Below are 144,179 nucleotides of genomic sequence, written 5' to 3' on the forward strand. Positions count from 1 at the left end.
AAGAAAGATAAGTGACATAAAATGTTACAATAAAATTATTAAACTAGCGTGGCTAACAAACTTACAACCTGTCTGAAAGTAAGCAGCCTATACACGCATTCAACACCAGAAGCATCACAATCGCTTAACCGAACCTACCCTCGACCCTCCCCAGAAGCTCTGGTTACCTTACTCACCACAGGAACACAACACTTGAGAGCAGTGTTATTTTGTTATTTACCTGTGATATTTTATGTAAGGTTGCGGTAACTCCCCAGCCAGCCATTACATAGCCAGAGCTCCGAGGGGGTAGGCTCGGCAACGACGTTTTAATCCTGGTGGTGCAAGCGTCCATCAGACGGACTGTACGATTGTTTGTCAGATTTATAGATTAATTTTTTTTTTACCTCAATCGTTTTCTTCAAAGACATAAACAGAGTAAAAATAAAGAAACATTTCATTTCTTTCTCAGGTGGTGCGGGCGGATCGGGCGTGTCGGTATCAACACAGGTGAGAATCAATAAAAACTTTTCTAATTCGACAACAATTACTTTACTAATTCCAAAAACTTACTTTGATGCGTGGTTTTCGAATTTTTTTTTATTTCACTAACAACTAACAAACGATTTTAAAAATTATGTAATTGTTGAAAACTGTAGATATCGCTAAGCAATTGTTTTGATATTGCAAATTTTCCTTTCGTTTTACGTTAACTATGTACCTACATTTCCCTGTTTTTAAACAATCCGACCACAATCTCGACTAATGAAAAATAGGGACAAGGTCTAGACTAAAGTCATTTTACTTAGAAAATGTCTTTTCACTTTCCTTTTGAAAGTATACATGCGGCAGATAATATTACAGCGAATGGGAGGATGTTTCACAGTATCCCTTTAGAAATCTGGATGAAAAACTTTTCTGTCGTTGGTTAAGTATCGATTTTTACGGTAAAGTAAAGACGAGAAAGTATATGTAGTTAATGAGCGTACTCTTCAAAGTTTGTCAATTGTAAAAGATCAAGATAACGTGAAGACCAGATTTTCGTCATTTAATAAAAGCTGAAAGTTACAATAAAAATTGTCTGGCCAGAGGCCGGAACTGTCGAAACTGTCTAGCTACTGAGGAAATATCTTCTAGTAGCTACCCAAGTAGCTCACTCACTTCGGCCTAACACAGTCCACTGCTGGACATAGGCCTCCACAAGTTCGCGCCAAAAATGGCGTGAACTCATGTGTGATGCCCCTAGTCACCACGCTGGGCTGGCGGGTTGGTGACCGCAGGGCTGGCTTTGTCGCAGCGAAGACGCTGCTGCCCGTCTTCGGTCTGTGTATTTCAAAGCCAGCAGTTGGATGGTTATCCCGCCATCGGTCGGCTTTATAAGTTCCAAAGTAGTAGTGGAACTGTGTTATCCATTAGTCGCCTTTTATGACACCCACGGGAAGAGAGAGGGTGGCTATATTCTTTAATGCCATAGCCACACAGCTAACCCAAGTAACATATATATGAAATTCAGTTTTTTTTTACAATTACGTGAGTTAAGTTACAAAAGCTTGGATTGTTACAAAGGGTTGGTGGGAGCAACATTGCGTTGTTTCTAGATGCTTAAAAATTGTATATGTTAACGATTCCTTTTCGATACGACTGAATTTATTTCAAATTGAGAAAAACATACAAAGCATTTATTCCATTCTATAAATTGCAAGCCACATCCGAGAAAGTGACGTTTTATAAGTTTTCCTTCTATCGGGTGGTCTAAGGCACACTCCTTTTATTTTATATTGTCATTGCCTTAAACTTCACACCTTCAACTTAGTAACCGCTATTTACTAACCGGACATCGATTAATCGCTATGACAGTTAAGCGTTACGGTACACATTAGTAAGCGGCAGCCAAGATCCAGCAAGTAAGTAAACACACTTGCGTTTTAACGGTATAAACCTTTACGAAGTTGATGTCATCCCCAATTGGGATCAAACTTTGTAAGAAGTAGAGTTAAGGCGATTTCCCAAGACTTACTTTGCTCAAAAAGCCTTAGCAGTGTTGACTCTTAATCTCATGCATGGTGATGGGTATATATACATTTGTATCTACGATCTTATCTACATAGTTATCATATGTACATAGCTAGAATGAGCAAAGAACAAATATTTTAAAAAATAATATTAATAATTAGTAGTATTTTTAAATAAATAAAAATATATTGTTTTTATATAAGTAAAAATTTTGTAATCGTAATCTACGGAAAATGTTTTACATGACGTGCAATGTATAAATATTGTCAAAATCATAATTTTAAACTTGCGTGTTGATCACACTTTTAATGTAAATTTTTAAAAACTTGAGATAGCAGCAGATTTTTCATCGACGTTGACAGTTTGTCAACAATTAACTCGGTGAACATTTTACTTGCTAATTTAAATACCAAATACACGGAAAAGCTTTTATAACTCTGTAAATAATGAGTTATAGTATATAATTATGTGGGTGCGTGAAAAAAGACTTATTTTCGCGCTCTGTCAACATTGTTTTTATAACTTTATCTATTTTCTGTCCCGGATGGCATCAGATAAATTGTAATGAAGTATTAATTTCATATAATTTTTTTCATTCCAACACTGAGTTCTTTCAGGAAATATCTTTATTCCTGTGGAAAAATATAAGAAACAACGAACGCACAGTTTATTGATTTTTTTACAATCTAGCAGTCTCGTCTTGATGTCAATAGCAAATAATAAGCTCGTCGACTAGTTTTCTTTGATTTAACTTCTCTTCTTTTACATAATTTATTTACTGAAAGCGTTCTGTAAGCACTATATTCTTAGAACAGTAACTACCCAGAAAGTAAAAGTTATATAAACTACTTTTTTTCTAAGATCAAATAAGTCCACAACAAAGATAATTATATTAGTATAGATATAATATTGTTTTATAAATAACACTAAATACTTATTACTTATTAAATTAAAATAATACATATCAAACTTAATACTTATTTTTAAGTTTAATTAATAATTACTCCGTTGTTTTCATCATTCATCATAATTTCAGCCTATTTCAGTCCACGGCTGGACATAGGCCTCTATATGTTCGCGCCAAAAATATCATCGGCTTTTTAATTTACAAGGTGGTAGTGGAACTGTATTATCCCTTAGTCGCCTCTTACGACACCCACGGAAAGAGAGGGTGTAGTTTTAAATGTTTAATAAGGCACCGTAGACACTGATTTTGTCCATGAGAGACTTTAGTATTAATAATTACTAATGACAATGCGGGTTGGCGAACATTGTCAGTTTGGTAGTTATAAACTGACAATGTTCGCCAACCCGCATTGGGGCAGCGTGGTGGATTAAGCTCTGAACCTTCTCCTACATGAGGAAAGAGGTCAACATTGAAATATAACAAGGTGAAGCGTGAAGTGTGACGATAACTGTTGACAACAAAACAACTTAAGTTACAAAACAACATAATCTATTATCTACGAACTCTACAACTTTATCTCATAAAACCCAAAATTTATAACAGTACTCTAGTTAAAATAATATCATCGTTCGCAACTTAGAGCAAAATAATGCCCTTATTCTCGAGAGGACTAAAGAGTTGGTCGTCTTACAGGGCAAGAGTTTTCAAAAGCTTACTTGCACTTTGAGTAACTTAGTCTATTTCAGTCAAGTCAAGGCAGGCTGCAGTAATGTAATATGTGTTAGTAGTTTGAGTAAATACGAAAACACTATAAATTTAGTTTCATGGCTTTAATTTTATGTTACTAAGAAATTAGTTTAAGAAACATTGACATAAAGTATTTACTTCTCTACCTCTTTTCTACTCGTATATACATAATAAAAATCATTATGTGTTCATTTAAGATTGTCAATGTATTTGTATAATGTCTTTTTATTGTTTTGTCACTATGTTATCTGGTAGTATCATTTATGTTAACGTAATTAGGTATATGGTAACACTACTCCGTATAAGTCAAAGCAACATGTTACGTAATGTAATGGCGTAGCCATTTTATCACTAGTATTTAAAACTATTTGAGTATTTTTTTTTCATTTACTTTTTAGTTTTGCCTGTCATACAACATATAACTTAGTTATCAAAAAGTAACTAAAACATATAAATGGTTACATTTTCCTCAATGCATACATATTAATAAATAAAAATTAACTTCACATTACCATTATAACATTCTTTACGCCATAATATATAATCTCGTATTAAAAACGTCGAGTCTTGTACAAGACTGAATGAGAAAGAAAACATATTAGTCATTGAAAGAACCATTGTTTAATCTCTGACCGGTAAATTAATTCAATGTTCAAAAGAAAATGCAAATAAGGGTTTTGATATTACAAAATGAACAAATGCAAATACCTACGAATTGCCTTTTGAGAAATCTGTTGTTTGGATATTGTCTTGTTTGCATCGTTAGTATATTTTTCTTTTTGCATAGACAGAGTCTTCAGTAGTCTTGATCTAAGATGTAAAGAAAGGCCACTGACAAAACAATATATTACGGTGACAATTTTTTACCAATAAAATAACTTTTATAATTAATTTTTAATCAAATTTTAAATGTTGATCAGTCAGTCAATTCAGCCTATTGCAGTCCACTGCTGGACATAGGCCTCCTCAAATTCGTACCAGACATCCCGGTTTTCCCCAATCCTCATCCAGCCTCACCAGCAATCTTACGTTGATCGTCAGTCCAACGGGCCGGAGGACGTCCCACACTACGTCTGTCAAGACGCGGTCTCCACTCCAGGACCCGTCTACTTCAACGGCCATCGGTCCTGCGACACAGATGACCAGCCCACTGCCACTTCAACTTGCTAATTCTGTGCGTTATGTCGGTTACTTTCATTCTCTCATTTTTAATCCTATCTTTGAGAGAAACCCCAAGCATAGCCCGTTTCATTGCACGTTGAATGACTTTAAGCTTGTGGACCAGTCCCTTCATCAGTGTCCACGTCTCGGGTCCGTACGTTAACACAGCAGCAATTCGTCCTGCCTGTGTTACATGTTGATCACTATAGAAGATAGAAGATAGAAAAAGAAGATATTAACGGCAGTAACCTAAAATAACCAATTACCTAACGATAACGTACATTGTAATAATAAACTTGTCAACCAACGAAAACCTTCGAAAATATTGAAATGAATCACACCGTGATTTGTCAATATCCGGGGCTGATGTTATTCGAAGGAACTGTTTATCTCAGGATATTATGGATATTTGGAGGATGAAAATGTCTTCGTCCAAAATCTTCATGGTACAATTATTACGTTTAGAAATAAATTAAAAATTGTAAAGTTATTATATTGATTAACCTATTAATCTAACTCTAATGAATTTATTACAAAGTCAAGAAAGTATTTAGAAGAAGAAATCACTACTCTACTTGCATGTGTACTACGTTTTTTTTTTTTTTTTTTTGTTATTTTCATTTCCTGACAATGTTTTTTTGTTAACACCAAGGATAATGGATTTTAGGAAATAAACCCTTGTTATTAATTAAATTGTAATCTCTTTAGAATATTAGAATCGATATATTCCATCCACTAGAGAATAGACCATCTCGGTAGAATAAACAACACTTAAGGCTCGAATATATCGTGAAGATCAGCGAGTTTTGTTTCCGAAGAATCTTTCTAGGATTTCAAATAGTTTTAAAACTTTCTTTAGTTTTAGAAGCTTTTCTATAAACGTAAAAAAAACAATTTTATCGAATAGGAAAAAGATTTCTCACAAACTTTAAAATTGGAAAAGATACGAAAACGTGTTCTAATTTATTTTAAGACCAGTTTAGCAGTGGATTTGCCTATCAGATTTTGATTTATTCGACTTTTTTCGCTATATTTGGGTTTATTTTGTATTTTTGAGTTGGGTTTCAATGATTATTATATTATTTAGCAGCTATGGTTAACTTTATTATAATATTTCTCATCACATCATCATCATCATCACAGCAGCCTTTCGCAGTCCACTGCTGGACATAGGCCTCCACAAATTCGCGCCAAAAATGGTGTGAACTCATGTGTGTTGCCCATAGTCACCACGCTGGGCAGGCGGATTGGTAACCGCAGGGCTTTGTCGCAGCGAAGACGCTGCTGCCCGTCTTCAGTCTGTGTATTTCAAAGCCAGCAGTTGGGTGGTTATCCCGCCATCGGTCGGCTTTTTAAGTTCCAATGTAGTAGTGGAACTGTGTTATCCCTCAGTCGCCTCTTACGACACCCACTGGAAGAGAGGGGGTGGCTAAATTGTTTGATACTGTAACCACACAGCATAATATTTCTCATTAATGGCATATTCATCTAAGTTTTTTTTTTAAATCACAGCACACTGGTTTGTGCCAGTTGCGGGTTCGATCCCCGAACATGACAAACATTTGTATTGGTCATAGAGATGTTTACCGTGGTCTGGGTGTTTATAAAGTCCTTGTGGGTCTCCCCACCGTGCCTCGGAGAGCACATTAATCCCTCGGTTCCGGTTGTTATCATGTACGCCTGATAGCGATCGTTACTCATAGTAGGGAATATATAATGGGAACTAATTAAAGAACTCGGTTTAGCAGAAATATAATATCTGCTGTCCTACATATACAACGCATAATCCGACACAGTGGAGTTTTATGTAGATTGATGAATAAACAAGTTCATTCACGACATGTGCAAGCTTTCTCATAAAGTAAGATTATACTTGTACTTGGTATGATTGGTAACATTGTAGCGTGCAAATTCTGATCAGTACATGTTGTTTAAAAAATGTTAAAAACAACTATTTTAATGAAGTAACAGTGTATGTGTCTACTCTACTAATTATTTACACATTAAAAATTATTTACGTTTTTAATAATTCATTCGAATTATTTATACATACATACAAAGTAGTATTAACTACAAATACACATCCATCTAAGAATTATCTAAGCAACTTTCACTCAACAACTCACCCATTCTATTATTCGAGTTATTTTGACATGTATAAAACGAACGGTGCAACCGCGGCTAAAGCAGTCCTGGCTCTGGCTTGGCACGGTGCACTTGTTGTATCCTGCTAGTAGCTTAACCTAGACTCTTACAATAATTCATTTGTGCAAACGAATTAGTTGTCACATATTATATTACGATCTTTAATTTGGCTATGCAGGTTGCGCAACTCGAGCAGTGAAGATGAGCGTTGATGTACATCTCAAAGGGGGCCTCCTTAAACCTACACCTACTAGGTCGCAACTCATAGGAACTGGTCTAAGTTTCTCCCTCTGCCACACGATGGACCCGGCTCCTGCACGATGAATCCATCGAATGCTAAGAAGTCCGTCTCCCCACCGTTCACTATCTTTTATTATTTTATATTGTTACTAAGCAGTCTGAAATCCTTTTTTCCACATATTATATAATGGGCACAATTATTATTTATCATTAAATTTTCGTCTATATTATAGAAATATTTATTAATTTTACTAAGGTAGGGCAGGGCACAACAGGAAATTTCCTGCTCGAAATATGGAGCAGCACGACTGGGGCAAGTACCTTACAGAAGATCACAGCTAGATAATACTGTTTTCAAGCAGTGTTGTGTTCTTGTTGGTGAGTAAGGTAACGAGAGCTCCTAGGGGGGATCGGGGATACGATCGGCAACCCGCTTGCGATACTTCTGGTGTTGCAGGCGTCTATAGCCTAAGGTAATCGCTTACCACCAGGCGGGTCGTACGCTTGTTTGTCGACCTAGTTGTATAAAAAAATATGGTCCCATTTATCGAAAAACTGGATCAAGATCTGACGAATCCTTTTTAGTTATCTGTAATAATACGTATTTTATTGACCGTCATATTGACTTCCTACGCCGTATTGATTGTCGATCTAATTGAACTCAGCTTTTTTTTTCGTTTGCGATATAACACAATTATTCCAAATTCTATGTAGTTTGATCAAAAATAAGTATGAAATAATAATTAAATGGTCTTTCAAATCGAATCTTAATATTATTCAAGCACGTTTCAAAGGCCTTTATGAATCATAAGTTTACTAAGTATTCATTTTTAAATAATAAATTATAGTTAATGTAATGACATTACATTGCAATGATGCGAATTACATAATTTGATTCGACTTGATGTATTCTAAGTATTTTATTCCATTTTCCACTTACTCTTTTTTTTTATTTCATCTTCATATTAAAAGCTCTAGCGTAATTATGTAAATTGAAAAAAAAAACTTTTTGCTTTGAAGATTCTGTCACTTGAATTTACCTAGTAATAAAATTCTTGATCGATTACATAATTAGAATGGTACAAAGAAATTTTATATTAAATATTATTATTTTTTTAATACAAAAATAATGTTCTACAACATCGAATGTCGAAATTTGCTTTAATCAAAAACTCCAAGATCAGATTGTGTTGTAAAGAACTAAATGATAAAGTGATTATTTATAAGAAATGTTTTTTTTACAAAAAAACATAACTAAAATGCCTGTATCCCTTAGTACCTTTTCCTTCAGGAACGAAATTAAATTGAATTCAAGAAAGTTTTTAACAGACGCCTTGTGGCTACGGTTGTAATGAATATAGTCCTTATATATATCTTTTCCCTTGAATGTCGTAAGAGGCAACTAAGAGACAACAAAGTTCCACTACCACCTTGGAACTTATAAAGCCTACCGATGGCGGGATAACCATCCAACTGCTGACTTTGAAATACAAAAGACCAAAGGCGAGCAGCGGCGTTTTCGGTGCGACAAAGCCAGCCCTGCAGTCACCAACCCGCCTGCCCAGCGTGGCGACTATGGACAAAACACATGAGTTCACGCCATTTTTGACGTGAACTTGTGGAGGCCTATGTCCAGCAGTGCACTGTGATAGGCTGAAATGATGATGATGATGCAATTTTTAACAAAATAATAATACAAAGTATATTTCTAAGATTTGTTAATATGTCAGCCTTTATTAGTAAAATATGATAGTATTTAAAATTAATGTTTATAAAATTAGTCATATAGTATAGCGAATTATTATAGGTATTTCTACCTCAAAATGAACTTATAACGAAACCCAACAAACAAAAAAATAGCTATTAAAACGTCAAGTAAAACACAATTAAAAACAAATTTACAGAAAGCGTAATAAACTCGCAATAAATTACAGAAGAGCTATTAAACTTGATATTTTATTAAATTTGCTGCAAACTTCACAAAGGTGACAGATAACTGTGAAACTACTTAGTATTATTGCTCATTGTTCATTGTCTGACTTAATTAATTAACTTAGAATTAGTTACTTTAGATCGTAAAATTACAAAGTTACATACATCGATTCAAAACTTTGAACTTATTAATATATTTTATATATATTTTTTCCGTTGTTTATTTTTAAAAAAATATGTGTGTATGTATAATACTCCGAATGTTTTTCAAATGCAGGTGTGTGACCACTACGTCAACACTTCGTAAGCTTGCTCTTTTCTTTGATTGTGACCTTTTAAGTAAAACTTCTTTACGTACGCTTGACTTGGGGAGTAAGTTGATGAATGCATGACGAGAGCGTTACGAAAAGTGTTATCGGGCGCGGCGAACAGCAGTTGAGAGGGAGATATAAGTTAGTGAAGATTGAAAGAGAGAGTTACGTTTCGTAAGTTTTACTTCAGTGGTGTACTCTAAAGCAAACTGGTGAATGCGTGATGTGAGCGTTACGAAAAGTGTGATCAGATAAAGCGAACGGAGCAAGAGAGAGAGGTGCGAGCGCACATTTTCTTTCTCTCTTTCTCAAATAGCCAGGTACATTTCGTATATCTAAGACAGAGTTGTGAAGGCCTAATGTGAAGGCCTATTGCTAAAAAAGTTTTACTTCAGTCACGTGGTCTAAAGCACACTCGTTTTTTTGATACTTTATTATTTTGATGTTTATTTTGATGAGAGCCAAATCAAAACCTACTATTAGGTATAAACTTTATCTGCTTAACTATAAGCTCTTCTCTGAGTGTATGCAGTCAGAAGTGTATGCATTAAGTAAATTTCCGCGTATTTTTAAAATATGAAATGTAATGAGAATATTTGTTCTAATTACATTGACAAATCCGAAACATAACATAAACAAGTGTTGGGATAGGTTTGTTCTATTATATTTCTTGTATTCAAATATGCAGTATCAAAATGTAGATCTTTTATATATGTATATGTAAATCAGTACAAAAAATATATGTTTATTTATTATTAAACAATATATAAGAAAATTGTATCTAATATGCTATCACCTACAAGTGTATATAACACTTTGGAATACATGGATTTAAAATACAAAATATTAAAAAATTTGAAATTTAAATATCCATTAAAACAAATCAATATTTGTAAAACTAAGAAAAAATATTCTATGCATGTTCTGCCGTTTAAAAATCCCGTTTTTCTTTTTTTTATAATTTATTCTTCTCCTACTATTTTTATTACTACTTACTATTTATTTTTCGTACGACTATGACAGGTAATTTTATGAATATAAAGATCCCTGTTCACTCACAAATTTGTTTGTCAAACTTCATGTTTTCATGAAACAAAAGCGCATACGATCAAACCAATAGATCAAATAAACTGATGACACCTAGAAACCAAAATAACAAATATATAATAAATATAAATATTACATAATAATAATAAGTATTTTTATGTTCCAAATACCCAAAACACTAGAAAATTGAAAAATATTGGCATGACAAATTAGAAATACATATCCCTTTACAAAGAACAGAACATACAGGTTCCTATAGTTATAATTATAAAGGAATACACAGCCATTGTAGTTGTGTTCTCCATGGTTTTAAGGCGATAACTGAGATTTTATTTGACAAACACAGTTGCACACTATCAAAAAGGTTTATCAAACACACCGTCAATCAAAATTTCCATCAAACACATCAAAAATTTACATTATTTGACAAACACGTCAAACAAGCTTGCATTCTTTCAAAAAATTTGACAAACACGTTTTTAAAACAAAAATTTGACAAATAATTTGATCGTTTACAGGGCCTTACCTTTTTTGACATTTGTCATCAGGGCGTACGTAACCATACGACTCGGTATTTGATACTCACCATAAATCGATTTAAATTTGTATGAGTAGTTGATCGATTTGCTTTTGTAATGTAAAGTGCATTTTATTATAATTTTAATCAGAAATTTAACTTAAACTTTAATAAGGTAGTGTACTGTGCAGATCAGTGGCTATTAAATTAAACACGTCCTAAGGCTTGAAAATATACTTTATTACTACTCCAATAAATGGATTACATACTATTATATCGTAGGCACACTACACGCCCCATAAAATGAAAAAAAAAAAAATTCTAAGGTTACATTTTTTTTTTCTTAACTTAAATCAACAATACATATATGTAAATAGTAAGTAATAATTTGTATTATAATACAATATTAGGATTTACACATGACAGAAATTTCGAATAAATTTATATAATATCAAGTGTAGTAAAGTTTTGTACGATTTTTATGTAAAATTTCTTCTTTACCATTTTTCAAAATTTTCACATTTGATGACATGTCTTCTAAGACTTTATAAGGTCCTGAATAAATTGGACAAGTTAATTTATTTCCTGTTACATTCTTAACTAAGATCAAATCATCTTTATTATAAGTTATAGGATTTACATATTTATCAAAAATACATTTTCTATGCTGTTTGCTTCCAATTAAATTTTGCCTAGCATCAAATTGAGATTTTTGCAAACGATATTTTAATTCTTTAGGGTAATTATCTACATTATACAAAGGCTCTATTATATTATTATTTAATAAATTGCTCGGTAAATTACATTTTTTGCCAAAAACAAGTTCATAAGGTGTATACTTTGTTTCACTATGTACGGTTGTATTGAACGAAAAACACCAATATTGCAACCAATGACTCCAATGTCTAGAATTGTTATCTGTTTGTATTCTCAAAAAAGAATTAAGAGATTTATGAGTATTTTCCAAAGATCCTAAAGATTCGTGGTGATACGCAGTGGATGAAATATGTGTGATATGCAACAACTTGCATACCTCATTCATAGTACTACTCATAAATTCAGTACCACGATCACTTCCAATTTCTCGCGGTACCCCATACCTAAGAATAAAATTTTCTACAAAAGCTCTAGCTACACTAACACTGTCCTTAGTTTCTAAAGGATAAGCTTCTACGTATTTGCTTAATTCGCACTGAACAGTTAATATGTATGAAAAATTATCATAATCTTTCTCTAATGGTCCAACGATATCTAAATAAATTTTATCAAAAGCGCTTTTAGCTGTTGTTGTTATTTCCATAGGTTGTTTAGTTGGTAAGGAGTGCTTTTGCTTTTGACAGCTATCGCATCTTCTTACGAACTTTTTAACATCTTCACACATGTTTGGCCAAAAATAATATCGTTTAATATTATTTAGCATGCGCCTAACGCCTGCATGTCCACTTGTGGGTAGTAAATGAAAATCATTTAAAATCACTCTTCTATCGTTGACGTCATCTACTTTCATTACTCCATTAATAACACAAAGTCGTGGTCCGGACCACTTTGGATTATTATTTATTTCTTTGGTTAACCATTCAATCAATAGATTGTTTTTCTTATTTTTTACAATATACAACTCGTCAATATTTATTTTTTTACAAAAAGACTCTAAGCCCCTCACGAATGCGGCTCGCGCAGAACATGATCGGGTGTCTACATCGCTATAGATTGTATACTTCGATGGTAAATATAAAAATTGTTTATCTTGTATACATACATCATCATGACAACTAGCTTTATATTTTTCGTATCTAAATTCGACTCCCGAGTTTGGTTTTTTAAGCAATTCCACGACATTAGGGTGATCAATCCTGCAATCTGTGGAACTGTTATCGACCAAATCGGTATCTTTACATTCATCGCCTTGCATTCTCTTCATCCGTCTAGTCATTACAGACGCGATATGTTTATTCATCTCTTTCAACTCATCTGATGTCACAACTATGCGAGATAATGCGTCTGCAGCCACATTATTCGCTCCTTTCACGTACTCTATCTTATAATCATACTCTTCTAAACTCAGCCTAAATTTTAATAAACGACTGCTGGGACTGTTGATATTAAACAAATATACTAAAGGTCTGTGATCAGTCCTAATAGTAAAATGTTTACCAAATAAATAGGGTCGGAAGTAACGTACTGACCATACTATAGACAACAATTCTTTTTCTATTGTGGGATAGTTAATTTCAGCCTTGTTAAGTGTGCGACTTGCATATGCTATGGGTAGATTATTTTTATTACACAACATTGAACCAATTGCCACCCCAGACGCGTCAGTGTGTAAAATAAATTCATTATCTTTTGATAAGTCTGGGTATTGTAATATAGGTGGGGATGCAAGACAATTTTTAAGTTTTAAAAATGAGTTTTCACATTCATCCGTCCATACAAACTCAACTCCTTTACGACTTAATTTATTAAGTGGTATGGTGATTTCAGCAAAATTAGGGATAAATTTTCTATAATAGTTGGCAAACGCAACAAACCGCTTTACCTCATCACTATTACATGGCCTAGGATAATTTTTTATTACTCTTGTTTTTTCAGGATCAGGACTTATACCTTGCGCCGAAACTACATGTCCTAAGTACAATAGCTCTTTTTTTAAGAAAACACATTTTTGTGGATTTAGCTTTAGATTTACCTTTCGTAATCTTTCTAAAATATCTATTAAATTTTTGTTATGTTGACCTATATTTCGGCCAAAACATACAAGGTCATCCAGGTATATAAGACATTTTTCATAGTTTAATCCAGACATTGCCACTGTCATTGCTCGACTAAACGCACTAGGACTAGTTTTTAGACCCATTGGCAACCTTTTTAATTGATATTGTTTATCGGTTGTGAATGCGGTTACTTTTCGACTATCTGGATGAAGGCCAAGTTGATAATAAGATTGTGTTAAATCGAGATGACTAAAATATACGGAACCAGATAAAGCATCTAATATATCATTGATATTTGGCAAAGGAAATTTATCGTCTTGTATTCTTTCATTTAACTTTCGATAATCAATTACTATGCGCCACTTCTTATCGCCTAAAGTCTCACTTTTTTTTGGTACAAGAAGAAGGGGACTAGACCATTCACTTTGACTTTCTTCTATTATATCCTCTTCCAACATTTTACTAATCTGACGATCTACTATGGGTTTTAATGATTTTGGTATCCTATACGGTTTACTATAAACTGGCATTACATTATCTTTAAGATGTATAGACTGATTGTATATATTAGTTACTCCTAACTTATCTCCATCAATATAAAATACATCTGAATACTTCGCGCATATATTCTCAATAGATATTCTTTCCTCCTCATTTAAATGATTTAATTCTAATAAGTTGAATAATTTCTTTACTCGATTCGCGTTAACTAAGTTTGGTCTAAAAGAACAAATTTCATAATTACTTAATAAATCAAACGTTGGCGTAAAATAACTTAATTTTACTACGTCATCTCTTGTGTTTAAAATTTTTAACGGTATTTTTCCCTGTTTAGGCGTTACTAATGTACTAGCTAAATAAATTCCATCGCATAATTCTTGTGGTAATATTACGCAATCTTGATTTATATCTGTGTCAATATAATGCAAGGATTCACATCGAGGTGATAGTATTAAATAATTGTTGTAACCAATTTGACCCATCTGTAACTTTATAACAGTAGTTCCGATATTCGTACTAAGTAATAGGGTATTTAATTCAAAATTTAAAATACAGTTATATTTACTTAAAAAATCCTGACCTAGGATTCCGTCGGTTCGACAGGGTAGATTTTCAAATACGTAAAATTTATGCGTTAATTCAATATCATTTACTTTTAACTTTAAATAAACATATCCCTTGGAATGTATGTTGCCACCTATACCTCTGATACAAATTTTCTCAATTTGGAATGGAATGTTAAGCGCGATCAAATTCTCATACTTTACCGCGGACAACGAGGCGCCGGTGTCAATTAACCAATTCTGAGGAACGTCTAATACGCTCATAGTAACAGAGTTAATATTATTACATATTACATTATCTTTATTATGGACGAAAAAAATGATCTGTTTTAATTATATTGCAATTATTTTCCTGAGGGGTTTCCTCAGCCGATTTAATCATATTCATATGATTTTCACGACCTTGAACCCTATGGCCTCGATTAAAAGTATTTGTATTGCTACGGTTCCCGCGACGAGAATATGAACGACCCCTATTGTTAGTACGAGTACTATGACGTGAAAAATTTGTTACCGTACCTCTACCGCGAACTGTAGCCAACGCCGTTGAAGATGAATCGGGGCGTCTGTTATAACTGTTAAAATATCTCTGTCTATAACCACGACTATTATGGTTATTATAAACTGATGACCTACCTCTTGTGTTTCCATAACTCATAACTGTTCCTTCTGGCTGCGCTGATAATTCCTCGTCCATTGCGCCTCTAATTGCGTCTTGTAATGTGACATAATTTCGCGCCGCTATAATAGTACTTATTCGACTATTTCGCAGGCCGTCCGAAAATCTTTTAATAGCATTTTTCTCATTAATAGTTTTCAAAATTTCGTATTTTTGTGAATCGCCGTCGGCCTGAGAAATAGTTAAATCGACAAACATAGATTCAATATCCTTACCAAAGTCTTCTATAGTCCTCCCGCCTTGTTTTGCTCGCTGCAACTGCGATTGGATCGCAGTATCAGACTTTTTTGGTAGTAAAAAAGACTTCATATCCTTTATCAAGTCTGAAATTGATGTATAATTTTGAGACATTCGTAGCTTAGCACTCTCTGACAGCCTAGACTTTAAAATAAAAGTTATTAGGGAGGTTTTTCCGTTTTCATCAATCATATCCGAATACATTTCGATATTACTAATTAATTACTTTGTGACGTTTTCGTCACCTGTCATAACTGGCAGCAAAGATATTGCAGTTTTTAAATTAAATTTTTCCATGTTGCTAGAGGTGTTTTTACATTCAACGACACTACAATCAGTAGAAATTGAACACAGTTCCTTAATTCTAAGAAAAATATGGTTTATTTGTCCATATGTTAACTCTAAATCTTTTAAATCAGAGGATTTAATTTCCTCCTTAGTTACGCCCTCTTTTATATTCTTAACAATACACAAAAAATAATCATATAACTCATGGGCCTTCTTATATATCCTGCGTCGACCTCCGAAAAGGTCCTAATTTAATAAGATAATTTTTAATTGACTTAAGTTCATTTAAAATACGATCAAGATCTTGAGCCATTAACAATCATATATTATTATATTATAATGGTATATATTAATGGTATTATCATAATGGTATTTATATAAACACAAACTAGTTTTAAATAAATAAGCTAAATAAAATAAGGATTACAGTCCACTAAATATTTTCATACCTCCTTATGCGCACTGAACTACACATTATAAAAGCACCTTTATATGTATTACGCAATATAAAAAAAAAGAAAACGCACTTCACAAATTCACTAATCACTTGCTACTTGCTGGGTCCGCTGGGCTGGGTCAAAAGCTCGCATACATGGGACGTTCCGGTCTTGTCTACCAAAATTCCTCGAACTTCTAAACGTCGTTGCAAATAATTCTTGTCTTATCCATCGCGTATGGCATTTTTTATATAATTTGTAAACGTAGTAAATTAATATAATGCCACTCAAAATAGTGAAAATAGTTAAAATGATAGTATGGTACCCCAAATTCCAGTGCAACATTTGTACATCGTTTCCACTGTTTGAGTTAGAACCGGCTGCGTTCTGGTTTAAAAACACTTCTTCTTTATTCTGGGTTGATTGGCACATTTTAATTAAATATTGTTTGCAGCTTTAATATAATTGCGCAATTGCACTCGATAGCACAATCTAATTCTTTGCACTGTGACACGAGCATTGTTTTTTATTAGTCACTCCACGTAAGGTAAGGTATGCGGTGCCCGAGCGCGCTGATCTCCTGTTACAGGCAGGGTCGCCATGTACTGTGCAGATCAGTGGCTATTAAATTAAACACGTCCGAAGGGTTGAAAATATACTTTATTACTACTCCAATAAATGGATTACATACTATTATATCGTAGGCACACTACAGTAGGTAATTTGAAATAATATAATGGTACAAAAGATCAATTTATCTTTATTTTATATTTTTATATTGTTTCCAATGTTAAAAGGAATTTTAATCATTACAATGATAGCTGTATGTAAGTTTATTATAATATAACTGCACCACCTACCCGATCTTCAAATAAATAATACTCAATCCTATTTCGGGTTGGCTGGAAAAAATGGCTAACTAGCCCTAAGACCGCCTCTTGTACTACATATTTATAAGTTTTCTGTATTATTATTATTTTGTATTTCCATATTGTGGTGTACAATAAAGAGTAAATAAATAAAAAATAAATAAATGAACTATTTTTTAACGGTTTATTAGCCAAATCAAAATTTTGTTTACGGCTTTGAGCGCCAAGCTCTTTTTTTTCGGTAAAGATCCCTACACAATATTTAATTACGATTAAAATCGAATGAAGCTGGTGAACTTTAATAATTAACTAATTACAGCACTCGTATTAAAAAATATACTTAGAACGTAACTGTTTTTGAGACGTTCCTTAATAATTAGAAATTGCATGCTACCGTAAAGTAAGCGCGAAAAGATAACTCCCAATATATTCTATCATATTATTTAAGGCACCAAAAAATGTACGTATTTTTTTAAAAACACTAAAATGTTATTAATAATTATTTTATTTTTTCTTACAGTTTCGTGCCCAGTTTCGTGCCAAGTTACGTTCGAGGGTATTTGTCAAATGTCAAAACTGGCCTCTTATTTAGTGACGACTATAACCTATGCTCCATGACTATAACGAAACTAACATAAATTATAAGAATTTTAATGTTTTGTGAAATTACCCTCCTTGCTAGCATTGATGTTGTGATTTTAGTATGCATCAAATTGAAATACACAATTTATGTCAATTTTTATCAGGCGGACATAGCACACTCGGCGAAGGGCTACGAATCAGAGGATGAAAACGCGGGCAGAAAGCGGCAGAAGGCCAGCGACGACCGGCCAGCCAGCAAGACCACGATGTACTCCAAACAGGTATGAATTCGCGATAATTTATATATTTCAGCGATAATTTCTATTATAAATAAGACTTTTGAATAACTCTTGATGTAATGCTCTTGAAGTTGTGACCTACCGTCATTGTTGTATTATTTAAAAGAAACTACAAAAAATACACTGACGTAATTATAACAAAATATTTTATTAAGACATTTTATTAGCCTATTTACATTTCAATAGGCCAATAAAATGTCAATAGATTTCAATAATTACATTCTAATGCTGACGTAGTAAAAAAAATTCTATAAGTACGTAATTATTTTCGGAGTTCATATTTCAAAAGGTAGGACAAAATACGTCATAGATTTGTAATTAATAAAAATATTCTGTATTTCATAAAAAAAATCTACTCTAACGTGCATTTTCACAACAAATTCTTTATATACTACATTGTGAAACCTTACGTTGTGTACAGATCCTCAATCATAAAAGCAGAGAACAATATCAGTTATTTTAGTAACGGGTTGATGGATGAACTTAGCAAACAGTGCAGAAAGCCAAAAAATGAATATGAACTGTGTATGAAGTAAAAATGTTTAGTATAAGAATTTTATACAGATTTTATCCGACTTTCAAAAAAAGAGGAGGGGGAATTTGACTGTATTTTTTTTATGTAATGTTACGATTTTGATGATTCTTATCGTAAGCTGGTATTTGTCTCGTGGTCCCATTTAATGACTGTTTTCTGAGTAGTCTGTAATAACGCGTATTTACTTGACTATTTTTTCATGTACCTACGTTGTATTACTTGTCGATGTAATTGAAGTCGAATTGCCAGCATACACAATTATTTATATAATGTATTTTTTAACCGACTTCCAAAAAAGGAGGAGGTTCTCAATTCGACTGTATTTTTTTTTTTTTTTTTTTTTTTTTTTTTTTTTTATGTATGTTACATCAGAACTTTTGCCCGCGTGGACCGATTTTGACAAATTTTGTTTTAATCGAAAGGTGGTGTGTGCCAATTGGTCCCATTTAAATTTATTTGAGATCTAACAACTACTTTTCGAGTTATATCTAATAATGTGTTTTTACTTGACACTTTTTTCGTCGACCTACGTTGTATTATACCGCATAACTTTCTACTGGATGTACCGATTTTGATAATTCTTTTTTTGTTGGAAAGGGGATATCCCTAGTTTGGTACCGTGATAAGGAAACTAGGATCTGATGATGGGATCCCAGAGGAATCGAGGGAAACTCTCGAAAATCCGTAATAACTTTTTACTGGGTGTACCGATTTTGATAATTTTTAATTTAATCGAAAGCTGATGTTTATCATGTGGTCACATATAAATTTCATCGAGATCTGATAACTACTTTTTGAGTAATCTTTAATAACGCGTAGTTGCTTGACTATTTTTTCGTCGATCTACGTTGTATTACTTGTCGATGTAATTGAAGTCGGTTTTTTTTTCGTTTGCGAGCAAACACAATTATGTAAGGTATTTTTTCAGTCAGTTAATATATATATATATATATATATATATATATATATATATATATATAAGCTAACACATATACAATACTACTATTTATATATGAACAATAAATAATACATTCATATTTAGATCAGTTTCCCATTTTTAAGGCCTATTTTCATATTTATTGTTAAGAATACGTAGACAGGTATATTCTAAAATTTCACAATAACTACATATACATACATAACATATATGTACCACAGTTATTGAAAAAAGGTTACTGTAACATACGAGTATATGACTAATAGGATAAATTCATAAGTCCCCATGTTCAATATTTCATGGAGTCATAAAGATATCTCGATAAAAACGTTTTCTATAATCAACTTGTATATTTACATCTCTATCTGATTAGATATTTTCTTTATTTGCTCACTTCTCTCTTTATTTCAATGAATACAAATTCATGTGAATAAATTAATTTATCTCGGAGTAGGACTTGAATTCTTAATGTTCTATATGTATAAAATAAAGACGGTAGAAGGAATATTTCGTCGAATCATAATTATATCGGATATTTTTGATACAGACAGATATTTATAAACGTTTTTTGGTTTTGCTTGCAACCAAAAAACATATTTATGACTAGCCGTGGCTGCGACTTCGTCCGCGTTTTGGGTATTTACATATTCAACGTTAACTTTTTCATTTAAGAACCGATTGACATAGAACAAACCCCAAATGTTAAGTGAAGCCTACCACAATATATTAGTGTAAACCACATCTAAATCGGATAAGTATTTTCTGAGTTTAGCGTGCACAAACGCTCAGACAAACAGACAAAAATTCTAACAATCTATCACAGTCCCAATAATATTTTTTCTCATATATTTTCCATTTACAGACAGCGATCCGTTACATTTTTATTATATATATTGATTACAGATGTTATAAAATTAGGATTCGAGAGATAATTTGTAATTCTTTACAGGAGTTTCGAGAACAATACTGTATCAACAACAAACAACTGGACCTGCTGGAACTGGAGAAGTCCAAGAAGGACAGATTCCTCGGATGCCTGTCACAGTACCACATCGAGAGTCCATGCTCAAGATCAAATAGGTATGTCATACAATAGCCTTTAAGTACTAAACTACACATCCGTTTGTGTAATCTGATTGACTTTAATATATGGTATTGTGATAAGTATATAAAGTAAAAGTTATTTATTTATTTGGATGAAATTTCCAAGTATAAAATATATCAGGTGTATCAACATCAAAAAACGACTTTCATGTTGATTCCAGTGCAAATCCAAAACAACCAAAAATTCATATTTACTGCTGTGTTTATGTAGTTAATTCTAAAGACAGATAAACGAAATAGGTACATACGTATCACTTAACATTCTAGTACTATATACTCCGAGAAGTCCACTCAGAAAAAGTTGTATATTCTCTTAACAGTAATAAATTGAAAATGATTTAGATATTTTTAATAAAATCTTTTGTAACTCAAATTACGTCTAACCGGTCTTTTTCCTCAAAATTATCGATCCTGCGCGGTAACTGTATTCTAGATTATTCATTTCAAATCCGCAGTATAGTATCGTATATATAATATTATCATCATTACAGCCTATACAGTCCACTGCTGGACATAGGCCTCCGCAAGTTAACGCCAAAAATAACGTGAACTTATGTGTTTTGCCTATAGTCACCACGCTGGGCAGGCGGGTTGGTGACCGCAGTACTGGCTTTGTCGCACCGAAGACGCTGCCGCCCGTCTTCGGCCTGTGTATTTCAAAGCCAGCAGTTGGATGGTTATCCCGCCATCGGTCGGCTTCTTAAGTTCCAAGGTGTTTGTGGAACCTTGTTATCCCTTAGTCGCCTCTTACGACACCCACGGGAAGAGAGGGGGTGGCTAAATTCTTTAGTGCCGTAGCCACACAGCACTAATATATATATATATATATATATATATATATATATATATATATATATATATATATATATATATATATATATATATATATATATATATATATATAATGCATTTTATAAAGTACAATGTGTTAATGTGATATGCTGTGTTATATGTCAGATTTTTAATTCTTCAAAAAGTTTAATAATTCATTAAGTGGTGTTACAGCGTGAAGTAAAAAGCTTAATTTGATTATACTATATAAATAATACAAAAACCTTAAGTTATATATACATAATATAATAACTAAAAAACATTATTAAAAGAAGTCCCTTTAGACAAGGTTCCGAAGCTACTGGCAGCTCTCCCCCTTTGAATAGCTAGACTAATTCTTTGTCCGAAGTAGCTGCCAGCTTTTCGGTCTCCTGTGACGTCCAATAACCTTTTTGCTATTTCCTTAAAAAGTCTTATAGCGCTAAGACCCCACGGAGCAAGGGTCTCGACACCGAATAGGACAAAATCATATTTAGAGCCTAGATCTCTGTATTTGTATGCTTTAGTTTTTTCAGCCGCTTCACAAGCCGCATCAGCTTTGTTGTTGGTTCCATGTAGATGGGAAAGGGCCAGCGTGTCTGAACAGGTTACATCCCATACTAGCACCCGGCCCATCTTCAATGAAATTAAACTCATACCATCCGGTCTTTGTATGTCATGCTGTGTATACTCGTACATAAATATGATGAATGCTAGATAGCCTACAATTAGTTTAACTAAGAGAGAGATACATTAAAAATTGATACGATTGACTATAAAGTAATTGTATTAGAATATATAATAATTTCTTCAATTAATATTCAATAAATTGTATATACAATATAATAATATATAATTGTATATACAATATAATAATATATAATTGTATATATAATATTGTAATACAATTCTACATAATAACAACTAGGACGCTTATTTGATAAACAAGTGAATCAATAGATTAAACGGATCCTAGATATAGACATTATGATTACCAATTAATTATTCTATATACAACAGCATTGAATAGTTACTAATTACCTTGGTAATTAATATAGAAAGATGGAATGAATATACATTATGTGCCTCATTTAGAGCTGTAGGGATATCGTGTTATTTGTTAGTTTAGATAATTTGTAACAAAAAAATTAGAACTAAACTTGTAATTTAATGTACTAGATAGCCGTACGGTTTGGTTTTGATTACACTTATGATTAATTCAATTTGACCGATTACTTTTAACGATTTATTTTGAAACTACATTTCGGCGACGTTGCAGCGCCATCGTCACGGGTTATTGAGAAAGTCTTCTATCTGTTTATAAGTTACATTTTAAAACCTATTTTGATTTGATTTTTATGACAATCTAGCTGCGCCCAGCGATTTCACTCACGTTAATTTGAGGAAAAATGGTCTAAGCCTTCTTCTGTAAATGGGCTATCCAGCACAAAAATAATTTTTCAATTCGAGCCGTATTTCTTGAGATTAGCACGTTTAAACAAACAAACAAACTTTTCACCTTTACAATATCAGTATAGATGTATAGATTTACTCGCAAGCATTATCGTATTTAATAGAAAACGTTTATTTATTATATATATATATATATCTATCTGGGCGGTAGGTACTCGCGCATAGTAAATACGGTTTGTCCCGCGTAAATCCCGATTTCGCGAAAATTCCGGGGTAAGAAGTAGCCTATATGTTGCTCCACAATCTCCTCCATTTTCTAGTGAAAATCTCATAAAATTAGTTTAGCCGCTCATAAGATTTTCCCGCATACATAAAAAGATAGGCAGACAGAGAGACAACATTTTTAAAATCGATTTTTGTGCTTTAGTATCGTGTAAATAACTAAATCCACTTGATAAAACACAGTTATTTTGAAATCATAGAAGGACATTTCAATTTTATTTATATGTATAGATTATAAAAATCGAAAAAAAAATTGGGCTCAGATACACCTAAAATATAATAATCGTAATCTATCCTGAAGTTTATATCAAAATCTTAAATTATTTTATTTAAGTATTATTCAAAAACAATTTTGGGAATACATAATTATATTATAATAGATAATATATAATAGATAATATATAAATAGATAGTATATAATAGATAGTATATAATTTAAAATATATGATATATACAAATCTTTATTCAGGAAAAAAATATGTAGAACAGTAGGCGGCATTTTCAACGTGCCCAGTAAGGAACGAATTTACTTTGAACAAAATAAAAAAGCTATACCCTGAAAACTTTGTGGTCGTCCGTTATGGAATTTATTTCCTGAGGATTATTCGGTTTCAAACCGAAATGTGTCTTGAATACGTAATACGATATATATAGTCACATAACGCTCAAAATCAAATTCGAATTTTAAAAAAAGTGTGTCAACTCCGACGCCCGACTGGAGTTTACTCCTTCAGATCAACTGTCTAAATAGGCACAAAAAAGGCTTACTAGTCTAAAAAAAATTTACTATATCAAATGGTAAATAAACGAGCGCAACGCAAAGAGGTCATTCTTTCAGTAGATATTCCTCCTTATATTTTTTTTCATACCGGGAGCCTTATGTGAAAATCGAAGTAAACTCCAAAAAAAAGTACTAGTAAATATCCTGAGCTTTACGAGGTTGCAATTTACTTACAAGAAGGATGACAAGGGACTAAAGTTTTGTTATTAATTACAACTAGCTATATTTCCAAATACTTATTATAATATCTTCGAAAGATTTCTTCTGTAAAGCCTGAGGTCTGGTAGCAGGACAATGTTTTTAGGATTAGGCCCAGTGATAGAGACATTTATATTATCTATTACTAAACGACTTTTTAAAGCATCGGCATTTGTACTTCAAGCTATCGAGAGACGAAATATAAATAAATTTAATTATTTTAGGACTGACAACTCCCCACCTCCCTTACCCCTTATTGATAATTACGAATAGATGATGAACTTATACAATGTAACAAGGAATGGCAAACGATGACACAACTAAATAATAAACAATTCCACGACGCGTTGGCGCAGCGGTCATAGTACTGACTGTTGCACTGGCGGTCGCGGGTTCGATCCCCGCTCACGACAGATATTTGCCCATGTAGATGTTTGTCGTGATCTTTGCGTTTGTTCTTGTGTGTTTGTGTGTTTCCGGACCCCCGACACAGGAGAAAATCCTACTGGGGTCCGTTGAGTGTGAATCGTTTATTTATTATTTATAATCAAATTATTTATCTGTTAAAATGTGTACTAATTTCGACTACATATTTTTTTTTTTATAAATATGTTCTAAGTTCATACAACAAAAAAAAAACTGTTAAATTATATATTGATACTAAAAGTATAGCCATAAAATATATTTAAGATAGAGACGTAATGTGTCTGTGATAAAAATCACAAAATGGCTTCTATTCCAAATAACATTTTACCCAAAAGGTATACCAGATTCTCTTATCTACGATTCGTGTAGAATAACGTTAGAAACAGTTACGGAAAAATCTCTTTTCGAAATCATATTAGAGTTCCGTACCAAAGTGGGTCAATTGAACCCAATTACGATACCAAACTTCACAAAAACCTCACTTAAATTAAGTGGGTATTCTATTGAATCTATCTTAATATGTTGATCTAATAAATATCTCATAAAATGTAGTACATACAACCATTACAGGTGCACTCTCTCTGATAACTAGATGTCTTTCAAAGCTAGTAGCATTATATAGTGTTAGTGAAAATTAATAAAAAAAAAAAGCTTGAAATAAAAAATTGTAAGACGTACCTACTATAGAACCCTTCCAAGACGAGTCCAACTTACGTTTCTTCGGTTTTTCTCGTTAAGATCTTAGATCGCCCACGAGGCCTATTGACGTTCAATTCATTCATAGCATGTCTAAGCCAAAATATTTTCTTCCCATTTCTGCGGAGGACTTGAAAATTATTAGCCTCAAGTCAACAATAAATTGTTTCTGTTCAAACGTTTTATGCGTCACACGGAGATGAATAGGGCTATCGGGACTGACGAGATAAGAAAGGGATCATCGAATTAAACGGTTCTGGCTTCGAGTTTTCTCTTGTTTTTCCTCTTATTTACATCGATTAACTCGTATTTGATGCGGTTGTGATTTATTTAGATAGGGATTTTAGACTCAATGAAATGGAATTACTTTTTGCAGGCTCTGATATTCTAAAAAAATGAAAATGTTTGGTTTTTGCATATCGGATTTTATATTTTAACACTGCGTTATTGTGATATGTAGTTGGAAAAAAAATATCGCGGCCGTTTTGTTTTTATAATTGACATAACTTTTATTGTGTTTGAATCGTAATCAAATAGTTTGAGCTCTGTTTAATTAATACTGGGAATTAAACTAGTTAATTTAACTTGAATCAAATTAAATTTAAATTAAATTTAACACTACAGTTTCATCTTTAAAATGGTCACCCAGTGGTCGAAATTCGACCATAATTAATTTCAATTTTAGATTTGAACATTGTCAAGGTTCTGTTGTCAAAGCATAATAATAAACAAAAGAGTATATATGCGTGTGTGTCAAATACATTGTATTTTTTATGCACTCCTTGTGTATAAACTATAAGTGAGCAAAATTTCATACGTTAGCGCAATTTTCGTAATAACACAAAATTTTTGCTTCACGTACAATATAATTATAGATTCATACCCATTTACACAATTTTTCAAGTACAAAAAATTACCGTAACACTTTTAGGTTGTTTCTGCAAAAATATTGGAAGAGGTTTCTGTGGGCATTTCAACTAAACGGTTGAAATCTCCAATAATAAACAAAGCACCGCCGTTTATTATTGTAATTATTATTACAATTTATTATAATTTACCATATCGGACCATTTCTCGTTAATAACTACAATATTTACATGCAGTTAAAACAATTTTTTATATTTATAGCTCACTACAATATATACCACAAAAAAGTTTAATGACTACAATAATAAAAACAAAAGAAAACTTAACCTCTAAAGCACTACATTGTCACACTAAAAAAAACTTATAAAAGAAATGGTTAAGCATACAAGAAGTAACGTCTACGTTAATAACATCGTTACGAAATGTAACAGAAAACAATTCACCGTTTCTGTACCATTAAACTCAGTTAATTTATAGCTGAATATTCGCTTTAATGAAACACTTGAACATTTCCCTCACGAAATAAATCGCTTTGTTAATTTAGTTAAAATGGCAAAAAGTCTCAACGCTTCCTGTATCTGACCCCTCAATAGATTTCTCTCGATAAATGGGCTCGTGGAAAGTCTTCAGGAACCAAATTAAATATTTTATCACCCTTCTTTTCTGGATACTAAAGCTAAAGACTTTTCCATCGATATATATTTGAAGGTATTTTACTTTGATGTGTTGTATGATTTTATTGAACGTAATTTGAGAAATCACATAACGCGTGCGGTAAGAAAAAAACATATGTGAACTAAAATCGTGTGAAACAACAATGAGCAGTGATGCTAAGGTATAATGGTATACCAGCATTTACTATACTGCCGGTACAGTTATCTGCTATAATTACTTATGCTCAATTTATGTTTTGACTTTAGACTTTTATTGTTTTAATTTACCTGATTGAGATTTTAATGATTTGATTAATTCAATAAAACCTCGTAATTTCTAAATTCACGGTAATCGTTCTTAAGGAGTAAACTCTAGTCCTGTGTCAGAGTTAACACGCACACATTTTTAATTTATTAATAATGTTATATCACGAATTCACGATATATTTTTATTATACTACTAGCTGTGCCCGCGGCTTCGCCCGCGTTGAAATTAGTGTGTCACAAAGTTTTCCCGGCACACTTCCAGTGAAACTCTCATCAAAATCGGCTTAGCCGTTCCGTAAACCTTCTTCTTGCCAATGGTGGCGCCCTCTCTCCAATGGTGAAACCGCATAAAAATCCGTTCAGTAGATTTCGAGCGAATGGATCACATACACTTTTGGGGACTTTGTTTTATAAAACACTAACTGTTCCCCGCGACTACATCCGCGTGGTTATGAAGATATGCATTACTATTAAGATGTTTAACGCAAATTATTTTTTTATTTCAGTCACTTGAAATGCTTATCAAACTGAGTAACTTTTTAAAAGGCACAATTTAATATAATTTAATAGCTATTTTTATAAAATCTCTCTATACACCACATTTTTAGTTTTATTTTTAGGCTGTATATGTTTCATACAAACTATCAACCCCCATTAAACCCCCTTAGCGGTGGTATATCATATAATCCGTTCTTAGCGGACGTCTGCTAACTATAATCTACCTCCCTGCCAAATTTTATCTTTGTCCAACCTGGATGGATAGACCATCCAGCGATTTTTGAGTTCTCGTGATGAGTGAGTTAGTGACCTTTCTCTTTTATATAATTTTGCATTATTTGGACACCTCCTCACCATCTATAGAGCATACATTTTAAATTTCAAGTCTCTTACTTCAAAAACATAAGACTTTCATACAAACTTCCAACCCCCTTTTACCCCCTTAAGGGTCGAATTTCGTAAAAACCGTTCTTAGCAAATGTCTACGCCCTATAAGGAGCCTATTTGCCAAATTTCAAGTTTGTAGGTGTTATAGTTTCAGAGATTTCGTGATGAGTGAGTAAACCTACCATCCCCCGTTTTAACCCCAAAAGGGAGTTGATTTCTAAAGATACATTATTTGGACACCTTCTCATCATCTATAGAGCATACATTTTAAATTTCAAGTCTCTTACTTCAAAAACATGGGACTTTCACACAAACTTCCAACCCCCCTTTTACCCCCCTTAAGGGTCGAATTTCGTAAAACCCGTTCTTAGCGGATGTCTACGCTTTATAAAGAGCCTTTCTGCCAAATTTCAAGTTTGTAGGTGTTATAGTTTCGGAGATTTTGTGATGAGTGAGTCAACCTACCATCCCCCGTTTTAACCCCAAAAGGGAGTTGATTTCTAAAGATACATTATTCGGACACCTTCTCATCATCTATAGAGCATACGTTTTGAATTTCAAGTCTCTTACTTCAAAAACATAGGACTTTCATACAAAATTGCAACCCCCGTTTTACCCCCTTAGGGGTCGAGTTTCGTAAAATCCGTTCTTAGCGGATGTCTACGTCCTATAAGAAGCCTACTTGCCAAATTTCAAGTTTGTAGGTGTTATAGTTTCGGAGATTTCGTGATGAGTGAGTGACCTTTCGCTTTTATATATATTATTATAGATTATAGATTATAGATTATAGATTATAGATTATAGATTATAGATTAAATACACTATTTATCAATGATAAAGACATAATGGTGCAATAAAACAGGCGTTTATAATATTATTAGTATGCATAATGAATTCTATATTATTTTGTTTTATAATAAAAAAACAAATCTAAAAGAAAAAAATTGAGAGCTCTCATTTAGTGATTATCTCTATCTCTATTTAAAAAATCGATTTGAGATTCTCTGTGATTCTCACGAACGGTGAAAGAAAGCCTGACATTGAAGATCTCTCCCCATTCTTCATCCTTTTATTCCAAATCTTTTACTTTAGAAGCTTGTCGTCTTTAGAACTCATTGGCAATGTCTATTAAACGTGCTCAAACATTAGATACGTTTGAAAGACTCACTAAAGAAATGTATTTATCGTCTTAGTTTATGTTAAGCAGTTTTTTTTTCAGTGCTTTATACTGTGATATTTTATATATGTGTATGTTTATTTGTATATATTATATATATATTATGTTCCTTTAACATTAAATTTTGCGCCCCATCCCACACTCGCTATGTAATGTTATGTCTTCAGCCCAAAGTTTGCTTGGAAGAGATCGCTGCATTGGCGATGAGGCCGCTCGTTGCAACTGATGCAACTTGTATTTTCTTAATGTCATGTATTGTTTACAACTTTGTATTAGTCTGCGAAAGTGTAAATAAATTAATTATCAATGTGCAGTGAATGCATTAAGAAGATCACACATGCGTAATTGACAAAAGGAAGAAATTATTTATATTTCACATAAGTGCAATTTCTTATTCCACATAAGTGCAAACCAAGAACGATGAAATTCGGGTTTAAAAGGCAAGAATATAAAGACTTAGTAAGTTAAAGTAAAAAACAGGGATTAGCTAAAAAACTACAAAACTGTATCCATGAAAGACAAAATGTACTTAGTTATCAAAAATCATATTTTTAATGAATTAAGATTTACATTTAATTCCAGGGCATCATTTCTATCCGTGTGTGTCCGTCGTCGAGTGCCCTCAGATGAGAACCTCAACACCGATTATGCACCCATGCAGCGGTTTCCCAGGTATGTTTGTATACTGCTTAATTTTCAGCCACACTTACTAACTTTCTAAGTTTCATTTGGTTTGCTCAATGTTCAGTTAATTTACAAGTTAGTTAAGGTGTGTGAAAAACTGAGTATACACGAAGATAGATCACTTTTCTTTCCTTAAGTTAGTTGAGGAGACAATTCTTAGACAATCTCTCTTGAGAAGTATTGATATGTTATTGATCACTCGTGAAATGTTAGTTTATTTCGTAGCATAAACCAAAAGAATATGATCATTTTTAACTGACTTAAAAAACGAGGAGGTTACACAATTCGACCGTACATATATATATTCGGGGATAGCTTCGTAGTTTATGAACCGATTTTGGTAATTCTTATTTTGTTGAATAGAAGATTACCCCACGGTGGTACCATGATAAGAAAACCAGGATCTGATAATGGGATCCTAGATAAATCGAGGGAAACCCTCGAAAATCGTAGTGACGACTAGTGCATTCGTTAATTTTTTTCGTCTACTTACGTTGTATTAGTTGTCAATGTAATTGAAGGCGGTTTTTCGTTTGCTAGCAAACACAATTATTTTTAAAACGAGTACACGATTTTTGTTTGCGTTTGCATTTTTCTTCTATTATACAAGGGCAAGTGCAAATTTTTCAGTAGTAGTAAGTAAATAACATTACTTCTTTTTCACTTCGAGTGGATTTTCGCTACCGTAATATTAAAATAATCCTATTCAAAGAGCGTTATTTAATTCTTCGGTTACCGTTTTCCCCAATAGCTGTCAGTTTCGGTGATCAAAATGGCTTTAGCGGAATAACATGACAGGTTACATGATACGACCCTTTAACAGAAAGCTATTTTGCGTAATTCGTGCTTGACGTCCGCGGTTACACTAGCGTTGATTTTTGATATTTGTTTGTTGTATTTATACACATCTACTTTTGGTTATCGATTCCTATAAGGCTCGTACTAGTTTTAGTTGTAACTTTAGTATAAAAATACTTCAATAACGACCACAAAGACCACGTTTGACCACGAAAATGTTTTTTTTTTTTTTTATTGTTTTGGTGAGAGATATCAATTTCCACTGCAACAAAATTTGTCGATGATATTTGATCAATCTGATATGGTAGAAATTATCTTATATTTATCTCTTTAAGTTTTCAGTAATCTTTATAAATTTAATTACACATAAATTTTACTATTAGTTATTTTATTTGCTGTGATTAGACTCATTTTATTTAACTTTCATCGGGTTCACTCAATGTTCTTAAATAGGAGTAGACACTTTATTTACTTATGTAAATTTTATTATATTTTTTATGATGTAGGAGTATTATTTTGAAAACTTTTATTTTATGCTGCGTGTTTCCTAATAAATACTTCAATAAATAAATATTAGGTTTGGTCAGCCGAGTCCAGCACCTCCCGAGGTGTGCGCATACGATGCAGACCTGGAATGTTCATACTTCCGCCGGCGGCCCCGCTCGGTGTGCAGTCAGCCTGACCCCAAACGCTACACCTGGATGCCAGAAGATGAAGACTTCACCCGGATGGAGTGGCCACAGTAAGTTATACTATAATATAAAGTAATAATATGTATAAAAATCTTTCGTGCAGTAAATAAGTAAATAGTACTTAGTTATATTTTTTTAATTCAAGTAAATAAAAAAAATACGCTTTAGTTAGGTATTGAACTTTAAAAAAACTTAAGCACTAAATAAGTGCGTCATAATTTATTTTTGTTTATTTTATTATAAAAAGAAATTATATCGAGGATAATAAAATCAATGATGTCCATGGTCCATGAAATTTCCACATTACTTTAATAGTAAAAAACGTCTAATAGGGTCTATTATATCAGTTTCTTAAATAGAAAAAAGAAGCTTAAAATAGAAAAAATGTCTCATAAGATCTTTTTTTTTGTAATATATCGAACGATTGTATAACCTTGTCCTTACACTATATCCTCTTTTTTATATCCTCGTTAACTTAATGGTACACGATCCCCAACAATTTAAATACTTGCACGTCCAATGGTGACCTTTAGGTACTTGTAACTATCACACCCTAACGCGAACTGAATGCTTAGTTGAATGAAATATGAATATTAATGGATTCAAATTACGAGGTACTATAAGGTATTGGCTGTTAATAATTGCTAATTTATTGAAAGTATTCTGAAAAGTAAAATGTAAATATATTTCTCACAATTTTAAACACAAAGTACAGACTCATGTTACCCTTATAGTTTCACATTATTTTAATTTTATACTTAAAAATCCATTTCATTATCATGCGATTAATCTTCTTTATATTGTTGCATTGGGGAATTAATGTTAAAACCACAACAATGATTTGTATGTTGAAAATTAATTTGAACTTGATAAGTATTATTTTAGGGTTGTTGTGTAACTTAAAAACGTGTATTTTGGTTATATGGAAACAAAGAAGGTTTCTTGGACATTTTTCTAACTTTTATGAGCGCACATAAAAAGTGGATAAATAGCCTCTGTGACATTGTATGACAAAGTTGTCATTTATACGTTTTAATTAATTAAGGTTTCGAATATCAAATTATCATTATGTATTACTTATTAAAGTATGATATACCAGTTACATTTAAGCTAGCTACATGTAAGTGAAGAAGCAGTTATTCTTTAATTGTTTGTAGTTAAAACGTTAAAAGTGTGTATTTTGAATGAATAAATAAATGTTTCGTTGAGTGTTCTCAGTTGTGTTCTACAATAATTATATTGAAAAAATAATAATTAAATCAAAATAATACTACATATGTATATTAATTATGCATTTTTTTATAATAAAAAATAAGCCATCTTGAGCAAATTAAATACGACCTTCTTTGCCTTTGATTTCCCTAGCGTGGCTAATAAAAAAGAAAATTTAATGTACCAACCGCGGCCGATAAGGATTAAACGTCCACAAATAATTTAATTTCATAAAATTAATTTTAAATGAAAAAAGGTGAAATAATATTTTTTTATTTATTTTAGAGAGTACCGATGTTGTCAATTTAAATATCCATTATTTTGGAAGTTATATTAAATTATTACTTTTTGGGATTACGAAAAGAATATTATTTGTCTGAATGGAGTTAATTGGTACTTACAAACAAAATTAAATTTTATCGCTACAATCGCTACAATGATAGTGTTTAACGAAATAGAACCACGAGAGATTAATTTATGAAATGGGTGCTTACGTTTTAATTGAGTTTTAAAAGTATGAATATAAAAATTTACTGATAAAACAGATTTTGACTTCACAATACAGTATTCTGAATTCTGGTACTAAAAAAATCAGTAAAAATAGGGCAAAAATATACAACAAACATTTTTCTGACCCCTTTTAATAGCATGATATTAGTATAAAACTTATAAAAAAAAAAAAAACAATTTACATTAAAGTAAATTATATTTTTTTGCCAACCCCCAGTGGAGTAGCGTGATGAATTAAACTTCAAACCTTCTCCTACATGTAGAAAGAAGCCTGAGCCCAGTAATAGATGTTACAGGTTGAATCATGATATACCTAAATGAAGGAGTACTATAAATATATAACGCCTGTGGTGGTAAATTATCAAAACCAATTAACCTTTACAAATACATAAATTACATAACTTTATAATTATAGTAATATACACAAACAATCATAAGTATCATACAACGGTTTTATTCATTTGAAAATACTACTTAAGCGTACATAATACCTAATACAACCATTTGTATTACTTGCAGATCGGTAATAGAAGATAACGCGGGTTGGCCCCAAAACTATAGTGTGGACCAAATCGCGTCTGTAAGCCGAGGTGGCTCATTGCCTAGACCACCTTCTATTATACCGTAAGTATATTGTTATTACTGTAATTATAGATAAGGTATATACACTTTTGCGGTATTCTGTATTGTGGTTTTGGATGGAAAAATCTTTAGTCTGCACTGTGTGTATGTGTGTTCGCGTAAGTGTGTATTTGTGTGTATCATCATATACATGTATACTCATCACTCATATCCATGAGTAATGAGTATCCATGTATGAGTGTGTCCTATGTGTATTGTGTTGTATTAATTGAGATAGAGCACAGCAGGAAAAAGATCAGAGCTAAATAATACTGTATTCAAGCAGTTTTGTGTTCCTGTTGGTGAGTATGGTGACCAGAGCTCCTGGAGGGAATTGGGGATAGGGTCGGTAGCACGATTGCGATGATTCAGGTGTTGCAGACATATATAAGCTACTGTAATCGATTACCATCAGGTAAGCCGTACGCTTGTTTGCCAACCTAGTCATATAATAATAATGTGTACGACAAATACGACAAAGTTATTTTTGACGGAAAAATATCAAATAAACATTATACCTTCAAGTTATCCTATTTTGACGTTTTAATTCACGTCACGTGGAGTATTGGTCACGTTATGATCCGTCACGTTGTATTGCGTAGCGAATAAAATAATGGGAATCTTACCAATTCTTAAAGTTTCTCCTATGTTGACCGTTAAAAGTTAACCTAACTTATTTATGAGAAATATAGTAAAAAAGAGTGAAATGAGGATATCGAGTTACAAAGTCACATTCATGTTAGAAAAATATTCTTAGTAGGTTATCACGTATAATGTATTAATTTAAATTATTTGTTTAAACATTATTAAGGATCTGTTGTCAAAGACTATATTTCTATAATAATAGACAAAAAGAGTATATATGTGTGTGTCTAGTTAATTAATAAACTTTAGGTGCAATATGAAACATGTTATTTTGATTTCTGTATACGAGTTATAATCCAAAAAAGAAATGTGATACTTAGATTAAAGATTTTCGACTTTCTTAAGTTATTGTCTTGTTATATTTTCACTAAAAGGCATACCTATGAGTAATCTTAGAATACTACACAACTTAACTTCACATAGAAAACACGTAATGAAGTAATTCGATATTTATTTAAGTAATACGACAAAACATAATACGACAAATGAAAAATTAAATATTTTTAAAATATTATAGTTTTTTTTTTTTAGATTAAACATTATAATATTTCTTTGACGGTGAACTCCCTTAATGAATTTTCTTAAATTATTTTAATATTTATTTACACAAGTAATAGAATAGATTCTGCATAGCTTTTGCTATTAAAGATCAGTGTAAGTTAGGCAAAAATGGTGGAGCGCTGTGGTCCCGAGGCCTCACAATACTAAATTGTTTTGATATTTTTCTTACACCATTATTTGCGGACAACTGGGGGCTTATAACCATTGTCATTCCATTCGAACCTCTAATAACTGCTGCTATCAGACGTACTCAGGAATCAGGGCTAGTTGCTATACGCGGAGACTAGGTCAAGGCCGACAGCGATGTACATCAGTTCCCTGTGAGCAGCCTCTTGTAACCAATGTGTTAAGTAATCACTTGTGTAATACTTCTAAAGTTTGTTTTCGTATCTTTGAAGTATGCTTGTAATTTCAGTTAATCAATGATAGCATTAAAAGGATTTGCAGAAGATGTTTATATATTTTGATTCGGTCGCGCTCTTGTCATTTGTATTTTGTTTTGTGAATTCGTAAGCGCTTATAAAAGCCTACCAATTATTTAATTAAAAAAAAAAAAGTTTAAATAAGATAATTTCCTCTTAACCACCAAAAATCTTAAATAATTTGGTTATAAAAACTATTCAATAAGAAAATTATTCATCTAAGTCAGATAACAAAGTACAAAGTTATGCAGGGTAAAATCTGTTAAGTGGAAAGGATGAATAAATGAAACCTAATGAAGTAGATGAATCAACTTTTCTCGGGCTACTTCCGAAAATCTCATACATTGAATTGATCTCAACTTTAGTATGGACATTTACTTCAACGCACTTAAAACGAAACTACCCGTTATTTATTTACAAGATCGAACAAGAAAATAAATCTTTGTTACATTAATTCCATTAGATTTTATTTATTTAGATGGTTTCAGATTTAATAAAAATATACCATTTCAAAGTAAATAAGGACCAGAGGACTGTCTAAGAATTGGGCGTAATCAAACATATAATTATACCTTGAATCAAGGTTTTTTTTTTTGATGTGGGATTTAGGAATACACCTATATTTAAAATATGTAATAGTATGGTCGATGCTAAAAATTCTTAACTAGAGAGAAGATGGGAAGGCGATAGAAAACCAAGATTATATATTCACCTAAAACACTTATTAATAAATGCAAATATTCTTTTTAAATTATAGTTTTACATCACTTCGTCTCGTTAGGGGAACAACTGCCCTTTAGATCGTGTTTAAAAATATAAATGCTATAATAATATTATAAGTATGAAAAACTTGTATGCATATTTATATAAGGTTTATATTAGTTATAAAATTGATTAACCTACTTTATTATAGTGATCTAAGATTTTTTTATTATACATAAATAGCAGTATAATATAAAATTACACGTGCGTGGAAAAACAGAAAATGTTATATATATATATATATATATATATATATATATATATATATATATATATATATATATATATATATACATATAATTATTATGACTTTTAGGCAGCTGTTACTATTATGAGAGAGGTCTGGGGAGACCCCACCCCACAAAACATTAGCATAATTATACAGTGAGTGTTATTTGTAGTAGGCAAAATAATCTAATTTTAGCCAATTATCCAACCTCCAATCTTTCTCCTCCATAAAGGAGACGCGGAGACGATGCAGCCTTACCCAGCGTGCGTGGAACCTCCCCAATATGCTGATTTAGATTTAAATAATATATTTTTTACACTCAAAATACGTATAAGTTAAATGTACGTAAATGATTTTATCTTACATACAATTTGAAGCGAAGCTATACTCGTATATATATAAACAGTCAGCATTTTTGTACTCTTGAAATAACAAAATCATGTTATTTAAACAACGACATCATTAAAAACTTTGTTTAATGTTGTCATTGTTTGTTAAAATAAACTTGACTAGGCTAAAGCAATTACACGCTCACTGGGCGTTAGCAATTAGGACGAAGTCATTATTCTGGACCTTATATTTATCTATTTTCGTCCTCTTTAAAAAAAGCTGAAAAGGTTTAAAAGGCCTTCACATTAAGTTTAATCTATTTTGAGATTAAAAGGTTTTTTATGTCCATTGAACGAATCGTTTTACGTCATAGTTCTAAATTAAAAATAATATATTTAGAAAAATAGTTTATATATTTCTAAGAAATGCTTCTAGGTATTTGCGGTTCGGACTGATAACACAATAAAAACAACAAGTGAAACAAAAAGCTTGCAAAGGCCTTTTAAAATAAGTTCTACGCCTTTTTTCTTAATTGTTTGAGTTTTATAGACTATTTTTTTATATATGACATATCTGATTAGATATTGGGTTTGGTTTGATAACTATATTTTACATTTTCTTACTATGGCTAAAAACTCTTAATCTAATCATAGTTTTATAAAACCTAAGGTGTAACTTACACTATTTCTCTTCTAAATAATAAGTGTACTTAAATGTTGATATTAATATTAGCCATGCAAATAGAGAATATATATTTGTCAATATAAAAATTTGCGGTTCGGACTGATAACACAATAAAAACAACAAGTGAAACAAAAAGCTTGCAAAGGCCTTTTAAAATAAGTTCTACGCCTTTTTTCTTAATTGTTTGAGTTTTATAGACTATTTTTTTATATATGACATATCTGATTAGATATTGGGTTTGGTTTGATAACTATATTTTACATTTTCTTACTATGGCTAAAAACTCTTAATCTAATCATAGTTTTATAAAACCTAAGGTGTAACTTACACTATTTCTCTTCTAAATAATAAGTGTACTTAAATGTTGATATTAATATTAGCCATGCAAATAGAGAATATATATTTGTCAATATAAAAATTCTGACAAGATAGCGCACATCATATCCACGCCCCCTTGCCGCTCATACAAAAAGATTCCGAGAGATTTGCATACATTTATGAACGTCAGAGGTGACGTAGAAATGTGACGTTTATTACGAAAAAAACGACTTGTGTTGCGTACGACAATACATAAAACTCATACTCCCTTCAATATTTTAATAAAAAAGCAGAGTTATTTCCATGTAAATTTTCTTATATTTGGTAGTTACGAATATTGCTTTTGGGTACTAACGTGACCTTAGGTAGTATTTATTTTTACTGAAATAACCTGTAAGCCTCCACAGCTGGGTAAAGACTTTTTTCTACTTAGAAGAATATTATACCCTATGCGCTATGATGTGCGTAGTTTCTGTATCAAAATCGGTGTCCATTATCGCAAGTATTAATGAACAATACAGTGAATGTATAGTGAACCAGTTTTTATAGCCTACTTTTAAGTAGGTATGGCCCTGGCCCATTTGGTCAATATGCAGGACCCTGAGGGCAAAGTCCCCCGGTGAAGACGGCTCGGGTAGAGAGGCAATGCCTGTAAACTGGCGTGGACCGACTTAGGTCAGTCTGGATATGCTCGATTCAGTAAAGATTTTTTTTCTAGCTTTTCGATTATTGGTGAGGAGGTCCACAACTACTTAACGCTAAAATTTATACAATTATAAATATCATAAAAATCGTAACTTAAATGTGCAAACTTTCAATTATTGGTTTTATTATATTTATTTTGGTACTGATTAGAACGATTTCGAGCATTGCCATAACTTTCACCTGTCTAGCAATAAAATATTGATCATAGTTATAAGAGCGTAAGTGAATATGTGCTGTGTATGTGTGATGTGCTGTGTGGCTACGGCACTAAAGAATTTAGCCACCCCCTCTCTTCCCGTGGGTGTCGTAAGAGGCGACTAAGGGATAACAAGGTTCCACAACCACCTTGGAACTTAAGAAGCCGACCGATGGCGGGATAACCATCCAACTGCTGGCTTTGAAATACACAGGCCGAAGACGGGCAGCAGCGTCTTCGGTGCGACAAAGCCAGTACTGCGGTCACCAACCCGCCTGCCCAGCGTGGTGACTATGGGCAAAGCACATGAGTCCACGTTATTTTTGGCGTAAACTTGTGGAGGCCTATGTCCAGCAGTGGACTGTATAGGCTGTAATGATGATGATGAAGTGAATATGAAACACTTAACAATTAGTACAATATTTCTTTGCTTAATCCTTTTTATTGATACAGAAATTAAACTATATATAAGTAATTAAGTTATACTTCTATATAAACTTTACGTACTTTAGTATAGTAATAAATATAGTAATTGAAAATTAAACCAAGCCGAGCTTCGATTTTCTAAGACGAACTTGTTACGACATGAGTCCCAACAAGGTCAAAAGGACGCTACGTTCTTCTATATATTAAAGTAACACTAGGCTAAAATCTATAACAATATAGGTATAGAGACTTCTTTTAAAACTATTTTGACGTACAATATAAGAAGACAGTGTGTGAAAAAAAAAATACAATCGAGGAGCCTGGAATTCTGAAAAATCCCTCTTGACATTACTATTGATCTAAGCTATTTTGGTATTATCGAGAGCCATTTTTCGACTGGCCCATTGTCGCAGTTTACTATGACCTTGTGCAGGGGTTGTATTCTCCATTTCCGCCTTGAGTTCGGATGTAATATATGTATTGATTGACTTAAGTATTATTTATATGTACTCAAATATTTATCACAAGTATTTGTAGTAATATCAGTTGGCTGTCACCTATAAATCACCTATATATAGACATTAAGTTTCCTATCTTAGGAACAGATGACCAATGTGTTTATTGCAGGTATTTATTTGTTATTTATTTTTTATTAACACAAATAAATGAATGAAATGAACCTTGGAGTGAAACTTGAGCTTTATACATAGACACAGTGTACTTGTTTTCACCCTAATATAAACTTTGTGTGTTTGTTAGCTGCCCCGCCCACACTCCGATACCTCCGCCACCTCCACCACCGCCTCTCACCATACCACCGCACAGGTAATAGACGTGGCTATATTAGCTTTTTTGAATATTCGTTATTTTATTCGGGGCTGTCCATTAAATAAGTTCGCAAAATGGGAGATTTTTGTTTAACTTGCCGAGATAATATGATGAGAGAATATTTTTTTCTAAATCTTCAAAATAAATTTAAAACTTATCAATTATAATTAATTGTTATGCGCTTTCGGACCACGAAATTGTTTGTGAGAAGGCCGAGCTTTTTCAGCGTCACATATTTTATGAACAGCCTCTTACGTAATTCAGAAGATAATTTTCAATACTAGACATGTTTATTTTTCCTCAATTTCAAATACAACATTAGAAAGAAAATTGGTTTTAAGGGCTAAGTTTTTAAAAGAATCAAACCTTAAGTTATCTATGAAGACCTTTAGACCTGGTACACAGTGGTTGGATAGTAATTTTAGACTTGGTTTCTAAAGAACCAAATTGGTTTCAATCATATAAGCTTGTGCAAAATTTTGTTTAAAAATTTGGAAACACTTTTGAAAATTACCTTTTTAATTATGCGTATAATAGAAAAATAAAAATTAAAAAGAAATCAAATATCAAATAATAAAGTAATAGTAGGAGATCTGAACTAGAGACGAACTTCAACCATCTGCTTAACGGATGAAATTTATTTTATATTTATTTTAGTATATCAGAAAAAAAATCGCGAAAGGGTTGAGCAAAAAATTCCCGCGACCCACCTGCGAGTTTAAGGAATAAATTGAGTACCAACCGACAGTATGAAGCCTGTATAAAATGCAAACGTTGGGTGTCTATTATATTCCTGGCATAATTACTGTGTTGCCAGATATAAACCGGCTTATTAATACACATTGCTACTAGTTACTTTCACCCACATGTTTAATAAATATTTGATGTAAGCATTAAAGTGACCGCTGTTTCATTGCATTAAATACTATAACATAGAGTTGACTACTAAAAAGTCTTGTTTGAATGGCGGTTACCGAACATAATATGGTCAGGTACAGCCAACTATTTCGCGATTTAACTTTAACATACTAAAGAAAATAATTATTTAATTTTTATCTATAAAGCAGATGGGTGAAGATCACGTCTAATTCGTATCTTAGATAATAAAATAATGTGTGTAATATACCTTTTACGTATTATATATATGTACATATATAATCCACTGTTTTAACATATGCGCATCCTTAATATTTCTGACTGTAAACAACAGCTCAACGCATAAATACTAATGTATGCAAAAATTATTCTTTACAAGCCAAATAATCACTTTTAAATGAGGCAACATAATAATTATTATGTTAAGATTTTAAAATATCAAAACTAAAAATAATAACGCATAGACATTGAAGTTTTATTAATAACACTTGATTTTTATAAGAAAGGAAACTTAGTTTTAAAACATAGGCATAGAAGAATGTGTAAAGATTTTTCATTATACGAGTATATATATAAACTAGATCGATTATATATACAATTTATTTATAAGTTTTGAAGTACCTTTGTGCCTATTGAAAGTTTACTTGTTATATAATTAATTGTATATACATTAAATTTATATTCGAGCGTACAAGAATAAAGTTATCTAAGTATGCTACTAATAAAATCTACGAAGAAACATGATAGTGTTACAAACAAACAGTGTTATCTTGCTGTATCATATTATAAATAAAATAGATTAAAATTCACAGAAAACTTTTTTCGTTAATGAGTTTTTACTAATTTTTTAGTTTTTATTTCATTATACCTATTCAAATTTATTTCAGAACTAAGCACGTATCGTTTGCACGTTCGCACACGCTAACAACATTCGACGACTCAGTGATGCCGGCTGCCGTTAGCGGTAGTAGATTTAGGAGAGATTGCGAGAGACTGATCGATGGACGTGTAGTTAAGGTTCGTTGAAATTATAAATATATACTAAATGGAAATCAATAGAGCTCTAAACACTATTATTTCATGTTTCCTTGAAAGCGATTAGATGATTATCCTCTCAATTGATAATAGGACAATTTGAAACGCCTCATCGAAAAATATTGTTGTTGATATGACTTTGTTAATTTTACAGCTAGAAAACAAGCCATATTCAACGCTACCGGTAATGTTCCAGCCGTTTCCACCTTATCCGCAGTACATAGCTGCGCAAGCACCGGCTCCTATACATTACCCGCCACCAATAGCGCCGCTACAAACCCATACAATACCGCCGGTACAACGTCCAACACAGAGTGAAGCACCGAAAGTCGTTGTTTTAGGTATAGCACATATTTGCACATATTATTTATTTCCAATATAAAGTACAAAAATAAATATAATATTAATACAATTACATTAAGTACAAATACTTATATAATATTAAAATTGATAAAAACATTACGTATAAAAAAACATTTCAGATTCTATTAAAAAGGGAGTGATGAGAACACAGGCTACTCAAACAGAAGTTTGCTTAGGAAGAAAGCCGCTGCCACCTAATTATCTTTCACTAAGTCCTAGAACTATAAAACGGGTAGGTCAATATTATGGAAAACTTTGTATGTGTAACTTTGTAACTTATCATGGAAAACTCTTTAGAATATATATAACGATACTAGAATATTATTATGTACCTTTGTAGGTAAAAATGGTAGCAGCTGGCGTTCAAACTAATGGTTATACAGTAGGAGTACGTAGGTTAACAAAATCATTTTCTGAAGTTGGAGGGGATAGACTAGCTGGACTCGACACTCCAACTGACGTGGCTGTAGATATTGAAAGGTAAACTATCATCATTATTATATTTATAATTAGTATATTTTTAACTTTTTGTGATATTATACGAATACAACACGAACACCGCTCTGGTGTAGTGGTGCATGTAGTCGCCTAAAACACCGATGGTTTGCGAGTTCGATTCCGGCTCGGGATGGATAATTGTTAATGTACAAATATTTTTTTCCGGTTTGGATGTTTGTAATTGTGGGTATCCCCACCGTGCCTTGGAGAGCAAGTTAAGCCATCAATCCCAGTTGCTATCATAAATAACTGATAGCGATCGTTACTCATAGTAGGGAACATATCCACCAACCCGCAGTGCAACAGCGTGGTGGATTAAGCTCCAATCCTTCTCCTACACGGAGAAAGTGGCCCAGCAGTGGGATGTCATAGGCTAAATGCATAATGCTTTATACGAATAAATGATTTTATAGTATCATCGGTACGGATCATGAAAAACTACACAGAACACAATCAGAAGAGCCACCTCGATCGCCACGTTCCACTGTAATGCCAGCCTCACCACTGATACGAGGTGATTCAGACGACGTAACTTCATCTTCTATAAAATCAATAGCATCATCACAAGTGGACAAATCGTCAGAACTTAGTGCATTACAACGCCAAACTCAAGAATATTTCCAACAAAATTTCCAATTTATTCATGAAAGCGATAGAGACGATACTATAGATGATGACATCGAAACTATTGAAAAAAGTATGGCATTGAATCGAAGAAATTTAGAATACCTTCAGCAAGAAATAGCTAAACAAGCTAAAGGAGAGAGGTCGCTACGATCTATTTTATCAAAAAGTACAAGTGATACATCCCAAAAAACCGTTAACTCTTCTCATCCGTTATCAAAAACTTCTACATTTCAATCGGAACCGTCAACTGAAACTTCTGCTACGACAACAGACGATAGTGAAAAGAATGAAAAAGAAATAATAATTGATTTCGAACCAAGGCCAGACGAAGAGGCAATACCTTTCACAACATTACGCAGAAAAAATAAAAGAGTTTTGCAAAAAACTCTGTCTGAAGGTGAAATATTATTAGATGCGTAAGTATGATGTTACTTCTTATTTTATTGATATTTATTATTACATTTTATTTAATATAAATTCGCTTTTCATTTATGTAAAATAGCAGAAAAACAGAAATCTCTACAAACGCCGAAGGTGTTAAGGATGCACCTATAGTAATGTCAACGAGTCAAGAAAATATGACTAAAGAAGACCGTGAAAGAGAAGCAATGTATCGACAATACATAACCAAAAACTACAGTCAAACTCCAATCAAAGATGAAGGCATTTTTGGATTCGAACCCGATGGCTCTTTCAGGTGTAGTAAAATTCAAGTGATATGTTATAAAATGAATAGTAGAAAATTTTATAATTACTTTAAATGCAATTAGATTTAGTTGCACATTTCATGTAATTAATCATCACTCACTGACTAGATAGACAACTTAACTGCTTGAGCAAATCTTTTGGTAAATATTTGCTTCTCGGTTACAAATAATTTTTATGCTTACGCTTTCACTCATTCTGAGTCATGTAATTCTCTTCGTAGTTCTTCAGACGGAAACGCACCATATGAAGATTTTCATGAAAAGTATATTAGTTACAAGCATGAACCATTTAGAATTCGAAGTGTAAGTTTTGAAGAGAAAACAGAGAGAGTTTACAAGGAAGAAGTTCCTTTGGATGGGTGGGTATTATGGAACGGACCATTCAAGCTAATATTTATACATCATTAGTATTTTTATAAAATATTAGCACTTTTTTATACAAATTTATCTTCTAAATAAAAACATATTTTATAATATAATTATATTTTCAGTACGGCTAAATCAAGTCCTGCATCACCAGATCCAACCAACTGCAATGTTGAAGTTGAAACAAAATCAAATCATGCAATCATGACTAGTAATATTACTACTACTCTCGCACCTCTCGAAAAAACTTCACCTTGTGTTTCCAGTGAATCGTTAACAGTAGACCAAAGCAGGTGTGATATTTAAAACAAATTTAATCAAAGCTTAAAAAAGTCAATTGTTTATCTTTTTTTTTTTGTTTTGTTTAGGGATCATTCTGATGGAATGTGGAATGAATCACAAGCGACCGTACTACAAGTAGATTCCGGCACTGATAATGGAACAGTTATAAGGTATAAAAATGAAATATTATATTATAAATAATTATTATTAGTAATATTGTTTAATATTTTTACGTTTTTCAGTTCTTCAGATTTAAGTTCCTTAGCTACGTCTCCAGGCGCATTAGCTTTATTAACTCCTACTTCAAGACGAAAACAATTACTGTTACTACAACATCAACAAAGATCTTCTCTAGACACTGATGCGTTAGATGAAGAATTTGACGCCTCTCAGGTTAGTACATAAAATATAAACATTAATAAAAAAATATATGACGTATACCCCTAACATCCTCTCCTTTTACAATTTTCAGAGTCAATCACCGACCTCACCACGAAATAAATTAGATACATCCAGTTCAAGTTCTGTACAACACACAAGAGCCTCGCTGTCACCTCCAGCTGTTGTTCCTAATATAACGTTACCAATTACTAAACAACCCACAATATCAAAAACTTTAACACCAACAATATCTATGAAACCAAACCATACGCCTGCCATAGCTATCACACATCCTAGTTTAGATTTAACTGATATACCATTTAAAAGGACTCCTAGTTTTATAAACAAAAAGCGAGAAAGAGCTCTAAGTCCATCGAGAAGACAAGAGTTACAAAGGAAGGCTCAGCAGAAAGAACCTAATGGTAAAATACCAAACCAAATAGCAGAATCTCCTTCAGAACCATCTTTAGCAAAAGCAGTGAGTAGTGAAACTAGTTTAGCAAGGACTGATTCTGGTAAACTTAATACAACAGATATATCTGAGAGTACAACTACGACAGAAGACTATGTTACTGCTAATTCTGACAGTTCAAAAAAGAGTAATTGTAAAAATCAAAACAATAGTAAGTACATGACTTTTACTTGACCGCATTAAACGTTTAGGTATGATAAATTAGAAAGCATTTTTTTAATACATTTACAGATTCTGAAAATAATAACAAAGCCCAAGAAGGATCTTCATTTGAAAGCGCTTCGAGTTTGTATTCATCTACCAAAACTGATAATGTTGCCGAAGATTTAATAGTTCCAAGTTTTTCACCTCCGTTAGAAATACGTGATGACTTTATAGTACCTAATTTATCATCCCCTCCAGTGCCGCTACCCGATAGGTTATCAAAAACAAAGGTTGAAAGAATAGAAGTAAAAGCTGATATAACACCTATAGAAACGAATAGAAAAATTAAGACTGAGATTATAAAATCTAAAGATGAAATATGTAGGAAACCTGTAAGTGATATTTTTATTACTTATTATTTTTAGACATAAATGTGTTACTTGTACATGCACAAATTTTTATGCATTTATTTATTTTTTACTACACAGATATCTCGTGACGCCATTAGTGGTAAAAGTAGTTCAAGCGGTAGTTATAGTATAGGTGGTTCAAACCCTAACGTTACTGAAACTTTATCAGATAAAGTTTCCGTTGAAAAAATAAAGGAATTGCCTGAAAAATCAGAAAAATCGGAGGCAAAAGGAAAAGAAGAAAAGAAAGCACCTAATGGTGAACAAAAAGAACAATTAGTTCCTAAAATGATAGTAAGATACTTTATAAAAACCTGGTGCAATTTGTCTATTACACTATTTTGATACATGTTATTATGACGCATTTGCTTACCTTACAGGGCTCTTTATCCGATGACGAACGAAGTGTACATTATTCATCATCAGGTTATTATGAAAGTCCTATAGATGACGATGATGATGGTGGTTTAAGTAAAATTATTTACTAGTCAAAATTATTATATTTAAAAATTATAACAATATAAAAACTAACAATTAAACGTTATTTTTCTTTATAGCTTACAAGCATTCGCAAAAATACAGATCAACTTGTAGACCAAAATCTTGGGTATCGGAAGAAAAGAGAAAGAAAAAGAAGGCTTTTACTTTAGAATTTTCAAAATCTTATGATGATTCTATATCTACGTCACAAGATGATTGGGGCAAAAAAGATAAAGAACACGAATCCCCAAATCATCGACCAGATCGTAGTATATTCAAACCGAATAGCACTAAGTCTCCATTAGAGGAAAAACTCAACGAGCCTAGAAAAAAGAAAACACATTTTGTAGAAAAAACAAAAAGCGTTCAGTCATCGCCACGAGAAACTGTAGATATTGAAAAGTCTATTAAGGAAAAAAATATAAAAGAAAAGGAAAATGACAATAAAAGGCCAAACGAGAGAGAAAGATATGTAAAGAGAACAAAACTTAAAGCAAAGAGTCCTACTCAAAATAAAACAATTGATAGTACTTACAGACAACCACATTATGATAGAAGAGATACCATAGGATCTAATGTCAAGCTACATTTAAATATACCAACTTCAGACGACTCAAGTGAACAATACAGGAAAGATGGTAAATTTTGTTAATAAATTATTAGTTGAAAGAATCAACGTAAAAACTATACTATAAAATATTCATTTAATTACAGGAATAGGTAATGGAAACGTGTCTCCTAGAAAACATAGACGTATAAGGGACAGCCCGAGACGAAAATCGGGAAATAGTAATAACAATTCTGCAAAATCTCCGACATCTAATAATCAGTCTGCTTATAGGTAAATAAATGTTTATTTTCAATTAAAATAACTTAGTGAATAATAAGTGTTGTAACGAAAATAATAACTTTTCAGACCTAGACGGAAAAGTGGATCGAATGAAAGCATATCCCTACCCGGAAGCCTACCACGAAGAAAACAATCTATACCGACAATTCCTTGTTTAAGTTCATTAGAAGCTGAAGATATTGAAACAGCACGAACCCTTAATAATGCTGGATCAAGGTTGACTCCGTTACGATATATAAAAAGTCCTTCGTCATCACCTAGGCATTATAAAAAACAGGGTCAAGGTTAGGAACTTTGTACTGTATTTTTTAATTATTTCATTTTTACATTTAGGATACAGTTTTTTAAGTGGATATATAAACATATTTATTACATTTTATATTACACGCTTATCGGATTTTTTTACTTGAAAGAGAAAGTAACGTGAAAATGTGGAAATAAAAGATTTAATGAAATGAAATAAATTGAATCTTTTCATGTTGCTTTTCTCACAAAGTAAAACCTGCTTACGTCAAAGCGGTGGATGCAAAAGTAGTTTTTGTAACAGCAGACGGAAAGTTTGCAAAGGCGGCTTCAGCAGAATCTCTACGTTCCGTTTCACCAGGATCGGACTCCGTATTCTATTCGGAACACACTGAGCATGACTTGGTCGGAGCAGAGTGCGAAGCAAAGGCACACTGCCTTCACTGCGGCAAAGAAGTTCATATTGTCACCGCTACTCATGATCATGACAGCCGAACTTCAAGAACATCGCATACGGACGTAAGAATTTTTATAACTATCAAAAATATTGAAGGATATTAATAGCTAACCCACAACCCCAACGATAAAATTACATTTATTAGAGTAATTTGTTTTCTCGCTTTAAAGCTGACTTTTATTACTAGGTTTACTTTATCACCTTCTCACAGATTGTGAAGTTGGCTGATACAAATTGTGATGAATGATTATAGGCGTACCCACGGTGGGGCAAGGTGGGGCTATGCTCCACCCTTACTCGAAGCTAGTAATTGATATTTTAGATAGATTTTGCCAAAACTTCCGCAAGACATTCTTGAAGTACTGTAGATAGTGAAAGTAAATGCAAAAATGCAGTAATTAAAAAATATTAATAAATAAATTCTCCTACTCATGGAGTTTTACAATTTTGCCCCCCTTTTACAAAATTCTGGGTACGTTCATGACAGATATCAAGGGTTTTTTATGTGATTATAAAAATTGTATTTTAATTGATATAAAAGTCCATCATTCTGTTTGGAGTATTTATTAAAAAAAATTATAAACTTTTAAGGAATCTTATGCGGACGCAACTCCTGATATTGTGCCCGCACCAGCTGGGTTTGCTGATTCTCCATCTTGCGGACCCAAAAAGCATACAACTGGTGCCAGATTGTACAAAAAACTTGATAAAAGATACCGTTCTGAAGATAAATCTCGGCAATATCGTCATCGGCAAGACGTTCGAGCAAAGGTATGAAAATTAAATTCACCACAAACATGTTGTACAACTAAAATTATATTCATTTTATTAATTACTTGTGTGAAAATGTCGTACTCAATAGAGTACGACATTTTTCACACACAATAATTTAACTTAAATACTCTCAAAAGTATAAGTAGAACTAAGTCCTGATTTATATACACAGTAGTAGGAACCAGGTGTTGAAGCAACTTTCTAAGAGGATATCACACTTATTTATCTCCTCAGTGCATTCATTTATATCCACACAGCCCATATTTTGAACTCCAAATAAAACCATCTTCTTTACAAAAGCAGGATATATTCCATTTGTTTGCAATAATTTCATTTAAATTTTGATTGTCATGACGTTTCGTTTCGCATTTAGTACTTAAATTATTAAAAGTATTTTCAATAAAACATGGATTATTCTGATCTTCACTACATTTATGACATTATATATTTTTGAGGACAACAAGGGTCAGGACAAAAGCTGAATAAAGCGCAAGCAAACGAAATTTTGTTATTAGATCTAGGATCATGACTTAAAGAACCAAAATCTAAATCATTACGAAAATTATCACAAGGCTCACTGAGCATCGACAAGGCAGGAATGCCTAGCATGGTATACCAGCACATATAATAAGAGGCTGTAGTCTTCCATTGAAATTTTTCAATTGGACTATAAAATGACGTAAACTGTCGTCTAAATCATTGATTGACACGTTTTGCTTTCATTTCTTATTCGTTTTTCATTAATATGTGTTTGCATATTGGAATTTATTTTATAACGACACACGGTTAGGCGTTGTGGCGCCTCCCGTTGGATCATTAAAATTTTACCGGACTAGCTATGAGACATACATATCAATTTCAAATTTAGTATCACAGGGAAGTAAGGTCTTGTAAACCCTGGAGCGGAATAAATATCTAAAATTTATTTTAAATAGGGATAGATAATACTCCGACAAACGAATGATGCATTTAGAATAAAAATACATAACACAGATTTACTAATTATTTATTATATCTAAAGAAAAGGTAAAATGAGCAGCCGTAGATCCCCCCAAGAACCACCCAGTTCTACAATAAATTGTTTTTCCAAACAGATACTTAATATACTAAATTTAACTTAAAATTTTTTTTTACCAGATTCAATAATAATTTAGAATACTACATTTAAACACTATTGCTATATTTAAAATTACTATATATATTATACACAATTCACTACTTTTAGTCTTTAAATTTCTATATAACTGAAAATAAATAGCACAATACCGGATATGTTCTGGATATCACCTGTAGTGATAGGCGATATTCGATGAGAGTCCATCTGTTTGCCAGCGTCACAATAATTGGATCTTTTGGATCATGATGAACATCACCGACATCCCATTCTTTGCAGTATTACAGAGCGATGCCATGAATCAATAGATGTTTTGAATAAGTATGCTTCTAGTATTGTTAAAAAATTATATTTAGAATAACTAAACCCCTAAAAAATATAAAAACCCTGTGAAAAGATTTCACAGTATTATTGATATTGGAATCTAAGTTTTATTTGTTTTTATATAAATAAAAGTTACAAAATAAACTCCAGAGAGAAAACTTAAGAAACTTACCACAGCATGGGCATGTGGGTTCAAATGAGGGTAATCTTGTTATGAATATAGAACATTTAAATAATTTTTAATAAGCTGCGGAATAAAAAATAAACAACATTAGGAAAGAATTATTAAACCAATAGAAAAACATCAACCGATAAAACAGATTCAAATCTCACCGGATAAGACAATTGCATTTTAACATGATGGTAGTCATATTTATGGTGACGCCATTATTAATATTTAAATTTAAGAAATATGGTCTCACGCCTAGAAACAAAAGAAATAAAACAATAAATATAAACGATTATTGTTTAAAGAATTCGAATAATTATTTAAATAAAACAAACTCACCCAACGGACAAGAAAAATAACTTTAGGTGATCACATCTCGAATGGATTACCCACACCCACAGAGTACTTTATTATAATATGATTTTAATATATAGGAAAAGGAAATGATTACCGAAAATAAAATAAAGAATGACACTACGACCAATCCTTTGACGTTTGACAAGCCCAAAGACTGCGCTTGCGACCATTGCGACAGCACGCAAGAAGAATTTTGTTGCCAGACATAATTAATTTTAATAAAAAATAAGTTTAAAAAATTTTCTTTTTTTTTTTTAAATAAATAATGGCCATGAAGGCAAAGCTCATGACTTCTTCTAAAGAAAATCACAAACAACACAAAAACCCCTCAGCGAAACCTAAAAGTGTTACAATTTTAAGACATGCGTCTGATATGGTATTAATAACAGTTTGCAAATAATGAATGCATTTTATGAAACTATCGTCACAATTTTCATATACCTACTTCCCAATGTAGAACTTTCAAAGGAGGAACTAGAAATCCACTATAGAATCCAATTAAGCTGTCTTCAGGCTGCGTTTGATTTAACCTTCTATCCCATCCGTTAAATTTAAAGTTTCTAAAATAATATGCTATAGATTTTATTTCATCACTAAGACTTTTATCATCGGGACCTCGAAAATTTTGTATTTTTTCATAACTTAAAACATTCATAACTGTTTGTGTCTTTAAATTAGAAGCTTTGTTTGTAGCTTCTTTTCCTGAAATGTTAAAGACACAGAATAAAGAAATTCTTAATAATATAAGCAACATTCCTAGATGATAAAAAAATTATGAAGAACAAAATTACACTGAAAGAAAATATGACACGTGAAAGTATGACATGTGTAATGTCATTTTATTATATTATTTTATTAGTTTATTGCCAAATGATTCCGATTTGAGATTTTGATCTGAACTTCAGTTCTTTTCTTTGATTTATCAATTTGGTATGACATTTATATTTTTGAATAGAAAATAATGTGTGTTTTTTATTTAAGACTCATTTTAAATAGATATACCTTTATCATAACATCTCTTTTCAAATTATGGTCGTGTATATCTACCAACTTAATTTTAAATTAATTTATTAAATGTTGATACCTTTGCTGAAACGAGCTATAAATTTTATATTATATGGTCATGTTTAAATATTAACAGTCAGAAGAAAGAGGTAAAGAGGATTATACAAGAATGGAAAAGCCTCAAGACACTCGTATTGCACGATCAGCCGGAAACAGTCTGGACAAACTCGCCGGTTCTAATGCTAGTGTTGATCCTGATGGTATGTAATAAAATGAATTATGAAATATTACATTGTTATTTTTATTTATTTCAAGTCCTTTTAAATTTAATGTGTAAAATAACTCCTGAATATATTTTGTTTTTAAAATTTAGAATAAAATAATTGCTCTAAAATAATAGTAGGCGTTATTTATAATCACTTTACGTTATATGGCTTTTAGATAGGCGTTACATAAAAATTACTAGACTTTTGAAATTATTAATTTCATTGTTATTATTACACTTTTCTTTAATATACTACTTAATGTCAGTGAGATAGTTAAATTAGAAGTTAAATTAATTTAAATTGAAGTTTTTTTTATTACTATTAGAACATGAAGAATGTTCATGCAGTTCAGATGGCGCTGAAGACGAAAAGGGTGTATACGCTACTCCGTGGTGGTGTGGTAACTGGATCCTGTTGTCTGAAAATGATGATAATTGGACACGGATACCGCCAGGTAAAATCGATATTTACATACCTTTAAGTTATTAACTATCAGTTACCTTAAGACCTTATTACTAATATGTACATACTCATACAAAAAGCTACTCTTGCGGAACTCGAACTATTTACACCTTCCTAACATGATTTTAGAATTTTATATTTTATTTTCCTACCAGTATCAAAGAATAGTCGATGTTGTTAACTTTAGTACTGCTTAAAAACTACGGTACGAATCAGCGTATAATAAGTATTTATTTATATCTCAGGTAGGTACAACAATATTTATGGGATGTATTTTAAATTACATTATAAAAATTAGAAATAAAAACCCCCCAAGCTAAAGAACGCTAAAAGTATTTGTAAGACTATCTTCCAAAACAAAATGTTCCCAATTTTTTTTTTCGTTTAGTTCATTGCTGTGAATCGGCAAAAAAATTAAAATTTAATATTTAAACATTTATATACATATACCTTATAGCTGACCCCTCAAACGTCGTTTTGCCATATCTTATTAACCCCCTTAATCCCCCTCTCCTTATAAATTAGGGGTATGAAAAGTAGATATTGATTGATTCTCAAACCTACCAGATATGCATACAAAATTTTATAAAAATCGGTCCAACCATTTCGTAGGAGTATAGTAACTAATATTGTGATACGAGAATTTAATAAATAAGGTTTTTAACAATAAAAATTCCCGCGTTACCCACAAGCAATAAATATTATCAACAGATATGATAGAACCGTCAGATTTACAAGAAGATCCAACGGAATCGGAGTCTGAATTCAACAAACGCTACGTAGCTCTCACCCACCGACTCGTTCATAGGCGGGCCTGCATCGAACTGAATCGACGGCAAGCAAACAATACATTTGGTAAGTATTCTGAAAAATTCGACAAAATGGTTCATCGAATATTTCTTTCATTGTGCGTATCGTCGAGAAACGCAAGAAAAACGAGTTACGACGAGTACCTACCTCTATTGTAATAGTGTTCAACTAACGTTTACTGATATGAATCAAGTACAAGTTTATGTCTCATCTTCTATCACAAATAGGTATGTGGTTTGTATCGTGTTCGTTATTGCAGAAGATGCAACATAAACGAAATTATGAGATTTTTTTATATTTTCACGCCAAATCTTGTCGCGTAAGCGTGACACAAGAGAATCATTAATGATTATGATGTCTATGAGTTGTAATGTACCTTTTTTATGAATAACGTTTAATATTAATAAACAAATAAAATGTTTATTAACTGGACTAAACATAATAACAAAATACTAGAAAGTAAAAAAAGAGAATCACCGATAACATAATACTCAAATGTGGCAATCTATGAGAACTTTTACTTTTATCGTTATAAATGTAAATATTTGCTGTATTACAGGAAAAAGTCTCTAAGAAAATGTTGCGTAAGTTACGTCACATTCGTTAACGCGTACGTTTTAACTGATCCACTTCAAAAGAGTGACGTGAACTCTATTTCTGCCACACACTTTATTTATATAACTACACCTTTTATTTTCGGTGTAGCTCCTGAATTTATAAATCTTTGTTGTATGGGTACATATATTTTTGCTCGCTTATGCAATCATCCCTTTGTCATTGACTTTTTTGTTTTTTCTTTTATTACTAGAGCGTAAGCGTCATCGTCGAATTTTGTCACGCCAGTTTAAATCTACCTAGAAAAAAATAATTCCATTGAGTCATACAGACAAAAATGTTTTGTAATAAAAAATAAAACGTTTTAAAAAATCAGCGGCTGTTACTGACCGATATCAAGCGAACTAAATTTAATTTCACATAGCGCCGCACGTCATCTCTTAGTTGTTACAGACGCGCGACTGCGGTCAGACGATATCGTCAGGTTCAATGTGAAATACTTTATATCCTATCGATTTGACATCGGAATTTAACATATGCGTTTCATGTTTATGTCATACGTGTGAAAAGTGCCTACATATTGTGTAATAATATATCAGGTCAATAATCGTTGGCATTTGAGGTTCAGGAAAGGGAGTTTATAGTTTAAAAAATGCGGAACAGCTGTAAGTGTATTTTTTTTTGTTATTGTTATTTTATTTGTTCTATTTTTTCAATAATAAAAATTTATTTGTGATTTTTATTTTAGTTAGCCACGGTTTAAACGCTCCTAACGGAAATATCAGACAGAAATTAGAAGAAATATTTAAGTTGATGCTAGTGGTATGGTGTCGGCAAAGTCAGGCTAATAAGCTTATGGCTTTAGAACCTGGTGGTAAAATATTTTATGACATTTTTCTGGTTTCACTTACTATATTTTTAAAAATATTAATTTAACCATTTACTATTTCATCTAACACGAAAATACTTATAAATTAAATTAATTATACTAAATTAACATTTTAAGTATTCTATGAATAACTATTTTAAAGAATCAAAGTAAACACAACTAAGTACTTGAAAACTTGAACTTCAGTCTTACATTTTCTGAATGAAGCAGTTAACGATTTGCTCGCATCTGGATTTTTGCCAGAGCTAAAGCGAAAATCAGATGCTAAGCATAACCCGGCGTATCCTTCAAATATCGACTATTTGTATGTATGTCACGGTCATGCTTATTCTTGGCTTTTATAATGGTTTTTATGGTATACCAATCATACGGCATATGAGGTCAGGGTTTATTGATTATTGAAACACTTATAAAGCTTCTGCGTACAGCAAATTGATGGTGCGATTATAGCGCGTGTATAATATACCTAAATACCACATGTTGTTTGTAGTTTTAATGTTAAACCAGTTAAATGGCTTATTTATTTTATATTATATAGAAACTCCTGATGATTATTATAGATATAGCTTTCTTTGTAAAACGATCCAGACGTGCTAAAGGTGATAATAAATAATAAACGCTTCACACTCAACGGCCCCCAGTTATCTCCTGTGTCGGGGGTCCGGAAACACACAACACACAAGCACTAACGCCCAGACCACGGCAAATATCTGTATGGCCAAAACAAATGTTTGCCATGTGCGGGGATCAAACCCGCAACCGCCAGCGCAACAGCTACAGACGAGTACTGTGACTGTTGCGCCAACGCGTCGTCGATATTCGTTCCATGTGAAAATTAGTAAAGTAGTAAGTTTTATTATGAATTCGTTTTTGGTAGATAGTTATGTGTGATGTATAGAGAATAATTAGTTTTTTTACGGGATTTCTTAATTTATTAAAGAAGTGATGACTTACTAAATAGAGCGTCTTTCGAAAATTGGAGATTGGTAAATTCGGATCACAAATTGTGGTGTTTTGAATATACCAACCGCGTATTAGCTGTTAATTCAAAATACTATAAGGAAATGTTCTAATTTCAGAAGTAACAAAGTAATAGTAATAATATATGTCATACAAAAGATTGTCCTATTTTAGGGTACTTTACTACTTTGTTAAATGTGAAATATTTATTTATTAATTACTAAGTGCCCGGACAGACTGCGTGATGTCAAAAGTTTTTTTTTTTTTTAGTACAAAACCTGTGAGCCTTAAGGAACATACAAAAAAATAAATTAGCCGAATCGTTCGAGTCATTTTCGAGTTACGCGCATAAAAATTATTATAGATTAATAATAATAAATTATTATATCATATCGGATTAAAATTTAGCTGCTCTTCTTTAAACTAAGTATAATAAATATTTATGATGAACAATAATTTATAAAATATATGAGGAGGAATAATCAATTTATTTTAAATTACTATTATTTCAATTAGGATCACATTTAAAAAAAAGACTTTTTGTGTAACGTTCGGATACTTAGGTACAGGTTGAAGTGATGTTAAAGACACTCTTCGAAATTATAAATTCCAAACAATAGTTACGATAGTTACGAGTGAAACCAAATGATACCCCTTAACCTTCCGTGCACCAGGTGACTAAAAAACCTGCCCTGCACTAGTTGGGGTGTGACATACCCGAAAGTGTAAGATAAACTAGTATGTTTCAATTATTTGAGTGTTTTGTTTATGGAATAATATTTGTACATTGTATTGAATAGATTTAAATAAAAAAAAAACGAAGTGATTTATTATTTTTATTAGTTTTATCAATAAAAGAACAAAAAAGACTTTTTTTAACTTTAAGAAAACAACTTTTTATTTACTATACACTAATTTCAAATGGCACATGTAAATTATCACAATTCCTTAAATTTAGAAATCAACAATTAATATAATAAGAACTAAAGTAGAAATAAACGTAATAAACAATAATTTGAATTGAGATCATTGGTATCAAAATAGCGGCATTCTTGACAAAAAAATCAGCATGCTCCATACATATTGGCGTGTAACATTTTATACATAAGGCAACTCAGCTTCAAATTTGCTATTTGTATCACTTTAGATGCTCAGTGATCGGTGTCATTTTCAGATTCTTGCTCAAAATTCTCATTTTGTTACTCAAACCCATTAGTTTCATCTAGTGCTCTTAATATATTTCAGTCTGTCAATTTAGACATATTCTCCTACAAATTGAAATCTGTAACAATTAATTCTAATGAAGGACATTTAAACAAATAATAAAAAACAAAAAATCTTCAATAATGCAACATACCCTTATAACGACGCGCTGAACGAGGTGGGGTGTGTAATGCCCACGCGCACTAGCTTGGCGGCAGTCATCGGACTAACATAATGGCGCCAATCAAAGCGGCAACATCTCATCTCCAGCTACTAAGAACATGTACTACCGCGCTTTTATAGTTTTCAAATAATTTGGAACTGTCGAGGACTGGGGGGTGTCACACCCTACCTACTGCACGGAAGGTTAAGCAATAATTGTATGAAATCAAACTTTTTAGTCACAATACTGTTCACCAAAAATTTATGAAAAATGAATGTCAAATTTAAAATAAAACTAACAACTTTTTAGGCTATGCTGTACAATATTCTGGAACACGTGTTAAACTCAAACATTCGTACCAAAGTAAAAAAATTAAATCCCTCGTGACAAAAATCGGCATTACCGTTTAGTTGTCGGAATTGGAATTGGAATTTTATAATAATAATAAATAATTGTAAAGTATCTTTTATATTGCCTCTCAAATAATACACATATAATGAAGTCAAAACAAATCAAATGTAGGTATACTTTGTTTTGAAGTAGTCTCTAAAAGCATTTTTAATTCCTCATTTTACCAAGCATATTTGTTTAATAATTATTCGTATTGAGAAGGTTCGGAATATTGGTCCTGCACAAAAGCATCAGCAAATAAATAAATATCTTATAACACACGCACACACACGGTCGTCTGTTCCTATGGTAAGCAACTTGTGTTACAGGTAACAGCCGACTGTTATAACTTTTATTTTGATAAATCTACATAGAAATAATACATATACAAATATAAATACAAATATTACACCCAGACTCAGGCGAAAATCGAACCCGCAACCCGCGGAACAGAAAGGGCCACTACAAAGTGCGCCAACGGGCTAGTCAAAAGGTCTAGCAAGAAACTCAACAGTCACCTACTCTTTTAAGTAATTTAATGTAATACACAATCATAAAATATTCAGTCAATATATTCTGCATGAAAGACAACTCCACTAAAACTCTCCAAAAATATTCAATAACTTACATTTTTTGTACCTGATTTTTTCAGAGAGTGACAAAACAGTAGTAGTGAGACGTGGTAATGAAGAATTCGGGTTCAGAATACATGGGAGCAAGCCGGTCGTTGTGTCAGCGATTGAGCCTGACACTCCTGCTGAGTCTTCCGGGCTTGAAGTTGGAGATATCATTATAGCCGTCAATGGTAATATCGATATTTTATTTTAATTAATCGTAAATATTACAACGAAAGTGACAGATTGTCTGTGATATTGAGAGCTTACTAATTTTTGACTAGGTTGACCTTTTTTTATATAAGGAGGTCGGCAAAAAAGCTTACAGCTCACCTGATGGTAAACGATTAACGTAGCTTATAGATAATAGCCGAAGAAGCAACACCAAAAGCATCGCAAACGCGTTGCCGAGCTCATCCCCAATTTCTCCCAGGATCTCTACTCACCAAAAGTGAGAGAACTTGAGAACACAACACTGCTTGAACAACAGTATTATTTAGATGTGATTTTCTGTAGTCTATATCTCTGTGTCCAAATTTTGGGTAGAAATGTTCCTGCTGTGTCCTACCTCAATTAAAACCTACCTAGTTTATTTCCCTTTGAATTAGCTTCCTTTAAAAAATATTTAGTTTTTTTTGTTGAAAATATTTTTAGAATAGATTTCTTTGTTCTTATAATCAAAGTAGGTACTTACAAATATCTAAAAATTTTCAGGAATTAATGTATTAGACAAAACACACTCGGAAGTTGTAAAAATAGCTCACTCTGGCTCAGAAATTTTGGAATTAGACGTAAGTAACATTAAAATATATTTCTCTACAAATTTATGTATATAATATCTAAAATAATTGTGTTTGCTTGCAAACGAAAAAAAAACCCGACTTCGATTACATTGACAAGTAGGTATAATACAATGTAGGTAGACGAAAAAATAGTCAAGAAAATACGCATTATCAAAGCTTACTCTAAAAGTAGATCATCAGATCTCAACAAACATCAGCTTTCGATTAAAGTAAGAATTAACAAAATTAGTATAGTTAGTATATAAAAGTTATCAGGTACAATACAATTTAGGTCAACATAAAAATAATAAAGTAAATACGCATTATTTGATATAACAAAAAAAAAAACACCTAACGTATTTATATACGTGGGTGTTAAGTTAAAAAGTAAAAATAAAAAACCAATAATTACGCATTGTAAGTAATACCAAAATCAATCAATTTCGGAAACCTAGACCGTTTTATAAGCGAGTGTATCGTTCAGGTGGCAAGAACATGCGAAGTTGTGGCGTCACTCGCTCATGAAGCCGGTCCTGCTCTGTACTCCGGGTACCTTTGGCGCGCTGCTACCGGACGCCACTCGCTCCGATGGACCAGACGCTGGTTTGTGCTCAAGAGGGACAACTGCTTGTACTATTACAAGACGGATTCCGTATGTATCTTTGTGTTGCTCCATAGACAGAAAGACAAAAAAAAAAAACAAATCAAAATTCAAAGACAGAGTTATTCTAACTATTGTAATATATCATGTGAGCGAAAAGTGGGATAGTCGAGCAAAGAAACTACGTCCTAGATGTTAAATTCTTCGTTTTAATGATTTTCATAATTTTATTCTCAATCGTGAGACGCGTCGATGTCTTGTCATCTTGACCGGACTGCGGGACAGAGTTCTAAATAGATTTAAAGAAACATATTATGTAGGTTCTAAATAGATTTTAAAGAAACATATTATGTAGGTACTAAATACTTACATTTGTTATAGAGTAATCCAACTTAAAATATCACTAAAACAAACTAAACACAATATAAATGGACTGAAAATCCTTGGCTACAGCCACGAAATAGTAGCTTTTTCGTTTGACACTAAAAGTTGTAAGCGTACGCCGAGGCTGTGGTTGAAATTTGTGGCTGTTTTGCTTGGAGAATACCGATTTCATAATAAGAACATACAAATACTTGTTTTCAAATCACGCCGTCTACAGCCATGCGGCGCTAGTGTCGAACAGCGTAGAAATTAATCTTAGGGAATACCCTTAAAGCCCTCGTCGCTGTAACAGCGGCTGTCATCTAGGTTGTAACGATATTTACGCTTAGAGAATTGCACAGCTGTACTCCCAAGCTCAAGACGCCGAGCCAAGCTCCCTTTTTCGTTCTGAATTAATGACTGTCTTTGACATATATTTACAGTAGGTTATACGAATATACTATCTGAACTGTGTCAAACGGTTCCGAGTACAAATCTGAACTGGCACCGCTGAGGTTAATATCATGTTTTGTGCTTAAAATATAGTGCGTTGTACTGAAAGCAAATTTTAATCCTTGTTCGAAATAAAATTATTCTAGGTAGTACATGTAAACCCTCAGAAACGTTCCAATCTTTATATACTGATCACTTATACCTGATCATTATACTCTTTATGAACCTACGTACTAGTTCTAATTATCGCATTGACACTTTATTTTTTTCTATTTGCGTTTATTTATATCTATTTAAGAACAGTAAATATTAGAGATGAAACGGATAGCAGTTTAGCCGGATACTGGATATTGGATATTCGGCCAACCTTGTAGCCGTATACCTAAGTGGGATATTCGGCCGCCGAATATCCGGCGGAGCATTGCCGAGGAGATTTGATGAGGTAGTAAATTAAAACAAAACTAGCCAGCTTCAACGTGAAGAAAGAAACGCGATATCATATTTATTATGAGCTTGAATTATTCACAATTGTGACCGTGTTTCTCTGTGAGCAGCTAATGCTTAACAATACACCAATTTAAAAAAAAGTTTGACAAAATCTACCTTTCAGCACCTTAAGCAGTGTGTACAGCGATAAATTTTTGTCTGAAGCTGGCCTTATTTACGAAGACAGACGAAACCGCTTGCTAACTTAATATTCATTCACTATAATTTGCCCTTAGTGCAGTATTAAAACCTACTTACTGGGTTATTCATTTACTGTTATAGAATTATATTGTGATTACTGATTATATTTTTTTAAGTGATATAGGATAAAGCAATTAATCAAATAAAAATAAATATTTTTTTTTTTAATTCAGTGTTCGGCCGGATAGTTTCACCGGATAGGCTGGATACCGAATATTTACCGGATATCCGACTCATCTCTAATAAATATTCTAAAAATAATTTTGAACATACTGAAATCTTTACATAAGGTCTCTGTGTTTTCGGAGCTAGGAGCAGTCTCCATTCTTCGTAATATCTACCTATAATTCTATAAACGAACTGATCCATGTGTGTAATCATTACAGCCTATACAGTCCACTGCTGGACATAGGCCTCCACAAGTTTACGCCAAAAATAACGTGAACTCATGTGTTTTGCCCATAGTCACCACGCTGGGCAGGCGGGTTGGTGACCGCAGGGCTGGCTTTGTCGCACCGAAGACGCTGCTGCCCGTCTTCGGCCTGTGTATTTCAAAGCCAGTAGTTGGATGGTTATCCCGCCACCGGTCGGCTTTTTAAGTTCCAAGGTGGTAGCGGAACTGTGTTATCCCTTAGTCGCCTCTTACGATACCCACGGGAAGAGAGGGGGTGGCTATATTCTTTAGTACCGTAGCCACACAGTACATCTGCATACAGGCTAGCGTTAGCACAGCAGTTAATGTTGTAGTTACTGCTGTAGCTAGCGCTAATAGTTCATAAGATGTGTGTAAACCAAACCACAAACTATTTCCAGAGCATACACCCAGTAGGCGCGCTCATGCTAGTCAACTATCAGCTAACAGAAGAGGACGTGGGTAGACCGCATGGGTTCCGCATCCAGCGCGGAGGTGGAACAAGATTGCAGCTTGCCGCTGACAGCGCTGAAGCCGCTGCGCGCTGGAAAGCTGTACTAGCTCATGCTATTGACGCTAGTAATCAGGTGAGACTTTTTTTATTTCGATGATATCCTCCTTGATGTGTCTATTAATGGCGAATCTATAGAGCTAGTCCTCTGAAATGTGAGCGCAGGTGACTCGAGAAACCGATTTTATTTAAAAAAAATTATCACGAGACTGGCAGTATAATTTCCCGGAGCTGTTGTAGGTATGTTTGTGTGTCACTTTTCTTATTTTATACATCACACTACACTGTTACTAACTTTAAATTTACAACCCACCGTATTTCACGAAACCACCGCTAGGTGGCAATGTGAACTGTTTTGTAAATAAAAAAGTCATTTAAAAGTATCGTTACTGAATAACATACAAAATTATTTTCACGTCTTTATTATTAGCCCATTGCAATCAAGATTAAAAAAATCGAAAAGATAAAAATATACTTTAAAATAATAATCGCTGTTTGTAGATAATATGATTTTTTGTGATTTAGACAACAGTGTGAGGCTCCTCATGACGAATCCGAGAGCCTGTGTGGGTACAGAGCTAGAGGATAAGGAGGTCTTGGATTTGGTTGTTGTGATCACTTGGATAGGTTTATCCATACCAGGTGGTTTTTACTTTTTCGTCGCCGTCTTCGTTATGTCCTCCCCGCGTCGTCCGGATTGTCGCTATCGCTGTCCGCGCTGAGCTGGCTCGGCGGTGACTGCAAGACATTTAACATTGTACGTTTCAGTCCTCCATAGTATTCATAGGTGGCGCTGTACAGTAAAACCGAATATGGATTTTTTTTCTGTGGTTATATATATATTTTTAAGTAAAATAAATAAACAAAGTAAAGTAAAGAATATACTTAGTTCTCACAAACTTGAATACAACAGATTTATAACGTTTAGATTTAATTTTCTGTGTTTGTGGCTATTCGACTATCAACGGAGGCTGGGTTGTGTTTTCGGGTTTCTAAGGAAGAATATTGTATTGTGGATTGTAATACCCTTCCCTGTACATGTTATTTACACAGCCTAACAAAGGACAAAAAGTAGCATTTTACTTTGAGTCCATTGTTTATTTATTTTTTCTAATCTAAAATAACTACCGGTGTCTACCGTAAAATTACTGTTATTGTTTTGTCTCAGTTCATGACGGTTTAAGCTTATTCATTTCATTTCAAGGAACACTTACGAGTGTGATGTTTTGTCTTAGCGTCATAATATTAATCGAAATTGAGAATAATTAAACTAAAGCCTGCATCTATATATTTAAATACAGTTATACATATATGTTACTACGACTTTGTTCATACACATTTTGGCATTCATCCTCCTTTTTTTAACTGGGGAAAATCCTCATGGATACCCGCAGGCATGGGCACCGGAGACGGAGAGTGACAGACACTTACTACCTAAAAACCATCCACGTGTGTGCAGACATCCGCCTAAGTGGGGCGAGATGGGGTAGCGCTAGCATGCACCACCCCGCCCCGGCGGTTGGCCCGAATGAGAACATCCAAGCCTGCAGCATATTTAGGAGCGTCCCCCCTCACCCCCCCAAGCCAGGCAGGCCTGACCTCCAACGCCGGATTGCACCGGGCAAAGCTCCAGGGAGCCCAATACGACCTAGTAGCTACCCTACAGGTCCACCAGACTGCACCAACAACCGAGCAAAGCTGAAGGGAGGCAGTACAGCCCGATTCTCACACATCAGGTCTGCCAGATTGCACTAGCAAAAGAGCAAAGCTCCAGGGGGCCAAGTGGCATGTCACCATCCACCCCCGGGGGACGCGCCCAGTAGGAGATCGAGCAATTTCCCCTGGGTAGCATTCATGTCTCAAAGGACCGTACCGTACGAAATTTCGGCTTAGAAAGTAACCAAAGTATCCAAGCTCGTAGTCTAGACTAAAAAGTACAAAGATTCATTCAAATCGATTCGGTATTTTTAACGCGAATCGCAGCCAAAACACAGGTAAATAGACTGAAAAAAAAGAACATTAAAAATATTATTAATTGAAATTAAACACACGGGCAGATAAATCAGTAATTACGAGCCAGCTTTGTGATTTTTATTATTTTTTAAGTATTTATATAAATAATAAATAAATAAATAAATATTTACTATTTACGCTACTACTCTATTTTCTTTCTTCAAGTACATAGATTTTAAAACTGTGCACATTTGCTCGAAAAACCGATTCCACGTGAAGAAAATGTTGTAGATAATAAGAATTTTCAAGCTTTTGAATTCAAAGTTCATATTTCTTTGGGCAAGCTTGGTGCGCTTTATTAATATTTAAGCCGCATATTTATATATGAATCTTGTCAAATAGTTTCAATATTTTAAAAGAATTTAAAGAAATTCTGAAGCTATAAGTATGTAATAAAATTTAACCCAACCGATGTCTGTAAGTACGTGAGAGATATTTATGAAACAGAAATTATTATAAGCAATAGTAGACAAATCGTTTTTTTTTTTTGTTAAGTACTTGTTTTCGCGATTTTTTAACCATATCATGATCATTTCTTTATCATTTTTTTTTACTTTAGCTGCACAAGTTCACAGATCTTCAAATTTTCCAACATTATAGATATTCGGAACAGTTTGACATGTTTATTGTATAGTTTGTCTTAACACCCACATACCAAAATTTTCATTGAAAAATGAATTTGAATTTTTTGAGCACTATTCCGTATATAAAGTTATTTTTTTAATAGTGTGTGGTGGTTTAATAAGTGGTCGCCCAGAGGTCGAAATTCGACCAAAATTAAAATTTTAAATAAGAAAAAAAAAGAATCTTTTTAAAAAAAATTCAATTTGACTACAGACTTTGTCAATCAACAAAAGAGTATATTATATAATACGCGTGTATATGTCAAATACATGCTAGTATGTTTAATGTTTTTTTTTTATTTATTTAATGTTTTTTTATGCATACATTTAAAAGAATATTATTAGCATTCTGCACTTCTCTATATAAACTACTAGCCGACCCTTGCCCACTTCGTTCGTCATTAATTATTTTTGTGATGCATATATAGTAAGTTTTCATCTCGCTCGTATTATTCCAACTTAATTTACATATATTACACTATTATTTTTCACTGAATTTTTTGTTCAATTACAACCAAATATATCACTTCTGAATAGTGTAGCTTTCTGTTAGTGAAAGAATTTTCATGATCGGATCAGTATTTGCGAACATTACCCCCTACAAACAAAAAAAGTTAGAAACTTTACCTCTTTATAATATTAGTATAGATATATGTACGAAATTTCATACTCGTCCGTCTGCGCAATTTTCGTAAAAAGGGGTACAAGGTTTTTGCTTTACATATGAATGTATAGATTCATTAATAATTTAATTTAAATTGTTTTATTTATTTTAACGTGAAATTATATTTCAGCGTGATGGCTGGCTAGAAGTTACAATGAGGAATATGAAACTACCGCCTTCATCGATACTTAGACCTGATTGTTTCGGATACCTGATGAAGTTAGGCTCCAAATGGAAATCTTGGGCTAAGCGGTACTGCGTACTTAAAGATGCCTGTCTCTACTTCTACAACGATGGAAATAGCAAAAGTGCTTTTGGTATGTATTTATTTAGACATTTTTATTTTGATTTATTTAAAAATGTGTTTATTATCTGGTTAGAAGATTCTGAAAAATTCCGTGTATGTATAGCCCGTTTTTTTTTTTTTTGGAAGAGTCTTATTTGGTAAACAAACCCCTGTCAATCGTAATTTACGTTTTTCCCGCATTTATCACTCACTTTCACAACACATTAGCTTACGGACATTTGTAAAACTCCATTTACTATTCATTTCACAAAAAAAAATATATCAATTTATCATTTTAAGCACATAAAAACTACTAAAATACGAATTCCGAGAGTACAAATGACTATTTTTTTTTTTTTAATATTTTTTCCCAATCATAGGGAAAGGCAAAGGCAGAGCCATGCAGCCATCGTCTTCTTTTAGTATCTTCTGTTCCGTATAGATAATAAAGGCCAAAGCCACTTCTTGAGTAACAAATGATTAATATTTTTGAATATGACATTTCAATATTTTTTTTTAAAAGGCAAATAGGGATGTGGTCATATATTTTTAGAAGCGAATGAGTATAAGAGAATGAACAGCATGAGCTATAAATAATATAATAATAAATAATTTTACCGTAAAGCGATTTCTTATTAATTGTTTTTTTTTTGTCTTTTTTTATGTTGAGCGCAAAAAATCCTTACAAAATATTGCAAATATTTATCTTTTATGGTAGTGTTCATTGAAAAGGTTTTATTTTATATTATGAATATTTCTTAATATCAATTTCACCCTGAACATATTTAACGCTATCCCATATAATATAAAAGTATAGCACATAGGTTTCTTATTCATAGTAAATACAAATAATGTGACAATAATACTAATAGGGTCGACTTTTTTTTTCTAGACACAGGCCGCCCTAGTGTTGTAAATTTTATTTGTGACTTCTTTTTTACCGACTATTTTACATAAACGAAATATTTATTTATTTATTTATAAGGAATGGTACACAGCACAGAAAAAATTATAAAACAAACAATAATTAAATATAATCAAAAAGGCCAATTACGACCATCCATCCGTTTAAAATTTAAATTAACAAACGTGAAAAACAAAAAAATAAAATAAAAGGAAACACAAAACCACACGGTGAAAAAAAAGTAAAAAAACAAACTTATTTTCATAGTAAACCTATGAGTACCCTTGGGAAGTATAAATTAAAAACAATTAACTCTATTGGAAAGAAATATAACATATATAATAATGATAACAATAATAGTGAAGATTGTATAAATATTTATGAAATATATATAAATTATATATATTTTAGTTGTTGTTTTGATTGTTTTTTTTTAAAGAACTGTTGTTTTATTTTATTTTGAAAAATATTTTTTGAACATTTGAAAATATTCTTGAAATTTCAAATTGATTAATATTTTTTTTTTTTTCGTAAATCTGTAGTTCTACTAATTCTTAGCAAAAATCAATATATTATCAGGTTTTGAAATCATTTTAGCAATATGGTATTGTTAAATATTTGAATATAAAAAGAATTTTATATTTGTCTATGGCTTATTAATATTGTTCATTCATTTGCTCTTTGTGTCACTTTACTATACTTACAATATTACTCTATTGTCTGTGGTCGGAAGACCGGAGACCCCGCAGACGTGTGAAACAAAAGCATAATTACACGAAAGCTTGAACAATAAGTCCACGTAGCCGTGATTGATTGCTTACTTCCACGTGACATCATTAGAGTTGTGATTAATGACAGAGCGTTACCTGTACAGATAAAATTTCAGAAGATGTGTAATTTATTTTTTTATGTATTTTACAAAAACATGCAAAAAACAATTTAAAATAGGATGACAACAATTTTAATAAGGTAGAGCAAAGCATTGAGGTAGGGTACAGCAGTATGCCGGGGCGAGGTGGCGAATGCTCCTGTTCAAAATCTGAAACAGCCCGTCTTTGAAATTGCCTACACGCTACACCTTACAGAAAAAATATTCTTCTCAAGTTAAAATTTGAAGTATATTTTTAACGTAGTCAAATAGCCTATTAAAACACTGATTCGTGTCCGTTATCACTAGTTATTTACAATAGAATTTATTGATAATTATAAGTACAATTACCCCGTAATAAATTCTAATTTTATATTTAATTCATATTTTTTTTTAGTTTCCTTTTCAAATATGATTATCAAAATATTTTTCTCTTGTGTCATGCAATAGATTAAAGTGTTATTAGCCATTTTGAGTTATAAATTAAACATTGTATTTTTTTCTAATATATAGTTATCTTTCTGTCGGCATTATAAAATTGTCACGAGGTTGTGTATACTTGATAGACAAAAAAGATACCCACCGATATCATGATGGCAACATACATACACAGAGATAATAGGACTGTTAAAAATGTTCTGCAATCGTAAAAACACGAACTCAACTGAAAGTAATTATTCTATAAAAGTACTTTACTTACTAAGGTAAATGTGCTACACGCCCTTATTTATATATGACATAGGGTTAAGCTTCCTCCATGCTGTTTTATTGCGGCTTGCTTTTGCTAAAATTCTGTTCACTCGTTTTTTAAATAAAATATCGTCTACATCACGGCAATATATATAAAGATTCTGAAAAATCACGGTTGCCGTTGTGCACCTGGCTTCACCTCTTCGCAGCCAGGTGGAAACAGGTACGATTTCGATGCGTTTATACATTCATAACGAACATTTATGCTAATTAAAGCTATTTTTTTTTCTATGTATTATTATATATGGCTGCCTAATTAAATCTGTCCGCAAATAAGCGTTTCTGACTGTTGAAAATGGTAAATATTTAAACGCGTATTTATGTAACGTACGTACGTACGCGGCGTTGTCGTAACCTGTATTATCCACTAGAGGGCAGTGGCAATTTATTGTTTATAAGTAATTTTGATAATTCTTATTTTAATCGAAAGCTAATGGTTGTCTTGTGGTCCCAATTAAATTTGATCGAGATCTGATAACTACTTTTGTAATTGACGACGGTTTTTTTTCTCGTTTGCGAGCGAACACAATTGTAACCAAAAAAAAAATTCAATATTATTCATTACATATATATTAATTTTATTTATATATTCAAAATGACGAGACTGATTAAGAGGTTGGACTCGACCTCGTGATCAGCCGCATTAAGAGTTTGGGGCTTCGTGTCAGAATTGACAAGACCGAAGTCCTCTTCTTCCGCGGGACCGGACGTAATGCCCTGAAATGAGCCCCCGAATTAAATATCTGGGGCTTATCATTGACGTAGGGTGGATCTTCGGCCCACAGTTCGCTATGGTGGGACCGGAGGTTGTGAAGGTGGCGAGTGCAGCAGGCGGCGCTGGCAGCTATATTCCGAAGTCTGCCAGAGTATGGCGACGTACGTTGCCCCAGTTTTTGCGGATTGCCTCACCGCGAGGACTAAGGCCACGCTGCGATCTGCGCAGAGGATCATCGCGGAGAGGGCGATCCGGGGGTGCTGTGCGGTATCGTGGGCTGCAGCTACTGCTCTAGCCGGCGAACCCCCGTGGGAGCTCGTGGCAGAGGTCCTTACCGAGACCTGCCTGTCGTGCCTTGCCGTGCGCTCAGTCCTTGGGCGGTGGATGCACCGTAAGCGCAAGCCCCTCACCTTCCGTCTGACGCAGGTTCTCATCAGGTATGGCTGCTTTGGTGACTACTTGTGTCGGACGACCCACAGGAAGCCGACGACTGGATGTCACAATTGTGGCGCGGCGGTGGACTCGGCCCAGCACACCCTCGAGGTGTGTCCATGATCGGCGGCGCTGCGTCGCAATCTGACGACAGTCCTCGGAGGGGACTTGTCACTCCCGAGCGTCATCACCGCGGTGCTCGGTGACGACGAGTCCTGGAAGGCGATGGTCTCCTTCTGCGAGACAGTAATGTCCCAGAAGGAAGATGACGAGAGGGTGAGAGAGGAGGCGGCCGACGAGGCTACCCTCCGCAGGCGATGAAGGGTGGTGCGCAGCAGGCGCTACTTAATGCACCTCCAGTAGCGCCCCTGTGACCGTATTGGGTTGGGATGGGAACCCACTCCTGCTAGTCATGGCGTCGTCGGGATTGTTCAGAGGTGAGCCAGATAGTCCCCATGGAGGAGAAATCTGGCCTTTTCGCCGAGGCCAGCCTGTCGCTTGAAGGATCCTGTTGCCTGCAGATCTGGGACCCTCAAATCAAAGCGGCTGAAGCCTCCCGCAAGGGTTTGGTCGGTATTGCACCCTCAAGTGCTGAGGCCGACATACAGTCTAGGACTGCCGACCCGAGCGTCTTGGATATGACCCGTAAATGTGTTCACCTGCAATACAAAAAAAAATACTAAATTGCCTTAACTCTTTTTGAATTGAAACCAAGATCTAAACAGAAGAAATACAATTGATAAATTATGGTTTTAATCTAATCCTATTCAAACTAATGTACTTAGTATAAGTGCGGTTTAAAAATTAACCTTAATACCGTCTAAAGTACGAACATACAATTCCGAAAAACCCCACCCGGGTGGCCGGCTACTGAGACCCAGCTGTGAAAGAAAAAGTGGAGCCCTTTAGGAGGGCTCGGGATGTCCGTTCGTCCTAGCGAGATCGCACCTTGGCTTAGGACAAAGTCAGTGTGGTGGGCGAAGCGCGGCCTTTGACGCGCTATAATTTTTATTATTATTTAATTAGACACGCGCCACCGGCCCCTCAGCCGGTACCGCCGCAACCGCTATGTCCCTGCATTTTAAATCTCTAATATCGTCGAAAATATTCATTTAAATTACACGCTGTAAAGGGCCATATTGATCTATATTAAACGCACGATGTATTTAAGGACCTTTAATTGGATAAGGATTAATGCTGTATTGCTTAAAATCGCTTCGTTAATAAGCCATTATTTCTCGTAAAGGATATTTTTTTTTATTGTTGGTTATTCCTAAGAGATAGGCATATAACCACCGCGGACTTTTTTGTAGACCGTTTTAAGGCGGACAATACTGTTGTACATTATTTTGATCTATCTCGTAGGGTTCAGCCAGCGTTTGCAATGTAAGCGCAAAAAATGTGTTTATTTACGACATCACATCAGAAACCTCAAAAATTATCTATGTTTCTCTACTATATTATGCATGTATTATCATCATCATTACAGCCTATACAGTCCACTGCTGGACATAGGCCTCCACAAGTTTACGCCAAAAATAGCGTGAACTCATGTGTTTTGCCCATAGTCACCACGCTGGGCAGGCGGGTTGATGACCGCTTGCTGGCTTTGTCGCACCGAAGACGCTGCTGCCCGTCTTCGGCCTGTGTATTTCAAAGCCAGCAGTTGGATGGCTATCCCGCCACCTGTTGGCTTTTTAAGTTCCAAGGTGGTAGTAGAACTGTGTTATCCTTTAGTCGCCTCTTACGACACCCACGGGAAGAGAGGGAGTTACTATATTCTTTAGTACCGTAGCCACACAGTACATGCATGTATTATACATTCTTATTATTATTTACTTTCCTCTTGATTCACTCTACCTTTTAAAAAAAAAACCGCATCAAAATAAGTTGTGTAGTTTTAAAGATCTAAGCATACATAGGGACAGACAGACAGCAGAAGCGACTTTGTTTTATACTATGTAATGCTTATGATTAATTGATATTTTCGCTATTAACGTAACTTTATTTAAATGCACTTTATTATTTACAACTTCAATTGTGCATCTAAATACTTTGAGTTAATTAACTAGTGCAAACCTTTTCTTTTTGAATTCTGCAATAAATTATTATAGTTGAATCGATACCCAATTAATTTGACGAGAACTATCTTTCTCGCTTTTCTCCGCTTCCAGATTCAGAATTGAGCTGATATTTTATTTATTTGTTTATTTATTTATTTAAAGTTAGTTTCCCAAATACTAAATATTTGGGAAACAAACATATATACATAATAATTTCGACTGGAAAGATTTGTTATCTTGCGATTCGGTAAATGACGCTGTAACAATATTTTATAACATCATTCAATCATGTATTTCTTTATTAGTACCCATAAAAGTTTCTTATAAAAAATCATATCCTTCGTGGTATAGCCGTGCCCTAATAAAAATTATTAAAGAAAAAAATAAACTTCATAAGCGATGGAAAAAGCACGGTAAAGTAAAACCCCAGAGACTATAATGAGTTTAGTTTACTAAGAGAAAGACAGCAACGAGTTCAAAAAGCCTGTTTCGATTTATTCACTAGCTCTTCTGAAAAACTCATCAAAACATCACCTAAATACTTTTGGAAATATGTTAAAAACAAAATAGGATCTGCAAACTATCCTTCTAAATTCACACATAACAATATTGACTGTACCAAGGGCGATGATATATGTAACGCATTTAACAAATTTTTCGAAATTGTTTTTTTAAGACCTCAACGAGCAAACCATACAACACCTATTTACACCTTTACTAACTCTAGTAGTAAATGTTTGTCTAAAATTAATATTAACAAAGATAGTGTTTTAAAAATTTTACGAACTATAGACAAAAGTAAAGGTGCAGGATGTGACGGTATCCCGCCGTTGTTTTTTGTTTCTTGTGCTGACAGCCGTTGCTATCCTATTACAATATTGTTTGACAGGTCACTACAAGATGGAATTTTTCCTGATGCCTGGAAAAAAGTCCAAATTGTTCCCGTCCATAAAAAGGGTTCAAAGTCTTTAATTTCTAACTATCGTCCAATATCCATCCTCAATACTATCGCTAAGTTATTTGAAAAAGTAGTGTATGAAGATATCTACTCAATTATAGCCAAGGGCATCCCACATGCACAACACGGATTCATACGTGGTAGGTCAACCTTATCTAATCTAGCTATATTTTCTGATTTTGTTTTAAAAGCAATGGAGAAGGGTGGACAGGTTGACGTGGTCTATATGGATTTTGAGAAAGCTTTTGACCGTGTAGACCATGACATTCTACTTGAAAAGCTACACGGTCTCGGAATTCATGGTGATTTGTTACGTTGGGTGCGGTCTTATCTTACAAACCGTACGCAGACTGTTGTTCTTGGAGGTTATAGATCCGACTACATCCATGTACCCTCAAGGATACCCCAGGGATCTCACCTCGGCCCTCTTTTCTATAGCGCGTATATTTATGACATAAGTACGGTTCTTGTAAACTCAAAACACTTACTCTATGCTGACGACAAAAAAGTATACACGAGCATACACACGGTTGATGATTGTAAGCGGTTACAGCATAATCTTGACAACCTATTTGATTACTATACAAAGAACAATATAAATGTTAGTATTCAGAAATGTCAATGTATTAGTTTTACTCGTAAAAATAATCCTATTGTTTTTAAATATAATTTTAATGGCGTTAAAATTGGTAGAACAAAGATAGTCCGTGATTTAGGTGTACATATATTTTGATAGCAAAATGTTAATGTCTTCTCATATTGATATAATTAGATCCAAAGCACTAAGAAATCTTGGTTTTATCATACGAACCTGTAGTCTTTTTAAAGATCCTCTTAGCTTCAAAATAGTTTATTATGCATACGTTAGAAGTATCTTAAAATACGCTGCTCCTATATCCACACGTATGGTCGCCATGGTATGATGTTTATATAAAACGCATTGAAAGTGTACAAAAGAAATTTGTTCATCACCTTAAATTTAAGTGTAGAAAAACCGATGTAAGTGATGAATACGTAGAAATCTGCCGAGCTTATAACCTTCTGACGTTAACGGAATGCAGGGAGGTATTACATATGGGGCTATTGTATGATATATTTCGTGGCAACATCAACTGCCCGGAGCTTGCTGAACTCATTATACTAAACAACCCTTCACGACGCACAAGACACACTGCCTTATTTTATGTCCGGAACTGCTCCACCAACTATGTATAGAATTCTATACTTACAAGATTACCTAACTCATACATTTGAAATTTCAAGACGTAGATATTTTCAAAGGTTCAAAAAATATTTTTCAAAATAAAATAAAACAACAGTTCTTTAAAAAAAATAATCATAAAAACAACTAAAATATATATAATTTATATATATTTCATAAATATTTACACAATCTTCACTATTATTATTATCAATATTATATTTCCTTCCAATAGAGTAAATTGTTTTTAATTTATACTTCCCAAGGGTACTTATAGGTTTAATATGGAAATAAGTTTGTATTTTTTTTTCTTTTTTTTTTCATCGTGTGGTTTTGTGTTTCCTTTTATTTATTTTATTTTTTTTTTTGTTTTTCACGTTTGTTAATTTAAATTTTAAACGGATGGATGGTTGTAATTGGCCTTTTTGATTACATTTAATTCTTGTTTGTTTTATAATTTTTTCTGTGCTGTGTACCATCCCTTATAAATAAATAAATAATAAAAAATATTAACACAAATTAATTTTACAAAATCCAGCAAAGTTTCCACCAAATATATATATATATATATATATATATATATATATATATATATCTATGGTCATATTTTATATATATATATGGTCATATTTTTTATTTTAATATATATATACATATATATATTAAAATAAAAAATATGACCATTTTTTTAAACCATATCTCTACTTACATTTTTTTCCCATCTCCTTTGGGTATTGTTTAGGAAGTAGATGAATGTGCTTCCACGAAAAGTGAGTTTTGGCGCTTTTTTTGTAAACGTCAGTGACGTTTCAAGTTAAAAACAGGTACAAAAACAGTATCAAAGAAAGCGGTCTGAGACATAACGTTTTGTCTTTGTTACAATTGTGTTAAGGACTCAGAGAGCCGGCGGGTAACTAGCGGGGTGTATTAAAAATAATTTTATTTTATGTGTATACCTATGTCTGTACATAAAAATTGTTGTGAGTAAAGTGAAAAGTGATTTCGACGAAAATGAAATGGTATTCTAAATTTCAACAATCCAAAATAATTATTTGTAAACTGTTTAGATAAGAGCTATTTACGGGATGAAAAGACCTAGAGATTAATTTTGTACTTTAAATCCACATAAATGAAAAAAATATGTATTTCCAAATTAAAATATATCATAGTAAAATAATTTTGTTTTCAAATTTTAATATGAAATAATATATTATTATAGGTATACTAGCTGACCCCGCAAACATTGTTTTGCCATATATGTTATTAACTCCCTTGATTCTCACCTCCCCTTATAACTTAGGGATATTAAAAAATAGATGTTAGTCTATCCGCAGACCTACCCGATATGCACACAAAATTTCATAATATTTTATTAACCCCCTCAATCCCCCCCCCCCCTATAACTGATGGGTATGAAAAATAGATGTTGTTCGATTCTCAGACCTACCCAATATGCACACCAAATTTCATGAGAATCGGTCAAGCCGTTTCGGAGGAGTTTAACTACAAACACCGCGACACGAGAATTTTATATATTAGATATACCTGGTACTTTTATCTGTACGGATATTGAGAGCTGACTTCAAGTTTACTCCAAGATTTTATTTACAGAGATATATTCGTAGATAGTTAATCCGTGCTACAAGCTTTTACATTTTTTTTACTGAACAAGACTATTTCCTATTTGCGACCTCTACACGACGCACAATTCCTTTCCTACAACTAAAGTCATCCTAAACGACCGCTAGCTCCTCTACAATTCTCTTAGAAACAACCAAAACAAACTTGACATTTTCACGCATATTAAACCAAACACAAGAGATATAACGGTTAAAATTGTAAAATATTAGCAAAAGGTCCTGTGGTCCTGGTACGAACACTATATAAAAAATAAGACAAGCTATTTGATTTATGATCGATATTGTTTATACTTAACGCTTACTGTTATTTACACATTGTCGAAAGGAATACCCCTGACCATTGTTTATTTACTGCTATAGATACTTTTACGTTCATTAATTTAACACTTCCGATATTTCGGTGACGTTGCAGACGCGTGGTCCATTATTTTGCGTAAACTTGACCATGACGTCTAGAATAAATATATTATTATGTAATATTATGCATTGAACTATTATTACTAGCGTAAGTAATAATAACTCAATGCTATTATGTGACCAAACATTAATCAGGCCAAAAACGATAATATCAATAAATTCAGCAATATTGTATATAAGCAGTTCGATTTAAAAAAAGTTATGTTATGTAATAATATTTGATATAAGGTATATTAATTGACATATATTACAACGGAAACAAATGCTTAGTTTAAGAACTTTTTTAGTCTTAGAACCTTACGCTTGAATACGGACGCGCTAGACCAGTTTTAAGCATGCGGAATTTAATACCCACTAGTTATTATTATTATTTTTATCTTTCATAATTTTAGAAAAAAGTAATATAGTAACACAGTAAATATAAAATTGTTACAACACATAAACCAATAAAGTCTCCAAAAATAATGCTTCGAATCCAAATTAATAATATATAGTCAAATAATATTAATACAAGTGTTATAATTAATTTTTCTTTTTTTTTGTTATATAGGAAATAAACAGTATAATAACATAATTAATAAAAAAAACTGATACAACAAATACATTAATCATTAAAAGCTCCAATAATAACGTTTGCAATCAAAAAAAAAAAAAAAATAATAACAAAAAATTACTTTACTCGAGTAGGCTCTAAAAACGCTTTTATATCCCCAAATTAAAATTATATTTGTTTCAATTAAATAATTGTAATTAAAATTAAAGCTGCCAATAATATTATGTACCACTAATAAACCCGTTACTTTATAGAAAAAAAAAACTAAATAACTCATCAACTCATTTTACAGGACTGGCATGTCTTCACGGATATAGAATACAAACGTGTTCGCCCGGAGGCAAGAAATACGCTTTCGAAGTTATGCCCACAGAACCTAAGCAGAGACACTTCTATTTCCACACGGAATCAGAAATGGACAGGAAACGGTCAGTTATGAAAATAAAAAAGACTAGAATATTTAACAAATACTTTTATTATGACGTAATTTATTCCTTGTTGTTCCCAAAATTTAAAATTATTTGACAAATCAAACCATTTATTAGTATTTATTTATTTCGTTTATTATTTTGCTGTGGTTGGTTGAAAACTAAATACAAATGAAAAATCATTCGATTTAATTTAAAATTGACATTCAAAATAATAAAAAAATATTACATCTAAAACTTTGACTAAGTGTATTCGAAAGAATACAGTTCTTTTATTAAATTTTGAAAGAAACTACCTTTTCTTCGTAATCGTGAGTGCTTAGAAAAGATAAAATTAAGATATAAATGAGTGGCGTATTCCTTTGTTCTTATAGATTCTGATAATCTGTAGGATCAATGTATCAAGATTTATATATATTTTTTTATTTACAGATGGATGGCAGCTCTAGAGTACTCGATAGACCGATGGATGAAGGCCGGTTGACGACGACAATTTACTTCAGATTCATTCGAATTTGTATAACTATAGACTTTATAAAATACATATGTTCCTTTTTTATTTTATTTTTTAATTTTCCACCTATTTTATTTAATATATTACTTGCATGATATACAATCTTTTTAGTCTTTCCTTTTTTGTTGATTGCTGTTATACTTTAATAGATAAGTTCCTAAAAAGTTTGTATTGATAAAAAGTAATCCTGTAAATTTTATGAAGAATTCACATGTATTAAAATATCGCAACAACGCTTATTCCCGTCCTTAATATTCATTCAACAATTATTTATTTTATTACAACTCATTTATTTAATAAGATGCTTTATAATTAAACAAACAGAAAACATAGTACCTCTTAGTACAACATCTTAATTTATAAACCATATTTATTTTCATCATTTCTTTAACAGAGGGTAAATAAATGACATCGAACATTAAAAATATATATATATTAAATCGTAGCTTTAATTCATATGATTCTAAAATAGATATTTAATAAAATATTTATTATCAATAAAGTAAAAGAAATCAAGATAATAATTGTCTTGTAATACTTGACTGACGATAGACTAAATGGATTTTGAAAACGAAAATCGTATGAAAACTTATATAAGAAATGACGTTTTAAATATTTGGGTAAAGAAAATTGACTAACCCTTAATATATATTAGTAGATATTACATATAATAGTTTTAGTATATAGACAAGTTTAGAAAATATATACATATTATATATATGATATATATAAAGACAGTATGAAGTCTTCATAAAAAATGATTGCGTATTAAAATGATGTAGACTTTATTCAGAATTGGCTGCAAGATAATTTATTAAGTTATTTATTATCGGGAGTATAGACTATAGAACGTCCAAAACAAAAACTATATAAAAATAAATATAAATGTGCCAAGTCATTAAGAAATTTGTTATTTCTATGTATTAAATCGGAGTTTTTAAAAATATTTACTATCAGATTAGAAAAATTAATCCAGAAGCTGTAATAGTTTTCTTGTCTTAAAAGTTATTTGAAGTAAAAAAATATATGTCATTTTAAATTTATTTAGTATGCAATTTCATTTCTATTGTTATTACTTTTAATAAATAAAAAATAAATAAATATATTTTAATTGATTTTTACTCCGTAACACACAATGTTGTGTTAGTAATACTACTAAAGACAAAAAGACAAAAGATACGTGTCTTTAACCATATTTCTCTCCGATAGAGTAACTCTTTTTTTATTCCTAATAATAGTGTGATACGAAAACACATGTGTTTTTCATTTCCTTTATGAATTTCACAACATTTATGCATGAAAATAACATATTACGCAACGTAATTTTTAAAAATTAACCCTGAAGTGACATTCTTTGTTCAATTGAATTTATTTATTAGATAAAATTTTTGCTATATTTATATTATTTTGAAGAAAGTATTTATTATATTATAAAGAAATTTATGTATTTGTAAATAATAATGCGTGTGATTATTTATCGATTTTTGCTTATTAAACGTCGTTATAATAGCGTAGAATATAAAATAAATATCATTTGTGGGAGGTTAAAAATTCTCCAATAGAATGTGGTCCAGAATAGTGACTTAAATTGTGCATTAAAATCGATAAATAATAAGAAATATAATCCGTATGTACATATATAATAAAAGCTCAAATATATTTAAATGAAAAAATAAATAAAGAGACTTGATCGTAAACTGATTTTTGTTAAATGCTTTTAGAAGTAGTATTGTATATTAGTCAGTGTTTAAATCGTAAATTAAGTAAAATAATATCGAAATGTTTAGATATCTGAAGAATTATAAGTGCACGTTGAAAATTAGATATGTACGTAATTGTTTCATAGATAAATCAATAATTTAAAGATTAACTTTATTGTAATGTGTTCATTGTAAGTACTTCAGAGATAAAGAAAACGATTTTAAAAATTGCGTTTTAATTTTAAATGTATCCAAGTTATCACGCCATATTATAATATATATATATATATATATATAAATATAAACGTTACAACGTAAGTAATTGGTTTAATCGTCACGTTAAAATATTTTTATGGTTTTGTTCAATATTATTTAAACGATAGATGATTTATTCGTAAATAAAGTACGTGTAGTTCGGTGAATTAATTCGTGTTTCTTTAAGATATATTTCAAAAGATATATTTCAAAAGATATATGTATGTGACTGTATGTATAGGATTCGTTGTATTAAAGTATTGAAAAATAAATTTGAATTTTATTTATTGAATACTCAATCCTACTTGTGTAATATAAAAAAGGAATACTCGAATTTAAAAAAAAGCGAGTGCGCTTTAGACCACACGACTGAAGTAAAACTTTTTTAGCTCTATCTAACTTATATCTCCCTCTACTTCCGTTCGCCTCGCTCGATCATACTTTTCGTAATGCTCTCGTCACGCATTCACCAGCTTACCCCTAAGTCATACGTGCGTAAAGAAGTTTTACTTTACTTAAAAAGTACTTTTACTTAAAAAGCTAGTCGTGGTCGTACCACTTAAAAACTACGAACCTATCTCATTCATTTTATTTCATGTTTTATGTTATCAATTAGCAAGTAGAAACGAAAATCACAACATCGAACGAGGGCAAAATTCGAGGGCGGCGTTGATTCACACGACTTATAAGCCACTAAAGCGAAAAATAAACAATCTGGCGATATCCTTCCCATTTTTATTGCTTCTAAAGTAAAAACGGTACAAACTTACAAAGGCTTCGGCGGGCGCGGGGAGGCGGGAGCGGTCGCTACGGGAGCGCTACTGCCTCTACCGACGTCAGTACAGTAGTACGCGTTTGACTCCCACCAGTCGCGCGCCGTCTGCGCACACGCAGCCTTCGTTCGAAGCGAAACTAACCTATAAAACGTATAGTGTGGCAAGTGCGTATAAAACATTATCAGCGGATTACAGTGTAAAGAACTCGAACTGTGATGTGTCCATTAAATAAGTGCATCGTCGATACGCGTGTAGCGTGACGACAGTAACTTTTCTCGATTATCGTCTATTAACTGTTTATGGCTTGTGCAGTGCGTCTATTGTTGTGTGCGCCTCCAACTGATATCCTATTCACCTGTCCACGAGAAATGTGGTTAGACTGTGAGATGTGACAAAAAATTGCAATGATTTATTGTTATTGGATGCGGACTCTCTGTGTGTAAACTTTGTGGCCGGACTACCTGACTCTGGGGTTGCAGGCGTCGGACGATCGATCGGACAACCCGTCGCCTTGTGAGTTCGATTTTTTATAGAATATGTAATTTAATACGGCGGATGTGGAATAAATTGGGTAGGCAGGGTGCGTTTTACGCTACCTGTTTTATTTATCATGCTCATGTGTTCGGATGTTTGTTATAAAAATTCATATTTATAATTTTTTTTTCGTTGAAGATCCACCACCCGAAAACATGATGGTGTCGACGTTACGGTTTATGGTTATCAGCTATTATTTAGTTTTATAGCCTCGCCACTGTTTTAAATAATAAAATTTATCTTGCTAAGAAATATACAGAGATTACTTTATTTACAAGTAATATATAAAATGTTTATAACGAACATCTAACATTTGTTTGAATGTTATTAACTTTTTTTTCAAAGCGCTTCTAACTATATTTTTATCTAAATATATTTGTATTACGTCTAGTATTTTATAGCTGTTATTTAAGATTACAGCAAGAGTTTAAGTTTGGCGTAAAAACCTACAGCAGACACTTCCTGCTGCTCTAACTGCGATAAGAAAAGGATCACTGTAATTCTTTTGCTAACAAAGTTCTTTTAACATTTAAATATTTAAAATTTATTATTACAATAAAACGACACGTTATATTTTAGGTAACAATAAAAAATATAAAATATTGTTTTGTCTTACTTATGAAAACTTGTGAAAACAAATGCTCACATTTTGCAATCAATCTCGTTGGTGTCTTCTCCACCCTACGTGACAGTGGCGAAATAAACAGTCCTACTGGAACAATTGCGACTCCAGGAATTACATTTTGGAAAACAAAAACAAAGCTCTACAGTGTTGAAAGATATACAATTGAAATTGACAAAGGAAAATTGAAAATTATCTTTATAACGACTACTTTTATTTCATTTTTAAATACACAATTTATTTTGTAGTTTAAAATTTTAAGAAAAAAATGTGAGAGAGAAACTTGTATTATTATTAATTTAATGTACAGACAGAAATTATAACAATTTTGTCAACCAATGCCTTACTATCGTAAATAAATAAAATAAACATTTAAAAAAAAATTAAATCTAAGTCAGGTTCAAGTGGTAGTTGCTACCTACTCACTCATACGTTTATAGTTGAAAAACAAGCATGAGTGATACTTATCTGTTAACATTGACAAAATTAGACTTATATAAAAAAAATCATAGTCTCAAGTAAAAATATTATTAATTAGGTATAATTTGAAACATAATTGACTTTTCGATTTATTGATAAGAGATAAAATATTGAAACACAATTCATAATAATTGCAATTACAAGAAAACAACGATTGCGCGGTGGCCTTTGCTGGATTATTTTTATTTTTTTTAAAAAAAAACATCAATGCTTATAACTTTTTTTTAAATAATGGATACTTGTGTGTCATTATGCCTCGTGGTTCCATGTGGATTTTCTGACGACGCCTTGGAGCAGTGTTCAAGTCACTGGCTGAAGACTTAGTCGTCGTCGGTTCCACCCCATCGGCACATTACAAACGTTTTTGTAACCCATACAAATCTTTGTCGTGGACTGAACGCTTGTTGTAGCTTGCTGAGCGGGTTGTCTTTTCGAACACAGGATTCTCGACCTTTTGTAGTCCGCTATAAAGCCATTAATATTTTTTTTATTTTATATTGTAACCGCCCTGTTGTTCTTGACTGACAGACTTGTCTTGTTGACATGACAGAAAAAAGTAGTCTCTGTGTTGTTAAGTAGTAATTACTTCTGTAATTTTTGTGTAAAAAAATAATATAGGTATATATGTATATAATCAATCTCATCATCATCACTTCAGCCTATCGCAGTCCACTACTGGACATAGGCCTCCACAAGTTCGCGCCAAAAATGGCGTGAACTCATGTGTGTTGCTTATAGTCACCAAGCTCGGCAAGGCGGGTTGGTGACCGCAGGGCTGGTTTTGTTGCACCGAAGAGGTTGCTGCCATCTTCGCCCTATGTATTTCAGAGCCAGCATTTGGATAGTTATCCCGCCATCAGTCGGCTTTTTAAGTTGTAAGGTGATAGTGGTATCTCTTAGTCGCCTCTTACGACATCCACGGGAAGAGAGGGGGTGGCTACATTCTTTACTGCCGTAACCACACAGTAGGTATAGGTATCAATCTATCCATACCTTATTATTATGATAGGATATTTGACTTCATTGGAAATGTTTTTAAAGGCGTTGACGTTAACGATTATTGCTCTATGTGTATAAACTATTGTGTTATTTTATGATCATATTTATTATTTACCCGGTCCCCAGTTAAATAAGTTGTTAGAATTTCAAGTTTATTTTCTTTATTTTTTTTAAGATTAGTGCGATTAAAGCTCTAAATATTTTTTCATTAGCTTTAGTTTAGCGGAAAACTATACTACGTACATAGTATGCTTTCAATTGTCCAAGCTACGCTTTCTTACTTTTTACAAATGTTAAAATGATATTAATTTGAATTAATGGATTCCAGTAGTCAAAATAGCTTGTATTATTTGTCAACGTCTCAAAGAATGGAGAAAAAAGATTTATTTTTGTAATAAAAACAACAAAAAGGTCTTGTTCTTCATAACGACGATTATATAACACAGTTGTACTGTTCAGATCAAGTAACAAATGGTAGTTTATCTATACAATCAAGTGATAAGACAATCTAATCAGACACACCGGCTTATCACCGACAACAGAAACCTTGCGGTACCGAAAAAGTCCCCCCTTTGATAACAATAAACATAATTGTGGCCAATATATTAATTTAGAATTTGTACATCATAGATTGTTTGATCAGATAGTGATAAAAATTTTAACAAACATATCATTGCTTATGGTTAAAATCTATTTCCACGAAGCAATTAAAAATAAAATAAAAAATTCTTTGATGTAAACCGCTGTCAATTGATAGAGTTCGTTGAATCACTCATCTACATTTAATACACATTTGATAAATTTATCACTTTATCGGAAAGCTGAAATCACTCTGGTATATAACGTTTCCCGTATTATGGGCGACCAGAGCGAAATGTATCTTTGACATCGAATTTTCCTGACGAAAACTCTGAAATCAATTTTGTGCTACTCTTACTGGCACTACATTAGGTCCATAAACGTCACAAATTTATTTTTGCGGCTTGAATTGCATTTTCCCCCTTTTAACCGACTTTTAAAAAAGGAGGTACTGAATTCGATTGTATTTTTTGTATCTATGTTACCTCAAAACTTTTGACTGGGTGGATAGATTTCGATGATTTTTTTTGACTAAAATGTCATGTCATGTCATGTGGTCTCATTTAAATTTAATTGAAATCTGCAATTACTCTTCGAGTTTTATCTAATAATGCGTATTTACTTGACTATTTTTTCGTCGACTTGCGTTGTATTATACCTCATAACTTTTTACTGGATGAACCGATTTTGATGATTCTTGTTATGATCGAAAGCTGGTGCTTGTCTTTTATTAGTTCCATTTAAATTTGATCGAGATCTGATGATTACTTTTGGAATAATCTGTGATAACGAACGTTGAAGTGATTATTTTTTCGTCTACATATACTTACTTTATACTTGTCGATGTAATTGAAGTCGGTTTTTTTTTTCGTTTGCGAGCAAACACAATTATTTAAAGAAAAACTTAAAAATGTATCGTATTTCATTTTGGCGGACAGACAAACAATAAATGGAGAATGGCGGGAAACTGTTTTTTTACTTTTTAATTTAATTTTTTAATTTACAGTATATTATAATTGTATATTGTATTTTTAAGCTGCACAAGCCCGTTAAATTCAACAAGCTCCTTTCTGGTGGGTAGTCTGGAAGGTGGTGGTCTGGTCTTTAAGCTTTATTCTTATGTAATTGTTGTATGTTACTGTGTGCAATAAAATTATTTATTATTATTATTATTATTATTACAACCAAAAAGTTTTTATTGCAACTTTTTACTTCAAAATACGAATAAACTTTTTCCCGACCTAGTATAAAATAAATTGATGGCCTTATTTAATATTTAACGCGTGCCTAAATACAGGTTTTATGTAAAAACTCATAAATGATATTAATCGTTCTTTTTAAATGAAATAACTTTAATAGTAACTGTTTTAAACGATTGGAGGATTTGATATTTTCTATTAAAAATTAGTAACTAACACTTACAACATTACATATATTATATATATATATATATATATATATATATATATATATATATATATATATATATATATATAAGACGTTAATATTAGAAATCATTTGTGTTAGCACAATCTGAAACACATTGATCGCATCAAAATGTCAAAAAGGTATTAATTGTTAAATCCTGTGCCTATATTATCTATCTTTAAAAGGTTCTTTATAAAACTCTGCATATCAACAAAGTATCAACTACACGGAAAAACTGCACATAAATATTAAATCTTTATTTAATTTAAAAAAAGTTATACAAATGTTACAGTGTACAACACATTCACCTTTCTAAATATTTTCTTAAATAACAAAAACTTTATTATATTAAATTATCTCACGAGAATTTCAGTTAAACAAAAAAGACAAAACCTTAAAAGGAATACATATTTAAATGAAGACTGATAAACGTTAGGAGTCATCAACCTCAATCTTCCGCAAGGGATTTAATGAACGAATACCTTAGACGGGACCATGTAGCGTTGATTTAGTGCCAGAAGATCGAACTGGCCCAGATCTCTGATAGTAGACTGGAATGAAAAACAAACACGAGATATCATTAGTCATAAGAGTATATAATCTACATACATCTCATTTGTGTATAGGTACATCTATACTTATATTTTAAAGCTGAAGATTTTGTTTGTTTGAACGTGCTAATCTTAGGAGCTAATGGTTCCTTGAAAAATTCTTTTTCGATAGTCCATTTACCGATGAAGGTCATAGACTATATAATAATTTAGTAAGTTTTTTTCAATTTGTGACAAGAAATATTTGTTTTAACTTGTGACGTTATGAAACGTTACAACGTCTTTGATTTGATTTGGGTGAGTACGATACCAGTTTAAAAAATAGGAAACTGACTTCTTAAAATTACCAATCAATTATTTTTCATTCTTATCTTCTTACATGGACCCATTGACAACAATCTTAAGGTAAAATGTATAACAGGCATTATACATGTATGTTAAGTATTAAAAACTCATAGTTGAGACTAGAACGTAATTTCCTTTAAACTTTCACAGTGAAATATGATACTGTTGTGTTTTTGGTGATAAAATAAATTCATATGCAGATGAAAATTCGATCCAAAGCTGTCTAAACCTTATAATTTATTAGGTGGTAATAATAGTACTCACCTGCTTACATAATATTGAGATCGTAATGAAATATTCAGTGAGAATTACACCAAAGTATCTCGTTTGCATGAGAAAAAATCTCGATCCATTAATCTTCATAAATTTTCGATGCATTATTTTGCATTAAGTAATACGATAAAAATAGTTCTTTGCTCTCGCCGTCTCATTAACAAACTCGATACAAGACTTACAACATTAAATCATGACACGAAAAAAAGGTACAAAACCTCATAATGTATTTGACATTAAAAATATTAGGTATTTTAGCCTATCGAATTCAGTAATGTAGGTCAGATTACGAGGCTAAATTTGAAGTTTTGTATTTAATTACTAATTAACATATTGCTAAAATGAGTCTCAATTTCATGTAAATTGAGACATGACAACCATTCTAAATAATATTTACGAAAACAACGAAGAACGTTTCAAAATCACAAAAACACCGAGGTCTCATTTAATCTTATGCTATTTAAATTACTAGTATTACCTCCAACTGTTACTGCAGTGTATCCATACGTATATCTAAATTCTCAAACCAAAAGAGATAAAAGTAGTTTTACAGCTTCGTAGCAAGTAAGATGGTAGAAACTCGATCAGGCGTAACCTTAGTGGGAATGAGACAAAACACAAAGACTGCGAGCGAGCGAAAGGGAAGACGAATCAGAAGGCTTTTACGGTAGAACGGGCAACACGCAGTGAAATGTGGACCCGGCGCTTGACTTCTTTTTCGATCTCGCTTGAATAAATTGATTCTAAGATTTATATTTCTTTCTTGCAACTTACGACCAGGGAGGTATGGATATTTGTAATGCTTTTTTTTTAACTTCTCAATTTCAAAACAAAACATATAACATATTAATAAATATTAGATAAAGATTTATAGGTTATTCCGACACAGGAAATACAAAGAAAATAAATATTACGTGCAAAGGCAATAAATAATAAACGTTTTACTGTTCTCCGAGACACTCATTTCAGTTGGTAACCATCAGATCCGCCGTAAATCTCAGAATAGCTAATCTCGTAGTTGTTAGCAGTGTTGTACAAACATACTATGACAGTAAAATATTTTTAGTACTTCGCATCTTAGTAAACGTAAAAAGCAGTCGACAATCTCTTAGGGAACCCTAAAGATAATAAAAGCTATTAAAACATGACAGGACAATTTATTATATTCCTAATTATTATTTATCGGAGAATCAAGTTCTTTATAAATAACAGGTATTTTGAGCAATCGAAGGCAACATATCAAGTATAGACATTTATATCGTTTTCGTATCCAAATCCGGTTGTCATTAACATTTTCTGAACCACCAGAAGCTAAGAACTATATTCTGTTCGAAATAAACTGTTGAATGATGCATGAAGTACATTCGAATCTGCATAATTACAAAAGTAGTAATATAAAACCAAAAAAAAAAATAGTAATATATTCGGTTGATAATAATGTCATGAAATATTGATAATAGTAAAATAATCAGTTGTTAACTTTATATATTAGTTATCAACTTGTTAACTTTATAGCAAGCGTAAGCAGGTCATAACCTTCAAAGCAGTAAGTATTCTAGCAGTATATGTCTAAAATTAAAATTAAGAAGGCATCGTTGAAATTGGCACAGGCGATATAAAATGGAAACAAATTGTAAACACTCGCTGAAGCGTGGGTAGATTCGGTGAGAATTAATCTGTTTTTTATGCTAATAGTAAAGTAGAAACAATGTAGAGCTACTTAATTAAACATGCTTCTCGATCCATAAATCTAAATATTCAACACCTGCCTGCTAGCAAGTGCTGGCAAAGAGAACCGTACCATCTTACGATTCATAAGTGAAAGCCGTAAAGATAAGAATCGACTTTAGCTCTGAGCTTGTCGTTTTAAAAGCCTTACGGAATGAAATGGCACATTATATATTTCATGTAGTAAATGACACATCGATAAAATTTATTTAATCCTTAATGTTAATAATGAAGCTCTTGTTTAATTAACGTCGATAATAAATTGAAATGAAACCTGTCTTGCTACATTAAAAGAGTAAAACTCCAAGTTTCTTTTGTACGAATATTTTTAAAGAATAATTTTCCAATTGATCTAGAATATCTTTTTTTGTATGCTTTTATTAGCTTTCATACTGATGCAGTTTCTATTTTTATTTTCAGATGAATTTTCATCGTAATGTCGGACAACAGTGGAACAGCTGTTTCGCGGGCGACTACTCCTGTCCCTGTCACTGAAAGTCCTGTGACCACTCCCTTACGCTCGAGGCATGACCAGTTTCTCGCTAGTTCAGCTGAAAGAGCTCAAAGAACTTCCTCTAATGGTCGCCCTCCCAATCCAAATGCTAACTTCGATTCTCCTCCATTACCATACCACCGTCAATTAGCGACGGGTTCCCTTTTACCGTCTCACCGAGAGACTTCAGCATTTGTACCCGTTGTTCCAACAAGAGTCATGCACCCCGTTATGTACCCTAATGAAATGCACCCACCCTTAATACCTTCCGAAATGATAGAAAGAGAACGAATGATGGAAAGAGATAGAAGCGAATCAGCTAAAGCATCACCAGATAGAGCTTCTGGTAACTTTCCTAAAAGAAATTCATTCGATTTAATGGCTATGATGGTTGAAAAAAGAAAGGAGGTAGCCCTAAGAGAAGCAGCTGCGGCTATGCTCCTTCCTCACCATAGAACTCCTTCAATCGAAGGAATAATATCCGATGGATCATCCCAACCACCAATTTATGGACCACCTGGTGCATTTTTAGGCAACCCTGGACCTTCACCGACGGCTGGAAATAGCTTTACGTTCCCCGGTGCTGGTTTATTTCCACCAGGAACAGGTCCTCACCAAATTCACCCGCACCTAGACAGACGGTTACTCCGAGCACCCGGAAGAGCATCAAGACCGAAGAAGCAGTTTATCTGTAAATTTTGTAATCGTCAATTTACAAAATCCTATAACTTACTCATTCACGAGCGGACGCATACTGATGAACGGCCTTATTCTTGTGATATCTGCGGGAAGGCGTTCCGCCGACAAGACCACTTGCGCGATCATAGGTGAGTTCTACATTTACATTACTATTATTTGCAACAACCATATTTCATATTTATGCATTTGATACGTAATTGTAGGGTGTCGTCGTTGGTATACTCGTATTCGTATAAGTTTTAAATTTTTACAAGGCTGGTCATAGTATAAAGAACCATTTTGTATGCACGTAACTGGCAGCCGGTGTAACTCAAGTTGCAGATGTTAAGCCGAGTGTGGCCGCATCCGCTCCGCTACTTGGAATTGAAATATTTATAAGTTTCTTAATCGTAGTTCAGGTTCTCAGAAATTTATCTATCTTGATTTAAGTGATTCAAATAGAAGAGTAATGCGAAGAGATTAATGATTAGAAACTTCACTACGATAAGGCTTTTAGTGTGAGGCGTTAAATGAAACTTAATTTTTTTTCCAGTGACAAAAAAATTGAATTTGTTTGACATCTATTGCAGCCTCATTTCATTAATCTTTGCAATATAAAATGTAATTTGTCCAAAGTTTTTGTATATTTGAGAAAAAAATAGCTTTAATTTTATCTTTAATTACTTCCATATCAAGTTCTAATGTTAGTTGAATAAGTATTTGTTAAATTCCCACAGTATTATTGAGTTTGTAATCTATAAAATATAGATTTATAGATTCTATAAAAAATCGAAGAGCTCTTTCGTATATCAAAAAAGAGTTAATTGGACTTTTTATTACAAGCTATTATTCAAATAGGATAGTATTTTGTGGCGCGTCAGAAGATACTTTTAAATTGATCCGTACATTAATCATTAACAAGGAGGAAAATAAATCTTAGAAGCCACTCTTGTTAAACGCTTTTAACTTTAATTAAAAAATGTAATTCGTTCAGTTTTTGTTATACATTTTTTTTATTTATTATTATTTTTGAATACTTATTAAAAGTAACAACAGATTAAGAGAACCGTATTTCTTAAAAACTTTGTATATTGTAAAAGCTAGAAATACTTTTTCGAAATTTTATTACGACTATATCGAATTTAAATTACTTTAATAAACTATTCAAAATATTGCGCAAGTCCTCTCACCTAATGTATATTCACGAACATTTTAATCCGATTAAAAGATACAAAAATAAATCCTATAAAATATAACTTATTTTTAAGCACTTTTTGGTTCGGGTCGACGGTATGGGGCGACTCAATGATTTTATTGTGTATACCATAAAAACTGGACAGCGCCTCCTTCGGATCAAATCTCAGAGTTAATCCTTCCAAACTACGTTACTACTTTTTCTTAATGTATCGACGTGTTTAATAGAAGTAGAATACGGACTTTTAGAGTAATTTATAGATTTTTTTAAACGCAATGACCTCGTATATTAACAAAAATGCTGTTGTGATATAAATAATGCGACGTCATTTTAAGTCATTTATAAATGCCAATTTAATCAGTCTTGAATAAATTTACTGATCCTTACCATTCTCCTTAAACGACCTAATTTAGATTATGCTGATATTATTAAAAAATGCATACAATTTTAAAAAGTTGACATCATTTAACTTCTTGAACCTATTTTTTCATTTTTTAATCAATACATTTGATGCAATGATAGATTTATATTATTTCACAACTACACCATAAAAACATTTCCATCAATTTTTTTCTTTAACTTTAATTTTAAATTTATTACAAAATAATAGTTCCGTAAAGTACAAAAGATTGCTTTAGAGAGCCGCAAGTTAACAAGAAAGTGTTCTAATCCGTGCTTTCGATATTCAATCATAATACAGAATAGAAATTTTAGTAGAATCACGGACTTAGTGATTTTCGATGAAACTTAATGCTCGTAAGGTATTCGTCTCGCTTTGAACGCGTTTTTCATCTCGTTCTGTAATTAGTTTAGAATCTGATGAGTCATCCGATTCTATTGGTGCTCCGGTAATGGAAGTCAAAATCGATACGGTTCGCATATAAAATTAAAAGCGAATATTCTTAGGTAATTTAACGTAATATACAATAAAAATTTCAGTTGTTAAATTTTACAATTTTCGCATATTTGAAATTATTTATTGTTAAGGAACAATTGATGGGATATGATCGAAAATTTAATTTACTTTTTTTATTTTCTTTTAGAAATAATTTTACGTCTCTGATATGTTTAAATAGTAGACATTAACAATTATCTATTTATAAAAAATTTATTTGGTTAACTATACAACATTCCACCAGTCCATTAATCCATTAATAATATTTAGGTATCAATCGTATTGAATTGAATAAGTAATGACAAAAAATGTACTAGTTACCGTATATAAATATATATCTATATATATTTTTTAGCTGTAAGCGACGTAGGTCTCATTCCCAACTACTTAAAACTGTATTACCGATTGATTTTAAATATTTCATCGTTTCTTGCTTATGTGCATAAATTTTACAATAATCAGACATGAAAATACGGCTGAGAAGTAAAGGTACCTACTATTACTACTGTGAGCAAAATATAATTACACATTAAAAAACTATCATTACATATCACACACTGAAACACTGCGACAAACTTTAAACTTCACCAAAGTAATACAAGATGAATTTAAATATTTAAAATCACTTTATTTCGGAAAAAGATTTATTTAAACGAAACACGAGCTCTCAGCCGTGCGTACTAATTATGTGCAGCTACAATGTTTTTTGTCGCGTGTTATTATATTATGATTACCTTTATCGTGGAGATGCAGCAAGACTGCATAATATCAGGTTATTATATCCCACACTGTAATTAATACCCTCAAAGGAATATACACTCATGTACCGACTTTGACCCGCCAAGGACAAGAATCTTGCACGATTATTTAATATTTCTAAGAAAAATCAGTATTCCGTCACGACTTTAATAAAAACTATAGCAAAAAATAGAACGAAAAATAGTGTATAATTATAAAATTATTGATCATAAAAGACTTAAGCACCTCTTGAATACGAAATGAGAGCTAACTGGCCTTACGTAAATAAATACGTCGAAAACGCATTTTTATCTCCTGTCGATCACCAAAAGACGTATGACCGTACGAAATTTTAAACAGCGATTTAAAAAAACGATCAGAACGTAATAATAAAACGCTTTTTATATATTTAATAAGATTAGCGTTCGAAGTAAAAAATACCATAAGAAAAGTTCAAATGAATAACGGTGGCTTGTCAATAATCTTTAACTACTTACTCAAAATATTAAAAGAGTTATAAATGATGAGTAATCAAAAGCAAAATGTAAACATAATGTCAATGGTATTATCGAATACAAAATTGCCGCTCAATCATCAAAACATAGAACTAATCAAGAGAGCGCTCAAAAATTCCACTATTAAAAATCGATGATGATCGTCCCCACCAAAGAGTTACGAACATCCGACGATACAAAAGTGTTCACACTAAACCTGTACCCGTACAAACGCGAGAACAAAAATACCACATGGCAATTTGATATAGGCAGCCAAGACCAAGTAAAGCTATAGTAACATTAATTTGCTTTGCAACCCAAGTAATTTCCTATGAAAAACTGGTTCTGGATGTATCTTATGAGAAACGAGCGTGGATATAGCAACGAACCGTGCCTTAGTTTAAATTGTACAATTTTAACGTTTTTTGCAAAATAATTTTTATTATTGAAATCGTTATTATTATATTTATTCGTACATTTTGTGACTTAATGCAATTATGTACCATATTTTAGTTTGTCTTTTAAATCCTTTTTACTACTACTTTTTAAAATTACTGCACTTTCATCTAAAGTTCTATTGAGACAATCTTTATAAGTTTGATATTTATCTTTTCGTTTAACATTCACAAAATCGAAATTCTGAATTAACTAGTCATATTCATTTTGTCCCTTGCTACACCATTTTGTAAGTCACTTTATTTTCCAACCCATATGCAATTATGTCTCGTCCAAGATCACATATAATGGGGACCGGGCAAGCCTACTCGCTCTCGCTCGGTCCGATCGCTCAAGGGGCTGCAGCAAAAGGATATCAAATTAATACTGAATCCATAATAAATCAAAGTGGGCAGGTGGACGCGGTCCCAAGAGCAACATTTCGCCTACGGATATCTTAAGAAATTATCATCTTGGACCAATATGATAATAACGCAGAACTTATTTCCTTACGAGACGTAAATTGGTGGTAGGAATCTATAATATTTGAAATACTTGAAATGATTCCTGTTATTTATTTGCTCCTAAAAACTCACACGCGATGTTTAACCAAAACTCTTGGATAGTCAATATTTTTAGTTTTAAGAGATTTGCACATAACTCACACGTTATACATATAAATATGGCTATATTCCGCTTGAAATATAGTTGTGTCATGATAATAAGTATTTTAATATCTATTTGACCAATTATTTAAGAGTCAAGTCGTGAATATTTGTGGAAAAATTTTAATCGTTAAATGATTATAATATATTAAATTTTATAAAAAAAACCTATCTTGTGGATATAATTTGAATCGAAATGACAATTTTAACTAACGAAATTTATTGGTACTTATCATTAGGGGGAAAAGCATTGATTATACTAATCGATGCATCGATCGGTGAAGCGATATTTTAGATATGTAAAGATTATATTTAATATAATCGTGACCGATGTTTGAAAATAATTAGTCGAATATATTCGTCGGTTTCACGGCATCTTATTGCATTTTGAAAGTTCTTTTGGAACATCTGGTTGCACAACTAAGTATGCTAAATAAAGCGTTTAGTAGGGCAGTCATTTTACATATTAAGTGCGAAATAGCTGTAATTTTATTCGATTTAACTTTGACTAATCATCGTGACGATTTCTTTTTATTTGAGACTAATTTAATTTTCTGGCGTTACTATGACGTTAAATGGTCATTGTATTATTAGCGTTCATAAAATTATATGACTCTGTATGCTTACAATTTCGTATAAATTATAATTATGTACGTGTTATTGATTTATAAAGCTGTAGGACTGCGGTTACTTCAATTGAAAAATATATAATATTTTATCTATATTGATATGAATTTCATATTAAGATAATTATAGTACAGATTTCGAGGCTCTAATTAATACTGAGTCTTGTCTAGATTTTTTGTTAGTCTCAAATCTATAATATTTCATAATACAGTATTATTACTAAATCAGTAAGGACAGGTAGGCGAATTATTTAAATTATATCTGACTGTTGCGTGTGATTGCTAAAAGCTTTTTTGTCTCAAATTCCGAACCAATTAAATGAATCTTTTGCGTGATATTGATTCGAAATTTATTAATGTTATACAAAAACATACTGAAATTTACATACTTTAAATCGTATTCAGAATGTTGCATTCTTTTTTTATATAGAAATGTATACAATGGAATGAATCGCTGTTTTTTACAAGATAAATTTTTGTTTGTGAGTTTAATGATTGTGAGTACAATATCTGAGTGTGTTAGAATGACTCATTATTAAACTTATAGTTATATAATTTATATATTACGTATGTCGGTAAATATTTCAATAAAGTTTTTTTTTATCAACTTTTTAACAACTTTCAATAATATTTGAATAATTGCGATAAACGATTTACATAGGTCATTGTTATACCAACGTTGCAATTACGAGTATGCAAAAAAAAACATTTAATTTCAATTAAAAACCGAGATAAGATCGCTTCCATTAATCATTCATCGGTAATCATTAAAACAGAAGGTGATTATGAACCTGTCTTATGGTTACTTTTATGTTTTAATGAAAAGACATACTAATATATAATTTTAGGTCATATATTTTACGCTAGATACCTCACAAAAGTTATCGCCGAATGAGTCAATTAAAATTTACTAATAGTAATAAAGGAATTTGATAATGTACTGCATCACTTATTACAAAATTAGCATAGTTTGTAGTGTAACGGCTTAAAATTCCCAGTGCTTAAAGGGCTGAGGCTTGGAAAAGGCTTCTCAATAGAGAAAGGCTTAAGAAAGTCTTAACCCTTTCCGGATAAAACTCTTTCTCTTTCTTTTTCGGATAAAGATCCTAAAATTTAAAAATGTAACAAGAGTACTGTCCTATAGAGAATTTCTCACGATTTACGCTTGAAAAGCCAGTGGTAAAATCATTTATTTGAATATATTATGTAAACCTACGTACTTGACTCCGTTTGTAAACATTCACGTATTCAGATGACACAAGAGATGATGTCTAATAAAGTCTGTTGCCAAATAATTGTATTAAAACATTCAATTATCATAAAATAAAATAATGAAAACACATTTTTGTCAAGCTACAATCTGATAAGCGTTATTCATTAATACTAAGTTAATACCTACATTTAATTTTAAAAGAAATTACGTCAAGGCTTACCCAGACCTTAACTTTACATTACATAATTTTACTAAGAATAATAAATTGGTTGTGTACTCGTATTGCAGGATTTTGGCTTCAGTATATTACGAGTATAATGTATTAACCAAAATTCTTTTCAACCGACTTCCAAAAAAGAAGGGGGTTCTCAATTCGATTGTATATGTTTTTTTTTTAAATGTAAGTTACCTCAGAACTTTTGACTGGGTGGACCGATTTTGATGATTTTTATTTTAATCGAAAGTGTGGCATTTTGGACTAAATTTAATTCGGATCTAACATGTAATTTTCGAGCTACATCTAACAACCGATTCTTCCAAAAAAGAAGGGGGTTCTCAATTCGATTGTATATGTTTTTTTTTTAAATGTAAGTTACCTCAGAACTTTTGACTGGGTGGACCGATTTTGATGATTTTTATTTTAATCGAAAGTTTTGGACTAAATTTAATTCGGATCTAACATGTAATTTTCGAGCTACATCTAACAATGCGTATTTACTTGACTACTTTTTCGTCGACCTACGTTGTACTATACCGCATAACCTTTCATTGGTTATACCGATTTTGATGATTCTTGTTTTAATCGAAAGCTAATGCTTGTTCTAGATCGAGATTTGAGGACTATTTTTTGATTAATCTTTGATAATGCGTATTTACTCCACTAATTTTTCATCTACTTACGTTGTATTACTTGTCGATGTAATTGAAGTCGGTTTTTTTTTTTTCGTTTTCCAGCAAACGCAATTATAATTATTTTGTTAGTTAAATAATAGTATTAAATTTTATTTTGCAAAATTCGCAAGAACAAACTGATTTTATCATCATACCTCGATGGTAATGCAGACCATATGCGTTCGAACAATTGAAAATTTGAACTGTACATTGCATGCCATTACCCGAGTTAATCTTTTCTAATCGTGCGCAGCAATCCCGTCTTTGACACTCGAGATTTAAGACATAAATTGGCATATAATACAATCTTATCCGTATACCAGCGTGGGATGACAAGACGTATGCTTATCGTCGATTTAGCATTTCTCTGCTACTTAATCCAGTTTTTAAAAGCCATTAAGCTTGTAGTAGCGATACGTATTTGGTGCTGCTATTTTGAAACTACTTCGTGGTCTGTGGTCAGAAGGGTCGGTATCGCGTGTCTGGTACATGAGTGGTTTTGTGTCCCTCATCACGATACTTTTAGCGTATGTTAGCTAGTTTTAATCTGCATCTGATCATACAATGGATTTTTTTTATTACCAGCTTGTGGTATAACTTGTAAAGAGCCTTTTTGCCCTTGTAAAGGAACCTTTTGTTTGAATTTGATGGAGATGCATCTCAGTTTCTTGTCAAAAATAAATCTTTACAAAACTAGGGTACAATGTTACTCATATATTATGATGTTCACGGAGACGATGTTTGCTTTACCTATGTTTTTTTTTTATCAATGTATCATTGCTAGCCAAAGGTTAATACAAAACTAAACATTCAGTAACCCTGAGTATGGAACCGTTACTTTCGATTAAAGGTACAAGTATAGTATCAAACTCGACGATTCAAAACGTTTTTAAAAATCTCAACAACTCAAGCATCTTAGTTCACGAGAGACTTAAGATTTGTTGAAAATATTCCGAGTAGTTTCGAGGAGGCAGAGCAAACAGTGACCGGTCGGTTGTACAAACAGACGTCACGCCAGGGCCGAATCATTCGTAGACAACTAATCTTTTGAAAGCATACCTGCTGTGTTTTTTACTAAATCAGCAGAATCTTTATATAGAATCGGGTGGGAGCTTCATATTAAACATAATAATTATTCTTATTAAAGACGTGTAACTATTATTATTAAAATGATAATTGTAAAGGACTTTTGAAGCCTATTTTAGGCTTTAGTTAAGCCCCGATGGTAAGATTTGATGTTGACGTAAGGTTTGAGTACAGCTTACCTAAGATAAAAGAGGCTTCAATACTCCCTTTTTTCAGCATATTGCTAAAATTACTATAAAAGAACTATAAGAGTAAAGATTGCCATTTATATCGCTCTTGTATCTATAAATAGTCTTGACCAAAAATAAAATTTGTAATGACTAAAATGACTATTGAGTTATTGAGTAAATATCTATAAAAATATACGATATAAAAAAATCTTATTTTATATTACTATTTTAATATGGGCATTATAGTTAAGTAATTCTAAAACTTCTACTGTAAACAAGTCTTAATTCGTCCCTGTTATATGGTACCGAGCACTAGCCCACACCGCTCGCTAAGAATATTTACATAGCGTTTATTTGTACATGAATATTGTAATTTTATTAGACTCTATTAAAACATATTTCATATTTATTTGTTACGTACGATGTTTTGTTAAATATTTTTAAAAGAAACTTTTATTTATTATTATTATGTATGTTATTATCATAGGTATAATAAATTCGTACTTATCCTTATGGATTTGTTATTTAAAAAGGTGGTCGGTGAGTACTAGTACTAAGCTGTAATATTAACTCTCTCTTTCTTTTAATGAATCTTTTTATTCCTACTAAGGCAATTAGAATCAAACAATATTTCAGTTTTCTGAAACGAAGGAATAATATTCTAATGACGTTTGTAGTTAAATTCTATGGTCAAATTGAAGAGGCAGGTCTTTTATTTAATTACCATTTATTTAAAAGGAAAAAACTATAATTGGAATCGATGCGTTGGTTAATATTTATATAGTAGAAGGACAATTATTTTGTTTTATCAATTAGATCATCTAAAATTTTATAGAAGGCATGCGTATGCAACGTACAAAATAATTAATTGTGAATTATCATGTCATCATATATGGTTCCTCAGATAGAACAAATAAATTTCGCTTTAAGTCTTTTGTGTTTCCAAAAATGACTGATTTATTTATCTATACATATAATAAAATTGTAGGAAAGTCAAAACTGTACATTTAATATTTTTGTAAAAGAATACTTGGGGTGTAATCTACAATCGACACCGAAGCCAAAAATATAGTATTTAGAATTTTTGTCTGTTTGTCTGTTTATCTGTATGTATGTCCGGGATAAACTCAAAAAGTACTGCAGGGGTTTACTTCAAATTTGGCACAATTATTATTAAGAAGTCGGGTCAACATATAGGATACATATTATCACGCTATCACCTACGGGGAACGAGCAGTGAACCATTATTTCTTCAACGCATTCTGTAACAACGTGTAATCTAACGACAAATATTTGAATGTTGTTGTTATTATGTTAATAACCATGCTGTAAACTAGCTTCACACTATAAATTAAGACATTTTGTAGTATATTTAGTATCAGCATTGCACTCGTGCGAAGCCGGGGCGGGTCGCTAGTCTTTTAATAAAACTCTATCCAATTGTTACTATCTGAAATCAAGTAGATAGTAGTAAGTACTTGAAGCGTCGGCAAAACTTAAAAAAAAAAGTTTTGATCGTATTTGGACGTTTTCTGTTGTTAATACAGAAGAAAGGTATCCCAGGCGACTGTCCGTCGTCCATTAATCATACGACGATGTCGAGATAAAATCCGTTGGACGTACTCATGAACGTACGCTACACGACCAGGTAGAATTTTCAAATCCTATTTATTTGTTACTACACGTACCCCGCGGTTCTGTTCCTTAGCGATTTGTTCCACATATTGGTAACTTTAGTGTTTTTTCTAATTGATCTTCTCATACAAAGTCATACTAATTAAATACTAATTTACTAATATAGTTATTATTAAATTAAATATAAATCTTTGAAACACAAACTATCTATTAAAGAATTTCTTTACAATTTTGACAACTTATCTGCTTTTATCTTTGATGATATTATAATTTACGAAATATAACTTGATTTTTTCTATTCAATCTTATCCAATATACAATTTACATATTAAGAAGTCAACCATATAAAATAGAATCATTAAATTGAAAAATATATGATAATTTCGTATGAAATATACAGCGATACCGTGTAATCGAAGATCTTAACGTAATTAATAACGATTGAAACGTTTGATACTATATCATAACATCTACGTGACTGCAAGTTTATGTGCAGCTGATCTTATCTCTTCTATAGATGATGGCGTTTCGAACGCCATACCACTTTTCAACTGGACGTCCTTGGCGTGTATAACATGACTTTCCCATGTATGGTCATATAAAAAGATTTTTTAGTAATATTTGAAATTACAGCAATAATGTCTTAAAATATTTCGTTATATGCATTTTTATTTTAGCTGATTGACTAAATAGATTTTTTTTAATTAATTTGACTTTTCACACATTATTTTTAAAATTTGGTAATATAGTCTCACGCTATGAGTTGACATATCGAAGGTTTATTTAGTAGTGTACGAGTATTAGAGACTAACTTTAATTATAGGTATGTTTATTTACTTTTACTACAATTTTAATTTTGTGTTTATACAAAATGAAACATAAAACTATGGTTATGTATTTATTTTAATATTATATAAATTTTAATATCACTAAAATATTAACTCAGTAAATATAAGTTCAATAAAAGATTAACTGTAACCAAAAATTAATAGAACATCAAATACTTGATAACATATTACCGTATTTAAGATTCTTAAATTAACGGACTGAACTCATCTTGATTCTAGTAACCTTTAAAGCCTTCTGAGAAATACCAAGTAAATCACCACGACGAATTCAATAGTAGCCAAAAAACAAAATTTAAAATAAATTATATTCAATTTTTCAATTATTTCGTCTTCCTTGTTTTTTTATGTGGACACAAAATAGAAGCTTTAAATTTCAGATATAAAGATTAAATTCGTCTCAATTCCTTCAACAAAGTGGTTTTTCTGTTGAATTGTCGTAAAAAATTGTTGTGGAGGCCTTAAGTCCGTCCGCTTATAGAAATAATCGCATTATTTATTACCTTTTCTGAGGCGAACCATCTTTAATCTCCTTTAAAGCTTTAGCGTACGTACACTAGCTGTATAACGAAGCAAAAAAAAAATAGTTCTTAGCACCTAAGACATAGAGACTAGAGTTCTTTGGGTATTTGATAAACCGTTTATCATAATTTTAGTAACGAAACATTGATCGTTTCTTTAAATATTTCTGATAGTAATATTAATAATTGGAGATTGAAGTAAAATTTCATCTTTTTTAGAGATCCTCATAGTGTGCTTATGAAGTCCCATTGCTGAGACTTATTTTTGTGTTTTTTTGTACGCCTAGTACTGTGACAGGCAAATGCAATACAATTTCAGAGAACATAAACTTTGATTTCATATATTTTTGGTAGGATTACTTCAAAAATGTTTGCGTTTTTTGTTTTTTCTGTCATCATCATCATTTCAGCCTATTGCAGTCCACTGCTGGACATTCTCCTCAACAAGTTCGCGCCATGATAGGCGTGAACTCATGTGTGTTGCCCATAGTCACCACGCTGGGCAGGCGGGTTGGTGACCGCAGGGCTGGCTTTGTCGCACCGATGACGCTGCTGCCCGTCTTCAGGCTTTATAAGTTCCAAGGTGGTAGTGGAACTGTGTTATCCCTTAGTCGCCTCTTACGACACCCACGGGAAGAGAGGGGGTGGCTATATTCTTTAATGCCGTAGCCACACGGGAATTTTTCTGTATTGCCTTAAATTTTTGGTAGTCTCGTATTGATCTAAACATATTAAAAATTGAAGGAAGACTCCCTTTTAGGCTAGGAAATTCTTACGCAGTATTAAATTATAACGGTACAAATTTTTTGTACAGAATTCCGACTCATATTTAAAAGATTTTTAAAAATCAATTAATATGCGGGACAGGGCGATATCATTTAGATTTTTGTTTCTTGAAATCGATAATTATTATAAATATCAAAATAATATAACATTAAAAATAAGCATATTTATGACTAATTTAAATGCTTATATATTTACGTAGTCATCTCGAGTTCGTTTACCTTATAATTACTACAAAAATAAAGTTTACATTTTAGTTACAAAAAATTACATTAACATGACGTGTACATAATATGTTTATTTGTATTTTTTGTAAGCATCCTTTACGTAACAACTTGTAAGTCGAAATGCAAGCAAAATAAAAAATATTACGTAATAAAATAAAAAATAAAACTTACTCAAGTGTGAGTTGGACTAGTAACTGTACAGGGCTCTCCAAATGTTTTTGTTAATTAATTTATTGGTTAAGGTACTTTGCAATGTGAAATGGATTGTTTCAAGTAACTATTTCTGAAAGTTTGAGAAAAGCTTCTTTCTGTCTTCTAGAATGACAGAAGGGTTCAAACAGGCTTATGCAGGATTAGACGCCTTTTAAAAACGGAACCTTAAAAGCAATAAAGTTTTACGACAAAACGCGGTATTACCAATTGTTAATCTGATTACATAAAGGTCTAACCTTAAAACAACCGTGCAAAAGCTTCAATAAAACTCGCAGGTACAAAATTACGACCGATTACACTCAATTACGTGCAACCGGCACTATGTCCGCCTTACTACAAAACTGAAATTAACGCTCATATCCACCTATTGCCCTAATTGTACGTCAAGTTGTCATAAATCATTCCCTTGCTCTGAGATGTTATGTTTTAACAAGAACGAGCATTCCTTACTTAAAGTCTTGCGCACATGATCGTAACACGGTATAAAAGATAAGGTAGGTACTCTTCAGATTTAAAGACCTTTAAAATATTCCTATTTTTTTTTCAATATTACGACATTCGTGTTAAAATAAATAAGTTATAATCGAGACACCAATTAATTTCATAAAGTGGTCTGAAGAATAATATTGAATATACGGAAATATGATTTCTGATGTCAAGAACTTTTTATACAATAAATATTACTTAAATTATCTCAACCAGTGTATGTTAAGTTAAAATCTTAATTGGATCCACGAGCTAGGCCTATCAATATTGTTTGATTAATGATATCCAAGACTTCAGTTTAATTGCTAACTAAGACGTCCATGAATCAAGTTTGAAAGTCATAAATCTGATAACTAAAATTAGTTTTGATACGAGCTGGTACATATTCATAGCAATTGGGTTGGACTCTTGCTTGTACCTTTTTTCTTAAACTTTTATCTAACTTTATCACGTAGTGGATGCCCCAGCATTACTTTTTTATGTCCAAAAGACTGTTAATGAGTTAACAGAAAACGGGAAAAGATGACCAGATTGATAACGTGAGAAACATACGTGCATCTAATTTAGATTTAAATGAAAATATACTTTTTGAGAGGAACATTAACATAAATAGTGAGATTCGTGAGATTTTTAACTTACTATAGTACTATTAAATCAAACGATAAGAGTATCGAGCTATATTGGAGATAAATCAATTAACATTGACGGTTTTTAGTATTGGTAAGTTTGCCTTTGGACTTAATTTACCATAGTATGTTATAGGAACGTGCCGTTATAACGATTCGTTACTAAGGAACAACACTGTCAGATTATTAATAACAAAATTTTATTCGAATAAAACATCCCAATAAACAATAATTATAATCAAAATAAAGCTTAACAAAAGGTGACATTTATTCGCCGTCTAAACCTTAACTTTGTGATAATTTAATAAAAACTTAGTTTTAGAAGGTACCGGCTCGTATTTCAATATCATAACTTTTAAATATTCTGTGTTTTAAAATTACCCAAGTGTGAAGATGTAAGTATCATGTGTCTACTAGTCGTAATAAAAAACAGGCGCCTTTGTTTTTGTTAATATGTGTATCGAAGGTTAGTAATAAATAACAGTGTTAAAAAAACATTAAAATTTTAATTCTTGTTGCCATCTACAGAACTAATACTGTAGAATAAGTAATTATTTTCAGAATTAATTATTTTCTATGCAGAAGCAAATCATGGTGATGTTTACTTAGAAATGATTTAAGAGTTAAGTATAATAACGATATATGTAGTAGGTAAAGCACCTGATACCGGTGCAAGTAAGCACAATGTATGTTTGCGTCTGTCAGAGGTGAAATTGAGTGTGAAGCAGCAGCGGCAAGCCGTCGCTCCCATTATGCCGCTCGGACTGCGACCACGATAAACCGGCTATGGTAGCTACGTAGGATCATACCGTCTTGATATTTTACTTGCAGCTGTCGCTTATAAATTATTCATTACATTAGCAATAAAAATAGTAAGTAGTTCTCTACTATTATATTTAATTCAATTCGCTGACACAATTGTATATCTATCAAGACACTAAATCTTCCGTTCGTTTTTTTTATCAAGTTCAACTATATAATCAATTCAATTAAATCAACTCATATTTCCTTTAAGAATTTATTTAGTTTTAAATTTTATACGTACCGAATATATCAAGACTAAAAATCCAACTACATACCACAAAGCAACGTGGACCAACCACTTCGCCGCGCTCCATTAGTATTTTCCATTTATTTTTTGTCCACGTACCTGTCCGAGTTTGGGGATTCGACTTTTTTATAAAGCCGCGCGACGAATACAAAATTTCTTTAGTATAACAAACGGAAAATTAATGATGTAGCGTGTAGCTATGCAAGTCTACGCCGTCAACTATGTTATTTTCCCATAATTTCTTTTTTGTCGCTGATCTTGCGTATCAAACCATCTTCAAAAAGTTAAAATGTAAAATAAAAAGAAGATGACTTCTTATTCCTAAACACAAATTAAGGACTTAATTCTTAAAAAATATTAACTTAATTGTAATTTACTGCAAGTACTTTCAAACACTTAACAAGTTGTAAAACCCGACATATGTTACTTAATAAGCAACAACCAATTTACGTACAGAACTACATGTCATCGAATACTCGAGTTCGGTCATTAGGGAAGTAGTAGATAATATGAGACTTGTACTTTAACGAGTGATTGTAAATCCAGTGAACGCAAAACACTAACAAGCTATCGAACGAGTGTGAAAGATACTAATGATGCATTATCTTGACCACACACGTAATCATTAACGAGTTTTAAATCATTTCATGAAGAGCTAGTGCGAGGTTTCTGATTAGGTACATATTTATGCTGCATCATGAGACTTTAAATTAAGCTCAACAGGTCATGACGGTGAGATATCTAATTATGTAGTAAGGAAATAAGAAATACCACATTTTTATTACGAGAAAAATTGTATTCAGTACCTACATTTAAATGAATAAAAGCTTGTATATAACGTAACATAAAAGAAATAAAAAATATCAGTGCCATGTAATAAAAATAAATGTTAAAAGATCGTAATCAAAATTAAAACTAGAATTCTAAAAGTGATATAAAAAAACACACACATTTTGTCAAAAGCGTTGCCGCAAAACATAGTTGCAAGAATTTTAATGGCGTTCAAGCTGGCGAAAAATCCAGTGAATAAACACTTAGTCTAATTTGTATTATGTCATAATATGCAATGATGTAAACGTTTTGCTACTACTTGCAGTATTTTAATATTTCAATTCATGAATAAACTTTAAATAATAAACAAATATCTACACATTTATACTCACCCAATGCAATTTAATTTTAATACATCTATTGATTTTGGTATAAGACTAGTTTTGATTTTTGTGTAAGTACATTAGAATTGAAAAAAGTCATTTACGTAAATGGAAGCGTTAACCCAGTTAATGACCTGTATAACAATTGTAGGAACGTTAAAGGTTTCGCCACGACAGAGTCAATATTTCAAACTAAGTCTATTCTGATGCTAATTAGCTGAAAGTCGTGGCGTTGGCGTTGTTGCTCATAAGAGCGATGGTAGCTAGAAAATTGATCGTTTTAGGCTTTGCATAGGAAATTGAAACAAACAAAAATACCTTAACCACAAAATCAAAATAAATACTTTTAAGTCCTCAGCCTTTTTAAATTTCTACGTCATTTTTATTTTAATGTCCAAGTTTAATCCAATAGCCTGATTTAGTTAATGATCAATTCAGTTATATTCAGTAGATATTAACTGGGCGATCCGAAAGTTTTCATAAGTATAAAACATACCACGTCTATGGTAATAAATGTGCACCAGCTTTAAAGACAAACTAAGTACCAGATACAGCGTTTTACGTGGGCTTACACGACAAGCAACGGTTGCTTAAGTACTTTTATATGCCCTAATATGGTTTCCACTTCTGTTTTACTTTATTTTCAATGTTCTCTAAATGATCTATTTGTGTGTTCTGTGAATTAAACATTTATCAAGCACTTAGTGATATTATTGAATTTATTAACTATACATTTGAATTAGTGTCGTGCAGTTTAGGTGTTTCTTTAAAAGTTTACGAGACAAAAGTTATAATTTTTTTATATAATGGAATGGTTTTTAATGATATAATCTGCTTCTTAATTATGTAAATGGTTTGATTATGTTAATTGGAGTTGTTTTATAAGCAGTTTTGATTTACTTGTGACGTTTCGGAGTTGTAACCATTTCCAGTAAATTTATGTATATCTCGCCGCTACTGTCCTAAGTGAGTGTGGGTGTGAAGGTAAATTTGATGTTATCTTATTCATAACCGCAATTAGCAATGCAAATTTATTTCATAAAAATATAGAATATAATTATTTTTCTCCTTATACGTATCAAAAAGGTAACAATATATACTCTTTACTGTCTGTGTGTATATTCGTCTGTATATCTATCTATCTGTATTTTAATGTCTCTCTGGAACTAAAATGGTTTAATCAAGATCCTCTAACAAGTTATAGTTTTTTTTTTTTTACAATTATATCACGTTTTAAAACTAAAAAAATGTTGAGTTATTATAATATTATTTTTTAAACACATATTCTGTTAGTGAATCAGCGTTGTAGTACCCGTCTCAGTATAAATTAGTTTGCTCTATCGTATACTACAGGTGTACCAGTTTTTTTTTTAATAATCAATAATAATGTAACTATCTTGTAATAGAAAAACGATAAGTAAAGCTTCATCAATCTAGACAATAGAGGCTTAGAGATGAGCTGGAGGGGATAGGGCGTCGACCTCGCATTCCGCTGCGTGGACCTGCTCTCTTTACTTAAAAATAGTGACTCCTGAAGAAAATTAACTTAACAATAAAATAAACATAATAATAATAAAATTCAATAGAGCCTATACTAATACATACGTACCTTTTTATTTTCTCATACATATTAAAGTAACATATTAAACTAAGCCTTGTTAAATATCCTTGTATGATGTAAATCGATAAAAAAGTTTCAACTCAAGTATATAATACTGAATGTCACAATGTTTTTAATTTCAGGAACGTTTCTATGCCTTGTTCTAATTTTAATAAGTAAAAAGTATTAAAATTTAACTATACATTCAATGCAGGAAACTGGTTTAGCGTTAAATATTTTAAAACAAGGCTTAGTACTTTCAAAAATCGAAGTTCTGTTGGTAACATTTCAACGACCAGATGGCCAGCTCAATTCATACTCAGTAATAAGAAAAAAAAGCTGTAAGAGAAATTGATTCGAGCCACAGATTGCATAGAGCTAAGAATATATCAGATAGAGTAAATAAAAATTATGTTTATTCACGAACAATTCTATTAAACGAAGACGGGTAAAGTTTTACTATTTATTCAGTCATAATTCTTGAGTAAATAATTTTACGTGACTTATAAAACAGCGCTTCGGATAATCGGATTAAAAATATTACTTATGCTTTATTTTTTCTAAGTAACATCAATCGATTTTTCGAACTCAAACAAATAATAATTTATATTTTGTTTATTTGGTCCATGTAGTAATAAAATTTTTGATTAAAGTAAGTAACCACGGATCTCTAAATTCTTTTTAATCCATTGTCAATTGTATCTGAGATAGGTAATCTTAAAGCACGGTTGAATTGTTAAATAAAAAAAAAGTTCCGTCCGCTGTGAGAAACAGTTAAGTTATAGACTTGATTATAACTTTTCGGATATTTAGAACTTTTATACAAAGTTCACTTAGAACGTTTTAACCTTTACAGAATTCGCGCCTCTTAATTGTTCATCTCCATATTTGTTTAGCAGTCACAACAGTTGTACTGTTTGTGAAACGAAACGAGGACGTTTTCCAAAACCTGTTCCACGCACAGGCGAATGCCGACTCGTTTCCTCAATGAACTTTGTAGGTACTCGAGTATTTTAGGCGATTTATTTGAGTGACCCAAGTTCCCGTTCAATTACAGCCTAATACAAATGCCATTGTAAATTCGTATACTCGTTCTTTTTTATTGCTTTCAATATCATGAGTCACTTCCCCATTTTCTTCGCCGGCGCTATCTCTTGTAAGTGTCTCTTCGAACAAAATACATTATACAGCCAGTAACCGTAATGGAAAATATTTTTAATGTAAGCCATTAGCGCGAGACCACAGTCCTCTTTGTAATTTCGGGCCTCACTTTTTTTAATCTCCGTGCCGGGCCTTGATGGGATTCTGAGCGACTGTCCATCGCGATCCTTATCTTAAAGTATAATAAGAAGAGACAGACGTTACTTATATTTTTATTTAACGTCAAAAGTGATCGAACTGGTGCGATAAGGAGCCGAGGAGGAGAGTTTTGTTTATGTCATTAATTATGTATATTATTCATACTTGTGTTACGGGTCTAATCACGATAACATTAGTAGATATTCCTATCTAACCTTTAAATTTTTTTACGATTATATTCGTTTTGAAATTCGTAATTTCGTTTGTTCGTAATGGTAGAGACAACTTAATATTTTTGGTTTTTTAATGGTTGGTTGTTTAATTTAAAGTCCAAGGTTGTAGCGGGATGCTATGTTTGGTTTGTTAGAATCGTAGAGTTTTATTATCTTAGTCGGGTTTAAGCCAACGTTTGAAAGTAAGTCGGTAATTGCCTTGTTAATTTGAATCCGTTGGCGGTTCGTTTGATCTCAGTAAAGTTGTGCGACCAGTGGTTCCAAATCCGTCATCCCACGTAGTTTATCTCGGTTAGACTGCTCAATTCATTTCAAAATTAAGATATCACGTTCATTATATATTTCTAATTTATTGGAAGTCGTTTTTAAACCCGATATTTATGTCAAGTTTTTATTTAATGGGATCGCTTTTTCTATATTCGATTATATTGACTGATTGGAAACTTGATTTTACATCAATAACACGTTATTTGTCCGGGGTCATTCTATGATCAAAGAATTTTAAAACAGCCGTTATTTTATACTTGAACATATTGCCACTTCTTTTAGTTTAATTCTGTCACTCAGATGACCACTGTGTTCTTTATTTAAATCAGTTTTTTTTATAGAAATAAAATTAATTATTAATCAAGTTTATATGACATTGTCTGACTGTTCAATAAATTTTTAAAATTATTTTATGTAGAAATAAAATTAAAACTACGCATGAAGGTTATATTAAAAACGAAACGGCGAAATCAAACGGAAAGTAATTCCCATACAAGTGTTTTCAATTTACGTTACACATATTTCCTCATTGAAAATCTAAGAAATAAATTCCTCTGATTTTTGTTCATTTTACGTTACGAGGCACTATTGACTGTATTTTTATATTATTTATTAGTTTTAAAAATAGCCTTTATGATAATCGATATAGGGTATATTTTTGTAACTAATAATATCGAAAAACCGGTCAACGTTTGCCTAATATTTGCGGAAGTTTTGGGTAAGAGTGACGTTACTTCTCCTAAAAATTGTGGTCAAATATGATCAAGTTTGATTAATTTAGTATTACTTTTAACGACTACATTTAAATTAAATTACTTAAAAGTACATAATTTAAGGTATAACATAATTATGTTGTTACACGAATGAGTCTTTAACAACCAATTCTAACAGATAGTATGTTTAAACAGCATTTTGACACGTGTCAAAATTTTAAAACTAAAAGTACGATATCTAAGAATGTAGGTGTAATAAATCTTAGCAATGGCTGTATGACGCCGAGCCACCATACACAATCTTGATGAAACCAAAAACCATCGTAACGCGAGATGGTCGAGGTCATTACACTTTTTTGTTTATCTTCCATAGTAATGATATATTATTTACGCGGTACATTCTTCGCATGACAACGAGAAATTTAAGGACCCTACACCCATTATCGTTAATGCTCTTAACTTGGGTCTCGCTTTTATCTCGTTCTTTGAACGTTTTAAACCTAATTTAAATAATTAAGGCTACATTATATTTTAAATTAGTATCACACATTAGGAGTATCGAATTTTTATTTTGATTAAATTTTATATACACATATTAAAAATGCATTACTTCAAGAATAACTGAAATAAGAATAATGTTGTGATTTTCTTTTTTTGTAAATTATAAAGAATTAATTAATCCATGATTCTTTTTATACAAAAAAAAAAATCTTTTAAATGACCATAAAGAAAAAACAAGTTCAAGTTTTATAAAACTACCGATGATCTCAATCGTTAAAGAAAAAAAAACCTGACTATAATTTCGAACAATGTGATCAGCTTAATTGCTGTTGATGAATCGCATATTTTATTCTTCCGCAAACTTTATCTTTGACTAACTTCCTCATGTCAGGAAACGTAAAAGTGTATTTTTAAATCCACTTTCATATTTTGTTAGACATTAAAATGGGAAAGCCATTATTTTAACGTTACGTACAGTAAATCATTATATTCATCGACACAAGCAACCTAATACCTCGGTACGTTAATAATATTAATCGAAGCGATTGGCCACAAAATGCTTTTAAAGTAATTCGATTCGGCTGAACTGGAACTCTTGTGGAACGGAACCAAATAAAAATGATCTCGTCTGCCATTTCTATACCGCATTTATACCGCGAGTTTTGTGTCGGTAGGGGTCAGGAAAGGATGGTGGGTGTAACTTACGCTCGTGCATGCTCCGTCTAAACTTGCCTTGAGAGTATAGGCTTAAATTACTCAGATCACGTTCAAGGTGGCTTTGCGCGAAATCGTGGTCACCGATGGTAAATTGTGACGTCGCTCCACAATGTTACGTGGAAACATGACCGATTCAAAAATAGGTTGACCTTTCGATTATGTAGTGACAGAGCGAAGATTTTGCTTAACCTTCTTCTTGGGTTTTTATTACCTAAAACTTGAACGTAATTGATACAGCTGTATAAGTTAAATAAATATTTTAGTATAATATTAATAGAATAATTGAATTACAAGAATTTTCAATTAAAATCTGTCCGTGTCTTACCTGCATTTCGCCACACAACCGGTAAATACAGCCTGCTTTATACACGCGTAGCAATCTGGAACTTATACTCGATACAACTCCTCCCATCCTCAGACATTTAATTAAACCACGATATTTTATGGCTTGAATCATTAAAATGTTTTCGATAAACGTTTATAGTGTAATAATATGATCAGTTGAACGAGGCTAAAAATATTTTTACTTATTTTCACTTTCTTTGTTACAGGTACATACACTCTAAAGAAAAACCTTTCAAATGTACAGAATGTGGAAAAGGATTTTGTCAGTCGCGCACTTTGGCTGTTCACAAGATCCTTCATATGGAAGAATCACCTCACAAATGTCCAGTCTGTAGTCGAAGTTTCAATCAGCGTTCGAATCTCAAAACTCATTTGTTAACACATACTGACCACAAACCTTACGAATGCAATTCCTGTGGAAAGGTATTCAGGAGAAATTGTGACCTAAGAAGACATGCGTTGACTCATTCCGTCGGTGATGTACCAGCTGGCGATGTTTTAGACGTAGGTGAAGAAGATATAGGTAGACCGGGATCTCCTATTGAACCAGGGTATGACGACGACGACCCAGAAATGTCATCTCCTGATCATTCTCCAGTAAGAAGGGCCCGATCTTCATCGATTGAGAGTATCGGCAGAGAGCAAAGTGAAGAAAGACCGCGACCTGCTTCTCCTTCACCGGTAGAGCGCACTCATTGCCATCATAATGAACCTAGAGACAGAGCAAGTCCTTACACAATGCGACCGCAATATCAAGAGAAACATCGAATGCCTACTTCGGATTTATATGAAAAGCGAAGATTTACGAGTGACGAAATCATAGAAAAAGAAACCCGCTACTCTGATATACCGGAGCATCAATTAAGACATCCACAACTGCAAATTCGCCGAGATTTACATCATGTTTCTGCACCAGATCCATCAAAAATTGGTCAAATGTCAAACCAGTCGATGGATCCAGGGCCAGCGAGTTTGTATTTAGGTCAATTTAGAAAAAGAAGTCATCCTCCTGATTTAGGAGATAATGTTAGGACTTGTACTGCCGTTTACCGAAGTCGTTCACCAGAACCGACAAATCTTACTATGCCTAGACCGCCCATTGTCGGTAACGATGTTGTTGTTGGAATACCACCCACGATGATGAATATGCAATCTTATCATAAATTTGGATTACCATTACCACCACCTCATCCACAAATAGCTTATGGGTCTATACCTCACACAGTATTGGGACCACAACAAACTGTAGCGCAAGATCTAATAGTGAAACATGTGCCCCCTAAAGATACAGCACCAAGTACATCTACAAGCGTTACTAGTTGCAAAGATGTGTCACAAATCAACTCGAAAGATAGTAACATGGATACAGATTCAAATTCGATTGCAAACGGTATTAAGAACATTGTTGGTATACAACCAAATTCTAATCCAAAACCCGGAACAAGTCAATCAAGTGGTCCTAAAAAAGGTTTTAGCATAGAAGAAATTATGAGACGTTAATTAAGATAATAGAAAAGTGATAAGATGTATTTTATATGTCATTGTAAATAGATTTAATTTTATTTGTAATGTAACTAGATTTAATTTCTTGGGAAGTATTATTAAAGTTTTAACAGTATAAAATAGAAGTGGTATGTTTGTAATATTTGTGGAGCGGCTTTGGTTTTCCTAAAGATCTCATAAGATTTGTTTGTGTAGTATTTTGTTGTGTCAAAATTTTAATAAATGATAGAATATTTTATCAACATATTAGGCCATACATAATGTTTACTTCTATTTTTGTTTGAAGTTCCATTGTCTGTTATAATTAATTTGTATGTGTTTTTTATGCTCTGTAAATGAGGTTTCCGAAATAATAAATGAGTGTTATTTATTATTTAAATAATTTTAAGTTGCTCAAAAAGCAATAATAGGTTATTTACTTTTAGATTTATTTTTAATTATTATTCTAATTTTAGTAGAATTATTATCTTTAATTCTTAAGTATAAGGTAAGGCTGCAATCGATAATAATAGTTATTTGTATATTAAAAGTAATAGAAAAGAACCTCCGTAATGTATATGCGCATAACTTCCAAAAAATAACAACAAATTCTACATTAATTCCTTTTTCTCCGTTATTGTCAGGAAAGGGTTTGCATTAAAAAAAAAAAAAAAAAAAAAAAAAAAAAACTAAAACAATCTATATATCGATAAAATATGCACGACAAAAATTTTTTTGCGATATTTGCTCTGTTTCCTAATTTGAAATATTACTTACGTTGGTATACAAAATGCATAAAATATTTTGTTATTGTGATTTCCTGACGTTTAATTATAATAAAATACATATTTTAAATTAAAGGTATCGATGTTTTTTATTTCAACAACTTTTAATATCAATTTGGAAAGTGCAAATACCGTTGCTCAGATATGATATTATGTTAGTGTTAAAATGAAGCATATGTTATTACGTACAATGTTACTTTTTATCTTAATAAATTATGATGTAAAATATAATTGTTTCAATATATACCTAATGATAAATAAATGTTTTAAATAATTATATACAAATGTAATTAAACATTAAAGCAAGTTTATAGCACTGATTAATTGATTTATATAATTTTGTAAATATTTAATATCATTTCGTGGAAATTTTACAATTTATTGATGTACATAACGATATCTTTGGTCAGCAAATTCTGAGAACGTTTTAAATACATAAAATAATTTATTACAGTTTATTTATTAATAATAGATAAACAGGATATTAGGTGCTTATTAATTCAATTTAATGAGGATACTTTAAAATTATATATAAAAACAGTACCCCAGTATATTACACTATTAATACCCTTAAATATATATACCCAATATTTATACCCTTAAAGATTTGTACAGAATTTTTACATAGCTATTGTAATCCCATAACTAGCCTTTTTGTTTGAAAACTATCTAAATTTGAGGTAATGTTTTTTACAGTCGTAAAGTTAAAACAATAAGAAAATTACATAACAATGTTCATGAAAACTTACATTTTTAAATTTAACGATCTTATTATACGTACAGAATTATCACTATACATAGTATAAAACAGAGTCGCTTTCTCTGTCCCTATATCCCTATGTATGCTTAAATCTTTAAAACTACGCAACGGATTTTGATGCTGTTTTTTTTAATAGATAGAGTAATCAAAGAGGAAGGTTTATATGTATAATAACATCCGTTAAATGGTGGAGAAATACTGTTATTTTTGAGGTTTCTAATGTAATGTCCATGTACATTTTTTCCGCTTACATTGCAAACGCAGGCTGAACCCTACGAGATTTATCAAAATAATATACTAAGTATTGAACACATTGAAAAAGTCTACAGAAAACTTCGCTATGGTATATGTCTGCCTCTTATGGATATCCCACAATAACATTTTTTGTCATTTACTTTTTACGACAAATAATGGCGAATTTTCGAAGCGATTTTAACCAATACAGCATTAATCCTTATCTAATTAAATACCCTAAATACATTGTAGATTTAATATAGATCTATAAGGCCCTTTACAGCATATAATTCAAATGAATATTTTTGAAGATATTACAGATTTAAAAATTGCAGGACGTAGCGTTTGCGGCGGTTCCGGCAGGCCGGGGCGGCGGGAGCGTGCCTATAAGTTTAGTATATAAAGTAAATAAGTAAAAATGTAGTGTATGAATTTATATATAAATATACCTTTACCTAGATAATAAAAATTAAGATAGGGAAAGATAATATATATAATTATAAAATATACATTTTAAAAATTCAACCAAATGTATCAAAAGTTACTCACGAGTTGGAGTCAAAATCGCTTTCTCTTGCGGTGAGTTGGTTGTCAATCAAAGAACTAGCGGCGTAGAATAGAAATTAAACCTATTGCCACAATTAAGGCTAATACAAATTAAAAATTTATGCCGCTTATCTATATACATAAAAATGAATGTTTGTCTGAAAAAAAAAGCGTAGCGACGCGCGCAGGGTTCAGCTACTATCAAATAATATTAAACAAATATTGCTAATCTATACTAAATTATTTTTCAAAAATTATGAACAGTAGATATATATAGCTTTATTTTTTAATTTAATTGGAATATCGATAGACCATAATTTTCGGCACGGATATCAAACGCTGATATACGAGTACATTTATTTCAATATTTTATGGATATAGATAATAGATATTTTATTTGTACTAAATACTTTTAAATTTTATTTTTGTAATCAACAAACTTTTTTTTCTATTCGCGACCACTGCACGATGCGCAAATCGATCCCAACTCCGTCGCCGATCACTCAATATTGGTGCTGATACTTACACAGTCAAAATTGACATATTTTAACAGACGCATTGCATTCGGCCTGTAACATCCAACTGCTGGGCATAGGCCTTTTTCTCCATGTAGGACAATGATTGGAGCTTAATCCACCAGGCTACTCCACTGGGGGTTGGTAAATTTGTTCCCTACTATGAGTAACAATCAGATATTTATGATAACCACCGGGACCGACTGCTTAACGTGCTCTCCCAGGCACGGTGGGGAGAACCACAATAGACAAACAAAATAAACATATGCTTTAGAAACCCAAAAAAAAATCTTCGTAATATAGTAATGTAACGTATAGTAGTAACTGATGAGAGACATTTGACAAAAACTAATTGTAGTGTCTAGTATATAAGCCAAAAAGAGGTTTAAAATCATGGCATGTCTGTGACTGCATTAAATGAAATCTGCAGGAAATTGGATGAAGTTTTTACGCTTGTGATCTTATGTGTAACTTAAAATCTGCTGTAATTTTTATGTTAATCCGGAAGAATCCTAAAAGTGGAATAAGTGGTATTTCAAATCGTCAAACAGTGACGCGACTTATTCTGAAAGTGATATTTTACTGCGTAGAGAGTGCTAAAGAGAGATAAATAACTATATTTTTAATTATCGCGGTATTCGTACATAAAGGCAAAACTTTAGTTGCGTGTCTGAGCTTATATACAACATTTTATTAATTTCCTTATCAATTGTAATGAAATTATAACGAAGACAATGTTAGTATGTTTTGTGGCTAGGGCAGTAAGGAATCTGGCCGCCCCCTCTCTTCCCGTGAGTGTCGCAAGAGGCGACTAAGGGATGACACAATTCCACTACCACCTTGGAACTTAAAAAGCCGACCGATGGCGAGATAACCATCCAACTGCTGGCTTTGAAATACACAGGTCAAAGATGAACAACAGCGTCTTCGGTGCGACAAAACCAGCCCTGCGGTTATCAGCCCGTCTGCCCACAAAAACACATTTTGGCGCGAACTTGTGGAGGCTTGTGTCCAGCAGTGGACTGCGATAGGCTGAAGTGAGTGAGTGAATGTCAGTATGCTTGTATAAACGGGTCTTTCACCTTGTCCGCTTAGAATGGATTAAAACTTAATTTTACATTTAAAAAAATATTATGATTCTGAAGATTGTGGTTTCTGTCCTCAAAATCGCCCCATTAAAAGGATTAAAATGATGGTCACAGATTGCAAGAGGAATTCAATACATACAGTAGAGTTTGGACTAAGACACAACAGAAAATATCCGACTCAGAAAATTACAGGTGAGCCGTACGCTTGTTTGCCAACTTAGTTATATATATAAAAATTTGTGATCGTTAGTTTTGATAGTGGAACCGTCAACATAATGGGAAGCAGTGATCTTTGTTGTACTAGGAGAAGGGTTTTTCTCACTTCTTTTCCTCATTTGTGTCATCTACAGGCTATATTCAATTCAGTTTTAAATCAAAATCAATAATAAACGTAAATAAACTGCAAAATAAATTTGTATCTTAATTCTGTTAAAAATTATACTTCAAGGAAAAAGTGTTTCTTTTATGATCTCCATTTTACGACCAGCGATATTTGAAGCCATTACGATTGCTACTTAGGAATGCATGCAAATCGTCTCATACAGAATTAAACACGGTAAAAATATTTTTTTATTATCGTACCTTTGGGTACCCAAGAATGTAAAATAATTGTTATGTAATATATTTTATGCCGTTTGCAATTGTATGGTAGTTGTTATGTGACATAATATTTAATGCAACTGTAATGTTTTTTTCTTGTTCTTGAATCGATAGTTAGCTGTATTCAATATTAATTTCATTTAAAAAATTGGAAGGAAAAATTGAAAATTGGAATTGAAGGTCAAATATTTTGCTTAAAATCTGCAGCAGCAGCACGACTGAGAAATTACTTCAATCATACAAAAGAACAACGCCCAATAATAATGATCTCAAGTAGTGTTGTGTTCCCGTTGTAAGTAAGGTCTAAGCTATAACTCACCAGAATGTTATCCGCTATATTGACAGCAGGGAATGACATTCTGGTGTTGCAAGCGCATAATGGTTATGCTAACCGCTTACAATCAGGCAGACCCTAGGCTTTTTTGCCATCCTAAGGATATAAAAAGAGCATAAAGGAAAAGCCTCAGTAAAAAGTTGGTCGGTATCATGACTATAAAATAAGCCTATAAGATTGACGAGCTATTTTTATTTCCAGTAACTTAATAGGTATCAGTCACTTCTTACATTGTTGTTTTACTATGGTGAGTTTTAACTTGTTCGTCCTTGATAGCCAAGATTATCTACATATTGTCTTCTATTTATTCTAAGTTAGTTGGTACAAAAGGATTTTTAAAACTAATTCCATACCTTTTGTAATCATAGAAACGCTTGGATAGATATGCTTAATACCTACAATATTATACCTATTTAGGTACTTAGGTAGGTGATCAGTGGGTCGTATTTATGTATTCGTTAAAGGATTTCTGAATACGATATATAAATACAGTAATATAATTATATAATTACTAGCCGTGCCCGCGACTTCGTCCGCATGATATTTAACAAAAAGTTACTGTTCAGTTCGCAGAGTTATACAAGAAATAAATTTCAAAAACAAAAGTAGCTTAAATTGTTCCTTATTACAACAGCTATCTGCCAGAGAAGTCCCGCCAAAATCGAACCAGCCGTTTCAGAGATTAGGTGGAACAAACGCACAAATAGACAGACAAAAATTGTAAAGACTCTTAATTTGGTATATGTAGCATGTATACTTCCATATATTAATACATATAGTCAGTTTATTATAGTGCTAGTATACTTCATTAAATTCAGACAAATCGTAACAAAATTTTATATTTAATAACCAGAAAAACAACAACTATTAGAAAAGAAAGTTTTTTTTATCGCAACAAAATATTAGATTATATATTCAGATGTAATCCAATTAATAGGTCCAACTTATTTACAGCGTTTTTTTTAAATTGGTACTTTTAAATCGGAAACTGAGGTAGGGCACAGCAGGAATTTCCTGCTCAAAATATGGAGCAGCCCGACTGGGGTAGTAACCTCGACCTTACAGAAGATCACAGCAAAATAATACTGTTTTCAAGCAGTATTGTGTTCCTGTTGGTGAGTAAGGTGACCAGAGCTCCTGGGGGGATTGGGGATTGGGATATGGGATCGGAACTTGGGTTACTTTCATATGCACTATTTTGTGTTTTGTATTCGACTTTAACGCCGCGTTGGCGCAACGGTCACGGCCATGGATTGTACCTGTTGCGCTGGCGGTTGCGGGTTCAATCCCCGCACATGACAAACATTTGTATTGGCCATACAGGTGGTTGCCGTGGTCTGGGTATTTGTGCAGTCCTTGTGGGTCTCCCCACCGTGCCTAGGAGAGCACGTTAAGCCGTCGGTCCCGGTTGTTATCATGTACACCTGCTAGCGATTGTTACTCATAGTAGGGAATATATCCGCCAACCCGCATTGAAGCAGCGTGGTGGATTAAGCTCTGATCCTTCTCCTGCGTGGGGAAAGAGGCCTATGCCCAGTAGTAGGATATTACAGGCTGAAGCGAATTCGACTTTAAAACGTGATTAGATTAGGAGGTTTTCTGTATTGCTTATTCTGTAATTTTGATCCTTTTTTCTCTTTGGACATACAATATAATATTAACTGAGGTAGGGCACAGCAGGAATTTTCTGCTCAAAATATGGAGCAGCCCGACTAGGGTAGTACCTCGACCTTACAGAAGATCACAGCAAAATAATACTGTTTTCAAGCAGTATTGTGCTCCTGTTGGTGAGTAAGGTGACCAGAGCTCCTGGGGGGATTGGGGATTGGGTCGGCAACGCACTTGCGATGCTTCTGGTGTTGCAGGCGTCTACCTATAAGCTACGGTAATCGCTTACCATCAGGTGAGCCGTACGCTTGTTTGCCGATCTAGTTACATACAAAAAAACAATATGATTATATGCTTATATATGCTTTAATACTTAAAATTAATTTATTTATTAATTTATTTTTAATTGAAAGTTGATAAAGATTCATCCTATTAGTGTTTTCGGTAAATTCGGAGGCACGGAGGAAAGGTAACTTTCACCTGGCATAACTTTTGTCACGTCGCGATAAGAAGACTCGTATAGCGAAATGAAGACTTCTAAAAATCTAAATTATTTAAACTAGTAATATATTTGTATCTACGAGATTTGTTTTGGATTTATACCAGTTACACTATTGTTTTGTACACTATTGCCTTGTTTATTTGTTCAATTTGAACACGATGTTCTAATTTACTACAGTTTCATTATTCAAGTAAGATGACGAAGAAGTAAGTGACAGCTGTGTGATGAGTCACTATTTTTTAAATGCGAATAGACTAGTTTCGAACTGGACTTGATATGGTCTGTAACCAAAATGAATATGTATTATAAGTACGTAGATTATATAAGAACATAGATTATGTAGTTTTAATTTACACCCGAGAACAGGACTGTTTAGTGTTGAGCTAAGGTGTAATATGTACGCAATCTAGAAAATCAAGCGAGTAATACTAATAAAATTTATGGTAAGAATAAACTTAACATTGTAGTTAAATACTATGTTTTCCGATAAATTGCACATAGTTTTTATGTTACGTTGTTTTTAAGGCTATAGATTTTTATTGGTTTTCCTGTATATCTTTATGTAAACAACTTCTATTGTTAAAAACTAAAATAGTAATTTGGTAGTTTTACATAGAAGTTCAGTTTGTAAGATTTTGATGTTACATTTTTCTTTAATACAATTGTATAAAAATTTTAAACAAAAAAATATTTTACCCTTACAACAAGTTGTTTTATTTGTATAATCCCGGTTACACCATATTGCACGCCTCCATGAAGTTGTGCTTTATTCTCACAAAATGAAAAGTACGAGAAGCATTTACTCTTAAACCTCTATATTTTTGTACTAATATTTATAGCATTAATATGCTATAAAATACACTCTCTTATACAGAACAATCATAAGAGGAAATATCATTATTATATTATTCAAATTTTATGTTAAATGTCAACTTTTTGGATTTACGAATGATTGCAAAATATCGCGAGAACTGCTTGACCAAATAAGCTGTTTTTTTTTTCTTTCATAAAGACTGAAATATACTTCAATTTTTCACAATAAACATTTTTAAGAAAGTACCTTGGAGCTAGTAACTAAATTGTTAAGTAAACGAAAACTTATTAAGGTAAAATTGTATTTAAAATCAATAATTAATTATTATCTAATAAGTACCCACAACTTGGAGGTGTACACTTTTTGATTTTCCAAATTTAATTTTTAATCTTTGTTACATTTTGGTCTTAGTGAATATTTGAATATATGTCTTCAATCAAAAATCCCATCAGTTACAAGAGCAGTTGAAGAACTGTGTTGGTGGGTTTTTTATACAAAAAAATAATTTAAGACTCATCCAGCGCGGTTTCACTCGTAAACTCCAACAAACTAACTAACTTGTACATTTATTATATAAAAATGGACTTGGGTGTAGACATTTTCCTTTAAGCATTTGTTTTTGTATAATTTTTCACTGAATTTTGTACATGACTCCATACGATACCAGGATCAGTCACTTAATCGTAAATCTGACACGTGTTTTGAATTCGAAATAACAAGAAGTTTTAACATACGAATAATGCCGAGTGGGAAACCCGTACACAATCTAAACCACTGCTGACTACGTGATGAGAAAATTTATTTATATCGTAACTAACGATGATATATATGAAGACGAAAGATTACCAATTCCTTGCATACTGAGCTACCATTGCGGTGTCCCGCTTTGAGATTTGAAACTAACTATTAGAACCTACTTTTATCATTAACCCTTTATTGATTCATTAAAAATCAATACAAATTATGTAAAATGAGGATTCATAATAACTGTTTTTGATTTACATTACAAAGTAATACGCCGTAGGTAGTCGAAATAATCCTTAACTAATTACGCCATTATTAAGGATATCTCAAAAAGTACTCGCCAGATCTTGATTAAATTTAAATCGACTGTATTACAGGCTACAGGCACCAACTTTCAAATAAAAATAGAATTATCAAAATCAGCACACTTAATAAAAATTATAAGCTAACACACACAACAAAAAATACAGTCGAATTGATAACCTCCTCCTTTTTTCACATTCGGTTGAGAGTTTGCGAATTGATCTAGTAGATTCCGAGATAAGAATGTTCGAAACTAAAATACAAAAACTTGTTAGATTTTTTTGTTAGTAGAGAGAGATAAGCGAATGTAAAACATGTGTAACTGTTGGACAGTTATCAAGTTATAATTGTTAAAATGTAATTGATACCTAACAAAAAATACTCATTGTAAAAAAAATTAAAAATATAATACTACCTAACTAGCTTCAATTACATATAATACTAGCTGGTACCCGCGACTTCGTTTGCCCAGGATCAGTAAGTACTTCGAGTAGCTCATATAGTATACTCTTTATACCAAAATTCATCAAAATTGGTTCTGCAACATAATAATCAATTTGCTACTATTACCAAATGTGCATTAGAAATATATTATCAATTTTTATTGTATTTATGGTTCACTGTTTTAGCGATAATGGGTTACTCATAAAAGATCTATAATAAGATCTATATCTGTCGCGGACTTTTTTGTAGGAATAATTAAGATAAACATTTCTCTCATACATTATATACGTGTAAACTCTACAGTTTTTGCAGCGCACGCCAGAATACCTCACAGATGGCAGATTTTTTCCGACGTACTTGACGATCATCGTTATATTTTGGACAATTTACACGCTATCTTTAAAAATTATAGCCTATGTGCTATTCTAATATATAAGCTTTTTTATTGTAAACTTTTGTAAACTTTCATTAAAATCCATTCGTTAGTTTTTGCGTGAAAGAGGAACAAACATCCGTACATCCATACATCTATACATCCATACATACAAACTTTCGCGTTTATAATATTAGTAGGACTAATGTAAGAAAATAAGAATATTTTGTAAGATATTGTTCAATGTTCATAAACTAAGGGGCGATTACTTTACAAATTTACAAAGATTACTTCTAATGTTTGATTAGGTATATTTTTTTTCGATAGTGAAAAATGTTTAGTGGTAAAAGACAATATCGCAAACAACTCACAATCAAGTTCTGCAAGAAGTATTGATTTTCATAACCCTCAAGAACAATAATGAAGAAAAGGCATCTACCGTCTTAAAGGATATTTACCGACTGCATTACAACCTTTTTATTATAAGAAAGACCTTATCTGAAACATTTTGTGTTTTTTTTTTAATAATAATGAAAGCATCAGGCACAACAAATAAAAAAAAATGTAGTAAGCATCGAAATTGAATCCAAACATAATCGCGAAAAGCGTCTTGTTCGCTTTTCTATTTTGTATAGTCATGATGTCCGTGTCATTCACAGTTTACTTACACTGAATACATAAATATATGAGTAATATACAAGTGATCGTAAAATTCGGAAGAATCAAAGCTAAAGTACCTACTTTTGTATAATGAAACGTGCACACGTGTAGTGAATATATGTTGCAAAATACACACACATAGTAAGTTACTGCTGTATCAGCTTTCGTTTCTTTCGTACGAATACTTATATAATATTTTTTTTTTTTTTACATTAAATTATATTCATCCAAGACTAAGACTCGAATTTAAATGTCTCTCGTCTATTTATATCATCATCATCACCATTGGCCTTAGTCCATCTACTGCAGACGATTTAGACAGTGTCAGACAGACACTGTGTCGCCTAGGAAACACTTCAGGAAAACGCAGATTTCGCTATTTATGTAGGGTTCCATATTTAGTGGATCGTTTTATACGATTTTTTTTTCGTGTTGTTGGAGGGTTGTGGTCTTTTTTATCCCCACGAGGACAAGTCGTCGTCTTGGGGGAGAGGTTTTTTATTTATTATTATGAATTGAATACCTTTAAAGTATGCCCTATATAGCTTAAACGTAGTTGATTACTAATATATTATTCTTTTTATAATTCCGAAAATGTAGCTAGTCTGTGATAGAAAGTACAGTAAACCTGCTTTATACTGGTACGCTTTTTTCAATATATCTAATAATCTATTTATGAATATTAACTAAGATCAAATAGAATATTTAAATGAAACGTTATGATCATAAAACAACAAATATTATGATCGAATAAAAAAATGTCCATTGTACGCATTATTAACTTTGTACGCTTGAGTAATAGGTAGCAGGTCCTAGGTCATTCTATAACTACAAATCTTGACATAGTAAATGGGAAAATCAAGGTTGTGATATTTTTAGCGCCAGCTATTAAAATAAAAGATGATCGCTCGTAATATAACGTCATATATTACGTATGACACTACCGCTATCCTTCGTTAATTCTTTCTTAAGAGAGATTGACTTCAATTCTCTCGTAACTTTATATCAAAATATGATAAAATTTAATTGACTCAAAATGATAAACATACTCTTATCATTTTCATTCTTATTTCAGGATGAATAAATATTGAAACAATATAAATTACAAAAATCTGAAGTTAAGTGTAGCACAATTTTCCACTTGAAGTGTAAGATTCATAGTTTTTTTTTACTATTTCAGTTTGTCTGCGGAATCAGTAACTTAAATACAGATGCAATAGAATTATATAACTGGTTATGTAAAATTACTTGAGAAATTCTTATTCACGTATTTTAAAACTACCAGAGAACCCAAAAACTAAATATTTTTTTTCCATTAGCTACGGCACAAACTAAAAGGACACGAAAATTCGACAATTCGACAAGAATAGGTACGTAAATATAGACCAAACATCAGATATCTGTTATATTACAAGGTAACCTGTAGCTTGATACACTTTCTAAAATTGGAGTTATTCCTGTAATAACACAATTATCTAATCTCAAATTATTGTACAAAGTCAAGTAAAGGCTAGTTATCGATTAAATATTATTCAAGAACATTAACCACCAAATAAAACAAAATATGAAAGCAATTAAGGAATGTAACAACTTCATTATACACCATAATAGGTCATGTAATATAAATAAAAAGAAAAAAAATGGAAACAACACCTAAATGATTTGCTGCCTTATCGCTAATAGGAACATTTTTACAAGGGACAATATGTAATAATTATGATAAGGATGCAGTATATATATTGGAATAGAAGTAAAATGTATAATAATAATTTTTTTTACTACGTAAAAGTGTTTGATTATATGTATGCAAGAAGTAATAAATAAATAAAAAATAAATAATAATATAATATATTTAAATAGGATGTAGGTACTAGCTTGTCTGCATTGGTGACAGAAATGATTCAACGGAGAAATGCCCGCAATAATCCACACGAACAATCTATATTACCATTATTTGTAAATAATTAATTTTTAAGATTTACAAATATGTAACAAATCTTCATAATATTGTAAAATTTCTAATGAAATATATGTATCAAAAGTATTTTACAGTCAATATAAATATGCAAAACATGTTCTCTTTCGAAGATATAATAACTAAATAATGGTGTTTTTCGTTTAACTATAAAAAAACAAAGAAGACCTTTATTACAAATATAAAAGACCTCGTCCTAAAAATATTTAGAATGATAAGGAATTGTATAATATAATTTGTTATTACCGTTGTCTTAACAATAGCATCGTGCATGCTCTTATGTAATGCATACCTACCGAAGCTATGTACGTTTTACAACTAGTATCACTAGCAATGTTAATACAATAACACACCTATTTCGTTTATTTATTCATTTTCATTTTATACGCAATTTAGCGACCTCTGCCCGTCGATATTTTTTTTACACGATAAGTAGTCACCAACATAACTGTCAGTGTCAGTCACTCACTTCGGCCTATCGCAGTCCACTGCTGATTAAAGGGGTTAAAGAGAGGGGTTTTACAATCACGCAAAAAAGGCGCACCAAGACGTCGAGTTGCGGAAAAGAGCCCGTGAACAACAACAACAAAGGAGTTAAAGAGTTGCTAAATACATCACGTGATCAATGGACGACCCCTGTGTAAATTGCTAGTAATAATAATTTCATATACTAGTTTGGTAGATTTATTTCATTGTTTTAACAATGTTATTTCTAAGCTGTGACTCAGACGTGGCTACATTGATATCATAAAATCTAATAACTGGTCGACTCTGGTCTAGCCATTGGTAACTTGTTTAAAGGTTACTTACTGATGAAAGTTAATATTATCGAAATGCAAAAGTTGTGTCTGAGCTTTATTTTATTGTCCATTGAAATTTAAGTACCTACTCCCTTTTAATATCTTGGTTCGACTACTCGTAAAACTAAATGTTATTTCTCTAGTGTTTTACCTAATTCAGGATTAGATATACAGTTGTGACAGTGAGAATGTACATAATATATATAGCCTTGGTTCTATTCAAAGGAACTTATAAAGCAATAAAAGATTTTTATTACATTTCAAATACATTCATTATACTTTTTTTAGAAGTGTTCGAAACTTAGTAACTTACATAAAACTTCTTGATTGGCTGATTATAATAATATTAATGATTAAAAACTTCTAAAGTTAATCGGAAGTTCACCCACCACGCTGGTCTAGTAACGATTGGCAAATAATTTTCAACCCAGAGTAACAATCATTAGATAGTGTTTCTGATTAAAAAAAACTTGGACCAACTTTACATGCTCTCTGAGACACGGTATAGACACCCGTAATAACCAGACCAAAAAGCAAATTAATATTGGAGTTAAATGAATGTAAAGGAATAAGATTCCTTTGAGTTTTTATATAAAGTATATTATACCTCTTTTATAGCAGTAATGATATGTTCTGTTTATTAAAGGTTTTGTCAACTGAATTGTATATAGGACTATCAATTATAGAAGAAATATTTTATTTTAATTTAATTTAAAGGAATCGGTAAAATAACTTTGAATGTCGTTTCTTTGTTTTCGCAGGTAGGTTTCATTTTACTTTATTATTTGTATCAAAATATATAAATAAAAATTGTAAATAAATAAAATCTTTGATTTTGCAGAGCATGGTTTGATTTTCCGATTCCATATCTGACTATTGAACTAGCGTCTTATATAAACTTTCTCATTATTACATCAAAATGATCAACCATCATCTCTTAAAACTTCTTAAAATTAACGAAAAGTTTCTAGAGCAATCTATGTAATGAGAACACTTAAATTACACATGTAATATGATATCTTTATAAAAATAAAAACTAAATATTGAGATACGCTCAGTGTCGAACTCGCGCCATAGATTCTGAGATCTTTATACAAGATATATTTCCCTAGGAACTCATTTTTTTTCCATTTTCACCTTTATTATAAAAGAAATAGAGTCCGCAAAAACACGTTTGCGAGGTCTTATCTAAATAACGGCCACTAAAGATGTTTATAAAGGATTGTAAACTTTATGTCATAGTAATAAGACTTATTATTGATTTTTGCTAAAAATATTATCTTAACAGCACTGGACATCGGATCGCAAGTAGTTATTTTTAGGGTTGTCAATTAATAGTTTATAAGATTAGCTTTTGAAGGTTTACTTGAATAGAGAATGATGCTTATAATTGTTTAAGATATGTGAGAGAATTTTTAAATTTTAAATAGAAAAATCAGTTCCTATTTCTGGGACGAAGTTTCCTATGGAGCGTTTCGGAGGCTGGTAGCCGGAAAAAAACGCCCGAAACGTTAAATAAGAGCGTAAGATTATTATTTATAGTCATGTATGATGGCTATACAGTGTCTAATGTATAGTCTAGTGATGACTATTATTATTATTTCAGTTTGCTTTTATTATTGTATCATTCGATAATTATTATATATTTTTATAAATCATTACTACATAGTATAAAACAAAGTCGCTTCCCGCTGTCTATACCTAAATCTGTCTTTAACACTCGCTTCAGCCTGTAATAACCCACTGCTGTGCGTAGGCTTCTTTCCCAACACAGGAGATGGATCAGAGCTTAATCCACAACGCTACTCTAATGCGGGTTGGCGGATATATTCATTACTATAGTAATGTTTGCTATCATATGTATATAATAACAACCGGGACCGGCGGCCTTAACGTGCTCTCCAAGGCACGATGGGAAGACCCACAAGGACTGCACCCAAACCACGGCAACCACCTGTATGGTAAATACAAATGTTTGTCATGTGCGGGGATCGAACCCGCAACCGCCCGCGCAACAGCCACAAACCAGTGATGTACCTAAACGTTGCACCAATGCGGCGTCTTTAACACTACGCAACGGATTTTTAAAAGATAGAATGATTAAAGAGGAAGGTTTATACTACACAGGCGTATAATACACGTATAATATGGTAGAGAATAATTTTAGAGTTTTCTAACGTATCTTTTGTTGTAGATAGTATTTAGTATCAGCATTGCACCCTTGCCAAACCGGGACGGGTCGTTAGTTGTAAATAAAGGTGTTAAGATAATTTTGTAGTGGTTTTTTTTTTCGATAAAAAATCATAATAAAAAATGCATACCCGAATAATTATTTTCTTTTACCTCGAATAGAACTTGAAATTAATATTTTATTATAAGGAACTTCGTTCCTATCTGGTGTCACACAAGACCACACGGTTTTTTTTAAATTATAATATAGCGTTACATTTCCCAAGCGCTTAGAATTAAATCCAGGTATTCAGTAAACATGGGACATTAGCTATTTTTAATGGCGCAGCGCTCTATTATAACAACATTTTGTTTTTTTACTGAAACTTCTACGTAAATATATCCCGAGAAAAGATTAAATAGCAAAGTAAAACCAAAAATAATTAGGAGAAAAAAATTACAGTAATCGTCAACCCTGTCCAGGCACCCGATACATTATACCACCTAATTAAAACGGTGCAGGAGACCCTTTTATCGGCTCCGGAGATAGTTACTGCAAAATGAGACGCGAACGTTTGGCTCTTTTCGGCAAACTTCGTCAATACGTGATAAATCTCGATATGAAATAAAACTTTATAGATATGGCATCAAGTAGATAAGAATAGAATTTTTTTAGTCTCAAAAAATTTTTTACAGTATTTTCACTGCAGATATATAATATACATTTTTTGCGTAAAAAAAAAAAATTAAGTACATTATTTTTCAAATTTTAATTTAATTGTTTAAAATTTTTTTAATTTAATTGCTTAATAAAGACATATTGGTAAAGCGAAATATTTTATACTATTTAGTCTTTTTAGACGACATTTGTATTATACAGGAATTTTAAATTCATTTAGAACTCGTTTCTAAGCAGTTTCAAAGCAGTTGTGAATTATTTTTGTATTAATTTAGCTGTTAACGAACTAGTTTCATTATTTTCAAACTGGCTGATTTACTAACTGACTGACTTTATTTGCCAAAAATTTTGCGATTTTTCATTGATTATTGATTGAACTCAAAAGTCGTTGTTAGAGAAACAGTCGACCATCTTTCGGTTAATTCTATAGTGTTTCTTCGCAGTATCTAAGAATGGTTTATATTTCTAGGTCAAAATAATTAATACTCTATAAGTGCTCCTAAACTAACTACTAACTAACTAACTAAATGATTAAATGATTCTTATATGAAAACTAGCTGTGCCCGCGACTTTGTCCGCGTGGAATTAAAAAAAAATATTATTCAGCTCGCAGAATTACAAAATAAATAAATTCCTACAGTAAAAGTAGCCTAAGTTACTCCTTATTGCATAAGCTATCTGCCAGTAAAAGTCCCGTCAAAATCGGTCCAGCCGTTTCAGAGATTGGCCGGAACAAACAGACATACAGACAGACAGGAAAAAATGTTATTTTGATATATGTACCGTCTAAAAATCCATATGCATTTAGTAAAAAGCAGTTATTTTAATATTACAAACCGACACTCCAATTTTATTTATTTGTAGAGATAAAGAAACGTCACTTCTATACACTCGCTCTTCTGTAATCTCTTGAAAGGTAATGGTTGGCAAGTTTTAAACGAAACGTTACAACAGATGCGTTCGTGTCGAAATTGTTTTATTAATTGATTGTTATATAATAGTGCTATAACTATTCGGACTTTTAATATAAAACGATCTGTCTGATTTCGTCTATAACAAAGTAATCATAACAGTCTCACACTTAAAAAACCAGTTTATATTACTGTTTTGTTGAAATAAAAAGTAAAAGATCGAAGTCTTTTTTTTCTCATAGGAAAAGCTTCCGCCACAGATTTCTGTGGTCTGTGGAGTCTGCTTTATAGCAGTCTGACTTCTAGGCTTTTCGGGTCAGTGCAAAAATAATAATGTTGTTTTGGTATTGTATATTCTTACTTCGTGAATAGGTAGGTACATTCATTTATTTTTAATTTTTTTTTTCAATCCTTGACCTGACAGAATAGAACAAAAAAAAAGTATTTACCGATTCACCGCAGTCATTTGAAAGTTTTTTACGCACATATATTTCTTGATTTTGTTTTTTTTTATATATAGACAATATAGATAACAAACAGTTGTAATTCATTTTGAGATGAATCGGTATGACAAGCTTCATATGTAGTTAATTTTTTTTGTTACGAAATGGTTAATCTTTCCAAGAACTGGTGGAACCCCATGCTACTGGTTATACTATGGGTACTGTTTTTATGGTATTGTTTTTTTATGTTACAAGAGTAAAAGAAAATACACAGTCCACATAAAGGTAAGCAGCTTACACGTGTGCAAAGACAGTAGCACCATGAACAATCTGCCAACCCAACCGTAGATAATTGTTAACGTTAAGCTTAATTAACAGAAACTCAGGATGCCTTAGACATCACAGGAAGACAACACTATTTGTATTGTACTGTTGTATTTTGACAATCATTATGAACGTGTTTTTTTTTCATTCGTGTTTTCATTTCTTGCTCAAACACTCGTCTCGCAATCTAGGTATATAGAGATACCTTCAATGTCAGTCATAATAGTTATGTTTCGCTCAGTCCCTTTATTGTTTTACCACTTGCAGCTATTACTACCTACTATGACTTGCTAGTGCCTCAACATATTACAAAAATTATCAAATGTAGTTGATTTTTTATTTTTATATTTAAATTGCTATGCACATGACACCCTTAGGTGTTTATGTATTAAACTGTCAATGCTGTGTTTAGTAAGATTTTCGGGTTCCGTATGTAAATATACGTTTATATAGGCTTAACTCTAAAATTAATCTCTACGTAGCCTTCATTAAACTTCTCTTAATAAGACTAGTAGGTGTGCATGCAGACAAAGTATACTAGATTAACTAACAAACATTATATAAATACATAAGCCATATAAACATACAAACATAAATAATTAATTATTATAATAATAATATAATAATTTAAAGAATCACGTTGAACATGTAAAGTCGCGAGCACAGCTAGTATTGATTATATTCAGTTATTAATAAACGTGGAATCTCCATTTAATTTTTCACAACATTGCTACACTTTCTCCGGTATATATGTAAGCTTTATTGAAATATGAAATCATGAATGTTATCAAACATCTTAATTTCGAAACATTCATTCGAATATATAGTTGGAAGTTAATAGCAGTATCATACAACGTTATCTTCAGCCATTTATAATTAACAATAATATAAGATTTTATGATTTTCCTACGGACTGTACCAATGCCTATGTAGTGCACTTCTTAGAGACTTGCGAGTTGAAGATTCTTTTATTCTTTTTACAAAGATTGTGTATTATTTTATTATTTTGTGGTAATTTACAGATTTGAATAAAATGTTCGATACAATATTTAATTTGAAATTAGGTGTTATGGAAGATTTTAAATATGTATATTACTTTTACTTACTTGGTAGTGTATAGCCTATAAAAATAATATATCCTTAATCTATCAAATATATTACCTATATCTATATTTTACAAATGGTTGTTTAAATGTATTTATATTTTTTATTACAATATTTTGTTGTAAGTCAAATTTTATATTAATAATCTGCAGATACATTTATAAACATTTATTTAAAAGTGTAAATTCTGTATGTCAGTTAAAGAAATTAATGTACAACAAAAATACATATGTCCTACCGACATCATATTTGAGACAGTCTTCGTTTAACATTTTTATAGAAAGAGATTGCTTGATTATAACGCAAAAGTCTTATCAGGTAAATTTTTATTTATATAGAATATAAAAGTGATTAGTTACTAAAACAACGTTCTTTAAACTAAAGTTAATTATCACACATAAAAATTGCCGTATGATTAATATGTTAGGTAGGTGACGTACTCGTGCTCGGCTAAATCTAAATCTAAAATAAAAAAATCATTTTGTTGATAAAAACATTTTTGCAAAAAAGTAAAGAGGACAACGGTCTGACATCAAGCTAGAAGCGAAGAATCTAAGAAATAATTATAGAACTTAAAACAGATGAATGCGAGCGGTTCGTCTATCTACATATCAATATTATTTATTTATATAAAATCGTTGAGTCATTTACTCATCACGAAATCTCAAAAACCACTGGTCGCAAAAATTTAGTTATTAGAAGTCCTTTAAGAATGGATTTCGCGACTAGGGCCGCATTAAAGCATAATATTCTAAGGGCTATCACTTGTTATATATAAAAATAAATACTCAAACACCAATTCAGTACGACCGCACTACGCTTCTGCGGTGTGAGCTCAGTATAAGCCAGTGATGGCCGCCTCAGGTTCGAGAACCAGTTCCGTTCCCTTTATAGTGCGGACCGCCTGCACTGCAGCTTGCGTAGAGTCACCACGCTGTTGAGAAATTAAAAATGTATATTTAACATTTTCTAATCTACTTAATTCCTAAGAAAAACTCACCTATAATATTTATGCGTTTTACTTACGAATTAACTTTCTAGTAATACCGACTTTTATCTTTGACTAGCCCGTTTGCGCTGTCTGCATTAAATCTCCAAGTCAGGGATACATGAATTTGTTTTTATATGTATAACTCATAACCTACCTTCGGTTATGGAAAAAAAAAGTGTGTGTCAGTTCAGACGCACGGCTGGAGTTGAATTCTTCAAATTGTCTTAATAGGCACAAAAAAGCTTATTATTCTAAGAAAAAGATTAATACCATATTAAATGGCAAATAAACGAATCAAATAACGCCATCTATCATCCGTAAAACGTTGTCGTCGATCGGAACCCTATTGAGTTACGAAGCCTATTTCATTCCGATGAATGACGTTACGAGAAACGTAACGAGGTCGTTCGTTTAGTAGATTTTTGAATGACCTTTTATACCTTCCGCTCTTTAGACCACGCGACTATAGAAAAACTTACAAAACGTAACTTAGTCTCTTTCTATCTTTACTATCACACTTTTCGTAACGCTCTCGTCACGCATTCACCAGCTCCCCAAGTCAAGCATGCGTAAAGAAGTTTTACTTTAAAAATTACATATAACGAAATGTTACATATAACGAAAGCATTAAGATAGAAACAGACGACCGTGTATGTATGTGTATGGTAAAGATATGTATCATTTATAATTTTCAATAGTCATCTTATCCATTTATTTAGGTAATATCAAACCTAATTTGAAATAAATAAAGTTCAAAAATCTTACTGGAAAATGTGTTATCCTATTAGTTTTGTGATATCTGTGGATAGAAGGGCGAAATCTCTTTGGAAATTGACTTTTCTAGTTGGAATTTCTTAATTAATCTTTATTTTTTTTAAACGAAAAAAAAATACAAATTGCAATTATGTGCTCTAATTTTAACTTCTTACCTAACTTCTATGCATTTTGAGTTTTAAAAGGAATCATCAAAACGAGAAAAATATGACTTTTTTATTTTTACCCGAATGTGCAATGCAAAAGAGAATAACACGTAAATATAATATTTGCTTCTACAAAAATTATAAACATAACAAAACTTTTAACTAATTTAAAGCAATTTGTGTATATGTTCAAAATAATTGTGTATGGAATATTTAAGAATGGAACTAATATGGAAGTAATTTATTATATTATACTTTAGTGTGATCTGAAATCATGGTCATCCTATCTTAGATTTATACGCGTATGAGCTAGAATAATGGGTCGGAGCTAGCTTATTTTCTTGAACTCTCTTTTACTGCGTAACGAGTGCTTAATTAAAATTTAAAATAAGTCTTTAAATTATTGTAGAATTCATTGATTTGTATATTATATATAGTTGAGGCAGATTGTTCGTGTGTTTTATGATTAATTGTTCAGAGTTTATAACGAATGTGTAATGTTATTTGTTAAATTAATTGAATTGAAATATTTAACTCTATTGTCTATTCGTAATATATTTACTTTGTTCAGCGGTTTCAACAACGTACGTGACAACGTACTAAAATTTTATGTGGCCTTCCTCGGTAAATGAACTAACCATCACAAAAATGCTGTGTGGCTACGGCACCAAAGAATATAGCCACCCCCTCTCTTCCCGTGGGTGTCGTAAGAGGCGACTAAGGGATAACAAGGTTCCACTACCACCTTCGAACTTAAGAAGCCGATAGCGGGATAACCATCTAACCGCTGGCTTTGAAACACACAGGCCGAAGACGGGCAGCAGCGTTTTAGGTGCGACAAAGCCAGCCCTACGGTCACCAACCCGCCTGCCCAGCGTGGTGACTATGGGCAACACACATGAATTCACACATTTTTGGCGCGAACTTGTGGAGGCCTATGTCCAGCAGTGGACTGCAATAGGCTGGAATGATGATCACAAAAATATTTTTTTTATTTGATCCAGTTAATTCTGAGATTAGCGCGTTTAAAAGAAACAAACAAAGAAACCCTTTAGTTTTATAATATTAGTATTGATATAAGGTTACTTATTGAAATATTTAGGACTAAACAAAATGTAAGGTATTTTAATGAGTATTTTGTAGAGTATATAATATTGCCCTACTGTGGATATGTGTAACAAACTGAATTAATAATCAAATTACGTATAATAAAGCAAAATACAAAAAAGTTCAAATTGTTTATGCTCTATTTTGTACAATTGGATTGATACTTATTCTAAAAAAATCGCTTCAGCCTGTAATATCCCACTATTGGGCATAGGCCTCTTTCCCCATGTAGGAGAAGGATCAGAGCATAATCCACCACGCTGCTCCAATGCGAGTTGGCGGGTATATTCCCTACTATGAGTAACGATCGCTATCAGGTGTACATGATAACAACCGGGACCGACGGCTTAACGTGCTCTCCGAGGCACGGTGGGGAGACCCACAAAAAATGTATGTAGCAAATATTGGATAGACTGAAAATTCTGTTGCAAATATTATGCCTGATACAAAATGTGTGAGAGTAGTGTTTTCTGATGTGCATAAAATATTCTCTCACGATACGATAGAATTATATGTGAAAAAATCAGTGTAATTTTTATTAAACAACAGATTAGGTATCTTAAGGGAGAAAAGAAGGTGGAAGAAAGGGAGTGAAGATGTTCGTATTTTGACATACAAAGCTTATACCAGTTTTATTTTTGGAAAATTTTAAAATTACTCCGCCAACGAGCAGTAAGTATACATAAATACCAGTAACAGGTTTACCAACTGCATATTTTTTCCTTCACTTTTATCAAAGTACAATTTTATAATAATATTCTTAAAAAGATGTCTGTATTCTGATTGTCGTTTTATACACCTCCTACTTTCGCTGTTAACACTGCAAAAATACACAGGAAACCTGTATAACTTTTAACACTCTGTCTACATGCAGGTCAAGATGTTAGATACTTGTCGTCTCGCTTATCTACAACAAAGCAACATGGTGGTCTTACTCGAACATTTCAACTTTTCAAGTACCTACTGGACACCGAGGCAGGTAATAAAAGTTTGTAATAATTTTAGTAGAGTAACAATAAATTTATCTTGATTTTTCTTGGTATTTTTTTTAAATCGGTATTTGTAAAATAGTATGAATCAAATGTGTTAGCAAAATAACAATAACTTTATTCTACTTTTCCTTTAAAACCAGATAGGTAAGTTTTTTAGAATCGGGATTTGGAAATGAATATTAAAAATATTGTATTTTATTTAATATTATCAAAACCGTCTTCAACAATTGGTAATTTTATATAAAAACTTTTACTTTATTTTGCCTTTGTAGAACATTACACTTTATATAAAGTAAACTTATTTTAATCTAATATTAAATATATGTTCAACATCAACGGCGAATACATCTCTCATCTTCGTTTCGCCGACGACATCGTCATCTTTGCGGGACGCTGATATATAGATAGATAACTGAGGTAGGGCACAGCAGGTTTTCCTGCTCAAAATATGGAGCAGCCCCACTGGGGTAGTACCTCGACCTTACAGAAGACCACAGCTAAATAATACTGTTTTCAAGCAGTATTGTATTCCTGTTGGTGAGTAAGGTGACCAGAGCTCCTGGGGGGATTGGGGATTGGGTCGGTAATGCGCTTGCGGCGCTTCTGGTGTTGCAGGCGTCTATAAGCTACGGTAATCGCTTACCATCAGGTGAGCCGTACGCTTGTTTGCCGACCTAGTGACATAAAAAAAAAGACGCTGGAGGTGTTGAGCCAAATGCTGGTTGGTCTCAGTATCAACTTGGATAAAATAAAAGTTATATTTAACAAATAAGTCATAACGAGGCCGATATCGATCGATGGTACTCTTCTCGAAGTTGTTTAGTGTTATTATGCCTTCCTAGGCCTTACAATTTTACTAGGCCGAAACAACTTTGAGAAGGAAGGCGACAGGAGGATTCGATTATGCTGGGTGACGTTTGGCAGGCTTCGCCAAGCCTGAGAGACATGGACATTGACGAAGGGACTACTCTACAGGTTTAAAGTCGCTCAACGTGCAATGGAACGGGCTATAATTAGAGTACCTCTAAAAGATTAGATTGGGCTGCTGGGCCGATGATCTACGTAAGACCGCCGGTGGGGGCTGAATGAGGACTGCGGAGAATCGGGGAGATTGGCGCAAACTTGGGGAGGTTTAAGTCCAGTAGTGGACTGCGATAGGCTGAAGCGAGCTAGCGAAATAATAATTGAAGGCGAAAGTTACACTGTTAGCATTTGTAGTTAAACTTCTTAGATAATAAATATATGTAAATAAAAAACGTATTTAACGTTAGATTAGAAACAGTTATATTTGCACAAGTTATAATTATACACATTTTTAAAACATCGCTAGAAAATCTTTTAAGATATTAAAATGAAAAATATATACCATTTACTTCCCTCGAGATGCTAAGATAATTTTTTCTCTTTCTAACCAACTAATAAAACCTTTACCTGTCCCTTTCAACAAACAATGGCATATCATCCACCTTAAAAAGAAAAAGACATGATAGTGTAGTAAAGATACCGTGTGTTAAATGATCGATATTTTTATCGATAGTTTATACTAGAAAAACAGAGACCCGCTTTAGTTCCTAACAATTACGCTTTTTTAAAGAAGAAAATGTTAACAGTAAGGGTGCTTAGTAAAAAAGAAACGTCTTTTTTATTTTCATACTACCGACCCGCACCGGCTTCACACGGTTGCAAAAACTATCAGTGTTCCTCTTCTAAATTATGCATGTCCTGCCTTCCTCTCGGATCACTTTATTTACTAAAGAAAACCGAATCAAAATCCGTTGCGTAGTTTTAAAGACCTAAGCATACAGACAGCGGGAAGCGACTTGTTCTATACAGTAATACCCCGACTTACGCTACCTCGACTTACGCGAATTCGGAGTTACGCGATTTAATTTTCTCGTCTAGAAGTTTACAAGCCCAAGAGTGGAAAGAAACTCAAAAGAACACCTCATAACGATTTGGAATCAATTGACTGGGATCACGTGGAAAACTTTATAAACATCTCCCGTAAAACATATCCACTATCCGGAAAACAAGTTAAAGAGTATCTTACACACACTTATGGAGTTAAGGACATATCAGAAATTACTTACAATTACACAGAAGAAATTGGTGCGTTGATCGAAATGTTTACTGACTTGATACCGACCATCTCATATCGCAGTGTTAAAAACAGACTCTCACGTATTGTAGGTAAACTAAAGTACTTATCTCGTAAGAAAAATTCCGATATAAATAAATAAATAAATTACTTTTAGGTAAGTACTACTCTATTTCTTGTGGGATTTAATGGTATTGACTGTAGGATTTAAGCTTAATATTATTCAATGGAACTATCAAAGTTTGATACCAAAATTAAGTGAATTGGATTCATATCTACATAATGAAAAAGTACATATATGCGTTCTTTCTGAAACTTGGCTGCAATACGAACACTATATTAACTTAACCGGTTACTCTATCTTTAGAAAGGATCGAGTAGATGGATATGCAGGCTTAGCAATTTTGGTTCATCAATCTATAAATTGTTGCCTTAAAACTCTTCCAAGTAATTATAATAACATTGACGTTTTGTGCCTTGAAGTCCTTAATATTAATAAACTTCAACATATCATAGGGGTCTATTCTCCCACAAATGTCACAGTGAGCGTTGGGGACTACCAGGAGCTTTTCAGTTATTTTTCTGAGAAAACTCTAATAGTCGGAGACTTCAATGCACATCACTCGGCTTGGTCATACACAACTGACACACGGGGTAGACTTTTGGCGGACACTAGCATAAATCATAATTATGTATTTCTTAACAATGGAGACTTTACCCGTTGCGCTAAACTTAATGATAGTATAATATGCACATCACCTGATGTATCTTTCTGTAGTTCCGATCTAACACTCGACTTTGATTGGAACGTTACTAACGAATCTCTTGGCAGTGATCACCTCATTATTTCTATTAAAACGTTAGACAGTACTCAAAATAGCCCCGAATTAAAAAGGAACATCAAAAAGGCCAACTGGGTAGAGTACACACAACACATAGAATCTGCATGTGAGGGATTAAATTATGGAAATAATGTACAAAGTAACTACGATAAACTCATAGAGATTATTGAGGAAAGTGCCAACAAAAACATACCATATATTAAAACTGGTTTTAACCCTAACAAATTTAAGCCAAAACCGTGGTGGAATCCTGACTTATCGAAGGCAGTAGCTGAGAGACGATTATCTCTTAAGAACTTTAGGAAATTACGCACGGTCGAAAACTATTTAATTTACAGAGAAAAAGTAATTATTGCTCGAAAATTGATAAAACTCGCTAAAAGGAATTCCTGGCAAGAGCTTTGTGACAGCATAGACAGCAACATGCCCAGTCGTGAGGTTTGGAGGAAACTCAGATGGCTTAAAGGTTACCGAAGCCCTAAACATTACTTACCAGAAAGTACCGCAGTCTCTTTTGTAACAGAACTCACTCCTGACAGTGTTTCCTTCCAGCCCCTAGATTCCAATATTGATGGTTCCAACCCTTTATTTTTCACTTTTTCAGAGCTTGTCATGATTCTTAAAAGAGTAGATACTTCGGCGGGTTTGGATACTATTACTTATTCTATGATTAGTCACTTACCAGATAACGCAAAAAAATATCTCTTACACATATTTAACACAATTTATAAAAAAGGCGAAATACCAGAGCAATGGCGTAGGATCAAACTTATTGCCATACCTAAGAGAAACACTGATAAGTATCGTCCTATTTCACTCATGAATTGCCTTTGTAAAACCTTTAATTTAATGATAACTCGTCGTCTTGAACATCATTTCGAAAGCAACAAATTATTTAATGGTAGCACGTTGGGTTTCCGCCGTGGACTTTCTTGTCTAGACAATCTTAGTAGGTTTATTGTAGACACAGAGACTGCTTTTATACACAAGAAATACGTTTTGTGCGCGTATGGAGACATAAGTAACGCTTATAACAATTTGGCAATCGAACCTCTTATTAGCTCTTTGGTTGAATTTGATGTCGATCCGCTCATATGTAGATACATTAGGGAATTTTTGAAAGAAAGAGTTCTGATATATAGGCTACGGGATGGTACAGAAATAACAAGAACAAGCAGGCAAGGTTTAGCTCAAGGTGACCCAATGTCACCCATTTTGTTCAATATAGTCACAATTAAATTATGCAACAAACTTGTTAAGACAGTTAAGGTGTCACAATATGCCGATGACTTCGCTTTTTACTGTATTAATCAAAGTATTGATTTGTGTGCTAGTGTCCTTCAATCAAGTCTTAGCGTCTTTATAACAATGTTACAGGAAATTGGATTAGAAATATCTCTCTCGAAGACTAAAGTTTGCATCCTAACTAGAAAATATAAAGTGCCTTCTATTAGTATACGAATAAATAACACTGAAATTAAGCTTACAAATTGTACAAAGTTTCTGGGTGTATGGGTGGACAGTCGCCTGAACTGGACCCGACAAGTTTTAGAAACTGCTCAAAAATGTATTCCATTCGTCAATATCCTTAGCTCTATAAGTAGTTCAAAGTGGGGTGTCCATCCAACTCACTTAAGAAGACTTTATTTAGCACTGGTGCGATCCCGACTCGATTACGGGTGTATTATTTACGGTAACGCCAACTCTAGGCTCCTACAGAGGTTGGACGTGATACAGAACCAATGTCTTCGGCTTTGTGGTAGCTTTATTCGGGACACCCCAATTTTTACAATGGAAAGCGAACTATGTATTCCATCCTTGAGTCTTAGAAGAATATATCTAAGTGATAAATACTTTCTGAAACTTTCTTCCAGAATATCCGACCCTTTGAAAAAACATTTAAAAGCATTAGACAAGACTTTGAATTCGGGTACAAGATATTGGCGCAAAAACCAAATTCCACTTCTGCTTGAGAGTTTCAGAAACTATTCCAACTTACCCATGTCAAAATTCGAGATTTTGCCCCAATTTTCGCTTTCTTTTGATATTAAAACATTCCCCTGGGATAATATTATCGTGCATAGAGTGAACACTATTAATAAATCTAAAGCTCAACTACCCATTCACGACCTTAAGCAACATACCGAAGATATGATAGATATAAAGTTCTCAGATTACATTCAAATTTACACCGACGGGTCCAAAACAAGAGACGGTTCTAGTTGTGCGTTTTACGATGTAGCTGCGGATTTTGGGGCCAAATTTTTTATTGAAAATTCATGTATACCCATCATGGGAGTTGAACTGACAGCAATTAATGAAGCAGTACATTACATAGAGTCGACAGCATATCATAAAATTGTAATCTTTACAGACTCTAAGAGTAGTTTACAACATTTGTTGAGATGTGCTAAGGGCGGTTGTGTCGGTAGAAACGAAGCTTACCTCATTATTAAATGTATCTATAGATTGATACGTAACGGGGTTGAAGTTCGTCTACAATGGATTCCTTCACATGTGGGCATCAAGGGTAACGAAGTTGCGGACTCACTTGCATCCAAAACTCTACAGAACGGCATACCTCTCGACATCGTACCGCACTATACTGACCATCTTCCAAAAATAAAAAACGACAATTATATTAAATTTAAATCTTATTTCAATGAGTGCTCTCAAAACAAGGGCCTCTGGTACAGGACCATTGTAGACGAACCACCACGCGAACCTTGGTTTGCCTCAAGAAACCTCAACAGAAAACATTTAACTGTTTGCTTCCGGGCCCGTACTTACCACATCCCACTTAACAAGTTTAACTTCATTATGAAAAAAAGAGACGATCCAAACTGTACACGATGTGAGAGAGAAGAGGACCTCCTACACTTAGTTCTCGAGTGTAAAATCAACGAACAAGCCAGGTTGAATTTTTTAAATGAAACTCGATGCTCTACTGGTGAGTTTCTCTTCTTTCTCCATCGAATCTTAAGTTCAGGGTTCACTGCCGAATATAGTGATAGATTTGTAGGTTTCATGATACATTCATTGAATCTTAGATATGACTATTATAAAAATACTCATTAAGTTGCAATCCCAACTGTTAACGTAACGCCTAGGGTATAAGTATCATTGTTATTATTTTTAAGTCGACTTAATCACTTGATGTATGGCTTATAAAATAAATAAGATTAAAAAAAAAAAAAAAAATTTCTCGTCTATTCGTTTTTTGTTTGAACGCCGCGCAGTCAAAGTCAAGCGGCGGCGTTTGTTTCTGACTCCCCCCTATTATTCGTTCAGTTTACAACAGGCACAGACGAGTAGTGCGGAATCGGCGCGTAGGTACATAAGTTACGATTTTGTGTTTTTTTGTGTGTTGTGCGACGACAAACAAGAATAGAAAAACATTATCTTTGGAGTGTAAACTTAACATTATTAAAGACTTCGATGCAAAATAAAAATTTATCATCATACTATCTAGAATTAGATACTAATTATTTCCTAAATTATTATTTTATTTAGTCTCCAGTCCCAATTAAACATACTTTGTATGTCTTTATATGCAAAACTCTACCCCGACTTACGCGAATTCGACTTACGCGGATAGCGCTCAGTCCCACCTATCGCGTAAGTCCGGGGTATTACTGTACTATGTAATGATAAAAGTAACATCCAGATTAAGCCCATTTACCTAATTCACCTACAACATTAATTTTTATTGACGTTTAGTTCAAAGCTTTTTTAATTTTATTTACGCTTAGCCAAAAAATAAATACGTAAAGGCTTCTTTTTATTCAATAAGAACTTTTACTTTAATATTAATATTTTATATTTTTTATTATTTACTTGATAATAGAGAAATTATATATTTTTTACATATTTGATTATTTATTTTCTTCACAGAATAAATAATAATAACAGCTAAAAATAATTCAGCTTTGGCTCTTATTATACGGTACTATTTACCGTAACTTATATATTGTCATTTATATTTAAAAAAATGATTTAGAGACTGTTCCTTTTAAAATTTGTTGTAATATGTCTTTGATGACGCGTTGGCGATGGCGCAGCGGTCACAGCACCGCGGCTGTTGCGTTTACGACCGCGAGTTCGATCCTTGTATATGACAAATATTTGTATTAGTAATGATGATTGTCGTGGTCCCAGACTTATAAATGTAAATTTCTTGCAGTAATCATAATAAAATTAGAAATACGAACTCTTCATGAAAGTTACTTTTTTCTATATACCTATGTCTAAGGTTGACCTCTTTAAATAAAGAAATATTAAATAAACAAATATACTTTTAATTTTAATCTACCTATGTAAAATTTATCGATAACTTTATCGACAATCAGCAATCTCTCGTCACCGCCACAAAAAATATTTTATCGAGCACGAGGCAGCCTAAAAAAACAAACGCCCGGTAAGTCACTCGCGTCGCGTGACGGTCACAAAGAAGAAAGTTATTTTTTTTTTTTGTCACAGCAGACGTGCTTGGGAAGTGGAATTCGTTCGGTTCAATTATTTTAAGCCTTTGGCTAAGTCCTTCTACATTAAAACTAAATTCGTATGCCTATTTACATTAAAACTAAAATTTAAATAGGTATTTAGACAATTTAATATGCTGTTCCACCGAACTTTGTGCCATCATTTTGTTTTTTGTTTTTGAGTATATGGATTTATTTTATTTTACTTAACACAACACTTGAACTTGTGTGACTTGAACAAATAAAAAAAGAATTGTATAAAGAAAGAATATATTTATATAATGATTATATAACAAAATATTTTTTGTCTTTTTATGAGTAGATACCTACCTATATCTCCACGTCGTTACGTTATTACTTGAATAAAAGTAAATACCAGCATTTAATAGCCTATTTTATTAACAACAACAGGTATTATGTACAACTTTTATCAATTGTTGTTTCGGAAGTTCTCTTATAAATTAAATTTGATACTCATAAGCAGAGTTTAATGAACATGTAAACCATAACAGGCGATGCCTAGTTACACAAATGATTATTATCAAATAACAAAAAAAAAAACTGATGAAAACCTGAACACATAAGGATGAGTTTTTTCCCTGGCAAAAGCTTTGTCCTAGCATTGTAATTAAAATTTATTTTATCGTTAGCCATATATTATATCAAATACAGTATTTATAATTTATATCAACATACTTAGAATAAATACTTAGAAATATTAAATTCAAAGTAAAAATAATTACCTCAAAAAAGCAACTCTTTTATTAACACCAACCAAAAAAAAATCGTATAATTTGATCTTAAGATCGTTGTCATCAAATCAAACAAATCATAACTAAAAATTCAAAAAAATTAACTAAAATAACAATAGAAATATGATAAACCATTAAAAAACGTTATCTCTGACGAATCTTATGGCATCTTTGATCACAGAGCATGCGCGTACCTCCCGCTGCGACCACGCCCTCTCCTAGGGGGTGAAATGAGAGGGTAGGGGTCAGATAAGGGAGGACCCCCTAACAGGAGCGTAGGCTATTAAGATCAGGGAGGGAATACAGTATATATAGATACCATCTTGATACTCAACTGAGTAGGTGTAAATGAAATGTTACATTTAATTAAATAATAAAATATTTAATACATTTATTTAGTACCTACTATATCGTACAATTTAAGCGTATCAAATATATTTATTAAAATGAATTAATTTAATTTTTTTTTAACTTTTATGAATGCAAAGACGGTCTTATGTTATGTTTATGAGGATTGTAACTTTTTACAGTCATGTAGACCGTCAATTATAAAAAAGGAGTAAAAATTTGTTATACCAAAATAAATTATTACTCATTGCATTAGAAAAAATGACTTTTAAATATTTTAAATCAGCGCTCGGTGAAATAGTGGTCCAATTCTACTTAACCAAAAATTGTGAACATCAGGTTCATTATTAATAAATTGGGAATTTACGGTATACAATGCAAACCTATACTGAAGCCTATCTTACAATTAATCGTAACCTGAAAACTTAATAATCTTTGACCTTACTCTCATATTCTTGAACAATATTTTAAATTAAAATATTATGTACCCAATTATTATAAAAAAATTTAAACTTTAATTGAAAAGTTAATATACAAGATTTTAAAGTCAACTTCTATTTATATAGAATTTGTAATTGACAATTCTTTATTTATATATACTATATGGCGGGATGCTCCGCAATAAGGAAGGAAAAAATCAAATGAATGTCTGAAGTCTTTTTGAGCAAAGTATGGGGTTTAATGACGTGTCGCTCGAATAGATACCGTGGTTCACCGTATATCACGGATGTGGGTATAACCACGAAGCTCAGCTTATTTTGAAAGAATTTTCGAATGCTGTAAACAGATGAACATTCGAAAACATGTGTACTAACTTCGTAGATTTATATTAAGACGAGTTCATAAAATACGAAACCTAATAAATAATCAAATTAAATGAACAAGCATTCTTTACTTTTTTGTACTATATAGTTCTTTAACATGTACAGCACACAGAACCGTACGCAGAAATGTAGTACAACATATGTATGGTAGATTAATTATCGCCTATATTAAGATAATATTGCCTTTGTTTTATTTATTAACGTTATATTCGAGATCTCAAAAGATCGTGATATCTACAAAGCTGCTGCATAAATAATTTGCCTGAAGCCTTTCAATGTAAAAAGTTGCTATGGCATATCACAGTGTAAATTAACTCATAATGAAATTAAAACTCAAAAATATCAATCAATCTGATAAATTATAATGAATTTCTAATAAGAAGTTTAACTATGGAAAAAATTTAAATTTCGATCGTACATTATTCTTATAGATTTTTAAACTATTTTTAAGTTATCGTTTTACTAATTGTCTTTAGTTCCACACAGATAGCGCCGGGTTGGAATGCGGCTTTTACCGAAGTAAACGACTAAAAACCAAGCAATAATGCTTTTAAAATTAAGACTCGGCTATTTGTAGTTTTAATGCACATTGGTCCCTTGACATACTAGTGAAAATTAACATTAAATACGTAACATAGTTGGTTCAAAGCCGGGGA

The 144,179-nt window shown here is 32.2% G+C and overlaps 2 protein-coding genes and 1 long non-coding RNA gene across 3 annotated transcripts; all 3 read left to right on the top strand.

The window, feature by feature from the left end:
* Positions 1-17,232: 17,232 nt before the first annotated feature.
* Positions 17,233-76,951, top strand: LOC123660638. Its single transcript, XM_045595694.1, has 37 exons — positions 17,233-17,241; positions 18,034-18,150; positions 20,590-20,720; positions 29,782-29,871; positions 30,156-30,158; positions 31,259-31,423; positions 33,615-33,719; positions 39,754-39,819; positions 41,586-41,715; positions 41,888-42,074; positions 42,216-42,328; positions 42,437-42,576; positions 43,008-43,637; positions 43,724-43,918; positions 44,150-44,287; positions 44,420-44,587; positions 44,663-44,746; positions 44,819-44,969; positions 45,049-45,580; positions 45,661-45,965; positions 46,062-46,277; positions 46,364-46,460; positions 46,529-47,101; positions 47,178-47,304; positions 47,380-47,591; positions 47,864-48,075; positions 48,605-48,784; positions 51,893-52,016; positions 52,348-52,476; positions 53,196-53,339; positions 58,107-58,259; positions 58,783-58,859; positions 59,335-59,502; positions 61,768-61,953; positions 65,308-65,494; positions 76,257-76,392; positions 76,825-76,951. Exons 1-37 carry the CDS (start codon positions 17,233-17,235, stop codon positions 76,874-76,876), a joined length of 6,432 nt encoding a protein of 2,143 aa, XP_045451650.1. The 3' UTR covers positions 76,877-76,951.
* A 10,661-nt stretch (positions 76,952-87,612) lies between these two features.
* On the top strand, positions 87,613-112,177 carry LOC123660358 (protein bowel). The gene is made up of 2 exons (XM_045595453.1): positions 87,613-88,496; positions 110,178-112,177. Exons 1-2 carry the CDS (start codon positions 87,613-87,615, stop codon positions 111,469-111,471), a joined length of 2,178 nt encoding a protein of 725 aa, XP_045451409.1. The 3' UTR covers positions 111,472-112,177.
* A 4,694-nt stretch (positions 112,178-116,871) lies between these two features.
* LOC123660685 lies at positions 116,872-128,137 on the top strand. Its single transcript, XR_006744231.1, has 3 exons — positions 116,872-116,964; positions 118,630-118,631; positions 128,078-128,137. It is a non-coding gene; the product is annotated as an uncharacterized LOC123660685 (long non-coding RNA).
* Positions 128,138-144,179: the final 16,042 nt, after the last annotated feature.

This window comes from Melitaea cinxia, chromosome 15 (assembly GCF_905220565.1).
Source record: "Melitaea cinxia chromosome 15, ilMelCinx1.1, whole genome shotgun sequence".
Taxonomy (NCBI): Eukaryota; Metazoa; Arthropoda; class Insecta; order Lepidoptera; family Nymphalidae; genus Melitaea; species Melitaea cinxia.

What these genes read in the sequence shown, in the direction of transcription:
- LOC123660358 (XM_045595453.1), top strand. Translation starts at nt 87,613, where the DNA reads ATGTCGGACAACAGTGGAACAGCTGTTTCGCGGGCGACTACTCCTGTC. An exon ending in GACCACTTGCGCGATCATAG is followed by an intron (nt 88,497 to 110,177) that starts GTGAGTTCTACA and finishes TCTTTGTTACAG; the next exon opens with GTACATACACTCTAAAGAAA.
- LOC123660638 (XM_045595694.1), top strand. An exon ending in ACCGAAAGTCGTTGTTTTAG is followed by an intron (nt 42,075 to 42,215) that starts GTATAGCACATA and finishes AAAACATTTCAG; the next exon opens with ATTCTATTAAAAAGGGAGTG. An exon ending in GGTGAAATATTATTAGATGC is followed by an intron (nt 43,638 to 43,723) that starts GTAAGTATGATG and finishes TATGTAAAATAG; the next exon opens with CAGAAAAACAGAAATCTCTA.